At 58.1% G+C, this 136,405-nt stretch overlaps 6 protein-coding genes across 14 annotated transcripts in view; 2 read left to right on the top strand and 4 right to left on the bottom strand.

Annotated features, from left to right (window-relative positions):
* ZNF512B (zinc finger protein 512B) overlaps positions 1-35,741 on the bottom strand; it is a 36,454-nt gene extending 713 nt beyond the window's left edge. The window contains exons 1-17 of one of the 5 annotated variants that reach the window (XM_082325668.1): positions 35,684-35,741; positions 31,297-31,419; positions 27,307-27,386; positions 26,385-26,513; positions 25,870-26,042; positions 25,451-25,704; positions 24,588-24,659; positions 22,227-22,361; positions 20,719-20,843; positions 18,142-18,234; positions 17,167-17,265; positions 16,157-16,444; positions 15,333-15,524; positions 8,476-8,577; positions 7,405-7,467; positions 4,989-5,087; positions 1-4,632 (exon numbers count right to left, since the gene is read on the bottom strand). The exon at positions 1-4,632 is cut by the window's left edge and continues 713 nt beyond it. In XM_082325668.1, coding sequence (XP_082181794.1) covers positions 4,339-4,632; positions 4,989-5,087; positions 7,405-7,467; positions 8,476-8,577; positions 15,333-15,524; positions 16,157-16,444; positions 17,167-17,265; positions 18,142-18,234; positions 20,719-20,843; positions 22,227-22,361; positions 24,588-24,659; positions 25,451-25,704; positions 25,870-26,042; positions 26,385-26,513; positions 27,307-27,386; positions 31,297-31,417 — 2,319 coding nt within the window. In that variant the 5' untranslated portion in view covers positions 31,418-31,419; positions 35,684-35,741 and the 3' untranslated portion in view covers positions 1-4,338. Of the gene's footprint in view, positions 4,633-4,988; positions 5,088-7,404; positions 7,468-8,475; positions 8,578-15,332; positions 15,525-16,156; positions 16,445-17,166; positions 17,266-18,141; positions 18,235-20,718; positions 20,844-22,226; positions 22,362-24,587; positions 24,660-25,450; positions 25,725-25,869; positions 26,043-26,384; positions 26,514-27,306; positions 27,391-31,296; positions 31,420-35,683 lie in introns of those variants that run through there. The other 4 variants (XM_082325670.1, XM_082325669.1, XM_082325671.1 and 1 more) reach the window with 4 other exon arrangements.
* Positions 35,742-46,704: 10,963 nt separating this feature from the next.
* On the bottom strand, positions 46,705-58,108 carry SAMD10 (sterile alpha motif domain containing 10; the record flags this gene model as incomplete). Its single annotated transcript, XM_082325537.1, has 5 exons — positions 46,705-46,769; positions 47,212-47,352; positions 48,493-48,661; positions 52,152-52,336; positions 58,078-58,108. 5 exons carry the CDS (start codon positions 58,106-58,108, stop codon positions 46,705-46,707), a joined length of 591 nt encoding a protein of 196 aa, XP_082181663.1.
* An 11,716-nt stretch (positions 58,109-69,824) lies between these two features.
* On the top strand, positions 69,825-94,945 carry PRPF6 (pre-mRNA processing factor 6). 3 transcript variants are annotated; one of them, XR_014229679.1, is made up of 22 exons: positions 69,835-70,004; positions 70,673-70,841; positions 71,631-71,749; positions 72,200-72,278; positions 73,229-73,405; positions 74,256-74,411; positions 75,124-75,218; positions 75,955-76,111; positions 76,324-76,486; positions 79,398-79,516; positions 80,176-80,394; positions 82,037-82,159; positions 82,952-83,073; positions 84,229-84,367; positions 85,358-85,477; positions 86,658-86,834; positions 87,760-87,893; positions 88,380-88,471; positions 90,568-90,682; positions 90,867-91,024; positions 92,728-92,854; positions 93,642-93,778. XR_014229679.1 is itself a non-coding variant. In XM_082326088.1 (21 exons), the coding sequence occupies exons 1-21, from the start codon at positions 69,934-69,936 to the stop codon at positions 93,792-93,794; spliced, it is 2,826 nt and encodes a 941-aa protein (XP_082182214.1). In that variant the 5' UTR covers positions 69,825-69,933; the 3' UTR covers positions 93,795-94,945. The 3 variants fall into 3 exon arrangements, 2 of the variants coding, with proteins under 2 accessions (XP_082182214.1, XP_082182213.1); XM_082326088.1 differs by lacking the exon at positions 90,867-91,024 and having other exon boundaries at positions 69,825-70,004; positions 93,642-94,945; XM_082326087.1 differs by lacking the exons at positions 92,728-92,854; positions 93,642-93,778 and adding an exon at positions 91,347-91,745.
* Positions 94,946-95,116: 171 nt separating this feature from the next.
* On the top strand, positions 95,117-102,825 carry LOC309597094 (uncharacterized protein C20orf204). 3 transcript variants are annotated; one of them, XM_082326090.1, is made up of 5 exons: positions 95,117-95,189; positions 100,266-100,400; positions 100,645-100,707; positions 100,813-100,965; positions 101,903-102,825. In XM_082326090.1, exons 1-5 carry the CDS (start codon positions 95,154-95,156, stop codon positions 102,056-102,058), a joined length of 543 nt encoding a protein of 180 aa, XP_082182216.1. In that variant the 5' UTR covers positions 95,117-95,153; the 3' UTR covers positions 102,059-102,825. The 3 variants fall into 3 exon arrangements, with proteins under 3 accessions (XP_082182216.1, XP_082182215.1, XP_082182217.1); XM_082326089.1 differs by having other exon boundaries at positions 100,813-102,032; XM_082326091.1 differs by lacking the exon at positions 95,117-95,189 and adding an exon at positions 96,603-96,638 and having other exon boundaries at positions 100,813-102,032.
* Positions 102,826-108,353: 5,528 nt separating this feature from the next.
* Positions 108,354-109,748, bottom strand: LOC309596936 (ammonium transporter Rh type A-like; the record flags this gene model as incomplete). The annotated part of the gene is made up of 1 exon (XM_082325701.1): positions 108,354-109,748. The coding sequence occupies one exon, from the start codon at positions 109,746-109,748 to the stop codon at positions 108,354-108,356; it is 1,395 nt and encodes a 464-aa protein (XP_082181827.1).
* A 17,570-nt stretch (positions 109,749-127,318) lies between these two features.
* On the bottom strand, positions 127,319-132,246 carry SOX18 (SRY-box transcription factor 18). Its single transcript, XM_082325585.1, has 2 exons — positions 131,638-132,246; positions 127,319-129,365 (listed from the first exon to the last, which is right to left on the bottom strand). Exons 1-2 carry the CDS (start codon positions 132,038-132,040, stop codon positions 128,515-128,517), a joined length of 1,254 nt encoding a protein of 417 aa, XP_082181711.1. The 5' UTR covers positions 132,041-132,246; the 3' UTR covers positions 127,319-128,514.
* Positions 132,247-136,405: the final 4,159 nt, after the last annotated feature.

The raw sequence follows: 136,405 nt of genomic DNA, 5'->3' as shown, positions 1-136,405 counted from the left end.
TTTAATACATACAGTACATCGAGTTACCCCTCCGCGGTGCCGGGCGGCGCGGCTGTTAGGAGCTGCTGTTACAGTACTCTCCAACTGAGGATTTGTCAATGATTAACAAAAGAACAGATCGTCACAAATCGGGAGTTTATTATAAGATAGTTTACTGTTAAAACAATTTTATTTTTTGCAAATAAACACTTTTTAATATATATATTTATATATTTATATATATGGTTACAAGTGATAAATTGAAAATTCTTTTTTTTTTTTTTTCCATTTTCTTTTTTTCCCCAAAATACACTTATGCACTAATAACTGGCATCGACGAGAAACATTCGGATATGCCGTGGGATGGGTGTCACCAGGAGAGAAAGAAAAGAACAGAACGCTCCCAGCCTTTGCGGGAGCCGGGGCGGCCCCGGCCCTCGCGCCCTGCCCCGGAGGGTGACCTCGCCGGCGCGGCACAGCCGACCTCACCGGCGTGCCGCGGTCGCGCCGAGGGTTTCCCGCCCGCGGCAGCTCCCCGCCATCGAAGCTTTCGGGGGCGGCTCCGTGAGCTTTGCCCGGGGGGTGGCAGCCCGCCTGGCCCCGACCCCGCGGAGGTTTTTAGCCCTTTCCTGGGGGACGCGGGCGGTGGGAGCCGCGGCCACGGTCCCCAGGCGCTGCAGAGGCGGGAGCCACCCGGGGACGCCCGGGAGCCACCCGCAGCCCCCGCCACGCTCCAAGACCCCCAGGCTGCCACCGACCGTGAGCGGCCCCCCAAGCACCCGGGGCGGCGGGGGAGACACCGCTCCCCAGCACCCCTCTCCCCTTCGCGGGGCTTCACGTGGACCCTAGGTTATTCCCCACTGCCGCAGGGGACGGCCCTGGGCACAACCCAACGGGCACAACCCCAACAGGTACAACCCCAACGGGCACAACCCAACAGGTACAACCCCAACGGGCACAACCCAAAGGGCACAACCCAACGGGCACAACCCAAAGGGCACAACCCAAAGGGCACAACCCCAACGGGCACAACCCCAACGGGCACAACCCAACAGGCACAACCCCAACGGGCACAACCCCAACGGGCACAACCCAAAGGGCACAACCCAACGGGCACAACCCCAACGGGCACAACCCAAAGGGCACAACCCCGCCGGGCTCCCGCGATGCCACCGCGGCCCGTCCCTGCCAGCGCCCGTGCCGTGGGGCAGGCAGCTGCCGGTATTCCCGGTATCGCTCTGGAGCCTTGCCTGGACAAGCAGGAGACTAAAAGATGTCTCATGGAGAAGGCGGCAGTGGGAGAACGTATGTCCTCTTGAGTGATGGCTACTGGGGGGAAAATACCTCTTATGGGGGGGAAAAAAAACCCTGAAGATTTTGCTTTCTCATAAAAATTTCCATTTGACCGAGGCGCTGCTTTCACAGGGGCCGTAACGAGCGTCTCCCGCTCCGAGGGTGATGGGGGACAGCCCCAGCACCGGGACCGCTGTTCCCATCGCCCATCGCCGGACCCCAGGCCGTCCCCGGGGTCCCCTCCGGTCGGTGTCGCCCCCGCTCCTGCCCCTCGCTCCTCCCAGGAGCTCGTTTGGAGACGCTCTCGTTACTGACGCAGCGGGAGGGGTTTGGCGCCGGAGCCCAGGAGGAGCCCCCCAAGCCGGCCCTTCCCCAGGTCTCCCCCGCCCCCGCAGCTCCCAGCCAAGCTCCTGCACCGGGGCTCGCCCCCAGCCGGGAGCACAGTGCTGCCTCTTAATTTAATCAATGAGAAGCCAATTAATTGCGCGGTAATGAGAATCGAGCCTGTGCTGTCCCCAGGGGGAGCGGTGGGGATTATAACATCCAAACCGGCAGCCGGGGCCAGGCAGGTCCCCCCTCCCCGGGCCAGGAGCTTTGCCGGGGCCTCTCCCCCGCGGCGGGACGTGATTTGGGGATCCAGCAGCTCCCTCCGTCCCTTCGCAGAGATTTCAGTGCCAAACTCCGTGCCAGGTCCCCAGCTCTGCCCGCTCCCCCGGCCGCAGCCCCGGCGTGCCCCCCGAGCACCCTCCTCGGGCGCGGGGGTCCCTCCTCGCCGGCCCTTCCAGCGGTCATGGCTTCGGCGAGCGGGCGCGGAGCTCTGCGGGCAGCCGGCGCCGTCCCTCGGGCTCAGCACAGCAAAACGCCATCGCCCAGGCCAGCGGCCCCGTCGTGACAAAGACCGAGACGGCTCCGAGCGCGCGGGTCCTACGGTTCCCTAAGCTCCCCTCCCTTCCCCGGGGAGGTAGGACGTGTACCGGTGACACCACCAAAACACAGATCGGATGAAACGCAAGCAGGGAACGGGCTCAGCCGCAGAGACTAATTAAGCTTTCTCACTAATTGCTTCGAAGCCTGGCGCAAGCAGCGGCGGGTTCCCTCGCCCGCAGGCGCGTGCCCAGCTCGCGGCTGAACGCGCCGGGCGATGCAGACGGTGGCATCCAGCTGCCGGGAGCCGCCGCCAGAGCGGGAGCATCGGCTCCCCGAGAAGCCACCCTGGCTTCGGGCGCCGCCGTCCCCTCCCTCCCGCCGCGGCGGCGATAACCTGCCGGGGGAGAAGGACGTTAATTCTTACTGAGCGGCTCCTCGGAGCTGGGAAATGATACCGAGCCTCCGGCGGGCGGAGGACGGGCGGTGAAAAGCAGCGAAGGAAACCGAGGGTTGAGGTGTTAATTGATTAAAGTAAAAGCCGAAGCTCTCCTCCCCCCGACGCCACCTTCCCGGCTCCTGCACAGGGGAAAAAAATTGAATTAAGGTTTTCTGTTCTGTTACCGAGAGAAAACGTGCCCGTTTCCCAAGGACCGAGGTAGCCTGGTTTTTGTCTGGAGACAGACGCATCCTGGTCCAGGGATGGTTCCCTCCAGGCCGGAGCGAGGTGTTACGATGGCATTAGTACAGACGCGGAGAAAAGCCCGGGGAAAGGGAAGAAGCAAGGGACGGCGCGGCGTGCGGGGGCTCCCTGTCCCCGAGGAGGGTGGCCGGGGGCTTGGATGCACCTCGGGGGAGCCGAGACTAGCTCCACGGTGGGTGCCAGCCCGGAGGGACAAGGCTAGCGCAACGCGCCCGAAAGCAGGACCCATGATTGTCACTTGATGCTGTCCCCTCTCCCTGTCGCACGCCTCCCGCCGCTGCGGCTGGGTGACCGAAACCCCGCTCCTCCTTCCCGGGCAATCAGCACCTTTGGGACGGGGTGTGATGGGGACCCCGAATCGCCCTTTCCACCGGCTGGACCTGCCCGCGCCGGTCGGGCAGCTCGACGGCTGCCGGCCCACCCTGACCCCGGCGCTGCCATCGCGGCGTTGCCATCGCCGCTGCAGCGCTCCGCGTCCGGCTACGTTTGCAAAGACAACTCGAGTGCCGGGGCGCAGCTCCCCCATCGCTCCCCCGCCACTGTCCCACCGCAATGCTCCACGGCGCTCACGGCATTCCCACAACTTTTGGTTAAACCTTCCAACCTGCTCCGTCCTACAGCAACCCCCTCGCCCATCGACTTCCAGGGGTGCTGGCACCTCCTGCACCCCCTCTTGCCGCCGCAGCCAGCCCCGCCATCTCGGGACGATGCTCTGCCGGCTCCGTGCCACGCTCCCTGCTCGTTCCTCTGCCTGTACCTCGCGCCGCCGAGACAAACCCCTGCGCCGAGCTGGCCGCAAAGCCGACACGCCACGGCGCCGGTCCCTGCCGAAGCACGTCCCCTCTCGGCCCAAGGCTGTGGGGAAAGCGCGACCAGGACGCCCACCGCCAGACCCTGCCACCCCTCTGCCCTTGCCCGGCCGCTTGCACGGGTCAAACATCTTTGGAAGCATCGTCCTGGGAGCAGGGATGCAGGCGCTGCCTGCACCGGGAGGCTGGAGCCCGCCGGAGGCTGCCTGGACAGGCAGGCAGCACCGCCGCGGGCAGCCCCCCGCCCCGGCACGGAGCCGCAGAGAGACCCCGTCCAAGGGGACCCCGCTGCTATTGCACTTTTCTTTCGCTCAAGCGTCACCAGTTTGGCGCAGGGGGTAAGAAGGGAAGCGCCGGGCAGGGTGGGGGGAAGGCAGCAGGGCCCTGCCGGGCAGGGGTGCGGGCAGGGGTGCGGGCAGGGGGGTATGTACATGGGCAGGGGGCAGAGAACGGTCCAGCTTGCTTGATCCTGTTTGCTTTCCAGTGTGAAACAAGGTCCGTGACTTGTTTAAAGTGGTTAATTGGTATTTTCTGTCTCTTTTTTTTTTTCCTTTTTTTTTTTTTTTTAAAAAGGGGGTGAGTGGAGGGTGGGGGGGGAAGGTGGGATGGGGGGGACAGAAAACCGGGAGTGACCCCCACCCTGTTACCCTGGGCTGTAAACGAATCCTCGGAGACGAGTCTCTGAGCTGCTCATTTCTCGGGCATCTTACTGGCTCCCCCCTTCCGCTGGCTCGGGGGCTTGGGGACGCGCTCGTCCCCGTCGGGGCTGCCTCGGGAGCCTTCCCAGTGCTCGAGGGTTTTCTTGTGATTAGTCTTTGCTGCCACGCTCTCTCTGCCCTTCAGGGACGTTTCTGGAGGCCTCTCCTTGGGTTTTCTCCCCCTTTTCTTCCCACTTGTGCTTTTCTTTTTCTCTTCCTTGCTGGAAGAAAGCTGTTCCCTGTTTTTCTTTTTCCGGCTGGCCTCTGCGGAGGTTCGGAACCAGTTCTGCGTCCGCGGGGTGACACGGGGGTTAGTGACCATTCTGGGGCCGCCACCGGCACCAGCACCGGCACGCACAGCCCATGCCTCGCCTGCCCAAGCCTGGATCACCCCACGTCCCGCGGGCATCACCTCTCCAAGGACAAGCTGGCCGGTGCCGAGCAGCTGGAACCAGCCTGGGGGGGTGTCAGGGACCCAAAAGGGGGACAGGGAGGTCCCCCCCAGATGTCACAGCATTGCTGATGCTGCTGGGAGCTGCCGTGCTCCGCTCTTGGCAGACACGGATGGATGGAGCGGGACAGCCCGAGGACGGGCGCGTTGGAGCAGGGACCAGCCCGGACCAGCCCCAGCCGTTTCCTTACCTCCGAGTGAGCCTTGATGATGTGGTATTTGACCCCGCTTTCCGAGCTGAACTCCTTCTGGCACAGGAGGCAGCGGTACTTGCCCACCGAGTGGTCCCCCTGCAAGACAGAGCATCCTTCTGCAGCCCCAAGCAGAGCCGAAAACGCCCCGGAGGGCTGGCTTGAAGCAACAGAAAATAAATACTCATTTCTAAACCACCAGATCTCTGCCGGCCCTCGGTCCCAGGCCAGGAGCTCACAACCGCATCTTCTGCTCCGAATTTCAGCCCATGCCCGTTGTGCCGCTGCAGCGTTGGCGGTGCCGGCTGTCGTGGCACCGGTGCCAGGCATCAAAGTGCTGAGTCTTAGGAGCTCGGAGGGCAGCGAGCAGTAGGTTTTGCTGCCTGTGCATCCCCAACACCGGTTGTTACGTGACCACCGACACCGTGTGTGTCCCTGGGCGCCCGGGAGGCTGATGGGGCCGATGGCCCCATTTCCTCACTGTCAGCAGATCTGTGATCTCCTGGGACTGAACCGCCATCTAATTTATGTCCAACACTCACCTAATTTTCCTTTTACGCTGTCAAAGAGACGCAGCGACTGCTGGATTTCTGTCATTAGAGCCCTTGTGGGGATGACTGATCTCCCGGCTCTGCTGCAGTTCACGGCACAGGGGAGATAATGTGCTCTCTATTGACGAGGGGTTTATGGATGGGCCCCTCCAGGCGATATATTTGCTCCCTGGGAATTTCTCCATAGCTGGCTCCGTGCTGTAAATCTGGAGCCGGACAGGTCTTTCGTTTCAGGGAGAGGCAGGACACGGGCAGGCCTGGCCCCGCTACAGGCTGGCTTCGGAAATACTCATGCAAAAATCACCGCAGTGCATCAATCCCTACCGAGGCCAGGGCGCTGCCTGGGAGCATCCTCCGCTCTCAGTAAGGCTTGATGTATTTCAACCAATTCTGCAGGATTTTACAGCAGAAATCACAGGGCAGCTCAGGAGGGGCTGTGCTTTACACCAGATTTGGTGGCGCATGTATCGACTGCAAAACTAAACCCTCTGTAAGGGCGAGAGTCCCGCCGATGGCAGCGCGTGGGGGTCACGAAGCAGCCAACTCCCCCAGCGCTGACCCCCAACACTCGGCCCCGGCTACGCCGCACTCGCCGGACCCGGAGGGTGCAGCTCTGCGGTTACAGAGACCGCTCGTGCAAACGCCTGGCTGCTTTCTGTGCACAGGACCAGCCAGAAAACGGCTCCATTTTCTCTTGGAGACCGTTTGCTGGTGGGCTGCCCGGTGCTGCAGGCTAGCAAAGGAACTGTCCTGTTCTCCTGTGTTTGCACTTTTATCCTGCACAAATACAGCTTCTTCTGCCGGATCTCTGCAGCCCATTTTCTAAATGATCTCATTAGGGTTTGATGTTCCAGCTAGTGCTGGAGGAGTGCGGGAGTTTGTGTTTTTAATAACCACGGGGTATGTTTTGGAGCTGCCTCCTGGAAGCTCCATTCAATGGAAGCTGCAGCTGGAAATGTTTCAGGGTATAAAGCTGTACCAGCTCTTACTCAGTTCCAATTTGAGGGACCTACGCTGAGCTCTGGATCCCTCCCCCGTGGCGGCTGCAGGCCACCAGAGCTCACTGCAGCCGGCAGCGTTGCCGCTCTACCGATAGAGCGAGAGGGCACCGGTCTCTGCACCGACCGCCTCTTCCAGCCTCAGCTCCGTCCCCAGGAGGCACCGCACCAGCGTCTCTCCAGCTGGGGAAACTGCTGGGCTTCCAGAGGGGCTGCGGCGCTGCCCAAATCAATGGAGAAAGACCCCCGATTCCCACCTGCCTCAGAAAACGTTCGGATTCCAACACCCAGCTCCCTGGCTCTGAGCTGCTGCGGTCGATGCGCGGCTGCGTGCGAGGTGCTGGCCACGCTGGGTAGCCAAGGGCTCGCCAAGAGCTTGGGGGGTGCAGAAGCCATGCTGGGCAGGGGCTGCTGTGGGACGGGGACGCCGAAGCAGGAGGATGCGAGGCAGGCGGGCTTGCTCCCACTGCCCCATCTCCGAGGCACTTGGTGTGTCAGAGATCTGGGCTCTCGGGTGAGACGTTTGCGTTGCAAGACCTCTCCTCCAAGGCTGGGGCGGCAGCTAAATCCCCTCCGTCACATCTGCCCAGCTTGAGCCTCCCTGCCTTCGGCTGCCTGCGGCCGTGGGTTTGATCCTGCTCAGAGGACGGTGCCGAGGGCGAGCGGCCGGAGCAGGATGGTGCGACAACGGGCTGAGCGGTGACAACTCGATGGGCAGCGGCATGGCTGGGCCAGCCCTCCCAGCCGTCACGATCCTTTAACCCGTGCCATTGTCCCTTGATCTGTTGCTTCCCAACAACCCTGGGGGGAGAGAAAACCCAAACCTAACCCCATCTCCGAGCTGAAGCTGTGAAAGGAGGGGCCTACCTTGTTGCAGTTGGCCAGGTGAGCTTTCAACCCCGAGACGCTGGAGTAAATGGCTTCACAGCACTGCAAGAAGAAACAAAGCAGGGTTTGCCACGATCCCCCCTCGTCTCCGTGCCTTCCGCCGTGCCGGGGCCAGGAGCCCGCTGCGCCAGCATGGCCACCGGTCCAGGCTGAGCAGCGTGAGGTTAATGCTCTGCGAGACGCGGAGGGCTCTGGTCACACGTTTCCTATTAGCGCTAATGGAAGTCATGTGGCCACATCCCTCTGCAACGGGCTGAAAAATGTCTCCCCTAAACGTCTCTATGGAAAACGTACATTTGTGAGCAGTCAGGAGGTCCTGCTGGGCTACAGGAGTTCTTGGAGCCACAGCAGACGCTTAACGGAGAAATCACCCGGGCAGCAGCATGACCAGTTTCTGAGCAACATCTTTTCAAAGTGCCTGTGTATGACATTAATTAGCCAGCGTGTCTCCCCTGGCCTTGCGGTAACGGCCTCATTCAAAACTCCCATTAGCAAGGCTTTGTTTCAGATGATAAATCAACGGCGCAGCACGAGGGTGGAGTTCACCTCCCCGCCAGCTCAGGCCGAGGCTGCACGGACACGCACTGTGTCCTGCAGGCCTTCGCCTGTCACAGGGCTTTAAAAGGAACGGCTTCAAACCAGCCTCAGATTTACTCTGGGAAAAGCAGGTTCTCTGCATAAAAAGGCTCTCGAGCACAGAGCCTGCAGCCTTCGCCCCGTCTGGATCTCGGGAGCTCCCCAAAGGCAGCTCCAGAGCCTGAATCAGGCAACGCTGAACCATCAGCCCAAGGGCACCTGGGGAGAGGGTGGCCGGTCCCCAAGCCTGGCGGCTTGAGCGCACCAGGAGGGTCCCAAAGGTGGGACACGCTTCAACCAGGCATGGCAGCAACCCCAGGGAGAGGGGGTGAAACGAGGGTCTGAGTATCGCTGCTGCCTTCGTCCAGCGCCCAACGAGAACCTGGCTTTGGTGGGTTTCTTCCCCAAAAATTCCCCCCTTCCTCCTGCAGACTGAGACCAGCCGGCCCGGAGAAGAACAGAGAGGGTCCTTACGTTGTTGGGACAGTTGATGTGGCCCTTCTCCTTCACTTCATTCTTCCAGTTTTCCAGCAGCCTTGGATTGAGCTTTGGAAGCCCCGGTCGGGTGTAATTGAGCTGCAAACAATAGAAGATGATTAGCAGAGCGGCACACGCCAGTCCGGCCCTTGGCGGAGTCCTCGCTCTTCACATGGGTCTTGCCCCTCCCCTGGAGAAGCGAATCGGGGCTGAAAAGTAGTTGGGAGGCTTCCCCGGGAGATGTCATCGCCCCCCGGGGCACGGGGCAGCAGCGGGGTGGCTCTGCCCACTGCTGTGCCACCGGCGAAGCGGCAGCCGGGCTGGGGGACGGCTGCGGGCGAGGAGCAGGGCAGGAGCCCCCGGCGCCGCAGCCACCTCCGCGTGGTGCTGGCAAACGGGAGAGAGGAGGCTCCTGCTCCTGCTCCATCGCGGGGCCAGGCCCGGTCCCGGTGTTTTTGGCACAGCGTGTCGGTGTGGCCCTTCTGCCGCGTTTCATAACCAGGAGAATAAACAACCCTGCATGCTGGGCAGAGGGGACGGACGCCAAGAGCCTCCATGGCTGCCTTCCACCGATGAATGGGCACAACCCGTTAAACAATGAAAGGCTCTTGTGTCTCTGCCTCTCCTTCTGGCAGGGCTGCTCTTTCCAAGTGCTTTTAATTACCGCTTTATTAGCGACTTTGAGGTTTAGCATAGCAGACCGGCCTTCCCAACTCCATTTCTGCGTGTTCAGCACAAGCAAACGCGGCTGCGGCATCTCCGTGCCTCCCGACCGCCGCGCTTGGCCCTACCTGCAGGGCTGGTCTCTGCCTGCCCCCGTGCCACCGCGGCAAGGTCCACAGGGGACACGGGGCTGCTCTGCCTGCAATCTGAGCTGCCTGCTTGCTCCACAACTACAGCACAACTCCCAGGCCAACCTACCGAGCTCTGCTAGGTCTGATGGATCTTGCTTGGGTCCCAAGCCCCAAACTTGCCCCGAGTCGGAGCAGGGCTGGGTGAGCTCGCACATGGCACCCTACGGGCGCAGGTACCCGAACGCGTGCTGCTCTCCGTGGGCATCTCCAAGCGTGGGGCATGGCTGCATCGACGCATCCATCCTGGCTGGGAAGGACACACAGACAAACGGTGCTTGCAGAGAGGTGCAAACCCAGGCCCTGTTTTCGAAATGTGCCCCTAGGACGCGGAGCTCGCGGTTCCGACGCTGCGGGGAGGCAGCTGGCCGGATTTCTTTTCCAGCTGTGATTTTTCCTGAACGTGCTGATGAAGCTGCAAATTTGCCTTTGTCCGGCTCCCTCCAACAGGCTGCTCCCAAACCTCCCTGCAAAGGGAAGCTCCCACCGAGGGCTGGGATGTGGAGGGCTCAGACAGCAACCGCTCGTTTCCACCCAAATTCAAGCGATCCACAAGCCCCCGCGGCCCCCACCTCGGCACACGGCCGGAGCAGAAGGGAGCCGGCTCTCCCCGGGCTCCGCGCAAGGGGCAGGGGCAAAGGGCCTTGCGAAACAGCCCTACGACCGCTGGTAAGGATGGATGGGGAAAAATCCCCCGAGCCCCAGCGTGCTGCTATTCTGTCGTGCTTCGCGGCTGGGGGAGCTCTCTGAAGCGCTGGGATGGTGCATCTACCGACCGCGTGGTCCCCCGCCTGGGGAAAGCAATGCCACCTCCGGGGGAGAAGACAGGAGTCCCTTTCTGTCATTGATACTGAGAGCCAGGATGCCAAACGGCCTCCTTAATTAAAACCCAATCAATCCCATGAATGAGCAAACATTAACGGTAACTGCACGCAGCCCCAGCAACAACCTCTCCCTCCGCGCGTCCCCGGGGAAGAGACAAGGGGGGATGTTCAGAGATGTGGACTCTGCTGCTCCGGCTTCCCACTCCAGAGAAAAATCCCTCCCCGCTCTCCTCCAACAGCCCTGCACAATACCATGCAAATCCCATGTCTTCCCGGGGCGCTGCGGTTCTGGGAATGTCAAAGTCATCTTTATGTCTCTATTAAGAGGGAGCCCCAGGCATGGAATATTTTATTTTTTTTTCCATTTATTTTCCTCAAACAGCCTGTAAGTGAAAATCTTCATGGCCAAATCATTAAACGACTACAACTGGTTTTGGCCGCAGCCCATCTCTTCTGAACAGTTGAAGGATGCTGGGGTGGGAAGGCTTGTTTTCTTTGACTGATGGTTTTATTTAATTAACTTTCATATTTCAATCCTCTCTGCTCCCTAGACAGCTCTCCCCTTCCCCAAAATATATCACAGTAAATGAGAACCATGCAGGCTGCCTCAGCCCCGGCCAACAAACTCCCCTGGAAGCCTTACCGAGGTCCCCAGCGCGAGGCACGGCTCTCCCATCGCCCCGCGGAAACCGCGGCTGATGCCGCCCGGGAGGCAAAGCCAAAACACACCCAGGGGGGCTGGCCGGCAGCCGGGTCCCGTACGTGGCTCTGGGCAGCTGGGTCACACCACGCCGGCACCGCTGAGCAAGGGGAGGAAGGATGGACGCGGCCCCGCCGAGCTCCGGGTCCGCAGCTGGAGCTGGGATCCGGTTTGGCCCACCAGTGACATGAGTCCGCAGGGCTCAGCCTGGCTCTCGCCCGGATCGCAGGGCCATTGTTTTGGGGGATCAGCCCGAGCCAGGCTCTTCTGCTCTGGAATTTATCCTGGCTCTAGGACAGGGTTTTCTTAAAAACTCAAGCCTGGAGATGACATTTCCCCTTAGCTTTACGACTGGCCCACGGCAGCCCTTCGCTCTGGACCCCCGTCACCCCACCACGCAGCACCCAGGCTCCGGGGGGATGCGCAGCCTCCACGGCTGCCCCCAGCCCTGCAGCAACGCCCAGACCCCGAGCCGTGGGGAGGCGAACAGGGTGCTCTTGCAGCCCACGGAGGAGCTCTGCATCCCTCCCTGCGCGGGGCGGGGGCTGCCGGGGCTGCAGGAGCCCACCACCACCTCCAGCACAGAGCTCGCTGCACCCTGAAAGAAGCCACCCCACCTCGAGCTCCACAGAGAAAGCATCACACCATGGAACAGTGAGATTTCCATGCCGTTTTCTCCCCTCTCGCCTCTTAGATGCCTTTTCCCTCTGCTCGAGGAGGCTGCTTCTCTCAATCCGGCCTCCAAAACGTGTAAGGGCATCATCCCCCACCAGATCTCAGAGTCCATCACTGCCGGCCTGCGCCACCGAGCTGGGAAGCTGCTGGCCTCTCGCTCCTTCCGTGGCAGCCCCGAGACTGCTCGTGGGCAGGCGATGGCCCCAGCGAAGGCCAGAGGAGGGTCGGAGGATCGGCATCCTCTTCACAGAGCTTCTGGAAAGGGGATTTTTTCCCAGAAAAGCAGCAGGGGTGTGCCCTTCCCCATCTGACATCCCCAGCAAGCGGCTGTTGTGAAACACCCCATCTGTTTCAGCTTATCCAGAGGCAAATAAAGATCGGAGCGAGAAAATAAGACTCCAGTGTATATTTAGAAATGCTGGATTTGGTTAGTGCAGAATGAAGGCAGCACAGGGCCTGGGATCGAGCAGCAATCGTTTATTCTAATGCCATTGCTTTGGTGCGAAGGAATCCGTCCTCCCGGGGAAAGGCGAACGCATCCCACCACGGGCCACCAACGGGATCCAAACCCAACGTCCCTCTCCCCAGCCAGGACCGGCTGCCACGTGGGCCGTGCCTGCCGGGGGGCTGCAAACCCCTGTATCCCATCGGCTTGCTGAGGAGCTGCTTGCCTTTCCCTGGGGAAAAACTTTGCTGCCTGAAGAAGGGATGGAGAGGAGGGCTGGCTTTCTTCATCTTGAAATCCACATTGCCTGCTGGGACCGTGGCGAGTAGCTGGAGAGCTCGGGGACAGAGCGGGTCCGGCGCTGCAGCAAGTCCAGGTGCATCCAGCCATCAGTGGTTACAGACTGGAGCTGGGAAGCATCCATCCCTCTGGGACCCTGGAAATCCCCAGGTCTTGCTGAGACGGTGCAGGAGCAGCCACAACCTGCCGCCGATCCCTGACATCCCACCTCTCTCCAGGTCCAAGCCAGCGAAGGGGGCCTGCGAGCCTGGCAGCGTATTCCCAACGGCTGGATACGGCCCGTGGGAAGCAGCAGCGGTGGCGTGGCAGCTCTTCTGGGATCCATCAGTCCTACCAGCCTGGTCATGGTTCACTGGTGTTTGTCTTTCTGCAGCTCCAGTGGCTCCGTGTTGTCAGCTCCCTCGGAGGGACGGCCACCACGTGCGCTCAGCGGGGCGGTGGCACGGGGACGTGGGGACGCTGCCCGCTCCTCCGAGCCTCCCGCGCTGCCTGGGGCTGGACCCGCCACAGAGCTGTCCTGCCAGCACGGCTGAACCCAGTTCTGAGGAAAGGGCTATTTTTGGGGCTGTAACACAAACTGGGTGCTTGCTGGCGTGTTTGAGTCGCTCGCAGTTGGGAGGGTTTTTTTTCCGCACCCTGAACTGAAGCAACTTGTAAACGTAGACCAGTCCTGAGCGATGCAAAGACGCTGCTCAGCAGAGCAGCACCGAGCGTGCTGAAGTCAGCAAGCTCCCACCAGCCTCCCCGGGCAGAACCTGCCTCCCGCCTCCTCCCAGCACCGCTCGTCGAGAAAAACTGTCATAGACTGAACAGATTATACTTCAGAGTGTTGTCAAGGGAACGTGACAGTCACTGCAAGACGCACCCGCAGGCACGCTCACAGCTAACGTACGTATTCGCCCACCGCACTGACCTCCCCTGAAATCCATCTGTGCGACACACGGCCAGCACAGCCGGGGAGAGCAGCCCGTGCAGGGCGCGAGGTCCCGATCCTCCACACCAAGAGCCTTGTTTTGCCACCCGGGAGCTGGTCCAACTCCCCCCTTGTCCATCTTCAATGCAAACCTGCTTTTGCCAACCTCACGGCAATTCTCTTTGTTTTTCAGCGCTGAGATGGGGCTCAATTAAACTTAAACAATTAGACTCTGAACACAAGAAATGCCTCATAATAAAAACACCACCACAAACAGCATTTCACAGAGCAATTATGCCAGCGGCTGAGACCTTTACGATGCCTTTGTATGTCAGCTTGCACATGGGCCCCTTGTCCAGGCCTGGGACTCATGGCCGCTCCCTCAATTCAAACAGAAAATACCCAAAGTCAAGAGTAAGGGGAGTAATTCAAGGAGGAAAGAGAGGAATGCAAGCGCTGAGGCTGGAGGGGGGAGAAGAGAGCACGACACCTCTCCTCCCACAGTATTTGAAATGAAACAGCTACTTTGGGCTCGATTCTTTTACGTTACAAATGCATTGCAGCTGAAGTCACCTGGAAACCACCACCACCACCAAGCATTAGGGAAATAAAATGTTTGCAACCAGTTCTAGCCCTAAAACCCCCAGCTCTGCTCCAAGGCGGACAGCAGCACCGTGGCCAGATCCCCTTCTGCGCCAGCCGCCCCACTGGCATGCCAAGGCGGGTAAAGAAGATGCTGGTTTGTTTGTGTGCTGGTTTTTCACCTGCCTACTGCGTGCAAACTGGGAGCCGAGTCAGGCTGAGCTCCTCCAGGTCTCTGCAGGACGACGGCGGCACTTCTCCCGAGAACGCACCCGTGCCAGGACGGCGCGGCACAGCCTGCGGCAGCGGGAAGGCATTTTGGCTGAAGCTCTGCTGTTGTGCCACCCATTTTCCTGGGCCGAGCCGTGTTGCTTCTCCAGGCTGACTCTGGGACTTGGGCTGTTTTCCCGGCTTGAGGCAGGTCCTTGGGGCCGGGGCTGTCCTGTGCTCTGCACCCTCATGGCAGAGGCACCGCCGCACTCCCCTGCTGCGGCAAAGCTTTAACCTGCTTCCCTCTGTCCCTCATTCCCCTCTTTGCAACGTGCCCAATATCCTGCCCAGGGTGAGTTTCGGAGCACTGGACAAGAGACACACAACTGTTCAGAGCGAGGAAAAGACCTGGCAGCCAACTGCAGAGTTCCTTGCTCGGGAAACAGGCTGCAGCTTGTGCAGACTTGCACATTGGCTCTGCATTGAGTCCCAGCGCAGGCCAAAAAGTGTCAGCTACAGGATTAAAACACTCTGACTCTCTCTCTTTTTTCCCCTTTTACACTGAAGTGGTTTACGATTTGCTGCTGCTTCATTCCTTTTACGTTCCTGGAGGGAATTTCAGCTTTGGGACACTCCCAGGAATCACCTCCTCCCACGGCCAGGAGGGACGTTTGATTTAACACGTTACTCCAATGCCTCCACAAAGCTCAAGACTGCCAGGGCGCTGACTTGCACCACGCAGATCCTGCAGCGCCAGGCCACGCGTGGGGACTGCAGGGCTCAGCCCTGCCTCCACGCTCCAGATTCCTCCGCTTGCAGGAGCGCTGCTCCGGCGATGCTGCAGGCCCTTCACCGCCGGGGAAGCATCTCCCAGAAATTAAGGAAGCCACAGAAGGGAGGAAATTCCACCTGGGGCATCTTTGCTCTCTGACAGCGCAAGGGAGATCATTTCAGATCCGACCTCTGCTCTCTTCACATGCTCCTCCTCGCTGCCAGCCCCTGCCTCGGGGCTGAGCATGGACCAGAACTGACCTCCCTCCACAACACCCTCTGGGCTGGACTCTGATCCCTCCACTGCCCACAAAGCACCACCTTCTGCTCCATTTAGATTTGGGTCCTGGCAGCGGAAAGGGGAAAGCTGCCTGCTGCCAGGCTTGTACGGAGCCTCCCGACCACTGGGGCTCAGCCTGTGCTGGGTGGGCTCTTTAGCAGTAAATTTGCCACCACGGCTAATTGATTTAACGCACAGAAAATGAGACACGTGAGCCCTCAGCCAGCTGGGGCCACACTGGCGCCCCAGGATCTCTGCCTACAGCTAGCACACACAAAAAAAGGAGAAATAAAGGCTTCTCACCCGCTTCGTCTCAGGCACCAGGTCGTCCTTCATTCTCCGCTTGGTCCAATCCTTGGCGAGCTCGTCCTCCGCTATCTCCTGAAGGTGGAAGACGGCTACTTGGGCCGACGTCCGACGGATGCGGCCGCTCGGGGTCCTTTCAAAATCTTCTACGGGGCTGGGCTCCGGCTTCACCTCTGGCTCCTCCGGAGGCTGCAACAGAGACAGAGTTAGGAAGGGCATGATGACAGGTGAAGCAGCGAGCTCTCCGGCCCCGGGACGGGGATGCTGGGGTTTGGGCTGTGCGTTTGCAGACCCGCTTTGCACAGGCGAGGGCTGCAGAGACACCAGCGTGCCTCTGGACCCCAGCGCGGGAACAAGGGGAGCACCCTGTTGCCCAGCAGACAGCCGCACGCCGGACTGATCGCGTCCTTTGGCACTCCCACATGTATAAATGTCTCCATTTATTAGAGTTAGGGAGTTATTAGCGTCGGATGCACTGTCAGTAGGGATCAACAGAACAGAAAAGGATGCTCCCCAGGGACGGAGCCTGCCACCCCAACGCTGGCGAGCAGCCAGTGCCTGCTTGCTGCCAAGGGAGCGGCCTGAGATCTGTTTTTTTTTCCTCCCTGCAGAGCATGGATGCAGGGTGGGCTGGAGCACAGCCCCGCGGGCACCAGGGAGGGGGTACGCTGCCGACCGCTCCGCTCCCGTAAACGCAGCTCCCAGCTTTGTCGGAGGGGCAGAGGGGGCTGTAGCCCATTCGCCCCTGACACCGCCTGGTCCAACACACGCGCGTGGTGATGTGAGGGAGAAAATAACATCGGTCCGACGTCTGCACCTGCCTTGCCCGGCCCGGCCCTGCCCGGCTCTGTCCTGCCCACAGGCTCTGCAGCTCTGCAGTCACCCCCCGGGGGGGATGGCCCCGCTCCTCGGGCCGCGGAGGCGTCCGGGGGGCTCACCGAGGCCGTGTGTTCTGACCGCACATGGTAGTCGTGGCCGGCCTTGGATTTGTACTTCTTGCCGCAGTGTGGACAGCTGAAGACAGGCTTGTCGGCCTCGGTGAGCTGCTTCCCACACCGCTTCTGGTGGTACTGGTAGCCCATCAGGCTGGAGAAGTTGGCCATGCAGCCCTATGGAGATGGGGAGAAGAGGAGGGTTAAGGAGGGCTGGGCTTCACGTGCCCACGTTGAAACGGTCGGGGTGCCGTTGCTCCAGGGAGGAACATGGCCCGAGGAGCCCCCTCCGCAGAGCAGCTCCTCCAACCCGTCCCCTCCGAGCGACGGGGGATCGCCGGCCGGCCCCTCTCCCCCAAAGAGCCATGCGCAGGCATGACAGTGCCGCGGAGGGACAGGGGGAGCAGCCCCCGTCCCCGGCGCTACCAGCCCCAACGCACCGACAGGGCTCTCCGGACAGACGCACAGCGGGCAGCAGGAGGGGAAGGCGTCGGGGAGGCACGGCCTCCGCAGAGTAAAGCATCCACGGGGACAAACCTCTGCCACACGCCCCCGTTACCTGTTCGTGACTTGTCTGCAACTGGCTCGAGACCGTTTTTTGGCGCGGTTTGGTTTAGTTTTACGCTGTGCCCAGGACAGCGCCGGCTGTGCCCCTTCCTGAGTTCAGGAGGCAGAATCTGCCCTTCAGCGCTCCTCAACCTGCCCTATGCCACCCTCCTGCCGGGACGGCCCGTTGCCGGAGCGCACGGAGCCAGCGGGATGGGGACCGGGATGGCTGAGCTAAGGCGGAAAAGTGGAGCGCGTGCCAAGGGATGCCTGGAGAGCGCACATCCCCCTCTGCGTCGGGACTCGCTCCTTCCACCTTTTCACAGAACGAGAAACAGGAATCGTTCTCGTACCTCATTGGGGCATTTCAGTTTTCCCATCTGCTTTAGCACTTTCCTCAGCCTTTCCCGCTCTTCCTGTTCACCAAGTCCAGCGGTTTCCACAGGAACAGGCTGGAAACAAGGAAGTAACAGAAGCGACAGAGTCAACCATTTACTCATGTCCTCTGTGCCAGGAGTGGGTGGTAAACCTCTGCCTCGCAGGAGCTGCCCTTGGCCGGGGGCAACCTCTCGTTAGAAGAGCTGGATCTGCTTTACTGCATGCCAACGCCTTCATCCTTAGGTGCCAGAGCTGCCCCTGCCTTTGCTGTGTTTGCACCCAAAGGGCCAGCTGAGAAACCCAGGAGCAGTTCCTTTACGGCGGATTCACCGGCCAGACTGAAGAGCACATTATTAATTAATTAATTAATTAATGCACAGGTAAAAGACAAGTCACAACTGGTAAGCATGGGACATGTAGAAATGCAGTTATGCCTTGCCCTGGTATCTCGGAGACGTACACGACCAGATTTTTAAGAACAGCACCTAAATTGGTGCCTGCCAGATTTTATTAATGATAAATTTTGTGGCTACTTCTCACATGCATGGCGGAGAGCTGAAGACTGGATTTTGAGATTCGTGCAAGGCAGAACCCATCAGTCCCGGATTTGCGGGCACAGTTTTGGAGGCAGAGCTTTGCCACTCAAAATCCACCTCACCGTACTCACTGAATCTTCCCCTGTTCTGGGATTTGAAATCCTGTTTTATTTTCCCAGTCCTCTGCTCTACTCCCCGGGATCATCATGAGCCTAACTAGCTGCCTGGGAAGGAACGGCTTTGCTCGGCAGGGAAGGGGGAAGGCCACCGACTGGACTAAGCAGTACGGGAAATGCTGCGAAGATGATGTTGTGAATCCCTCCTTTACACAGGCAAAGGAAAGCGGGCTGCCGATCGCTTCGTCTTCTGCATCGAGAACCGAGGCGCGAGATGAAAGCAGCTCAGCTCTCTTACCTTGCTGACGTGTTCAGCCATGGTGTGGTAATTCAGCCCAGCTTTGGACTTGAACTGCTTTTTGCAGTGCTGACACTTCAAGGCGTCCTGCAGCTGAAGGAATTAAAGGCAAGTCACCGTGGAGGCCACAGTCCACCGTTCATTTTTCCAAGGGCTGCTGCTGCTCGTCAATAAGCCCCACGGGTAGCTGTGGCTGCAGCAGTACCCAGCGGTGCGACCCAGCAGGCCACGCAGCCTCCCTGTCCCCCATCCCAATCCCAGCCTGCAGCTCGGAGTTTTCTCTCTGTGGTCCTGGATACTGTTATCAAACCCACATGCCCCAGTTTTTGGAAAACATTCCATTTTGGATGTAGATTTAAAGCTGCACTGGCTGGAAACATCTGGACCTGGTGTCTTAGTCTTCCTGTTAAAGGGTTAGGAAAGAGAAGACGCTTTGATCTACCAATATGTTAGCGGGCTGCGCTCTGCAGCCCTATTAACTATGACAGATGCTGGCGTACAATATGCTTTCTGGGTGCCTGGGCTGTTTGAAATTAAGATGCTGCTGGACACGATCACAGCAGAATGCTTCCCGCCTCATACTGCTCTGCTGCTTGACCCGACTTGGCCTCCCGAGAGGCTGTGGAGATGGATTAAATGCACACACCAACGTCGAGGGGGAACTGGCAAAGTGAGTCAGCGGATCATGACTTTTGCTGGGGCAGGTACCAGAATTTATTGACTCAGGGGGTGAATGCTCTGGGCACCAAGAGACAGGACGTCTCGATAGGGAGCTGGTGCCTGGACGGCCGTGGCCGTTCCTGCTCCTCCTGCCTGGCTGATGCTTCACCTTCACCACTTCCCCTCCGATCAAGCCTGGACTAGAAGCCGGAGAGGGGACAAAGATGGAGCTGCAAACCCCTCCTCATCCTGGAGCTCTGGGGAAATGAAGAATAAACTCACTGCAGCCAGTTGGGAATGACTCACTTGTACCCGTGCTCCCATGGGTTAACCTTGTTCCAGACCAAGCGCTGCTCCTAACAAGGTGGATGCTAAAAGCTCCTTGACTCATCAGATGCCAATGCCAGCCAATTTGGGGTTTACTCCTCCAGTCAACACTGAAGAACATGCCATGTCCATATTCTAACAAGCCTTCCCACCTGGGACACCAGGATATACCTGCCCTCAAGTCCTTCAGTCCCAAGCATGTTGCAACCATCCCCATCCCTTATTTCCCTTCCAAAACCGAAGGGAACAGGGCAGACTGTTCAGTGACAAGCAAGGAATGGAGGAACCCATTTCCATTGAGTTTCAGGAGCCTGCATATCCTTTTCCTATTGTCCAGCTAAGACATACTTCAATCATGAAAGCAGAGAGCAAGTTGAGGGGGTGCCTGCACTCCAGGGTCACTTCTGATGGGGATACCACGTGCCCGTATCAGTGGGACCTCGCTAAGGACGTGCCCTAAGTTCATCTCGGAGATGAAATGCTGAGAGCTGGACCCGTGGTCAGACACACAGAGCTTGGGGACCGTCCTGCTCTGGCAGGGACACTGCAAAGCACCCCAGCTCCGGGAGCGGCACAGCCAGCCCCAGCAAGGACCGTGCCTCCCGGGGAAGGGTGACAAAACACCCGCTCCTTGGGCTGGAGCCCCGATTCCTCGGCTGAACACCCACTGGCCTATTTATAGCGGAGCAGACAGGCCTGACGGCTCTGGCAGAGTCACGCTCAGCAGGCCGGCTGGCCGCGCAGCCTGCGTGGAGCCTGCCTGCCTTGGGAGATGCTCCCGAGCGCAGGAGATGTGAGCAGTGATGGCCAAGATCCCCACTCCACTGAAGCCAGGAGGACGTCAGAGGAGGCAGGATTCTGCCTGGCATCGGTGTAGTACGGGGTTTGAAAGGGAGAGTAGCCTCCAACTGGTGTATAAATAGCGAGGCAAAGGCTGAGCAGGCATTTACAGAAAATGAATGTGGAATCAAAGCCGAGCCACATATTTTCAAAGCGGGAGGCATCGATCCCACGTTGGCTTTCTGTGGCGATGGCTCTGCACCGCGCCAGGTGACGGATGAAGACGTAATCCTGTGCTCTGATGGATGGCGGTGTGGCAGAGGTACAATTTTTCACTGCACCATTACTGGACTCCAGTATCTTGACAGCCTGCCTGAGCACATCCAAGCTCGGTGTCTCCTCGAGACGTGCTCTCATTCAGCCACAATTTATCTGGCCTGATGCAAGGCACGGCACACAGTGAAATCCCACATCCAGGACTCCGGAGGAGGCCAGATTAGGCACAACCCCAACAATCTCTCCAGCCTTAAAACTATTCGTTTAGCTACTAGAAATACCCGACTCTGCTGGAAACACTGGGGCAAGGGGCCCAGACCACAAAGGGATTCAGAATTGCTGAAAATTAGGTGTCCAAATCCCTCTGAATCGATGCGAGGCAGCCAGCTTTCTGAAGATGACTAGCAAGTGCTCTGTCAAACACAGCCCAGAACTGGTTTTAGGAGCACCAATATGCATTTATGAGCGGCACATGTACATGTCCATTCCACTCCAAAATCCGTATGTGTGTGATTGAATAAAGCAAGCCCTTACTTTCTGGCAGACATCCATGTGCTTTTTGAGCCCCACGATAGTTTTCCTGGTTATAACGCTGCAAGTTGGACAGGCGACTTCTCCCTTCTCGCTGATCTCCCGCTGCCACTGGTCCTCGGGGTTTGCTGGTGAGGGAGAGGAGAGAGGTGTTACACGCAGCCGCAGAGACCACAACCTGCCTGGGCTGCTCGGCAGAGGACAGCGCTGTCGTAAGCCTTGGTTTGCTATGCTGAAAAGCACTGAATTGGGAAAAGTTCCCCGATGTTAAAAAAAGAGAAATACTCGCCCAGGCATGGGCTAAGCCAGGCACAAACCATGCAGGCACTTGCAGCTCTGCCTGCCCCACACCTCCTGCAGCTGCCTGAGCAAACTGGGTCACTGGGCCACTTTCCCTGGAGTTACCTGACCTGCCGGCAGTTCGTGGGGAAAAGGAGGTTCACCTCTCCAGCCCCGCTGGGATCCTGCACGCTGGGAGTTAAAACATGATGATACCCCCGGCCACCTCATCTTGCCCTGCGTGGAATAAATTCCCCCTGCCAAATGAAACAATTAGCGGGAGCGAAACAAAGGTGAGCATCTTGGCTCCATCCAGACGTGTGCCTGGAAAGCTTCCCTGGCACTCCTCTTCCCGGCAGACACACCGGCAGCTAGGGGAGTGCTAGCTTCCAGGCATGCGTTTATTTGAATGGCTGCGACCAGCTTAAAAAACACCCAAAATAAGAGATACGTGGGGCCAAAACCTCCTCCTAGGTCCAGAGTTCACGCCACGTTCTCAGCAGAACAGCACTGGGCTTCCAGAAAGGGAAGCCCGGTCTGAATAAAATCCGCCAAGTCTGTTTATTTGGATGCTTTTGCACGGCTGTGAGATCAGAGAGTAATTTATTTGAATTTGAAAGCAGTGTAAGGCATTGCAGCTGTGTTTATCTTGCACATCCTGCGTTCCTCCTGCTGTCAGAGCTCCCAGGGAAAGTCAGCAACCTGTGCTAGGGTGTAGGCTGCACCTCGGAGAAGACATAATTATGCCCAGAGTTACGCACTGGTGTCATTCACGGAGATGATGTCAGAAAAATGCCATCATCCCAGACGCTGACCCGAATTGCGGTCACAGTGAAGCCAAGTGGAACTGGGATTTGGCTACCAACTCCCAGCACTTGCAGCGGTCTGTCCTGGCAGCAAAGCGAAGGTAGAGTAACCCTTTTGGGATGTCAATTGTGGCTGCACCAATATTTTAGGAGCAGCGGCTGTCCCCACATCTGTGCTACACCTCAAAACGGCAGGAGCTGTGTGCTCCTACTTCTGATTTTGTGCTGCTTCTGCTTGCAAGCCTGCTGCAAAATTCACCCAGCAGACAGCCCGCTGGGCCAGGAGGGGTGCAGGGACCACTAGCCGCGGGTGAAGGTGGGGACCGTGGCGTGAAGGTGGGACGGTGCAGGCTTGGAGCAGAGCACAGATCAGCAGCTAAGCTGCACACAGAGCTGCTGCCCATGCTTTGCCTCCACCAGCCTCACCTGCTGGTAGATGCACAGCCGTTTCCTTCTTCACACCAGCTCCTGGAGGTTTCTTTTTCAGCTCCTCCATGTTGGTGTTCCCCTCCAACTTCTTGGCTCGATGGGCTTTCGCCTTGTCCTCTGCTTTGACGAGACCTGGAGAGAGAGAGGATTTTTATTCAGTACTTGCTTTAATACCCTCAGACCAACTTGCATTTAGCACGTACAAAATCTCTACCTCCAACCCAGGGACACTGAGCTGGCTGGGGGTCTGCCAAGGCTGTATGTGTAGGATCAGGTCCGTAATTATGACAAGCAATATCATAACAGCTTGTGGTGTTTTATAAACAGAATCATTTCCCCCAACCCAGACAGTTTATGAACTATGAAAACACCACGGCAAAGCCGGGTAGGATGCTTCTAGCAAGGCAGACTGTGGGGAAGACAGGCTGGGGAGGAGGGAAAAGGGCAAGAAACTGAAAGGGGGAATTGGAACAGCAAATTCAGGATACAAAAGCGATGTTCCTGCTGATGTTCCTGCACTGGAGGAGCTGCTAGTCCAACTGCTTACGCCAAGGAACTGGGGTCCCTCTTAGAAAACTGGGCAAACTTTGGGATCCCAGACACGAGATCCCGTGGGACCTCTCGTCCCTGGATCTGTATGCAACTGCCACGATGAACACAGGTCTCTCCCGGTCCCGCCGGGTGCTGGGGAGGGTCAGGAAGGACCAGAAGGAGAGGAAACCTGGTGCAGCCACCCTGGGTTGCTGGTGACTGTCACCAAGCCTGCCTGCAAAGCGGAGGGGAACTTGAAGGCAGGGCTCTCGTGCAGGCAGAGTGCCAGGCTCTCAGCCAGCCTCTCCTGAATGCACCCACCCTCCCACCTCGTCCGTGCCTCATCCCCGCGCGACCGCACGGGCAAAGCGCGTGCTTCCCGTTCAGCCTGCTAAAGGCATCGCTGCCAACCACCGAAGCATCCTCCCTGCACCGGGCAGGGCCAAGCGGGCAGGCGGAGGGGCAGGACATGCCGAGAGCACGCCAGCAGCGGCAACGCTGCCCGATCCCCCTCTGTCACGCAGAATCCGTCAACAGTTCCTGGGCTGACGTAAGAAATGGAAAACGTGACTTGTAGACGATGCTTTGGAAAGGCTGGCGAAGAGGGGAGGGGGGCTCTCCCCTGGGTCCACCCCCCTCAAATCCATGTGCGGTTCAGCCCTGTGCCTGCGCTTCCGCAGAAGGTGCTGGAGGCAAGACGGCGAGCGCCAGGGTCGGATCCACACCTGCCCCACGAGGCTCCACGTCCCCCTGAACTTGTGGGTTGTGACTCTTGCAAACCCCGGGTCTGGATGGAGACAGCACCCCACGACCGGCTGGTGGCACATTTGTCTTTGGGGAGCGAATTGCCACGTTGAACCCGCGGGATGCAGGCAAACGCCTGCCCGATCTTCACTCTCCTTTTGAGGCAGCGGGTCACCGGGTGACAGCTTATTCTTGAGGAACCCACCGCAGACATTTCGGTCTATGGCAGTGCCTCTGTGGGGAAGTTAAGGGAAACAACCCCAGACTTCCTAGGAGCCAGGGGAAAGGAAATCGCAGAGACCACATCCAGCCTGCTCTTCGCTAAGTGTTTAATTCCTTCAAAGCCATTAGTGCCTCTCCCCTGAGTGCCTCTCATACTGGAAGGTGCTGCCTCCTGCAGTGCCTGGAAATCTGCTTTTTATTTCCCTAATTGAACGTATTTCATAGCCAGTCCGAATCCAGCTGCTCTCATGCCAGGGATGCTCCAGGTTTCCTCCCTGCTTTCCAGCCCAGTTGGGTCTATTTACGGAGCATGACCACAGTCCCACTCGCTCTGGCTTTGTCAGGCTGAAGCAGTCACCTCCTGAGCCTCCTCTCAGAAAACATCCCGGTAACACGTCTCTTCCCCCTCGAACTCGTTTTCTTGAATGTGGGCGATCAGCATTGGAGACAACGTCTGAGGGATGGATCCTTTCAACGCTACTGGAAATACTGTGTGACCCCAGGACGGTGGGATGACGGTGAGATGACGTTTCTCATGTCTTGCTTGTGTCAGCGGCTCGTTCCTCTTGCGTAACGGCTGGACATACCCAGATCATTTCTCCTCTCCCCTCATTTCCCAGCGACAGGCTCCCGAGCAGAGCAGGCAGGGTTGTTATCAGTGCCAGCTCTGCTGCTGCCCCTCATTCCCTTTCCAACACTCTTATGGTCAAAGGCACCAGCTCCTCCAGCGTGATATCCCCAGGCTCCAGGTGGCTGTCACCTATCTCCACCACCGGGAGGGCTCTGGGGGAAGGGGCTTCCCTGAAATGCCCCAGGGAGAAGCTACAACCCTACAGCTGACCGGAGCCGCCCCTGTATTACCTTTCAGTCCAAATGTCCCCGAGATGGACGGCTGCTCCCCCGTAAATTTCTTAGGAGTTTTCTGTTTCCTTCCTGACTCAAAAGAGAGAAACAGAGAGAGAGATTTGGTCAAATAACTGTACTGCTAGGGGGGCTTCAGCAGTCCCAGGGCACGGGGTGGGCACACACTCCCTGTCAGGAGTGGAATCACCTCGAGGAAGCCTTTACCGCTGTGAAATACAGGGGCATTGAGTGAAGCACCCATCCCCCAAACAGTAACAGGGTGCTGCTCCCCACCCCACAAAACCTGGGGAAACAACGGTACCCAGGGCTAATTCGAGTGGAAGCGGTGGCTCTGTCTAGTGTCAAAAGCCGCGTGGTTTCCACAGCCTCGGCAGCTAAGGTGGCTGGTGGTGGTTCACTTCGGTGCTGCAAGCAGTGTAAACCCATGCCACGATGGGGACAGCCATGGCCCTGCCTGCCAGCCCCGCAGCGGTAACGGACGGAGCGAGCCTCCTGACCCCAGCCCAATACTTAAGGAAAACATATTTGCCAGATCCACCCTGGTTTAAACTGCGACACTCAGTGAGGACAGATGGGCTGATACTGCAGCTCGCTATGCTGCGGGGAACTCAGTCCATTTCCAAACCTATAGGTCCTACAGGAATACCTCTACCACAGCTGCAACCTGGTTTTAATTCTCAGTGGAACTCACTGTTGCAAGAAACCAGGTGGGGGCAAATTAATCAGGATGTTGAAAAAAGGCTTGGATACATTCAGAGAGACGCTCACAGCAGCGCTGGCTGGAACAGAGCCCCGTCCCTTCCCATGGGACACCCCTCTCTGGGCTCCTGAACCAGCGTAGCCCCAGGCTCTAATCTTACTGTGCTTCATCCTCTCGGGGTCTTCCTCCTGCAGCGAGGCCTGGCTGCCCCCCTGCTGCACGGCATCCTTGCCGCTCGAGGACTTCGCCGTGGGGGTGGCGGCTGCCATTGCCTCGGCTGCTGCGATCTGAAACTCCTTGCTCTCCCGGCTCTCCGCCAGGCACTCGCCATTCTCGGCGTGGTCCTGGGCCACGGCTTTTTCCGTCTTTGCCTGTTTGGGATGGATGGTGGGGCAAGCTGAACTCTCAGCAGCTCTAGGGCAAAGCACAGAGGGCTTGTTTAAAGAGGGGTTGTTAGACAAATGTCCTGACACCTCTCCCCCCATTGCCAGCCCAGATCGTGGGAATGGAGGCAGGCACGTTCCCCTTCTCCCAGCCGTCCCTACGCCACCACCACGCAGCCCCGCCACAGCCTGGTACCTTTTCTTGCCACTGCTCTTCCCAATGGCCTTCGGCACTTTGTTTTCTGCTTTGCTGGTTGGCACTGGCCGGTCCAAGTGATTCCAGAGACGATGCTTTTCTAGCTGGGTTTTGGAGGTGAAGGCAGCTTCGCAGTACGAGCACGAATAGGTCAGCTTCTCTGAGATCGCACCCTGTGCACAGCAGGGAGAGACAGGCGGGCACGGATGTTAGACCACAAAAGGGACAGGCTTTTTCTGACACAGGCAGAAACACAAATCGTGTATAATACCCTTCTGCCCCTCCAAATGGTTACCAATGGTCCATGATGCCCCCAGGCCAGACCTCACACTGAGCTGGAGGGACCCCAGTCCCTCTCGTACACAACTCACAAACTGTCCCTGGCCCATCTGTGCCCTCCCCGTTTTAATCTCACGTTTTTCCTGGGGTTTAAGACGTGGGAGAGGCTTTACCCTGCCGATGGTAGTGTAAGAGCTGGCCACTGGAAAGGACTCGCAGCCCTCCGGTTGCCTTACCCCTTGGCAGCGCTGATAGTGGTACTTCAAGCCATAAATGCTGGGGAACTCCAGCCAGCAGCCTGAATTGGGACATTTCACTCTGGAGTGGGCTTTGAATTCATCCTTCCACTGGTTCATCAGGGGGAGCTGGGAACGGGAGAGACAAGACATAGCTGAGCAAAGATCACTGTGTGCCCGGGTGCAGGCCGGTGCATGCCAAGGGGGCCAGGGTGGGGCCCACGGGACCTCCGATCGTTCCTGTCCCTTCCCACCATGCAGCCGCAAAGCGGACCCCAGGGCTGTGTTTCAGCGCAGCGGTCCTCCCTCCTGCGAGAGGTGCTGGGATGGAGCTGCATGCTGCAGGCTCTACAGGCTAACGGTTCCTCCTGAGAATCCACCTCGCTGCGCCTCCCAGAGCGCACGCACGCTCCCGGCCAGGCTGGGCAATAAATCAGGCCAGAAGTCGCCTGGGTGATTTAACCACCTCACATTTCATCTAGTCAATAAATCACCCCATGCCCGTGCTCTCATGACAAACTGCTCTGTGTGTTGTCCACGCTACTGTGCTGGAATTAAACTGCACAATTCTGCAGGGAATAAATCACCCCCTTGCCGGTGCAGCTGGATCATTAGCCAAACCTGATGTGGCTGCGAGAGTATCCAGCTCATCTGGGAATGGTCCCGGGAAGGGGAGGCTGGAGGGCGGGTACTGTTCCCCACCAGGGTTTTGGAGGATGCTGGGTGCTGGCATGGAGGGGATTCAGGGGCCAAGATCTTGCCGAGTCCAAGACAAGGCTGCTCTGAAGATTAAACCACCGGGAAGGCAGGTTTAACCCTGGAGCGCGGCTGGCTGGAGCACACAGTGCAGCAAGACGCGGAGGGCAGGTCAGAGGGAGCAAGGCAGGGAGGGCATCGGGGATCAGAGCGTGCGGGGTCTTACAGGGATGTCTTTCAGTGCCTGGTTCTCGGCCTTGGGTCGTCCTTTCTTCCTGCCTTCGGTTTTGTCACTGGTTGCATTTCCTGCAATCAGATGCAGCGCACGTCACCCGCCGTCCGGCCAGCCGTGCCGGCAGAGCCGCCGTCCCGGCAATCCTGCTGCCCGGCCCCAGCCTCCCGCCGCCCGGCCGCCTCCCTCGCTCCGCACGGGGTCTGCCTCGGCTCTGGGCTGCCGTGTCCCTGCCCTGGCAAGGACGGAGATTCCCCTTTGGAAGGCAATGCCAGCTCCTCTGCAATTCAGCGCACAGCCTCTACACCTGCAGATACCTGCACGGGAGATGGCTGCTTCTCCCGGTGTTTGCTGACCCCTCTCCTTTCATTTACACAGAGCAGTTTCAGCACGGCTGATGCTTGCTTTGGAAAACCGTCCTTCCACCTGGGTTGAAAGAAATCCTTCAACAACTACACTACTTAGCCGAAGAAATCTGTGTCTAGGTCAGCACGCTGGGCCCTGGGCAGGCTGTCGAGCACAGAAATCCCCCGTCCCCTTTGCAGGGCCAGTGTGGCTGGGCAGCCCCAGGGCTCAGGACACTGGCCCAGGGGATGCGACGAGCACATGGGGAGCAGCAGGGATGGGGATGGCTGGGGGGACGAGGACAGGGCAAGGTGGTGCTTGGAGGACTCGGGTGGGAAGGAGAAGCCGTGGGGACACCTTCGCGAGGGGTCACGGCTCTGCCTGTGCTCAGAGCAGACTCTTGTGGCATCCCGAGCACGAGCTGAGTGCCGGCGGGGCAGAAACGTGCCCAGTTCAACCAGACACTGCAAGCAGGGGAGACTATGGAGTCTCCGACATCGCGTGATGGGGCACACCAAATACAAGCACGTTGAACTGCCAAGCCCCAGACCAGACACTTCGGCTCACAACGGCAGCAAACTCCCCGATTTCGCCTACTTCACACCCAAAATGGAGCAAGCAAAGCGGTACAAACACCACGACAACTTTCACCGGGGTTTGTATGCAGGGGCTGAGGGCAGTTCACCAAATCCGTCCACTTTCACATCCAGCCTCCTATCACTCCAAGCAGGAACGGAGCAGCCTGGTCACCCCGCGGGTCTGGGGAGCCTCGGCAAGACCCCGCTCCCTTCGCCCAGCGCTGTCCCCCCAAGGCTCTGCGCTCCCAGCAGGGCTTACACTGCATTTTGAGGGGTAGCACATAATTTTAAGTGATGCTGGGAGTCAGTGTAACCCAAAGACGAACCGGACAGATGCGAGCGGCCAACGGGAAATGCTGTGTAACAGAAAACCGAGACTGAGATCTGGGAGAGGCTTAATGAACGGGACTGGGAATAAAAGCCGTTTGCTACGAGAACAGAAACAAGCCAAAAAGCATCCTTGAGAAGGAAACCCCAGAACAGCTAGGAGAGGATAACTGAGATTAAAAAAAACTAAACTCAACCTGTAAAACACCCTTCTCTGGTAAAAATCAGGTAAGAAGAAAAGGCTGGAAGCCGAGCCAGCAAACCCTCCAGCTCCTGAGAAACCAGAGCTCAGCTCCAAGCCTGGCACTGGCTGTACTCAGAAGCCAATCCAGGGTTTTTTTGGAACAAGGGAGAGAGATCGAACAGAAAGCTAACCAGTTACCTACAAAGGCACTGCCAAAACCACACACTCTCTCCCTTTTCGTACCTTCTGCCCCAGCAGCCAGGGGTAAAATGGCAAACAAGACAGTTGGCTCATTTATTTCCAGTCCCGTGAAGTCACGCCGGCTGGTTTGCTCCACTTTGATACCCGTAAAAGCATCCCTTGGTGACGTAGCATCCTTTGGGAATCCCTCTGGCTCAGAAGGCCTCGTCCGCAGGAGGTGGTGACCTTTATGGGCTATAAGAAAACGTCCCTAAAAAGCCACTTACCTGCCCCCCCTGCAAGGCAGCCTCCAAGCTGTCCCAAAACACCCCGTTCAGTCTGGACTCCAACCTGCCTGGCTCCTGCCCCAAAGCGGCTCGTGGCCCTAAGGAGAGGGGAGGATTTTGCAAGCGTGGCCCCAAACCCTGTTAGTTCTGGAGCAACTGTGCAGGGTCCATTCAAAGCTCCTGTAGTGCCCAGGAAGGACGCCTGGGCACCGCAGCTGCCCTCTGCGTTCTGTATTTTCCCCACTGCTCTTAGACCACGTGCTCAGGCTTTTCCTCCACGCTTGCGTAAGCGAGGGCCTCACCCTGCACGTGAAACGGAGCTACGCTTCTTGAGCGTCATGGGACTCCACGAGCTGGGAGTTTATGAAAAGCCACCAAATTACACAGGATTTGCAACAGAAGCTCACAACACTGCCGTTACCTGCTTATCGCTCTCCCTGTTTTCTGTTTTCTCTCATAAACTCTTCAAAATAGTCCAAATTCAAAATACCCCACAGCAGCACATCCCCATCCCTCCAGGCAGCTCTCCCCGGGAGCCCAGCATGTCCGGGGCCGCGGCTCGCGCGAAAGCTCAGTGACAGCTCGCCTCTCCTTTTCCCAACTTGCACAGGTTTCCAAACTTTCGGGGATGTTTCGTGCCGAACAAGTGCACAAGAGCACGCAGCCCAGCCACCCCTCAATGCCCTCGTTGACCAGCTGCTGGCTGGGGACAGCGATGACAGGGACGGGAGGAGCAGAAATCACGTCTCGTCTTCCAGCATCCCACTCCGGGCTACCACCCCCCGGCTGTGCTAAACCCTGGACTTCATAGGCGCTCGTAGGAGACACGAACCTGACGGTGCTCAGTGTTATGGCCGGGCACCGTCCCTGCAGCAGGCTGTGTGCCGAGTCAGCCGGGTGGAACCAGCACGCTCTTTAGAAACAGGGACGGCTTGCCGATGGACTCAAGGCTCCTCTGGACCAAGACCTGGCTCGGAAAGGACGATCCCTGCACAAACCAAGCTGCTGCATCTGAGGGGGCCAGCAAAGCGACTGCAGGAGAGGCCCCGTCTCCCCAGTCCGCATCAAGCCTAATTCGCCTCAACAAAGTGAACCCTGGCAGATGTTTCCACCTCCAGGACTTTCCCAGGGAGAGCAACACGATATCTTTCTCCATCACAAAGTGTCCCTCACTCCAGCTCATCGCTTTCAGTCCATCTAAACCAGAAGGAAGGGCTGGAAAAAAGGGCTTTTCTGCTTTTAAAGGTGCTGATAAGATATGGCGCAGGGAAAAACGCTCTCCCGAAGACAGGTATGTTCATAGTGCAGACAGCTGGAGTTCATTCCCTTTAGCAATAAGCTACACCCCTCTGTTAGCAATTACAGCTTCAACTGCCTCCAGGGAAGAGCAGCATTTGGGAAACCTTCAGGGCACATGCGTTTCCCTGCAAGGCCGCTGATTCTGGGTGCCTGGTCTGAGGTGCATCGCTGGGGTCTGACCCTCGCCCTGGGTGCAGGCACCTCACGGCGTCCAGGGCTGCCATTAGCAAGGTAAAGGCAGCGAGAGGCTCTCCGTGCCCGCAGAGGGGATCTGCCCAGCATAAGCAGACAGGAGAAAAATCTCCTTGGGCCTGGAGGTTCCTGGATAGAGAAATCAGCTATCCATCAGAGTGACAGCCCTTAGCAAGTGGGTCCCCGGGGGCTCGTACGCTCGCCAGCCTTCATCCCGGGGGCCACGACACAGGAGACAGCAGATGGTCTGAACTCATTTAAGCCTTTCCACCCTTTGATGTAACACTTAGCTACCAACACGATAAATAGGCGGCGAGACACCCATCTCGTTAAGCCAGGTGCAGGCCCCTCAGAAGGGAGAGGCCGTCTCCATCCCTCCCCTCCTGTTCCCAGGGACCGGCGCTCCGCAGCTCCGAGGGCCTGGGGCTCTTTTGGCCCAGCACGGCCCTCGCCGGTGGGTCGAAGCGAGGAGCAGAGGCACGCTGAGACCCACGGCACTCGCACCCCCTCGTTTTGGCAGCCGCCCCCCAACTCCTTGGCTCGTCCCCTCCACCCCGTCCGCTTCCACAAAAAGAAAAACCCAGTTCCTTACCGAGCTTGGGCAGCTCTGCCGGCGGGTTTATCCTCGTCTCCGTCCTGCTTTCTTTGCTGGCAGCGGGTTTGTTAGAGCCTGCAGTTTTCCTTCCACCTTTACAGGGATAGGAATCCGCCATCTCTGAAAGAAGCAGGGGCGGCGTTAAAATTCACTCCTCGGAGCCGGGAGCAACACATGCCGAAAGCAAGGAGAGCTGCTGGGGAGGGAGGGAAATGAGAAAACTATCATGCAGCTGAAAGGTTCCCACAAAGAGAAGAAACGGGACGTGTGTCCGAGTATTTGTTCCACAGTCGAGCAAAACCATAGACATGGCTGAAAAGCTGCTTTCATTATAGGCTGGTTTCGCCTCCACGTATAACGGCAAAGACTTTATTAAAAATTATGGGCTGACTTTGCCCAGAGAAGTAGCGAATAAATGGCTTTTCCTCTTCGTTTATTTCTCTGCTTTCATTTAAGACACCAAAAGAAAAAAAAAAACAGTGAGGTTTAACGAACAGATGTAGTGATAAATTTCCAATTTTCCTTATTAATGGGAAACTGTTATAAACTGAGAATTGTTAATGTTATCTGAATTTTCCGTATTAATAATTCAATTTGGCTTCTCTATAAATAATGAACATCAGGAATTATTGCAGAAGGCCCAATCTCGCTCCGCACAGAGGCGGGCAGCAGGACACCCCTCCACCTCGGCGGTGCCAGGACGAAGCCCGCGGCGCGGCTGGCTCCCCCCCGCGTGGTTTCCAGTACCTTCCTCCCCTCCCGACAGCACAAGCAAAGACACCTCTGAGGACAGGGGCTGTGTCGGGGGACGCCGCGTATGGCCCCGGGGTAAAAAGAGTCCTCCAAGCCTCCAAAACGAGAGCATCGATCCCTTGGGAGGCGATTCCCCAGACCACCACGGCCTTGAGATCTTGGTCGGGACGCGATGCTGATGCTCAGCCCGGCACCGGCAGCGTGACTAAGGGAAGTGCCAACCCGTGCCTTCTTCACCTTTGCTGAACGCTTCGCTCCCACACACACGGGTTTTTTAAAACACAGATTTGACTCGTCACCCCCAGTTCCTCCCACGAGATCACGTTTGCATCGTTTAGCTCAATGGAGTTGATGCCCTGAGCATCCAGACTCATCCCGCCTGTCCTCGTGCACAGAGGGACGGCGGAGGTTGGGGGAGCACCTCCCGTGTGCCCGGATTGCCGGCCACGCCATCAGCACGAGGGCCCAACAGTCCCTTCCGAGGTGCCCCCGAGGACTTTCCGCATGGGAATGGGCACTGCGCATCGCGTCCAGCCCAGATGCTCCGAGAAGACCTGGCAAAAGCTTCCGGCACGCGTTCAGCTGGCGACACATATGTGGTTGTTTGCATGGACACAAAGGTTAATCGGATCAAGTGAGAAATTCCAGCCTTGGCAACAGGTTCTTTGGCATTTGGTGCTGAACACAGGGATCATTTATTCAGCTAATTTGGGCTCTTTCGGCGGGAGACCTGGGTAGGAGCCGCAGCCTGACTGCCAGCGGCTCTCGGCGACGGCTGGTCTCCGGAGCCCGCACAGAGCGGGGTCCTTGCGGCCCCTTCCCAAATCGCGGCTCCACTCTCACCCGCGTGGGCACCGCTACTGTCCCAGCCCCTCCGGGGACGAACACGCCAGGCCCCTTCCTTCCCGCGCTGCCTCCCGGCACCTCTGAGCGATCCTCAGTCAAGTTGTTTGAAGCAAAAAGAAAAAAAAAAAAGACTCACGAAAGACCAGCGAACTGGAAGCTGAAGACAAGATCTCCGCGCTTTACAACGGGGTGAAAACCAAGGGGAAACCCACACCGCTGACACGTTTATCCACCTTGGGCTAGTGCTGAAATGCAACCGTGCCGTGGCTTCGTCCCCTGGGCTGGGCACACGTTGCGGCGGGAGAGGGAAGGGAGGGCCAGCACCGGGGCGAAGGCTGAGCAGGACCCCCCGTGCCGAACGGTGGCCACCGGCACGCTCGCACCCCGGCGCAGGCAGGCAGGGCTGCCATCGGACGGGTGACAGAGCACAAAACCTCCGTGCCCACCTCGCTGGGCAGCTCGAGGACGACTCGCAAAGGGTGACACGCAGGGCAGACCCCGGCGATGGCCAAGGTGCCCACCTCCTGCGCCCTGAAGGCCCCGCGGCAGCACACACCAAACCGCGGGAGCCGGGGCGGTGCTGAGCGTCCATCCCCCGTGCTCCCGTCCCAAAACCACCGCCACCTTCGAGGTGCCTGCCTCAGCCCTGCTCCCGCAGCCGGACGCTTCTCATTCCCCTTAACACATCTGTCCCCACAAAGGGATCCTTTCTGGCCAGCTTAGGAGGTTTTGAATGTCTTTTGTTTTTCTACACCAAATACTTCTTTGAATTTTTTTCTCTTCTTATTTTTTGGCTAAATGAAAAATAAAAATCCCATAAACCACTTAGCGAGAGCCAAACTCCGCTCCCTGGCCACTGATACAACCCCAGGGATCCCAGAGGAATTGCCCCGGAGCCAGAGAGCAGAAATCAGCCCATTGTATTTTTTTTTGTAATGTCCAAACTTCTCACTCATTTTTTAGTAACACATGCTGAAACCGGGCAACAGCCCGCGCCCTTCCATGCTTTCATTATGGTTTTGGTGAAAACCCTTTTGCAACGGGACGAGAAGATATTGGCCTGCGAGCGGGGCCAGGATGCGGCATGGGAAGGTCGGGGCTGGCAGCGTCTTTGCCGATGAAGCCTCCAGCTCGTTTTAGGTAACTTTTTAGAAGTTTGAGGCAGCATCTTTGAAGCATCCCACTCCAGCTCCAGAATAAAAAGCCCATGTCAACACAGGGGCCAGCGCGGGATGAGCAGAGGCCGAGTTGGCAGGGCCGGGAATGGGGGCAAGGAGCAAGCCCGTGGAAGGTGGGAGCGAATGCTGGGAACCCGCCACGCGCTCCCGAGCCACCGGCAGCCCTGCCCAGCCGGCACGGCCACGCGCTCCTCTGCCGGGTTGGACGAGGGATGGCAACGTCCCAGCCACTCGCCGCCCCGACAGGGTCCTTCCCGCCATGACAGACCCCTCCTGCGGAGCTGTCGGGCTCTGCAGGCCGGGCACAGCCCTGAAATTGGGCACAGACTGGAAAAAGGGAAATAATTCCAACTACCGATGCCCGTTTGTGACCTTGGATCGGGCCCGCAGGAGCACGCAGCCAGCCAAGGATGGCTGCGACCCTCTTGGCACCCAGACATCCTTACGGCTACAAGGGGAAAGCCACCCGTGGGTCCTGACCACAAATTCTCCTGCCGGACTCCCGCCCCGGTCCCATTGCTACGGATGCACCGTGTCATGCGCCAACCGTCCCGGTCATCTGTCGATCCGCTCCACTTATCGTTAATAATTTACCAAGGGCTCCAGATGTAGGCAACGCCAAAAAGGCAAGCGAGCTGCCCGCCCCTGCCCGTGGCGCCCTGGCACAAGCGGTGTGCCGGGCAGGATGCAGGCAGGGACGCGACGAGGCCACCGCGGATGATGGACGCCAACGGGCACCGCCGTCTCCGTCGCTGCCGGAGGAGCCATGCTCCCTCCCATGAACTCGAGGCAGAACCGCAGCTGTGGCCAGAAAACTTCCCGGGAATAAAGATGAAGGAGCGGCGGGAGAGGCTTCCTCGGGAGGGAGCGGAATCGCCCTCGCCGGAGCTTCCCCAAGAGGGAACCACATGGCGGGTGAAGCCCTGCGAGCCGGCGAGCGGGCGGCTCGGGGCAGAGCCCCTCGCCATCGCCCAAGCCAGGCCAAGCCCAGCCCGGCGAGGCTCTCCTGGAGGGAGCCGCAGGGCTCTCTCGGGGCGCGGGGGAGGCTTTCTGATGGTGTAAACTTTCTGTTCGAAGCAGGTTCGCGAGTCCCTCCCCGATGGCCCGTCCCCAAGCACAAAAGCGAAGGGGAAAAGCAGACGGAGAGCGCCCGGCAGACAATGAGACCTGACGGGGAGCGGGGTGTCCCCCTGCCCGGGCATCCCCGGGGCCGGCGGACGCGGGGACCTTCGCCCTGCCTGCGCCCGCCGTCACCTCCCCCGTCCCCTCCTCTGCCCCGCCGCGCTGTCACCCCGCTCCCGGCCCCGGCCCCGCAGGCAGGGCCGCCCCGGGCCTGCACCTCCCGGAGCCGGGGCCGCCTCGCCGCCTGTCAGCCGCCCCGCGGCCTGTCGCCTCCCCGGGCCCGGCCGCCCCATCCCCGGGAGAGGGCCCGGCCCGGCCGCGCCGCCGGCGAGGGGGAAGAGCGAACGGCAAAATGGCGACGCGGCGGCGGGCGGAGCGGAGCGGAGCGGTGCGGGGTGCGGGGCGCGGGAGGGGTCCCCGCCGCCGCGGCGGGGCCGGGGGTGCCGGCGGGGCCGGGCCGGGCCGGGCCGCAGCTCGGTGCTTACCTCGGCGGCGGTGGCGGGCCGCGGTGCGGGGAGCGCAGGGCCGGGCGCCCCCCCCGGCCGGCGAGGCGGTGCCGCCCGCCGCCGCCCCCGGCTGCGGGCCGCCGTGCGGGGCTCCCCGGCGCGCCCACACCCGCGGCGGCGCCGCGCTCCGCTGCCGCGCTCCCGCCCGCCCCTCGCCGCCGCCGCCGCCGCGGCTCATGCGCGCTCCCCGGCCCGCCCCGCCCGGCCCGGCCCGGCCCGCCCCGCCGCCGCCACCGGCCCGCCGATCTCGCGTGGCTCCGGGAGCGGGGCCGGCAGCGGGAGCGGGCAGCGCTCCCCCGGCCCGGCTTGACCCGGCCCGGGCGGGCGCGGGCAGGGCGGGGCGGCCCCGGTGCGGGCAGGGCGGGCAGCCCGCGCTCCCTCCCTCCCGCACCCCGGCAGGGCGCAGCGGGGCTGCGCTGCCGGCCCGGGGTGCGGGCAGGGCGTCCCGCCCGTCCTAGGGTCACAGAATCGTTTGGGTTGGGAAAGCCCTTTAAGATCATCGAGTCCCACCGCTAAGCCAGCGCTGCCAAGGCCACCGCTAACCCCTGTCCCCAAGCACCACATCTCCTGGCTTTTAAATCCCCCAGGGATGGGGACTCAGCCCCTGCCCTGGGCAGCCTGGGCCAGGGCCTGACAGCCCTTTGGTGAAGAAGTTTTTCCCCATACCCAACCCAACCCTGCCCTGGCGCAGCTTGAGGCCGTTCCCTCTCGTCCCATCGCTTGTTCCTGGGGAGCAGAGACCGACCCCCCCGGCTCCAGCCTCCTTTCAGGCCGTTGCAGAGAGCGATGAGGGCTCCCCTCAGCCTCCTCTTCTCCAGGCTGAGCCCCCCCAGCTCCCCCAGCCGCTCCTCCCCAGCCTTGTGCTCCAGCCCCTGCCCCAGCCTCGCTGCCCTGCTCTGGCCACGCTCCAGCCCCTCCATGGCCGCCTTGGGGTGCGGGGCCCAGCGCTGAGCACAGGATTTGAGGTGCCCTGCCCTGCAGGGTGCTCTGCCCATCCTCCTGCCCTCCAGGGTGCAGGCAGGGTGCCCTGCCCATCCATCCCCCTGCTAACCCCGGGGTGCAGGCAGCTGGAAGGAGGCTCTGGGTCCCTTGTGAAGCTACCCCGGCTCCTGGGGACAAGGCTGGATGCGAGGCTGCTGCAGTGCCTGCGGGATGATCCAGTTTTCCCAGCTCCCAGGCTCAGGGTGTCACCCCCGCAGAGCCGGTGGCACCCAGGAAGGTGCTGCAGGGCAGAGCCAGCCTCCGTTACCAGCACCGGGAACGCACAGCCACACCGGGATCCAGCACCACCATCTGAGTGGCCGCAGAAATTAGGGAAAACCAAATTTTGCTATGTGAGAGCAAAACCCAGAGTGACCATCACTGTCGGGGTCGCCCTGCAGCACCATCGCCGGTGCACGGCACACGCGGTGCCACCGGGAATCGGGAGGCCCCGTGGCACAGCCACGCAAAATCGAACTGAAAAAAACCCCAACCCAATTTGGGAGTTTCCCCGCGGTTCCTCTCTCTGTCTCCATTGTGGGGAAAGAGCTTAATTAATGTCTGCGGAGAGCAGGGAAAGCTTTGTGTAATTGCTAGGTATTATTATCGGCAAAGCGGAGGGTGATCAGCGGGGTGGGAGGGACGGGCACAGCCCACCTTCTTTGTATAAAATGAGGCATATCCGAGGCAGCTTTGCTTCCCAGCCAACGAGCTGCCTGCCAGGAGAGCTGTTAACCTGCAGCAGGCAGGAAACCGGCTGCCTGTTAGGGCTGGCAGGCAGCTTCATGTGCCCGCTGGCACCGGGCAGCATCTTCCACACCTTCAAAGCCTCCTCCTCGCTATAAAGCTGCAAACGGTGCCCAGTCGCCTTTGCTCGTCCCCGCAGCATCCTGCCGGCCACCCCGGGCACATGTGCCGATGGGGAACATGCACGTGTATGTACACGCGTGTGCGCAGAAGTGCCACCGTGTTCACTTTCTGCAGCTGCAAAGGACAATTTTGCATCTGGAGGAGCGGGGTGAGGGTGAGAGGGAGACGCCGGGGAGCCCGGTCCCCCGGGGGGTTATACACAGGCTTGGAGAGCGGCCGGCCGCGGGCTGGTTGAGGTGCAGGAACTTTGAAATAATGCAATATAAAGGCAGCCCCAGTTGCTATTTTCAGGCCCTGCTGAGTGGAGGGGAGGGGACCAAGGAATGAACTCGAAAAGAACAGCAAATGTAGAGCAGATGCTGATCAGCGCTTTGTTTCACGCACAGAGTTGTGCCGGTGTGGAAGAGCCTTGCTGGGAAGGGCAGGAGGAGGAAGAAGAGGAGGAGGAACAGTGGCAGGGGCAGGGGCGCTGCCTTTCTCCGTGTGCTTGCATTGCGTCTCCTCTTGCATCGCGGCCTCATCGCAGAAGTGGGTCGTGGATGAGAGCTCGTCCTCGCAGACCCGCACGATGCCGTGGCAGGGACGGGGCCGCGTGTGCTGAGCGGCGATTCCCGGGCGCTCTGGCCCCTGGGTCAGCGTTCCCACCGTTCCCGCCGCGCGAGGCAGGAGGAGGCAGCGGAGGGGCAGCCCGGCACACGCTGCGGCCATAAATGCCTGAGAGGTGCTTGGCAGCGGGGGATGAAGCGGTCCAAGCTGTGAAGCATGTAAATTAAATTGATACGGACCCCAGGAAGAGGAGAGGGAGGAAAAAACAATTACGTAGCCAGGATCAGATAAATCCTGGTGTGGAGCCCGTCTTACTGGGCTTCCCACGGAGGACCCTGGCCTTCTTGAAGCACCCGCCACTGCCATCAGAGCTATCCCCAGCCAGGTGCCTGTGCAGCGAGGTGCTGCCATCCTACGTGCGCTCACGACATCGCTTCTCCGGCCTTTCGTGCCGGTGCGGAGCAGAAGGGCTCCCTGAAGCTGCCCTGGGTCTCCCCAGAGATGCTGGGATGCAGCCAGCGTGGTGACCCCCGCCCGTGACCCAGCATCGATCTCGATGACCCTGGCGAGGGTCAGTTCTGGTTTGTAAAGACAGCTGGGCAAGAGTTAAAAACACCAGAAATGAGCAAAAAAACCTCTTACAGGAAATAATCTGATTTTCTGCCTGTGGATCCTCCTGGGGGTGTTGGGACCTGAAGCCAGGACTGTGCCCCTGGCCCAGATCAGGGCTGGCTGATCAGGCACTTACACGGCGAGTAACTTTAAAACAGATTATCGCAACCCGCTGCAGCAGCGCCTTTCAAGCCACTAACACTATTAGTATAAAATGGATGCTGGGTTTGCAGAGGCTCTTCCACCCGCCGCCGGCGCTGGAGACATCTCAAAAACTCCTCCTAACTGCTGTGCACATGGGGCTGTGCGGGGCCAGCACCAGCATCTCTGCTGGGCGGGGGGGTGGTGGGATGCTGGGAGGGACTGGGAGGGACTGGGAGCCCAGACTTCAGCCCATGTCTGCTGAGGCTCCTGCACCAGGCGCAAAGACAGGCGTGGGAAAGGGCACGACTGAGATGCCCAGATCCAGGGTGGGGGACCCAGCGCTTCCACCTCTCCCAGGGCTTTATCCTGGGATCGCAGCTGGGTCCGGAGCCTGCGGACCCGCTCAGAGGCTGCTCCATCCCCTGTTACCCTCGGAGAGCAGGGGGACAAAGCCCCGCAGACCGGCTCTGTGCTCCCGCGTCCGCAGGACGGCCTGTGCGGTGGCTGGTGTGGCTGAAGCAGGGCGAGCCCAGAACAAAGAGAGAATCGCTGCTGGTTTGTGAAGCAGCATCCGGGCCAGCCCAGCCCTCCTCCCCGGCACGCTGGCTCCGCAGCCCGGGCCTCTGATTGGAAACCGGAGCCCGCGATGACTGTGCGAGCCATGAATTATGCTGATGGCTTTTTTTTATTATTTTTTTTTCCCCCTCCCTGTGCTTGAGTGCACTCAGCAAATATAAGCAAAAGGGGAAAAAAAAAAAAAAGAGTGAGAGAAAATCCTAACAGATTTAATTTTAGATATGGTGAGAAAGCAAAATGGCTGCGGTGCAAAGAGGGAAGGTTAACGGAGGAAACGCTCCTGCCGGCAGAGAGAAACGAAGCTGCCAGCAGCCCTGAGGCTGCTATTTGTTATTTACAGGGTTACATTTGTGTGGGGGGCATCTCCCGCAGGGACCCAGCCCCGAGCTGGGGGGATCGGGTCCCTGGGGCACCCACAGCCCCACGCAGGGCAGCGGGGAGATGCAGGGGCGTGGGACAGGACTTGGGGACTGCGGGCTTGGTGGCGAAGCTGCAAAACCCCCAAATCCCCCCGGTTTTAAAGAAACGCATCCTCTGATGGGAAGCAAAGTGGCTCATTTCGGTTTGGGGGTCTGAAGGTTTTTACTGGAGCCCCTCGCTAACGGCCCCTGCAAACACGCAGCCTGGAAATGTTGTGTCCAACCCAAGCCTGAAACTTTCCCTTCCAAAAAAGGCCCAAGTGAAATGCTGTGAATATTTCAACATGTTTCTGCAGAGCTTGTTTTCGCAGAAAAGCTACTCGTGCATCCAGGCTGGGGAACAGTGCTGGTCGACCCAAATGATCTTAATTTCAGGACAAATTATTTATTTCAGCCCCGCTGCCTGCCCTGGGCTGAGCTTCAAGCGGTCGCTGCTGCCCCGCGGGGCTGCCCTGCTCCTGCCGCTCGCTGCCCGCGCCGCCTGCCCTGCATTGGGTCATCGCTTGGCTCATCCCAGCCTGCAAATGCCATCTCCCCCTTCCTCCAGCCCTGCCAGACCCCCGGCCCCGCACCGGGCTCTCCCGTGTGCTGCTGAGCCCGGTGCGAATGGCCGGGGACCTGCTCCAACCCTGCCTGGGTCCTGCCAGCTCCCGGCGTTGCTGCGAGCGTGGCACTGCCCCGGGGAAAGCGGCAGCTCTGCAGCCGTGCCTGCACCCACCCCTCCCCGTCCTTCCCGGCTCCGCATCGCGCCCGCCGGACCTGGGAACGTTTCTGGCTCTGGCGAGGCAGGGCTCCCGGCGGGCATCCGGGAGCTGAGAATGAGGACCCAAAACCGAAGGAAGTAATAGAGGGGAGAAAAGTGAAATGAAGCAATTATCCCTGCTCTGATACTTTCTAATCAAGGGAACTGTCACCCTTATTAAGAGGCCATTAATTCTTTGTCATAAGCCACCACCAGAGCGCAAGTACCAAAAATGTGCCTGGGCCATCGGGAGCGGAGCAGCATCCCCTCCTCCCTGCACCGCAGACTCCAGCTCCGGGAGGCCACGGGGCTGCTCGCAGCTTTCTGCAAGCCGTGCCCTGCTCCCCGCGCCGCGGCCGGTGCTTTCGGAAGCCGTAAGCTCTGCCGCGGTGCTCAGCCTGTCCCGGGAAGGGATGAGCCCATCCATGTCCACCTGCATCCCTCTGCCTGCGTGCTCTGTCCTGCGCGGTCCAAATGCATTTGTGGTGCAAAGGATGCGGCGATTTCACAGCTGAGATCGGCTCTTGGCCGCTCTGGGGGAACCAGCCCCCCAAAGAGTTGCCAAAATATCCCCAGCCCTGTGGTTAAGGCCAGTATTTCCCCCAGCATCACCTCCCGCTAATAGCCAGCTCCATCTCCGGCAGCCTCTCATTATGCATTCTGCATGGAGGCCCCCACATCAGCTTAATTAACAAGGTAAGAAAGACGGGACCTTTGAGGAAATCTTAATTATATTATCCATCTCACCCTGAGTGGCACCTGATCCATCCCAACACTGTTCTCAAGTGCATTAGCAATGAATCAAGATTGATTAGCCCTGGACATGCAGCGAGGACATGCTGGGGCAGGCGGCTTCTGCCGACATCGCCGTGAGACCCTGTGTGTCCCCGAGCCCCGTCTTCTCCTCCGGCACCAGGCAGCCGGGATGGGGACCAGGGCTCCGGGATGCGGCAGCCGGAGGTTTGCCAGTGCCGGGATGCGGCTGCCGGAGCATCCCAGGAGCGGCCGTTTCGCTGTGCCCCCGCCACGCGCCGGCGTCTCCCCCAGCCTCCCCGAGATGCTCTGATTTATAGCAGCGCCCGTGCAGCCCTCCCAGGCGGCTGTGCCCCCACCACCCACACCCTGCTCTCCTTCCCCGGGCTTGTGTGGCCCCGACACATGGCATGTGCCACCAGCAGCTGGGATTCCTCCTTTTTTCTTCCCTGCCATCCTGCTGCGATGCTTTCAGATGCCCGCGGGTCTCCAGTGCAAGAAACTTCATAAGGAGCTGCCTGAGAGCGCCAAGAAGGTAATGATTCGAGGTGGTTTGTAATCCCCCTGGACACCCGATGGGAGGACAGACTCCTAATTAGATCAAGCGTGTAATCTGCTGGGGGCTGGTGTTCAGATTCAAACCGGCCTCGGTTCAGCAGAGCCTGTGGCAGGCGCTGCCGCCCCTCTCTGCTCAGCGAGTCGTGTCCACGCAGCGGGGAAATCGCAGGCTGCGCTCCGAGCCGAGCAGGAATTTCAATGCCGGGGGAACGGAGATCGTTTCCTGAATCAGAGATGCAATTAGCAGCGCTTCAGAGCTGGAGGTACCCGTATCATCAAGCCGGGCTCAGTAATTACTTGGACAAATTAGGCATGCATTTTCTATGTGCAACTGTGTTGGCTTTTTTTTCCTGCTTGAAAACCTCGCTAGAATCTGCAAACTGCCTCTACCACAGTGAAGGGATTGCTGGATTTTTCCTTTATAAGACAAGAAGATGTTGGCCGTTATTTCCGATGCCAGCAGTGCGTTGTCCTGCTTATCGCAAAAAATCACCACGAGTAGAAAAAGTTAATCAGAGGCAGCAAAGTTGCGTGCTCTCTGATCGCTGCCGGTGCCTGCCCCTTCGCCCCGGTGCCGCTGCCTGCATCCTCCTGCCCGCTGCATGGGATTGATTTATGCTTCCTGGTGTTTTCTGTTACTTTAATTGTTGTCTGGTTTTAATATTGCATGAATCCGCGCCGGATTCATCTGTGTTTCATTGGTGGTGTTTGTTTTAGGGCAATGCCTGAAATACCACAGGCAGGTAAGTGCTGGACAAATATAAAGTATTTTTCTTGCTCAGCAAAAGCTGAGGAGTGACGGAGCTGTCCCTCTGTCCGGAGAGGAGCCCGAGCACCCATCTCCCTCCGGCACCTGGGGGTCCCGGTGCAGCACCCACCGGCCCAGGTGGTTGCTCAGGGGTCCGTGGGGAGGAGGGTGCTTCCTCGGTGCCACCGTGCAGATGGATTTTGCTGCGTGCCCAGAGCCACCGAAGGCAAAGCCGTGCTCAGGGCTTCTCCAGTTGCATCCCTGCAGCCCTGGGCAGAGTCTGGCCCTGGGTGCCCCTCGGACGATGGCACCAGACACTGGTCCAGAGCCGGAGCAGTGGCCCAGAACCAGCCTGGAAGGATGCTCCGCTCTCACCATCACCATCCTCGCCGGGATGAAGGTGCAGCCAGCACAGACCCCGCTAGGGCAGGGGGCTGGGGGGCAGGACGGCATCCCCCCGCCTGCCCCATGAGTGCTGTTTCACCCGGCTCCTCCAGCCCTGTCCTGCCAGGTCTCGGCCAGCCCCGGGGGTCCCAGGGGGACACCCCAACAGGGCCATGCTTCAGGCTCCGGCCGAGCGCGCTGCTGGTGTTTCTGCTTTCTTCTATGCCTCCTTTCTTCTGTGCGGATGAGGAGCCGGAGAGCGCTGGAGCACAGCCTGGCACGGGTGGACACGGCACACGGCGGGGACCCTGCCTCTGCCGGGGCGTCAGGGGCAGCCCCAGCACCGCTCCGTGCACCCCAGCTGCATTTCAAGCAAAACCACCACCAACCTGCTGCGCAGCCCGGCGCGGGAGCCTGGAGAAGCCATTTCTCCCCCGTGCAGCTCCAAAGCTCTGGAGAAAAGCTCAGCATCTCCCTCTAACGATGTGCTTCACCCACAGCCAGGCACCCAGCAGCCGCCGTCTGCTCCCGGGGGTGCTGCCCGCTCCCCGGCCACCCCGCAGCCCCGTGTGCCCCCGCCGCCGCTCCTGCAGCCCCCCAGCACCCACCACCACCCCTTCACCGGCACCCACCCACCCGCGGAGGAGGGGAATCAACCCAGCTCCTGGCCACGGGTTGTCTCGCTTGGGTTTTGTTTAGTTCTGATCTGTCCAGGATTGAAAGTTTAATAGTTTCTGATGTGGCTGCATCAGGAGGGGACGGGGCCGCATCCTGCACGGGGCTCTGCTCTCCACATGAGGGGGTAACAAGGAGCAAACGCGGATCCTGCGCTGCCCGGGACGGCTGCGTGGCTCCATCGTGGCCGTCGGTGCGGAGCCCACGGCTGAGGGTGCTGCTGCGGCAGAGGAGATGGCTTTTTTCCCTGGTTGTTTTCTTTCCTTTTCTTAAAATTCAATAAATTCACCCAGCTTTGCTGCTTGTGAGGTCCTAGTGAGGTGAGAAGAGCCAATTTTGCTGCATTTTTTAAAAGGTCAGTATGGGCAGATGAGGAAATTGGGATTTCTGTGTCCTGGGGGGCCGGGGACCGCGCATAGCAAAGCCCCGAAGCCGGTTCCCTGCAGATGGGACCCGGGGGTCAGAGCCCCCCTCTGCCCCCGCCACAGCAAGGCTCCAATGGGAATCACCCGCTGGCGAGGTCCGGCCGAGCCGAGCAATGGGCAGAGCGGGGAGAGAGCGGCCGCCACGGGCTGGGTCGCTCCATGGCAGGCACAGACCAGGCGATGCCTTTCCCTGAGTCAGAGGAAATTAGGATTTGGGAAATTAGGAGGAAATTTGGAGGAAATTTGGATTTGGGAAATTTGGAGTCTTTGCCTTCAGCCCAGCACCAACCCCCTCCTCTGAGGGTGGCAGATGTGAGTTATAAAGTCCTTTGGCAATGCTGGTGTCGTGGAAATCACGCTGGTGCAGGACAGACAATTCACCTGCATGGATCCGAGTACCATTTGGTGAACGCGTTATCCAAACCAAAACAGTTTGAGAACGAGATTTTGTTTCTGAGACCTTTCCATCACTTGAGCCTTGTACAAATCCCGCTGGGGACCCAGCACAGCCACCACGGCCGGATCCCGAGGATGCTCCGTGCATCCCGCATCCCGCCTGGGCCCCGCCACGTCCTTCCCCGAGCCCCGAGCCAGGCGCTGGCTTGAACCCCCATCCAGCCTCAGTCAGCACTCGGGGGTCCAAGCCCTGGGGGGTTCCTGCCCTCCAAATCCTGGTTGCATCTCCTCCTGCCCCACCGACACCTCAAGACTGCCCGAGGGCTCTGGGGACAGCTTTCCTTGGGGACTTCAGGAGGAGACAAAAAGCTTCTGGGCGCAATCACAGCTTTTGCTAGCTGTGGGCAAACAACTCGTTTGCAGCTCCTCTTTGATGCCACCCCTGTGGAAATCTCCCAGCTCCTTCACTGAGGAGCAGTGTCACCGCGATGGGACAGGGATGGGACAGGGATGACACCGGGCTGCCGCTGCCCCGCACCAGCCCCAGGCCCCGCTGCCGGCTGCCTTAACCCTGCCCACAGCCCCGCGCTCTCCCATCCCGCTTGGCATGGCTCGTTAGCCGGGCTAACGGAGCCGCTACCTGCACTGGAGTGGGAACCGGGGACCCCAAATCCCCCATCCAGCCGCCCGCCAGCAAAGGTTAGCAGCTTCTCAATTCTCGTTTCCACAGCGGTTCTGTGGAGCTGGGAGGGGATTTAAATACTGGCAAACCCCCAGGCTGAGGCTTGTTCCCGCAGGGCCATCCGGCGGGACCCCCATCCCCCGTGGAGGTGCTGTCCTGGGGGGTTTCGGGCTGTAGGCATCTCCTGAGCATCCCTGGGAAGGGCTGGAGGGACTAACCCCGCGGCGCAGGTTCAGGCGTGGGAAGAGGCAGAAGAGCAGGAAGTTAAAATAACAGTCTCTTATTTTATTACCAGCAGAGGAGCAGGCGGGTGGTGGACGGGTGGGCCACCGTGGCCTCCGCATCCCTGCCAGCTCCGATGCCCCAGGGGTTTTGGGGTGCTGCCATTTCGGGTCCCCCACAGCCCTGCCCTCGTGACTGGAGGGGGAACGCGGGGAGGTGACAGCATCCACCCTGCCCCTGAATCCTCGTCTGTTCCTTACCTGCCCGCATGAGCGGTCTGCGGCTCCGGACAGGAGGGGTTTGGGGGCGGGGGGTAACAGTAAACATTGCTTCACCTTAATGACAAGCTGGGTCGTCAGGACGGTGCCTGGGCTCGGTGGCACCGTCACCAGCCCCTGGGCAGGAGGTCGGGACGAGCATTTGCAAATGCCCGGAGGAGCAGAGCTCTGCAAAGCGCTGGTGGGAGCGCAGAGGGCGCGGGAGGGAGCAGGGCTGGGCGCCGGGGGGGACGTGGCACCCAGGAATCCCCAGCCTCACCCTGAGCAGCACCCGGCACTGCCCGGCAGCATCGCCGGCGGCTCCCACCCAGCCCCTGCATCGCCTCCCCCGTCTGCCTGCAAACGAGGACGGATGAAGGACGAGCTCCTGGCACAGCTTCCTCCAGGCCACGGCACCCTCCCGGCGCATCCACCCTGCCTTTGCGCCCAGATTTTCCAGCTCCGATGACTCAGCTCCCTTTTTAACTCACCAAACGGAGCCGGGTGCTGGTGGCTTGGCCCCACTTTGAATTTTGTTTTGGCTGGCCAGGTCATCTTATTTGCTACTGATAACGTTACCTCCTAGGATGCTGGAAGACAGCCCAGTCTGAAGAGAAAACTAAAGCTCCCTAAATAAGCTCCGAGGTATGGGCACGAGCCGCCGGCTGCTGGGACGTCGCCCATCTGCATAATGCTTCACCGTCCTGTGCATGGCTCTGAGCCGTCCCGGGAATAACCGTGCTCGATTTGTCCACAACGCCGAGCCCTGCTTGTTGCCATTTCCTTTTTTCCATCTCTTTCCCTGTGAACCAGCAGGCTCAGGCGGGAAAAAGTTCGTCTGTCCTAGCGGCTGTTTTGCTAATTTTCCTCCAGCCAAGAGCCATGTCTGCTGGAGGAAACCTCCCATCTCTGCACAGCAATGTAGTCATAAAAAAGAAAGAGAAAGAAGAAAAAGGAGAGAAGCCCCGGAGTGGCTGGGAAGCCGTCTCTTCGTATTCCAAGCGTGCGGTTCAGGTCTCGTATCGGCGGTGCACAGCCCATCCCAGAGGTGCTCGGTTCACAGTGTTGGTGCAATCTGCCAAACAGACGGATCAGCTAGGAGACATTTCCAAAAGAGGCTGGAACAAGGCGGGAGAGGAAGGAATAAACGGCCTGCAGGGTGGCACGTTCCAGCTCACCCACTGCCAGCCCCGGAGAATCCCGTCCCTTCCATGCAAAATGCCACTGACGCATTTTGTGCTGTGCTCCGCAGCCCGGCCCCGTGCACCGCAACCTGTGCACCGCAGCCCATCCCCGCGCACCACAAACCCTCCCCGTGCACCCCAGCCCCTGCTCCACACCCCGTCCCAGCCACGGCGCGGGCTGCGTTTGCATCAGCGACGTGCAGGTGGGTGCCTCTGGCTTTGGCAGCCAGCCGGCCGCTGCTCCTCTCGCCCAGACGGCTGCAGGAGGGGCACAGCCTCCCCAGGCGTGGGCTTCGTGGCCTCTCTCCCCGCTCGGCCTCCCGCTGGCCCTACCTTGGCTGAGCAGCTGCAGGTTCCGGACCTCCTCGCGCACCTGGAGCTGCAGGACCTGCTGCAGGACCTCCTGCCGCTGCGCCTCATGAGCGATGCCCATGCGCTGCAGCTTCTCCCCGTTCAGCCGCAGCAGCGCCCGACCTGCAAACACGGCGTCGCTCAGCGGCGTGGTGGGGACGCCGTAAAAGTGCAACTCCATGGGAACCCGTGTTTGCGTGGGAACAAGGAGGGGGAAAGGGAAGAAACCCTAAAATGCTCTTTTTCCACCTGGCCCCGCAGGGACGGAGAAGCCTTGCAGGTGGCCCCGCTTTCGGAGAGCACCGGGTGGCAGCTCAAGGTCCCCAGCCTCGGGACAGGTACTGGCTTCAGCAATCACGTAACCCAGCCCCGCAGGCAGGAGCTTTCCATTTCTCCGCTCCACCTCCCGCATCAGGAGATGTTTTTCCGAGCACGCGGTCCCCGCACAGGCTGGCCGTCCCGGGGGAACGGGGTACCCATCAAAACGCATTAGCGTTGTCGCCACCGTCCTCGGTGAGCCACTCTCCTCCAGTCCGGGGGCTATTAGACGAGGGATTTACAACCAGCTTTTGTCCTTGTTTCCCAGCGTACATTTGCTAATGCTGCCTTTGTTTCCCATGCAAGGGCTGGCTGGGCTCTTGCATTAGGGCTCTGCATCCCTTGCGGGCAGCTCCAGCGCGCCCTTCCCCGCTGCTTTCTCCTGGCCCTGGCAGAGCTCTGCCCGGCCACGCACACGTCGCGGTCGGACCGGGGTGATGCTCCTACAGAGGAATCAAAGCCAGAGTCCCCGGGGGGCAAAGGGGAGGGAGCAGGTCCTAGAGGTAAGTGAGTGTCCTCCAAGGACTTGGCTGGGAGTTGGGTTCAGACCTGCAGGAAGACCTTTGCAACTTGGACTCCAGCTGAGCAGAGATCTTTCCTCTTCTGCAAAAATCTTCAGCATTTAAAAAACTACAAAAATATTCTTATTGTATTAATCTAGGCAGGAGAAGACTCGTCCCCATCTTATAAACCACAATCTCCCCTGGGCAATTTATGCCCGTTTTAAACAACCTCCAGCCCGTCCTGGAGCTCACCCCGGTGGCGGATGCCTCCTGCCCAGCCCGGGTGGGTGTCCCCGTGCCCGGTGCCGTGGGGTGGCTCTCACCCCGGCTGCATCTCCGAGGGGAGAGGGGACAGAAACGGGGGGTACGTCTGTCTTCCGAATCACAACCCCCCAAACAGCTATTTCTCAGGAGCATGTGTTAACGGCCATTAGTACCATACCTGTGATGGCATGGTGGGAGAATGCCTCGACGTAGATGAGATAGTTATGTGGGCAGTGCTTCTTCAGCCATTTGCACACATCCTGCTGGGTCCAGAGCACCACCGGCTTGGCCAGGCTGCCCAGCGTGGGGCTGGTGTGGTAGATGCCATAGTGGTCGCAGGCACGGCCCTGTGGGGAGTGGAGGGGGTTATCGGGATTCGGCCCCGTGAGGAGCAAAGTGCCTTGGCCGGGAGGTCAGCCCGCGGGGACGGAGGAGATGCTGGCCGGCGGCACGGGACTGCGGCGAGGCCGGCAGGCTTTGGCTTTGCACTGTCCGGAGCCCCTGGGCTCACCCCGAAATAGCAGCATCAGAGGAACCGGTGAGGGAGGCAGGGGGAGCGGGGACGGGAGGCCAAGGCGGGGGTCCTGCCCTACATGGACCCCATGACCGGGAGCTCCCCGGCCCTCCTGCTGCGGGCAGGAGCCCCAGTCCCCCTCCCAGCCCAGCAGAGCATCACATGGGCTCGGGAGACGTCCCGGGGGTCCCCTGGGACCCCTCTCGCCAGGCAAAGGTGCTTGCTGGCAGCTCTCAGTGGGGATGGAGCCAGCGAGGCCCTGGGGGGCAGTGGGTGCCGGTGCAAAGCCGTCCCCACCAAAGTCGGTACCGGTGCAAAGCCATCCCCAGGGAAGCAGCCCGCAGCCAGCTGGCACCCTGGAGCAGGAGGGACTCTCCCGTTCTCTCCTGCTCAGCCTCCTTCCACCCTGAGCTGACTGGCCACGACGAGGTCCTGCAGCCTCACGGGCATCTAAAGCCACCTCTGAACCCCACAGATCTTTCTTGGGGTGCTGCCATGACCAGATATGCGCCTGGGATAAACCGGGGTCGCAGTCCTCAGCACCCCAACGTGCCCTGGCCACCCTCCACCTCCTGGAGACCTCTGCCACGCACCCTCGCCCCTCGCCCGGACTGCCCTGGCCCCCAGCCCAGGCTGCTCCCTCGGCACCGGCCGCCTGCCCGGCCGCGGTGCCCGGCAGCACCTGCCTGGTGGCAGGATGGGACTGGGACCTGCAGAGCTGAGGGGATGGAAGGGGAGAAGCGGTGCCCACGGGGAGATGGGGCTCGTCTGCCGGCATCCTTCCCTCCCTCCAGTCTCGCCCCGAGCTGCCCGGTAGCTCCATTTCCTCGCCCACGTCACTGCGACTCCGACCTCATCAGGTCTTTGCAGCCTGGGTTATCTCGGTACGGAGCAAACCAAACGCCTTGAGCTGTAACAGCGCAGGGGGATGAGCCTGCTCCTCCCGCGGGGATCCTCAGGGCTGGTGGGAAATGGGGCTGGGGATGCAGAAATCCACTGTTCCCTGGTTTTAACACCCAGGGGAGACCGGTGAGCTCTCCGTTTCTGGCGATGCCAAGAATCCATCCTCCAGCAGCACCAGCAAACATCGCTCCTCCAAAGCAACTCCCTGCACCAGAGCTACCGGGACTGTCCTGCGCTGGTGGGGATGGGAAAGGGGTCCCCACTGCCTGCAACAGGAGGGGACCAGATTGCCAGGGTCCCTGCCGGCACAGTCCTCACCCGTGCCCAGGACATGGCAGAAGCAGCAGCCGATGTGGGAACATACTGGCATGGGAAAGGTCGACAGCGCTTGGACCGCGGGTATGCCAATGTCGACCTCCATGTGTGAATATTGGCTAATTAAGCATGCCTAATAGAGGAGCAGAGATAATTAGTGTGACAGGGACTCCAGACATCCCGTGATTACTGAAACTAATGACACGTCCCTGGGAGATGCCAGAGCGGAGGCGGCGGAGGGCAGCGGGGTCCGGGACATCTCCCCCGGCCCCGTGCCGGGCATTGCCCACCCCGCGGAGCCCGGCCGGCCTGGCAGGAGCTGCTGCCTGCGCCCGGAGGAGCATTTGGGCTTGGAAAGGGACCTCGCCTCAAGGAGGGCTCGCCTGTGGCAGCTGGGGACATTTAAGGGAGAGGGAAGAAGGCAAAGTTGGGAGGCTGTAAATTAATAACCAAGGAGTCCATCTCCAAAGCCGATGGAAAATGCGATAGGCAACGCACACAATTCGGTTTCCCAATCAAAGCAAACCCCAGCTTTGGGGGGACCCCCGGTAGCTGCCCGCCCCCCCAGCCACATCCCGGGAGCCGCCTGCCCGCAGGAGCAGCCCCAGCCTGCGCCGGCCGCTCGGCTCCTTCACACTCGGCTGAGCGCGCCGGAGAGCGTGCCGTGGGGAGGAGGCGGCGATTCGCTCTGGATTCACTAACGAGCAATGATGAGAAGCGGAGGGGCTGGGGGGAAATAATGGCCAGCTTCCCGCGAGCTTCCCGCGAGCTTCCCGCAGCTATTACCCAACTAACCCTCCCAGGCACGGGGGAAGAGGTGACAAACAACCTGCAATTTCCCTGGGTGCGTTCATGTCTGCAAGCGCTTCGCCCATCAGACGCAGCCCCGCACCAGGGACCCATCTCAGCATCCCTAAACCCTGCGCTGCCGGCTCGGGGCGCATCGTCCCCTGCGGAGGGCGAAGACCCCCCCAGCGGGTCCCCGAGCGAGCCCCTGCGCTCCCTGGGTGGGAAGGGGAGGTGTAATGAATCAGGGGCTCGTTTTCCAGCCGGTTGAGCCGCGCTGTCTCTCTGATAAACTCTCAGCCGTGAATATCGAGCGCCGGTGTTGAGGAGAGCAGGCGGGAGGGCTCGGAGGCTGCTCCCGCGGGGAGGCGGGAGGTGGCTGGGGGGAGCCAGGCGGTGGGAGCCATCCCCTGGGAGCTGCAAGGAGCAACTCACGTCCCCTCCCATCTCATGGGCATTTGTCCTTGCTTACGGCAAAATTAAAGCCTTTCTCCCTGCCAAATCCCTCTGGGAGGCACGTAGAGGCGACGAGGGAGAGCTGTGATGAGCACAAGAGGAAAGGAGCCGCCGGGGTGCCTGGAGGGGTGACGGGGACGAGAGGCACGGCGCTGCCAGGGCAGGGGGACCCGAGGGGCTGTGACCCTGCTCCCCTCCGACGCTGAACCAGCCAGGCCCTCAAGATGGGAAAGCATCTCCATGTTGGAGGCTGGAAGCTGGGCAGCTCTGTTTCCCCTGGTTTCTTTCCAGCAGTCACCGGCTGGATGTGCTGCCTGCAAACACCGCTCCCAGGGCGTTTCAGAGGGGTTAGGAAGCTCCCGGAGCCGCTCACTGGGAAGATGCTCCTTCCCACGGCCGTGCAGAGCCAGGGCAGCAGGCAAACGGCTGGAAACCTTCAGCTCACAGCCTCATTAATGCAATAAAGTTCAGAATTTTAGGAGGTCAATGGTCCAAACCTGGCTAAGAGACGTGCCCAGGCACTCAGGGATTTTAAGGCATTATAAGGAACTTGGTTCTGGCACATTTACTGCAAAATTGTATTAAATCCCAGCTCCAGGTGTGGAGGGGAGGTGATGCACAGAGCTCACCCCAGCACAGCCCCCAGCCTGATGATAATAATTAAATTATTATATTTACATATATTACTATAATTAAATGCCCAATAATCATGAGGGCTTGCAGCAAAACGGGATCTGAAGGCCTGATCCTGCAGAGAAAGAGGAGCTGCTCCTGCGGGGAATCGATGGGATGGGGGGACACGAGGAGCCGCGCGGCGCCGGGGAATCGATGGGCTGGGGGGTGCGGGGGAGCCCGGCGGGTACCTGCGAGCCCTCGGTGCCCGGCTGCCGCAGGAGCTTGACGGTCCGGCCGCCGTCGGCCCGCTGGCTCCGGCCGTCGTGCCAGGTGAGGCTGCTGCCCGGGTTCCTCTGCAGGCGGTAGCTGAGGTTTTCGGCTGAGACCGTGTGCTCCAGGAGGCTGCGGCAGAAGCTGAAGTGAGCGGCGGCGGCTGCGGAGGGAACGGGGGTGAGAGATGGCCACGGTGCCCCTCTGCCTCACGCTTGGGCACCCAAAAACGCCTTTTCTACCCCACGGGACCTGCCGAGCTCGGCTGTACCCCCCCACTGCCAAAATCTCCCCCCTCCCACCTTCCCTTCCCATTGCCAGGGAGAAAACCCACCAGCCCACGAACCCGCCGGCTGGCGTCGGGATCCGGCAGGCGCTGACAAGATGTTTGCCCACACAAACCCCTCGCGAGCGAGGCTTGTTTTGACACCCGCCTGCCGAGCAGACGTGGGGACCCGCAGCTGATCCTCGCTGCGTGGTTATAACCTCCTGCTCGTCACCGCCGCTCTGCCGGGCGAGACGCAGGGAGGGAGGAAAAGGGGAAGAGCCACTTTCCACGGACCAGGCTGACATCAAACCGCTGCCACCGAGGGCTGGGGAGGAGATAAATCCCACCCTGGGCAGCCCGATGGAGAAGGGGACGCGGGTTGGTCCCCCCCAGCACAGACCGTGGCTGCTCGGGGACGGCTGCTGCCACGCAGGCGCACAAACCTGCACACCCAAGTGATGGCCGAACACGCGCCAGCCCATCTACGATGGCCCACGAAGAGCCACTTACCCATGATGAGGGGATTTTGTCCCTCACCCCTTGTGTTTTAATAATCTGGGGGTATTTGGGTTGCAGTGAGGATGCACAGCTTTCCTTTGGGGGAGCTGAAGCGACCCGGCTGCGGTGGGAGGAGGATGCACGGGTATTAGGGGCTCACGCGCCCGTCTGCTCCGGATAAAAGCCAGCTGGCTTGACATAAGCAGTGCTGATCCACAGAAGCAAAGACCAGAGCATCCCCCAGCTCACCTGCTCCCACCGCAGCAAGCCGGGCAAGTCATGACACCACCGAAAGCAGAGCAGCACCCGAAGGAGATCCAGCTCCGGGGATATCCCACTCTGGGAGAGCCAAAGGGCTGGAGAAAACCTGCTGCAGCTCATTTCATAATTAGTGGGTTTTAAGAGGGAAGAGGTTTCAAAGAGACCTCTCGAGCACAACTTCATGCAAGAGGAGACCAACCGGCCAAAAGAAGTCAAAATGGAGCAGGAAAGGGTTGTCGATGTGTCCGTGTGTCCCAGGTTATCCAGACCACATCACACCGCCTTGCTCCTTAAACACGCCCAGCGACAAGCATTGCCACGGGGAAACTGAGGCAGAGGACCTGACCGGCGGCTGGGGAAGCGATTTTACGGAAAGCAAGCTGAAGGGAGATCCATGGAGAGGCTCGGTGTCGAGCAGAGGCTGAGCTGGCAGGGGTGCCCTCTGCGCCTGTCTCGGGCGATGGGGATGGCTCCGATGGCTTCCTACAGCCTCAGACACCCCGGACCCAGCGGGTGAGGACCGCAGCGGGTTGTGCTCCCTCCAGCCAAGGATGCCCGAGATGCCCCCAGCTGTCCTGCCCCCGGCACCCCGAGCACCCAGCCCTGCCGCGGCCGTGCCGGGCTACCCCTGAGCTGAAAACCGCCCATCCCGCGGGATGTTGGAGGCAGATATGGACCTGGCAGGTCCGGAGGGGCTGGTGCCAGAGCTACGTGCTTTGGCTGTGCCGGGGCTTCCCCAGGACTCGCTGCAGAAAGGCTCACTGAGGGAGCGGCGGGGAACGGGGCTCTGGCCATCAGCAGGACGTATATCCATAGGGGGCTACAGAGCATCTGCTGCCAGCAGCAGGACATGGGCATCTACGCTCCCCCAGCAAATGTGGCTGGAGGCGAGAGAGCCGGAGCGAGAGCAGATGGGAGAGAGGGGGGAAAGACGAAGGGAAAAACAAGCCGAGAAGAATGGCAGGGCCGGGAATGCTGGCGGCACCGCTCCCCATCGAGGGCAGGCAGCTGCCGCCCTGGAGCCCAGAGCCCCCGGCAGCGCCTCCGCAGCCTCCCGCTCCCCCAGCCCAGCCCTCGGGTCCCAACTTTCCCATTGCCTGGCGGCACTCGACGCGGGTGAGGGCATGGGGTGCTGAGCCAGGGCACACGGGAGCGTTTCGGAGCAAGGGAAGGATGGGGGCAGAGGAGCCCCTGGGCTGGCTCCATGCAGGGACACGGGGGTGGCCTCCAACGTGGGCTCCCCTCTCCTTCCCGCACCCTGCCCAGGAGCAGCCACAGCAACGCCACGAGCACCCAGCCGCCCTCCATCCCCTCTGCTCCTTTTCTGCTGAGCCAGAGGCTGTGCCCGCCGGCCAAGGATGCACATGAAGCATCTTCCCCCCACCCCACCGGCCCCGCAGACCCCAGCCCTGCCCCGCAGCCCCCCGGCCATGCCCTGCAGCCCCCCTCACCTGGCTCGGGTGGTCCCTGCGAGCTGCGGATGGTGGAGACGCAGCAGAGGGATGGCCGGCCCTGCTGCATCTCGGCAGGAGGAGGGATGTGCGTGAGCGCTCGGCAGCACCGGCTGTCACGAGCGCGGCTCCATCCCTGCCTCCCCTCATACCTCGTCCACACCTGACTGACTCCCCCGATCGCCTCCCTCCCGCTGCCAATAAATGGTGGCTGCACGCTCGCCCCGGCTCCGGCACCGGGCAGCCCCCAGCCAGCCTCGCACGGGGGGGGGGGAATTACACCCCCTCCCCGCCACCCCGTGGGCGTTTGATCCAGAGAGATGCTCAGCGCTTTCCCCGCGTGCTCCCGCCTAATCCCACGGCAGGGCCAGCTGGCACCGGGATGGATGGGAAGCCTGGGGGGCCGCTGCGGGTGATGCTGGACCCACCAGGCACCAAAGCACCCCGGGCTGAGTGGAGCAGTGGCAAGCTCATGTGTGGCAGCACTGGGGTCACCGGTGACTTGGGGCATTTGGGATGCAGGAGGCGCTGGGGAAAGAAAAGAGGGAGCGCAGCGATGAGCATCCTTCCTGGGCAGGGGCTGCGGGGCTCAGCGTGGTCTGCTCCTGCAGCTGGCCAAAGCCATCGTGGTTATGGCCACGTTTGGGGGCCGGGCAGAAGGGGGGTGCCTGCAGGCAGTAGCATGGGTCGGTGAGTGAACACTGTGCTGAGCGTGGGGAACGGCACCTTGAAATGGGGCTGCAGGAGCCTTTGGGCCGGCTGAGCCCGAGCTGGAGCAGAGAGGGGAGAGCTTGGCTCTGGTCCGCAAACGGCCACTGTGCCCCATCTTTCTGGGTCCCCATGAGCCGGTCCATGGTCCCTGCGGCTCGTCGGGCGGCCCCGTGCGATGGACAACGTGCCACCTGCTCGTGGGCTGGGGAATTGCCACCGGCTCATTTTCCCTCGGTGGCTCTTTGATCCATTTTGGGCATCTCTCCAGCCACACAGGGCAGGCGGAGGGGGAGGCCAGGGGCCGGGTCACCGCAGGGGGACCAGCGGCCACCTGCCCCGGGCGTGGGACAGGGTCTGCGGCAGCGGCAGGGCCCGACGCCGCTCCCTCCCCTCGCTCAGCACGCCGCTGCTCCCTGCCTTTCCCTCTCCAGACACTTTTATGGCTGGTGAAACGTGAGCACTGGAGAGGCTCAGAGCAGCAGCAGTCACTGCTGGGGAGAGGGACGGGAAAACTCCCGGGGACGGAGACCTCGGGGCAGGACATGGCAGCACACAACGAGCCGGATGGTGAAAGCATCCCCGGGTCGGCCCTGCGGTGGGCACGGGCTCATCGCTACCAGCAAACCGGCTTCGAGCCGACTTTCCGCGGGCGCTGCCTGCTCACAGGTGTCTGGGACCAAGCTGCAGGAGGAGCAGGCAGGGGCACGGAGCGGGGATCCCAGTGCCTGGACGGGCAACGCGCTGCCCGCACCCAGCTCCCTCCTCCGCCACCGCTTCCCAGCATGGCCTTGGGGACGTCCCCGTGCCTTTGACGCCGTCGCACACGCGGGCGTCCCGCAGACCTGCCCTCCCGCTGGGGATGTGTCTGCAGGCAGCTGCCGCGGGGGTCAGCCAGGCTTCCCGGGGTCAGCCAGGCTTCCGGGGATTAACGGCGCTCCCTGGGAGAAGCTTGGAACAAGCTTCGCGAGGAACGAAATCCCTTTGTCGATTTGCCCGGCTCCCGGTGTCTGGGAGGGAAAGAGACATTTAGCGCCAAACGGGGCGAGAGATTTGCCGACCGTCGGAGAGGGATCTGCGGGGAGCTGGCCGTCCCTCTTGTGTTCCTCCGGGCAGGTGAAGGGTGGATGAGCCCAGAGCTCTCCGGGGATTCCAAGGACAGGGAATCCACTCTGCTCACAGAGCAGCTTTGCGAGGGATTCATCTCGCTTTCAGCGGCACCTGCATGAGCCACGAGCCCGGCTGGCGTTGCCATTGCCCTGGTCCCCTCCATCCCTTCCACGCGGCTTCGCCCTGGCGCAGGGCAGAGCTGCTGCTTGGGCTGGCGGAGCCCCCGGGGAGGCGGTGATGCTCTCTGGGACCCCCTAATCCATGTAATCTTTGATGTCCTGACGGACCAGATCCTGCCCTGAGCCATCCCCCGAGACTTGCTGGCCCTGAGGAGGACAAGCCCATGCTCAGAGAGGACTGACACCCCTCGAGCCTCTCCAGGTTCCCCTGGGGCGTGCTTGGCCCAGGCCCTGGCTGCGATGAGCGTCGCCCCAGCGTCTCCCTCTGAATTCTCTGCTTGCGGAGGTGAGACGGGAACCCCACGCAGGGACGGAGCTCGGGCCGGCGGCTGCTCGCTGCTGGTGTCTCCCGAGGAAGGAGGAGGAAGGGAACAAAAGGCAGGTGCCCTTTCCGTCCTCCCCGTGCACGTCAGGGGACATGCACGGGCGCTGCCTGCCTGCCTGCACGGAGGGGCAGGCAGCCCTGCGACAGGGGTCCCTGGGGCACAGCCTTTGGGGGGGACTCCGTGTGTCTTTGGGGGTGTCTGTGCCCCTGAGCCCCCCGTGGGTACTGCCAGGAGGTCCCCGAGCACCCCAGGACAGGGGATCTCTGTAGGCTTGGGCACCCAAGAGAGCGTAAGGTGAGGGCAGCAGGCAGGACCTCAGGGCGGCCCTGGGCAGAGCAGGCTCTCCTGGCAGGAGGCAGGCGTGGGAGCTCACAGGCAGGGACACCCCTGCCTGCAGCGAGCCCCCTTCCACCTCAACACGCTCTTCCCGGGGGTCCTGCCCTGCCCCAGCACCCCCTGCCCGGCCCTCACCCCTGCACCCCCTCGCTCCAGTCAGATTTCCCAGTCCATTTCACCGGTACCCCATAATACTGGGGATAGGGAATGGGGACAGCCCCTCCTGGGGATGCTGAGGGCAGGAAAGGTGGACGTGGAGGGGCAGACCCCCGGGATGGAGGGGGCAGCACAGGGAGGGGATGGAGGGCAGACCCCCGGGATGGAGGACCTACTCCTGGGATGGAGGGGGCATTCCTGCAGAATGGAGGGAGCAGACCCCGGGATGGAGGATATACCCCTGGGGTGGAGGGGGTGGAACCAGGGGGGATGAAGGGCAGATCCCTGGGATGGAGGTTGGCAGCACGGGGAAGGGATAGCGGGTAGATCCCCGGGATGGGGGGGCAGCACCGGGCAGGGATGGAGGGCGGACCCCCGGGATGGGGGAGCAGCATGGGGAAGGGATGAAGGGCAGACCCCCAGGTTGGGGGGGCAGCATAGGGAAGGGATGGAGGGCAGACCCCCAGGTTGGGGGGGCAGCACCGGGCGGGGATGAAGGGCGGACCCCCGGGGTGGGGGAGCAGCCCCCCCGGGCCGTGCCCGCCGCGTTTGGGGCTGGGGGGGGCGCGTCCCGCCGCGCACCTGAGCCCACCCCCGCCGGCGCCCGGTACCTTCCATGTCCTTGGGCCGGCCGCAGCTCATCCTCCGCCCGGCGGGGCCGCGCTCCGGCGGGGACGGAGCCCCGCGCCCCCCCCAGCGCCGCCGCCGGCACCGGGCGCTCCCGGCCCGCCCCGCCCCGCCCCGGTGCCCGCGGCGGGGGCGGCGCCGGGTTCCGCCACCCCCGGGCGCTCCGCCCGCCGCGCCGCCCCCCGCGCTGCCGCCCGCCGCCCGCTCCCGTCCCCGAGGATGCCCCGGGCATCCCCCCGGATCCCCGCCCGGAGCCTGCGGGCATCAGCGCCCCCCCCCCCCCCCCCCGCAACCCCTGCCTGGAGGCCACCGGGCATCATTGCCCCCCAGATCCCCGCCCGGAGGCTGTGGGCACTATTGCCCTCCCCAGTCCCTGCCCGGAGGCCACCGGGCATCATTGCCCCCCCTGGATCCTTGCCCGGAGGCCACCGGGCATCATTGCCCCCCCTGGATCCTTGCCCGGAGGCCACCGGGCATCATTGCCCCCCCTGGATCCTTGCCCGGAGGCCACCGGGCATCATTGCCCCCCTGGATCCTTGCCCGGAGGCCACCGGGCATCATTGCCCCCCCTGGATCCTTGCCCGGAGGCCACCGGGCATCATTGCCCCCCCTGGATCCTTGCCCGGAGGCCACCGGGCATCATTGCCCCCCCTGGATCCTTGCCCGGAGGCCACCGGGCATCATTGCCCCCCCAGATCCCCGCCCGGAGGCTGCGGGCGTCATTGGCCCCCTGGATCCCTGCCCAGCCTGGGGGACAGGGCCTGCGGACACCAGGGTGCAGTGGGCACCATGCACAGGTTTTTGCTCATGTTTGCAGTGGGCGCAGAGCAGAAAATGCCTGGTTCTTCCCTCCTCCCCAGATTTCCCTTTTCCCCTCAACCTGCAGCTCCCCAGATGGGTACCAGCTGGGCAGGCGAAGGAGGGTGCTCGTCCCCCTGTGTGCACCATAGTGGGTGGCCACAGCGCGAGTGGGCACCCAGCAAACCTCGCTGGAGCACGGCACGCCGGCACGGAGCAGAGCGGCGTCGCCAGCACCCGTCACTCCCCCGGGGTGGGAACCCCGCGGTATTTTTGGAGGCGCCTGCCTTCAGTTATCGCACCTGACTCCCAGCCAGGGACCGTCACTGTCAGCCCGTGGAGCTGCAGCGGGGCCGGGGGCCTGGCTGTGCACCCTGCGGTCATCGTGTCCCTGGGGGGTCACCATGTCCCTGGGGTGGGACAGGGACGGGGACACCACCGGGTGCCCGGGACGAGGACAAATGGATGCCCATGCCATGATGCTTCACCTTTGCAAGGCCTTCCCCATCGCAAACCTACCGCAACACCGGGCAGCGCCCTCATCCTTGTTTTCAGATGAGGAAAACTCAGGCTTGCGGGATGCTGCTTCCAAACCCACGCTCCCTCCTTAGCAGATGGCTCTGGCAGGGTCAGGCACGTCGTGCGGTGATCAACCGCCGTGGGCCGGGGCTGTAACGGTGCAGCGGGTGGTACTGACCCTACGGGGCCTCGTGCCGGGGGTCGAGCAGCCGTTCATGGCATTGGTATAGCTACAGCATAAAATCCATTTGGATCCAGGCTACGCAGCTGTGCGTGTGCGTGCAGCGCTTGTAAAAATTATATTCAGCTCCCCAAATCAATATGAGCTTTCCAAAATTTTTGGACGCTCGCTCGGGAGCTGCTTCGGATGGGGCTCAAGCCCCCGGCCAGGCTCAGCTCCGTGCCGTGAGCCCGCTGGTGCTGCCGCGCTCGGCGAGCCAACCGCGCCGCCGTGCTGGGACGTCGGGCCACGAACCGCGCGCGGAGCCTGCAAACAGCCTACTACTAAAATAGTGCTCCCCAGCCCTGGCGTTAGCGTTCCTCGTCCCACCGCTGCAAGAGAGCGGTCAGGGCAATATTGCTGATTGCAGGCACCCGACTCCATAAAATAAAGAAAGAACCTATTTTCCATTACTTTAAAATTCCCATTTCTCCCTCAGTCTCTGTCTACACACGGAGCTTTCAAGCCGTGGCAGAAATCTTCCAAGAGAAATATGGATAAAGACGGGCCTTGGCAGGAAAAGGCTAATGTCGCTTGAAAAATGTGTGCAGATTATGCCAAGCTGTTATTAAAAATAAGTGCTGCGCTGTTCCCAGCTTTTGCTTTCCCTGATTTTTCTGGGAGTAATCGCACTTCTCCAGGAAAGGTTTCATGTGTCCGGGAGAAGGAATTTGTTTCCTCCTCACCATCTGCAAACAGGTCCAGCGCCAGCCTACCGTCCTGCCGATGCCCGCTGACGCCGCGGTGGGGCCTGGGCGCGCGGGGAAGCCCGGGCCTCTCACCCGCCTGTAATTCCAGCGGATTTTCAGGAAAACCCTGAGCCTCGGAGCTGCCCGGGGAGGGCTGGGGAGGCGGCGTGGTCCCCTTCGTCCCTGCGCCTGCCCCCTGCTCCAGCTATCCTTGGCTGTTACAGCATCCATCATCACTCTTGGGTTATCAACTCAATCCCTCCCATGGCAGAGCATCCCTTAACCAGCCCCAGTGACTCTGTCGTGGGTTTTGGTCTGTCTTTGGGTCTTTTAGTGTCTGATGGAGGGGTTTCTGCAGTTAAACAGGAGATAAATAACAGGGGGAAAAGCCTGTGCATTGAACCCAAACCCAGAATATAGCTCGGGAAGCTCAAAGCGCCGGTCAGCGGCTCCTTTCGCCCACGCATTGGGGGTGGGAAGGGGACAAGCCGGGGACACCGGCTCCAGCGAGCCCCAGACCTACAGGCTTCCCCTCCGCATGCATATGGATCTGGGTAGGGAGAGCGCCAATGTCACCGCGGCCCCGTCCCTCCCCTCCGCCAGCCTCGCAGAGGGTGCGAGGATGGGATGATTCAGCACGTTCGTTTTTCAGAGAATAAAGGAAGTAATTAAACATCAGCTTTCCTCTCGCTGCAGCCCTGCGAGGATGAGAGGGAGAAGATAAAAAGCCTTCAGACGGAAGTTATTTGTCTAAGGAGAAAAGTGGCTAATTTCTCTGTTGCTTTGCTTGTCTGCTCGTTAATGAAAACCGCTCATCAGCAGGAAAAGGGAGCACCCGGCGAGGGGGGAGGAACCGCACCATCCCTCGGTGGCCGGGCAGGCGGCCGTCGGTGGCCTCGGGACGTCCCATCGCCTTTGGAAGCCACCTTCGCCTTCGCAAAGCCCCCGGCAGCACCCGACCGCTGGGCCGGGGGCTGCGGACGCGGCCGGGTGTCGGGGAGCCCCCCCTCGCCGCAGTCCCAGGGGTTGGGGACCGGCGCTCGCCAGCCAAACGCCACGGAGGGGTTTTCCAAATCCCCCCCCAAATTTTGGTGCAAAGAGTTTAAAATGAGTTTGTTACGGCATTTGCAAGGAGACCAAACAGAAAACAGCTTCGTGCCTGGCGCGGGGTGATGGATGGCGCTTAGCTCGACTGGGCACGGCAATATTTAGTGTTATGAAAATCTCTCTCTGAAAATAATTTCTTTTCAAGCTGATAATAAAGCAGCAAACCTCATGGCTGCAGGGTGGGAGCTGCGTCGGGTGGCACTGAAACTCTGGCTTACGAAGCGGTGCCCGCGGTCTCCGTTCGCCCCGGCCGCGCAGGAGACCCTCTCGCCGCTCGCGGCGCGAGATCTGCCCCTTCCCGAGGACGGCGAGTTACTGGCAGAGGCCGTCCGAGGCATCGCTCCCTGTTTTCTGCTCCCTGGGACGCGATGGGGGGCCTTGAGACTGTGGAAGCTCTTTCATTCAGAGGTTTATATAGATATATTTCTAATTGGATTTTGGCACGTCACGGTTATTTTCAAGGCAGCCTGTAATTATTTGAAAGCGTAGCCCAGATCGCCTCCTTTGTCTCAGCACAGAGGGGTTTTTTTTAATATTGTTTCCCGAAACAAAATTGTGAATTTGCAACTTAATCCAATGAGACGACATGCGCGATGCCATCATCTGCAAGGGCACAGCGAGGCAGCGTGATTCACCTTTCCCAGCTTCGTAATCAATTCACAGCAAGAATAAAAAAGTAAAAGAAATATTTTAATTCTTTCCAGTAAGAAAAAAAGATATATATTCTAAGAAGCTGCTCTGCGCTCATGGATTTTATGAGCTGGGGAGGTTTTGCTGGTCCGGCTGCAGCTCAGCCCACGCTGCAGAGATGCTGAGCACCGCGGGGATGCCGCCGGACGCGGGGCAGCCGCTGCGTCCTCTTGGCACGGCCGAATCTCCCGGCAAACCCGGGGCCGTGGCAGAGGGGGGCGGTCGGACGCTGTTCGCAGGCTTTTACTCTCCCAACTGAAACTTGATGAAATTGCTATTAGGTTTTTTGGTTTTTTTAACCACGTATTGCAATTTTTTTTGGCCATCCAGCTCCGTCTGCTCCCCATTAGGTAACTGAAGCCTGAGCAGGTCGGATCCTGCCGCCCTCGCCAGGGATCCCCCCCAGGCCGGGCATCGCCACCACCCCACCGCTGCAGTTGTTATTTCAGCGCCCCGAACAGGCACAAATGAAAACCATCACCCGGGAAAGGTTTTCCAGCATCTAGCTGCTAACCAGCGTGAGCAAGTTAATGACCGTACCACAGCCCCGTTACATCTCAGCAGCCTGAAGTTCTTCATTTTCTTCAAGCCCAATTTCAGGGCTCGCTAGCTGTATTCAATTGCTTACAGAATCCGATTTATTATTTACGTTGCAAGGTACAGCCTGGCTTGAATTGATTTGCTCTGCTCTGTTTGCCGCTGCACGCTGGTGTGGGGTCTGGAAACTGGTTGCTCACACAGTCAGGCTGCAAAATCAGGGATTCAAGAGTTAGGGAATGCCAGGCTTAAAACTGCCCGTGCATCCCGGTGCTTCGCGTTCTGCTGCCGCCTTTGGTTGCATCTCTGGGGATGCAGGGAGAGCTGACGCTGCCAGGGGCAGCGGGGTGGATTGGCTGGGCCCCCCAAGGGCCGTCGCGCTGCTGCTGCGGGGGAGATCGGGCGGTGGCGATGTGCCACCCCTCGTTTGAGCAGCTCGGGTCCGGGGACTGGGAGTGGGCAAAGTGACACTGGTTTTTAGGAAGGAGCCATGGATGGGAGCGCAGAGCAGATGGGGAGAGCAGAAGTGATGGGAAATAACAGAACTGGGAAACCACTGGGAGCCCTGGTGTTCGGGGGATGCTTAGCAGGCCTTCACCTTCACCATCACCTTCACCACCACCATCACCTTCACCATCACCTTCACCTTCACCATCACCTTCACCACCACCATCACCTTCACCATCACCTTCACCTTCACCATCACCTTCACCACCACCATCACCTTCACCATCACCTTCACCACCACCATCACCTTCACCACCACCATCACCTTCACCATCACCTTCACCACCACCATCACCTTCACCTCCACCATCACCTTCACCTTTACCATCACCTTCACCACCACCATCACCTTCACCATCACCTTCACCACCACCTTCACCACCACCATCACCTTCACCTCCACCATCACCTTCACCTTTACCATCACCTTCACCACCACCATCACCTTCACCTTCACCATCACCTTCACCACCACCATCACCTTCACCTTCACCATCACCATCACCGTCATCTTCACCTTCACCATCACCTTCCCCTTCACTCCTCACCCTGCCCATGGTCAGGCCTTGCAACGCCTTGAGTGGCAGGAACGAACAAAAACCCCATAAACCCGAGCCCGTTGCCCCAGGGCACTGGAGACCAGAGGCAGCAGGGGCTCGGGTGGGTTTACCGACAGCTGAACCGTCAGAGACGGGCCAGGACCGGGCTCCAGCACGGTGAGCTGGTAAGCAGGACCACGGGCACACTGCCCTCGGCACCGGGACCCTCTGGATCCACCTCACCCACCTGCCCCAATCACCGGGCACTTTGGGAAGCGTTGGTCCATCTCCAAGAGCTCTCGACTTTAGACATCCCTGGATTAGAAGGCGATTTTAACGAACGCCATTCGGGTAGCATCATTAGCATGCTGCTGGCAAGCAACCCGCGCCCTTGAGCTTTCTCCCACGTGGGGATTATTCCCAGCAAGCCTCCGGCTGACGCCAGCTCTGCTCTCCTGATTGCCAAGGGTGCGAGTTCCGTGCTGAAGACCCTTTAGCAGCCTCCGCTAATTGTCTCTGAGATCTAAGAAGACGGCTTTGGGGGAGCCGTTCAAAGGCACCAGCTGCGGTGGGAGCCTGGCACCTGCCTGCCGCCGGCTCCGGCGAAGCTCCCCGCCGCACGTTGGTGCTCGGCTCGGTGCGTGGAGGAGAGCAGATGCTGCAGACGCGTCTTTGGGGCCCCTCCGCCGTTGTTGCATGGGACTAATTAAAATTTCAGGAAGTATATTTACCTAACGCAGAGTTGATTTCGCTAAGTAGGACATCCTGTCTTCAGAGGATTTCACGGCACGGGGTGATAATCAAGCGAGAACAGGCTCCAAAAGTGTTAATTTAGTAGCTGAGCCGACAGGGATTAAAAACAAGCCCCTGTTTTAGGCTTTTCTCACACTTCCACATCTGAAATCCAAGTAATCATCCCATTCGGGAGCGCAAAGCAGCGGCACCTCGGGCCAGCAAGCACCATGCCGGCTGCAGGTGCACACGTGCCCGGGGCTGCGGTGGCCGAATTCGGTCTCTTTTACTTCCCAGGGCTCAGCCGAGGAGCCTGCGCTGCTCCGGGTGCCGCCGGTACCCCCGGGATACCCCCGGTACCCCCGGGATACCCCATCCCCGTGCACGCTGCCGGCACTGGCACACGGGCAGGTGATGCTGGCGTGAGGCTGGGTTTCTGCTCCGGGCTTGCAGGCAGGAGTTGTGCAGGCAGGAGTTGTGCAGGCAGGCACCGGGGAATGGTGCTTGGGAATGAGCCCCACCATTGATCCTGCCCCGCGGCCACATTCTTCCTGCACTATGTGATATTTAAAAACATGAATTTCCAGCCTCGGGAGAGCCCTGGGGTTTGTTTTCCCATTGTCTCAGGAGAAGCCGCGGCCTCCGCTCTCCCCGGGGACACAGAGGCGGCTTTGTGCGAGCCAGGGGGCCGGCGGCGACCCCTCCGCAGCGGCCCCGGCCACCGGCTGGGCGGCTCCTCGCTGGGCTTCGGGCCGGATCCTGAGCAGCCCAGCCCCCAGCTGGATCCGCAGTAAATGAGCTCGGCCTCGCAATCCCACCTAAGTGATTATTTTTCGCTTTCAAGCCTTTGTGAGCGACTATGTGCCGACATGCACCGCATCCCCTGCCCACCTTTGCTTTTCTTAACAGGGCGTGCAGAACCTGAGCTTGAAAAGCCCTAAGCCAGAAGCGGGGTGACTCCGTGCATCCAGGAGAGAGGAGCGACCGACAGCGGTTGCTGTTGGTGGCTCCATTGCTCTGGGGTTTTATTCCCCATCCACAAAAACGCCATTGAGGGAGATAAGATGCACTGTGCCAACACACAGAGCTGCCAGCAGGTCCATGCGGGTGGTGCATCATATTTGAAGGTTTAGCAGGTGCCGTTACTCCTTTGCCCCTTCAGATTTTGTTCCACCGGGGAGAAAGCATCTCCTCCCCGCTTCTCGCCTGGTTTCAAGGTGGTTTGGCGGGGCAGAGCGATGCCGGCAGCACGCACATCGCAGACGCCCCGCTCCTTCCCACCACGGCACCGCGGGGACCGGCTACCTCTCGCTTGACACCCACGGCCACCTTGCTGGGACCCGAGGAGGAGCTCAGGGCTTTCTCCCCCACCCCGGCTTCCCACCCCACCACCCCCCGGCTGCATTAATCAGAATCACCACTGATTAATAACCCCGTGGGGCTTTCGGCCACATCCCTGCAGAAGCCCGGTGCCGGGGCTCGGGTAGCAAAGGGAAATCCCAGGAGAAACCCACGGAGGTGCCCAGAGAGCAAGAGCCAGGCTGGCGAGGATGCTCGAGGGCCGGATCCTGAACCACTCATCCCTGCCATGCTCCAACACCACTGGAAGATCAAACCAGAGCTCCCAGTGCCCCTGGGGAGCAGGGTCAGCAGGATGCACAGCCGGTGCCCAGCTGCCGGCTCTCCCCTGCGCTCACCAGTACATAACAAACCCCGGGTCCATGTGGAGAGATGATTAAAAATCACTTATGTTTGATTTTACTCAACCTATAAATTATTCTGAGTTTTCTCCTTGGTTGGGGCGTGCGTGTGCTGCGAATGCCAGCTAGCCGTGGCAGAGGGGAAACCTTCCTGCATACGGAAAGGCTGGATTTGTGCCGGTGTTGTGTAAAGAGAGAAGATGCACAGCGCTAGCACCAGCCCTGTGCTGGCGTCACCCTGCTGCCAGCCCTCACCTCAGCTCTGGTTTTCAGGAAATACCCCCAAAACTGAAATTCCTGCAGCTTCCACGGCCTCAGCAGAGACGGGGCATTTCCCTGCTCTCCCCATCCCTGCCACAGCTTCTCTCCCTGGGTCGGGAAGGTTGCCGGTGGCTGCTGCCAGGCGGGATGGGCTCCCCATCATCCCCATCCCCTGACAGGGACAGGGATTCATCCACCAAGCCAAGACCCGTTGGTTTCACCCGGCTCTCGGTGGTGTGGGATGTGCTGCAGCACGGATGCAGCATAAAATCACTCAGGATATTTCGAGGAGGCCAGACTTGCTGGGATAGCAATATCTTTTATTAGCCCCTCCATAAAAGCCACAAGAGCTGGTGAGAACTGACAGGCCCTTCTCCTGGGGCCGAATCCTGCCCCGGCAGGGACACGGTCCCCGGCTGCATGGTGGCACGGAGGGGCTTTGCAAAGCCAGCGATGCTGGGATTTACTGCAATGGGGAGCATTTGCAGAGCAGCCGCTCGGGACAGCCCCCGTGGGGCTGGGGCTCGGGGGGTCCCACACCCCTCCCTGGTGCTGGGGACGCTCCCCTGGGCTCTGCCCTCACCCTTGGGTGCCCGGCCAGGAGAGCTGGGATGCTGCAGCCTCCCTCCCCGCTCCGTCACCCCAACCATTTGGCAAAAGTGATTTTTTTTTTTTTTTTTTTTCCTCCAGCGAAACCCAAAAATAGATTGATGGGAAGCGGCTGGGGGCTGGGTTGCCATTAGCATGCAAAATGGGGCTATTTGTCTTCCCCGCAGCTGGTTTCTGCTCTAAGGTTTGGAGCATGGAAACGTGGCAGGGGCTGGCAGCGGGAGGCAGGACTGGGCACTGGGAGGGGGCTGCGGGACGGGAACAGCCCCCAAACCAGCCCCGGGCCCTCCGTGTCCCTCTTGTTCCCCCTTGCCCTTGTGATCTGTGCCCCCGAGCCTCTCCCGAGGGACAAGGGCCCTTTGGTTCTCCGTTACAGCTGGGCACGGATCTCAGAGTCGCCTGGAGACTTTGCTGAGCGGCAGCTAATTAATCCTGACACCCCCAGTGTGGGTGGGTGAGAGAAACCTGCCCCACGCTGACGGCTGGGGAAACTGAGGCAGGAGCCCCTGGGATGTCCTCGGGTCCCCCCGGAGGATGGATGGTGCAGGCAGAGGGGCTGCTGCTCTGCCCAGCCCCGAGGGGTCGGATCCCTGCACCCCGAGGGACTGGACCTGAGCCCCCCGTCCCCATGGGATGCCTCAGCCCCTCGGCACGGCCATCCCCGCTGCCGTCATGCAGCCAAGCCCGGGGCAAGAGACCCCCGGGCTGGCGAAGCGATGAGCACAGCCACCAGCTTGTGCTCGCAGAGATAATTTGTCTTGGAAATCGTTAGCGAGTGGGAAGCAGAGGGGCGCGGGGGGAAAGCAAGGCTGGTGTGTCGCAGCCCTGCAAGCGAGGGCTGGGGACGGATGAAGGCGAGCAGCGCTGGGGGCTTCATCCAGCCCCAGGCTCTGCTGGGACGTTCCCAGCCCCTTTTGCCCCTTTTTTCCCCCCAGTCCGGCTGGGGGTTGCTAAATACGGCTTCGCTCCCCAGCAGAGACGCTCACCTCCTGGGGATGTTCCAAGCGATCCTCAGTAGCTACTTGTTTCCTAATAATAATTGCCGTAAATTTTAAATGCCGTGATAGCGCAGCTTCGGCATCCCCATCATCCCCATCTTCCCCGTCATCCCCATCATCTTCATCCTCATCTGCAGCAGACCCCGCTGCAGGCAGAGCCCCATCAGACCGAGGCGCTGCTGGCTTTAACTGAGTGGCACACCATCTGCTCCGTTAATTGCAAATGCAAAAGGAGAGGGATCGTGTTTATAATTAATCAGCAAAAAAGATCCCGGTTGTTTAATGCCCGTGCAGGCTTTTTGCTGGGTGTGGCGTGGATTGGTGAGGGGTTTCTCAGTTATTAGAGGGAAATTAGGAGGGAAATGGGTGGTGCAGGGTGCCTGCACCCACGTCCGCCTGTGCGGCAGGAATGTCCGACCCACCACCGGAGTGTGTTTGTGTCTGTGATGGTGTGTGTGCAGCCACGTGTGCGTGATTGTACGGGTGAGGGTTGTGTAAACGCATGAAGGGAGGCGTGGGGTTACAGGGGTGCAAAGAGGGAGGTGGTTCCTTGCACACGTGTGGGGGGGAGCAGGAGCGGGTGTGAACAGGAGGTGCGGGGGGAAAGGTGTTTGTGTGTGGAGACTGTGTGTGCGCGTGCTGGTGTGCACTGAACCATCAAAAAGAATCACAGAATCGTTTGGGTTGGAAAAGCCCTTTAAGATCATCGAGTCCCACCGCTAACCCAGCGCTGCCAAGGCCACCGCTAACCCCTGTCCCCAAGCACCACATCTCCCGGCTTTTAAATCCCCCCAGGGATGGGGACTCAGCCCCTGCCCCGGGCAGCCTGGGCCAGGGCCTGACAGCCCTTTGGTGAAGAAGTTTTTCCCCAATACCCAACCCAACCCTGCCCTGGCGCAGCTTGAGGCCGTTCCCTCTCGTCCCATCGCTTGTTCCTGGGGAGCAGAGACCGACCCCCCCGGCTCCAGCCTCCTTTCAGGCCGTTGCAGAGAGCGATGAGGGCTCCCCTCAGCCTCCTCTTCTCCAGGCTGAGCCCCCCCAGCTCCCCCAGCCGCTCCTCCCCAGCCTTGTGCTCCAGCCCCTGCCCCAGCCTCGCTGCCCTGCTCTGGCCACGCTCCAGCCCCTCCATGGCCGCCTTGGGGTGCGGGGCCCAGCGCTGAGCACAGCATTCGAGGGGCGGCCTCACCAGTGCCCAGCACAGGGGGACGATCCCTGCCCTGCTCCTGCTGGCCACACCATTCCTGATACAAGCCAGGGTGCCACTGGCCCTTTTGGCCACACTGCTGGCTCACGTTCAGCCCGGCACTGACCAGCACCCCCAGGGCCTCCCCGCCGGGCAGCTCCCAGCCGCTCCGCCCCAGGCCTGCGGCGTTGCCTGGGCTCGGTGGGACCCCGGAGCAGGGCCCGGCCCTGAGCCTCGCCGACCCCGGGCCCATCGCTGCAGCCTGGCCAGAGCCCTGCCGGAGCCTTCCCGCCCTGCGGCAGCCCCACGCTCCCGCCAAGCTGGGCCCGGAGCCCCTCGCCCGCGGTCGCCATTAACGGCCCCCGCGCCCAGCCCTGGGGAACCCCGCTGGCGACCAGCCGGACTGAACTCCATCACAACCCTTTGGGCCGCAAGGCTCTGAAAAGACAGAACCTCCCCATTTGTGGGGTAAGTTGTTGTTTTTGTCAGCACAACGCTTATTCCGTGCCTCTTCCCACCGAGAAACCCGGAGCGCAGCCGTGTGCGGATCCGCTCGGCACCGCCACGGCGCCAGGGGGCGCTCTGCTCCCCCCGCCGCCGCGGGAGCGGAAGTGCCGCGCGTTCCGCCTGGGTAGCCCCGCCCACTGGCACCGCCTCTTCCCGCCGCCGCTTCCGCCGCCGCTCCCCCGGTCGGGTCCCGCCGCCCCGGCCCCGCTCCCGCTCCCGTCTCGCCGCCGCCCTCACCAGCGCCATGAACAAGAAGAAGAAGCCGTTCCTGGGCATGCCCGCGCCCCTGGGCTACGTGCCGGGGCTGGGCCGCGGGTGAGGCCCTTCCCCCGGCTCCCCCGCGGGCCCGGCCTAGGCCTTCCCCGCCCCGGCTCCCCCTCACGGCCCGCCCGCCCTCCTCGCCGGGCCCCAGGACGCCCCCGGGCCCCCTTTGGTGCCTGGCGTGGTGCCCATGCCCCGTCCGTCCCCTGCGGGCAGGCCGGCGGCCTGCTCGGCCTCTCAAGCGTTATTTCTACGAGATGGTTCGCGTTCAGATCGGCGGTTTTCTGGTTTAAATGCGGGCCTGGTGCCGGGGATAAGTTCCTGGGTGCTTTAGACGCCGCTGGCTGGTAGGGGATGGGGTTTCTCTGGGTTTTGGTCATGAGGCCCCGTTAGGAAGCATTAAATCTGGGTGTGTTTGTGCTGGGAGCGGTGGGGTTGGTGGCGGGGGGCACCGGGAGTTGCCCTGTGATGGGTGTGAGCTTTGTTTGTTTGGTAGAGCGGTGAGCTGGGTGATTGCAGTGTCTTTGTAGATAAAGTTTTCCCTATAAGAGGACAGTTCTTTTCCCCCAGGCTTTGTGAACAGTAGGGATGGGGACTGGCTGATGCCATTCTTGCAAAAAAATGATATTTTTATTGTCTAAGTAATAATTTTGACAGACTGCCTGCATAACAAACAGTAGGGTTGCAGCGTGCTAAATAGCTCTACTGGTTTATCAACACAGAGCTACAGGTTTCACCACCCGCTCTGATATTGGCCCCGCACGTGATGCCAATGACCCCGTGGACGACCGTCATGCTCCGCCGGGGAAGAGGACTGTTGGGGATCAAATGAAAAAGAATCAGACGGCCGATGATGATGACGAAGATTTGAATGACACCAATTATGATGAGGTGATGAGATTTTTCATTATCCTGGACATGTTTTTCCCCAAGTGGAAGAGGAGCCCTTTAGCTCCCTGCTCTCTTGCTATGAAACCCGGTATTAGCTGAGGTTTCAAAGCCAGAATTTCCTGTAGTTTGCTAGCAGCACTTCCTTTTTTTTCCTTTTTTCTCTTTTTTTCTTTAATTGAGACCTCATTATACACAATAGCACAGTGCTTGCAGATTTTTGTTGTGGCGTTGGTCCACATATTGTGGTTTAAATATCTGTACAGAGCCCTGAGAGTTTTGGGAAGAGATCCATAAATAAAATATTAGTTTAAGTGCTTTAGGGGATGTATTTTGTATTCTCCTGCACAAATGAAATGGAAATTCTTGTGCTTTGACATGTATTTGTCTTTATGTGGCCTGTGTAGTCTGTTGTGTTTAAATCCCACTTTGGTTAGTTAAATGTTCTGTTATTTTTGTTTGCTTTTAGTAGATAAAAAAAAAAGTGGTTAATGGAAGAAAATGGCCTTTCTATACTGGGATCTCATTTATTGCTTAAGAGAAGCAATTTTGCTTTTGAAATGGTGTGGGAGAATAAACACTAGGGGTGGTAGAAGAAAGCTGCTTTTATTTAGGGATGTGTTAGTCTGATGCAATGTTGTTAGAAATAGCCTGCTCGTGCATTTTCGTTGTTCTGGGTAACTGTTGGCTGTAGCAGGAACATAACGGGAGCTTTAAACTGAGATACTGCTTTTTTTTTTTTTTTTTCTTTTTCCCTTCTTTTTTTCCCTCTTTCTCTCTCTGAATTCATAGTTCAATGGGTATGCTGGGAGCCTGTTCTCAAGCGGTCCCTATGAAAAAGATGACGAGGAAGCAGATGCTATTTATGCAGCTTTGGATAAGAGGATGGATGAACGCAGAAAAGAAAGAAGGTAGGATAAATTACAACACTGGCGTGGAGTGTTTTCCAGGTAGTTTGTGTTTTGGCGTTTTCCCCTGCCTCCTCCACTTTCCCGTTCAGATTTTATCCTTGTCTACTGGGTATGTTTTCGGAAAACATTTTTTATTTGTTTTTTATTTGTTTTAATGCTGTACCTTTGGCCCTGTGGCTTTAACTTGTTAAACTCACTACCTGGTCTCCAGGTAAGAGGATGTTAAATATTGCAGTTTACTTGGTTGGAGATGTCTGTTTTTACACTATAATATTGTCTTATTTGATAAGACATCTCTGTCATTATGTTGATAATTTAAGTTTGGGAAAAATGTTTGTTTTTTTTTTTACCTTAGCTCTGATCAAATACATTTTTCTGTATTACCAACACTTTGTTTAAAGACTTGCCGAGTGTTACTTTGAGCATAACCTCAGTACTCCTTTTCCTAAGGGAACAACGAGAAAAAGAGGAAATAGAAAAATACCGTATGGAACGACCCAAAATTCAGCAGCAGTTCTCAGACTTGAAAGTAAGGAAGAAAAATGTTGCCTGAAATGTGACTTTTGTCTTTGACATGTGGGCAATGAATGTATGTTCTGCATTTCTTTATTGAGATTTTGTCTGTTGGCAAACAAACGCTTTGTTATTCTCCAGATTAAAATTACTTTCTGTTGGGAAAATAAGTAAACGAATACGAAGCTGGCAGCTAGTGGTGCGGAGGCTCTTCTTTGTGTGACGCTCTCTCAAGTGCTGCAGTATAATTTTCAGTCAGTCGCAGTTGCGCAGTGACAGACGGTATAATTGGTAGTGCCGATTTAAATCGAAGCGGTGGTGGTGGAATCTGCAGTGAGCGATAAAGCAATATTGTCCCTCCTGACGGCGGCGTTCGGAGCCGCACTCAGCTGATGGAAGTGGGTGTTTGAGGTACTTTGTAGGGATATGGGAGAGCGCGGTGATGCTGCCTGTTGAGCGTTTTTCTTGTGGATAGACAAGGTAGTGAGATTCATGCGAATTTTGGTACTAGGCTTTTGTTTTGTGCTTTATTGTGGCTTCACATCAGTTCTTGAGAAGGTGCTACACTGCTGCCTGAGGGACTGATAACTTTTTGGCATTGGAGTAGTAGTTAAGGAGGATTTCCTGACTCTACATTTTCTTTTTAAATAAAATGTATTGTTTAAGCTATTGTCTAATGATTAGTAATAAACCACTCAATGCTGCAGGCACTAAGATTAATCTGAATATTTGTAGCACTGAATTTAATTACAGAATTGATTTGGAATCTGTCTGGACTAAAACCAAGTTCTAATTAAATGCATCTAATTCTTTTGTACACTGGATTAGAAAAAAGCCTGACCTTTGACCTTTAAGTGTTTAATTGATCTTGAATTCTTTCAAGAAAAAAAATCTATTAAGGAATTAGAGCAGTTAAAAAGAACAAATTTCTACAGCAAATAACGATGACAACTCCTGTTTGAATAGCGGAAGCTAGCAGAGGTCACAGAAGAAGAGTGGCTGAGTATTCCAGAAGTTGGTGATGCCAGGAACAAGCGTCAGAGGAATCCTCGTTATGAGAAGCTGACTCCTGTCCCCGACAGCTTCTTTGCAAAGCATTTACAGTCAGGGGAGAACCACACTTCTGTGGACCCACGCCAAACGGTGAGTGCGAAAGCCAACCTGATGAAGATGCAATCCGTGCCTCGTAATTAGAGGCGAGGGTTAAACTGTGCGTGCGTTAGTGGGATTTGGAAAAAAAGGTACTTGACGAAAAACTCGGTGTGGTTTGGGAGTCTGTCAAAGGAATTGCTGGATGTTAAATTCCTGTGCTTGCCGGAGTCTTTCAGTACATACCCATTGCCAGACAAAACTCAAGGATAGACAGGGGAAGATTGGTTCTTTTGCTGAAAATGGAAGAAAATGTGTCTTTTCCTTTTCTCTGGCTGTAGAATGGTGATAATGAGTTTTGTGAGCATAACCGACATCCGTTCCTGTTATAACAACATTTTGCAAAAACGGAACAGAAAACAAAGTTCAGTTTCACCTAATGGTGTGCTCAGCCCTGGAGGAATTGTGTTAAAAAAATTATTTGCCTTACAGTCAACTGAAAATTTAGTAATTTAGCTTGTTGCTACATGGCTGCAGGCTACTGTGGTCATACGGTTACAGGAGAAGCTGACTGGCCCTGAACTGGCATCAGATGTCAGTGGGACTTCTTTGTAGATATTCTTGTTTAAACGTGCTAGGTTTAGATGCTTGCGCTCAAATTTTTCACTTTCTTGTTACTTATTTCACTGACTTGACTAAACTTGAGTAATTACCTTCAGATTTGCAAAACCTGTATGAGAAATGCTTTGCGATTCAGGGAAGCCACTGTTTCAGCAGTACCTGTGGGGTTTTGGCACCCCTGTCCTGTAGCCACTGGAGAAGAGCAGATCAGCCAACAGCCTGAATTATTTTTGAAATCTCAGAAGAGACTTTAGGACTGTATTTCTCTCACTCTTGTTTTTAGCAATTTGGTGGATTGAATACTCCGTATCCAGGGGGCTTGAATACTCCATATCCAGGAGGAATGACACCAGGCTTAATGACACCTGGGACGGGCGAATTGGATATGAGGAAGATTGGCCAAGCCAGGAACACCTTGATGGATATGAGGCTAAGCCAGGTAAGGATGTTGGAAGGCAGGATCTGTCACAGGTGTACCCGGGGTTGGGGTTGTGCTGCTATTTAAGGCCTGGGTTTAGGAAAGTCTTTAATTCTCTTGGGTGTTAGAAGCAACAGCTCAGCTGTGAAATAATCTTGTACTCCTCCTCCCCAAATCTCATTCCCTCTGCACTGATAGAATTTCCTGAGAAATAACAGGTTGTCGCTGGAAGTCTTGGTCAGTGTGGGAGAACAGACTGCCCTCTTATAGCAGACGTGGACTTCAGGCAAACGGCTCTAGTAATTTTACCAGGGGAAGCGTATCTCCTACACTGCGTAGGGACGCAGGACAAAATGCTGAAAAATACTGCTCTTAAATTGTTGTTGACTTCTGTTCCTTTTTGTTGATTTTCCCATCTAAATCTGGTTTAAACTAAAAAGATGGGCTTTAGCTGGCAGGGCTGCAAGACCTTTTGCTGACTGAAAGCCAAGCTGCTTGGCTTGGCTTCTGGATTTTCACTGGTACTAAATTTTTAACGTTGAAGTCGTGCATTTTAGGAGTGGAAAAAAGCTAATAAGCAAGGCTTTGTGTTTTCCTCCTTCCTTGGCTTTGGTAACAGATGAATGCCTGGGTTTCTTGTATAGCTGCAGTGTCTTTTCCAGTCTTTAATGTGTGCAGGCAGACTGGGGGGCTGTGAGTGGTCATTTCAGTAGCGCTGACTTGACTTTCCCAGGTATCGGACTCTGTGAGCGGCCAGACTGTAGTGGACCCGAAAGGATATTTGACAGACTTGAATTCGATGATTCCCACACATGGAGGAGATATCAAGTAAGTTTAAGAAGGATTAACTGATTTATCCTCTTATAACGGCTGCGATCCTGCATATAAATGGAAATCTGTCTGAGCGGGTGGCTTTCTGCTAGCATTTAATTTGTAAAAGATGCTAGGTGAGTTTTTCAGGATGAATTCTTTTAACATGAGATCTGGTATAGTCTTCCAACTGACGTATTTAGCATCTGACCTGGATGCATCAGTTGCGGGGATTGTTTCTATTCTGTTCTATCCCTGGACTAACATGCCAGAGTGATGGCAGTGCGTGGCTGCCTGCCAGTCAGGAAATAACCTGGTTAATTGTACCTGTGTACTGCTAATTTAGGCTTGATTGACAACCTCTGAAAACCTCTTTAACCTGAAGTTTGACACCTGTTTCATAAAGAATTGCCATTTAAGTCAAAGTAATATGTGCAAATGTTGATGCTAATACTTGACTTAAATCAACGCTTGTGCTTATCACCTTCCAACTGCGAGTGCCCAGCTGTAATTCCTAAAAGTCTTGCGTAAATATTTAACTGGTTTTCACTGTGATCTTGCTGTGTTAGTGCGTATTTGTAAGCTTGCTTGGGTGGTATGTAATTTGTGTCATCAGTATGGGAACATTTGAGGTCACAGTTACTGTGCATCTGAGCATGGCTGTGAAGAACTGACTGTAAAGCACTTACTGATTCAGGAGAATTATTTGCTAGTGTGCTGAAAATTTTCCTGCCTGTCTTTCCTTCTCCTTTAGTGATATCAAGAAAGCCCGTTTGCTCCTGAAATCTGTACGAGAGACCAATCCTCATCATCCGCCAGCCTGGATAGCGTCAGCCCGACTGGAGGAGGTCACTGGCAAACTCCAAGTGGCTCGAAACCTCATCATGAAAGGAACGGAGATGTGCCCCAAGGTCAGAGTTGCTTTGCTTCCCTGCTGATCCTTGTAGGACAGTAGGAAAAGGTTGTGGTTATGAGCAGCAGCATCTCTCTGTTAAGCTTGTATCAGGCTATATCTGATACAGCTTCACTATCTGCAGTATTAAAAGAGCACATGTATAGCTAGAAGCTCTAATTTTAAATTCTTGTTTTGATATAAAGGAAGATTGTTTCTTTTTCCTGACAGAGTGAAGATGTTTGGTTAGAAGCTGCTCGGCTTCAGCCTGGGGATACAGCCAAGGCTGTTGTGGCCCAAGCTGTCCGCCACCTTCCGCAGTCTGTCCGAATCTATATAAGAGCAGCAGAGCTGGAGACAGATATCCGTGCAAAGAAACGCGTCCTTAGGAAAGGTGAGAGCTTCTGCAGGGCCAGGGAACAAAGTCTGAGTCTCCCTCTGTTTGTTTTGCATTGTCAGTTGTTCAAGATGTCTCCATAAGTTTACGTGCTTTTTTTTTTTCATCCTTGGTGAAAATACGGTTGTTAATAATGCGTGCCTTAATGGTGGAACTTGCTGCTATTGAGTCAAAGAGTAGAGTTGTTGAAGTATTTGTAAAACATCCTTCAGCGGGAAGCTGCTGTTCCTGAGCAATTGCAAAATGACATTTCACTTACCAAAACCAATTCCGTCTTGATCAAAGTTAGATACGTAGATGAAAGCAATTAAAAAATGATGCTCTAAGGAGAAAAGGGTGTTTTAACCGTCACCTTGTGATACATTTTGGAAAAGATACTGGACTTGGTGTTTGAGTTCCAACTTGTCTGTAACCTGTTGGAGACCAGAGTGATTCCTGGTGGAGGAGCTTTAGAGGCCTCGGGGTTCTCGTGTCATGGAGCCTGGTGGGCCTTGGGGTTTGCTTTACTGTAGCAAGTTCTCCGTTCTTGACGAACAGCTTTCCTCTGTGGTGCTTACCTAAAACCTTGAATCTTCTGTTGTATTGCACTTGGCCGTTTTCCTCTTTTGTGGAATTACTGTCTTTTCCAAATAATCATCTCTTTAACAGTAGTTTGTTGTGTTGTCCTGAACCCCGGCCTTCCTCGCAGGTTCATAGTATTAATTCTTTGATTACTTTAAGTTAAAGTGCCTGCATCGGTAGAGGTTAGATCCTTCATGACTATTGAATTGTATCAGTTCTATTGCCTGACTGCAATCCAGACAGGGAAAAGGTCTGGATTTAATACATTTACTAAATCATTGTGAAGCAGTCTACAGTATTGAATGGCTTGGCTTCAAAGGAAGTGAATTGCCTCCTACCTCTTACTATTGCCTGTAAAATTGCACATCTCTGGTGAAATCACCTCTTACTGCATACAGATGAAAGGCACTTAAAGGTTCCTACGTTTGAAGTTGTAAGAGTTTAGATATTAACTGTTCAGTAGCTTTTTTTATTTTCGTTGGCTAAGCAGTGCAGTGTGCTGTGAAGTGTTGCTCCTGTGACACTGTGTGTCCTTTTCAGGAGCAATAATAGATGCTGAACAGAAAAACACTTTTACATGAGCAGAAATAGATTTCTGAGGCCAGTTCAGGTAGGACAGCATCTTGTGTGAAAGCAGTGACTTACGCATTAAGTACTTAGTTTTGCTTTAAACATTGTGTTTGCAAAGAGAAAAATATCTTGCTTCAGTTTTTGGAATCACCTACTTAATCTCTGATACAAAGCTGTTAGGGGAATGGAACATGGTTTATCCTTCTCTTTCCAGTTTCTGCCTGTTAACAGCTTCACAGTGTTCCTCTGCTACCTAGGGAACATCAGTAACACGATGCTTGGAGCTGTTTGTATATACAGCCCTAAGATAAGTGGCAGTTTGACCCATTATTTCTCCTAAAATAAAAAAAGACTGACTGCCAGGTAATGTCACTGGAGTGTGATCTTTCATAATGTTTCTCTCGTCTGCTGGCTGTGTGCTTTCCTACCATCCAGCAGAATCTCTGGAGTTTTTAAAGCCTCTCTCTGACTGGAGAGCCAGCAAGCTGAGTGTTTAAAATGCATCTTGAGGTGTAAAAATCGAACGCTGTATCTATGAAAACATGTTCTGTCCTGCTGAGTGATGCTTTCGGCTCTTGCAGGCTGATATTATTCACTTCAATTCTTCAGGAAAATCTCCTGCTCCTGCAGACTCGAGGAGAAGCAGTTAATGCCCGAATCCTCAGTGCACGCTGCTTGTAAATGCTCTGTGTTTCTGTAGAGCTGGGATGTGTCTGAAGTTGAGGCTCAGCAGTGTGGCTCTGCCTTAGCCGGAATGCTTAAAGGAACGGCCTTGCCTGGAAGTCTAGCTAGTTTCCCAGGAGGTTCAGATGCCTCTTCCCACCCGTTTCTGTGGTCCTGCTTGCTTTATTGAAGAAGGATGTGCTCGGTCCTCTGTTACTATAGCACGTTTGTGTACAGTCACCATGGAAGCAAGGAAACTACTACTGCAATGCAGCTAACGAAGCTAAAAAAACCCAAACCCTTTAGTTTCTCAATGGATCATGAAGATACAAGGTTATAAAGAGACAGACTGAGAAAAAGCTGTTGTTTAGACTTCAATGTTTCAGACAGCGCATGTAGGACGGTCTGCAGAGAATGCGGTTTCTACCAGCAGTAGCTAACTCTTGGACAAGATTAAGGAAGCCTCAAAGACTCTTAATTAGATGCAGCCCATATTGCATTGCTGAAAGAACACTTTGGATTCAGTGGCTTAGGGTATTCGTGTCAGCATTACCTTTAAGCTTTTATGCATCCTCCTGTTTTATTTTTGCAGAGCGGGCCCACAACTTTCTGGGAAGTTAAACTGGGATTCCTGAAGCTGTCAGGAGATGCCTACGGGAAAACTAAATTGTGATGGGACAGTTTCAACATCTAAGGAACGGGGTTGTGTTATTAGTTAGTGTTGAAGATGCTTCTTTTTTATAAAGGGAAAGCCAGCGTGATTAGGCTACCCAATTTTGAGGATCCTACAGATGCTCATTTGCTGAGACTGGAGGCTTCGTTCAGCTAGGTGTTTTACTGAAGGGGGTGCAATTACAGCTTGTACAGGGAAAAAGCTCTTGGCTCTCCAAAACCTGTTTCCAATTAAAATTATTCAGTAAGTTTTTTTTTATTTTCTGATTTTAAGTTCTCATTGTTGAAGCAAGAGCTAATATAAGTACAGTTCCCTCCCTTCTCTCTTTCAGGAAATTTCATCTGTAATAGGACAAAGCCTTTAATATATCATCTTTAAAAAATACAGTTCTCTTTGGTAAACTACTTTGTCATGATTAACATAATTGCTTTGCCTCTCTAGCCCTTGAGCATGTTCCAAATTCAGTGCGCTTGTGGAAAGCAGCCGTGGAGTTAGAAGAACCTGAGGATGCCAGGATCATGCTGAGTCGGGCTGTGGAGTGCTGTCCCACTAGTGTTGAAGTAAGTTTTAAAAAAGCAGAATAAAGCAACCCCCTACACACCACTTTAGGTTGGCGGTAGAGTTGTGAAAACAAAAGGCAGAGTAAGTGCAGTACGAGTTTTCTATTACACACTTTATGCCACAGTGAGAAGGATGTGATGAGTAGTGGACTGTGCTTTTTTTCGCCAGAGTTAATTGTCTGGTGGTCATTATATGCCTCATTTTCCTGTGTAATTGTTACGTTAGTTATGCCAGTGTACTGCTGTGCCTGCTGTAGCCAATTAGCCATGTTCGTGTTCATGTTTAGTGCCTCGACAGCTGTGAAAACAAGCATATGTATAGCCTGGAGCATCTAAAATAAAGTTGGTCGTTTCTGGAACGCTGAACCAGAGTGTAATATTCAGTGTTCAAAAGATGATGTGGACAGAAAATGAGTGCAGCAGCCCAGCAAACGGAGATGATATCTTGAGGTGATTAGGATTGAGCTTTACAGACAGTAGTAGACTCTGTTTCTACATTTCTCCGTTGGTATTCTGCAGCCTGCTTATGCTGCTTGAGGACAATTGCCAACTAGTAGCAAGCAGCATAAAGCTGCTTATCTTTCGGGGCCGAACCTGCCCTACGGCAGCGTTGTCATCTCCTTGTTCTAATCTAAAATACATCTTTTGTTGCTCCGCAGCTGTGGCTTGCTCTGGCAAGGCTGGAGACATATGAGAATGCTCGTAAAGTCCTTAACAAAGCCCGTGAGAATATTCCAACGGATCGTCACATCTGGATTACTGCTGCCAAACTGGAGGAAGCCAATGGAAACACCCAGATGGTGGAGAAAATCATTGACAGAGCCATCACATCTCTTAGGGCTAACGGTGTGGAAATCAACAGAGAGCAATGGATACAGGTATTTGCTTGGTCTTGGTTAGAGACGCAGATGAACTCCTCAAGTTCTGTTTTGAAGGCTATTGATGCGAGATATTGTAGGATAGAGTAATTTTGCACTAGGCTTATTGGTGGAGATCCCCAGGAAAATACAAGAGGCGAGACTGAAAAGCTGAGGAGAGCCAAGGCCGTAGTTAGGTGATACTCTGGGGTAACGTTGTGTGTGCTGAGCTGGGGAATGTCTCGTTTACTTCTGTCTTGGAAGATACCCAGCTTCAAGTTGAAGCAGCTGCTGCCTTAAGTAGGACAGAGGCTTTAAGCCTTCAGTGAAGGATTTATGTATTTTTTGCATATGTCTCTTTTGGCTTAGAAGGTATCTGTTTGCCAAAGCAGTCTGTCAGATAGTGTTGTAAGAAGTCAATATAAATATTGCCTATGCCGCAGGCAGGAAATACTCTGTTAGTCCTTTATTGGCTGGTAGTCCTGAGGCTGTGCGGAGTAGTCGCAGCTGGCACGTGGAACTGTGTTGTACAGTGACGTTTATAAAATGCAACCTCTGTGTAGGTTCATCCCAGGTCGTCGTATTTTTGATGTTCTGTACTAGAAAAGCAGCAAAAGGTTGTAGGGGTTTCCAGTGTTTTGGTCACGTTCAGAAGCTGTGGAGCTTGAGTTTCTTGAGTTAGTAAGACACTTCAGAGACTATTGCCATCTAAATGGCTTGATGTACAGGTTAAAAGAACCTCTTTCCTCCTGAATATGTACTGTGCTTTCTTTAAGCATAAGTCTGTAAACTAGTTTACTACTAAAATTACTTACAGTGGGTCAAGGCAGCAAAATGTTCTTTGCACACTGCTTAAAAGAGTATCGATAATGAACAAAGTATTTAATATTAAATGGATACCCTTGTTAACGTCTAAAAGAATTACAACTTTCTTTACAGTGGTAAAGCAATTAACGGTTAATTTCAAGTTCTGTTTAAAACAACACCACAGCCTCTGCATCGTTGTCTTCTCGCGTCCCTTTTCAGTACTAGAACTGTTCCGTTTCTGTTATCTGATCAGAGGCCTTTTTAACAAGTCTAAGCAAGACACGCTTGGCTTTCCGAAAGCTTTGTATGTCAGAAAACTCCACTTTTCTGTATATGCTCTGGTGAGAGAGCCTTTGCACCTTCAACTTAACACCGGTTGAGGGTGTATTCACTTAAATTCAGTTATTGCTTAGCCCTTGCTGAGGCTTAAGAATCAACCCAAAGCTGAAAGAAGATCAGTAGTTTTGATGTTACAATTTTTTCTTCTCAAATTCTTGCATTTTTTTATTGGCCGGGTCCCTGCTGGGCCCAGCCCAGGGCCGGGCAGTGGAGCTCCAAGGGGAGACTTTTCAGGCTGGAAAGGTCACGCGTTGTCACACTTGGTCCTTTTCGGTGGATGCCGTTGACGTGCTTTGTTTCTTAACCAACTTCTGGTTGATTCTGTGTACAGCTCCAGCACCTTCCTTGTGGGTGCAGGTTCGTTAGTTAGTGTCAAGATATGTTTGAGTAATAAGATATTTTGAATGTGGCAGTGACCCACAATGTCTCTGTGTTTGCGCGTGAGGAGTTGCTGTTGCGGAATCTATCTTCTTGTGCTGATTTCTCAAAATGAGCAGGGCTTTACTCTTGTTTCTAGGATGCCGAGGAATGTGATAAAGCTGGAAGCGTGGCCACGTGCCAGGCGATCATGCGAGCTGTGATTGGGATTGGGATTGAGGAAGAAGATCGGAAACATACCTGGATGGAAGACGCAGACAGTGTATGTCCCGCTGTGATGCTGGTTTCTGGTTTGTTTATTTTTTTAATTGGAGGAAATTGAACTGGAGCCTGGAAAATGACGTTTTTTTATCAGTGGAAGTGGATGTCGTTCCCACAACATCTGTCTGTGTTTGGCCAATCTGCCTCTCAGCAGGTTATTGTATCGTAGGGCTTTTTTCAGATTCAAATTTTTACCAAGCAAAAAGTTGGCATTGTGATAGATTGGTTGCTGGGGTTTTTTGTTTGTTTGTTTTTTTTAATGTGTGTGATATCAACAGAGATTGAGGTCTGGTTAAAGGAACTGGGAGTTCGGTTTCAAGGCTGGGAGTGGGTAAAAGTTTTACCAGGCTTTCTTTGCTTTAGGGGAGTAGTTTGAACATGCACTAAAAGCTAAATTATATTTCAGCATGAGAAATGTCCACTTCGCTGGCCTTGAACTGGGCTTACAGCAGTAGGGGGGGTGTGCTGTGGCCCTTACAGTTTTGCCTGTGAAAAACAAATGAAGTGCAAACAGGGGAGCGTTTCCAATGCCTTGCTAATTGTTCAAGCTGGCCTGTGTCAGTCCCAGTGAAAGGCCAGTGATGCTTGTGCTCTGATAGAGGGATGCTTGAAAATTTCCTCCCTGCTTCCTTTTAAAAAGCTGATAGTAACTGTTCTGTTCTGTGTAATGCCCCAATTCGTGTATTACTCTGAGTTATTGAGTTCTGCATTGAATTATGCGTGTGTAATTCTTTCTTGCACTTGATTTCGGTGCAACGCTAAACCGACTTAGTTCTGATCTGGTTTTCCTTAGTGTGTGGCTCATAATGCTCTGGAGTGTGCCCGAGCAATTTACGCCTACGCCTTGCAAGTGTTCCCGAGCAAGAAGAGCGTGTGGCTGCGAGCAGCGTACTTTGAGAAGAACCACGGAACGAGGTATGTGTGCTGCGTAATCCTTGGGTGGAGGGGTTCGTCCTTGTCACGGGGCGATAGACTGGGGAGGAGGAAAAGCTACGAGACGATCCCTGAAGTGGCGTGTTGCACGTGCAGAGTTCAGCTGGTGGAAACTCGCCGGCATTGTTTGCAGGTCTGACCTGCTTTGTTGTGGTCAGAACATCTTTGGTTTTTTATGAAGTCATAAGAAGTTTTTTGGCAATAGGGATTACTTGGTTAAAATAGCTACGAATAGGCAAGGTAAGGACAGTCACCTTTGAGAAGGCGTTTCTAGAAAAAATTGGGAATACAAATCACCCAGAAAGACAGCATGTATTTAATTTAATTTTCATAGATAAACTACTTCATCGCTGAAGTTGTCCGAGCATCTCTGGCATTTTCCGATTAGCCATGCTGTGAATGCGTATCATGCTCTGTATGAAGATTGGTGACATACTGTCACAGCTCAGGCCTCTTACTTTGAAGTTTATCCATAAAGCTCTACGCATCTGAAAGTTTCAGTCCAAATTTTAGAATAGAGCAAACAACCTATGCAGCAGACCACTTACGCACGTGGAATCAGCCTTATTAAAGCCAACCAGGCTGTTGTGTGGAAGCGACTGCAGATGCTGAGTTCTGCCTTATTCAGGCCTTTTTATTTATTTATTTATTTATTTATTTTTTGGAACAAGTATGGCTTTGCTTTTGATGTTGTTCTCCCATGTTTCCCAGTGGTGGCTGTCTTTTAAGCGCCTTGTTCAACCTGAAAAGTATATTTTCCAGAGGAGGAGAAAAAAATTCAGTAAGATCAAGCCAGCTTCATCTAATAATTCTGAAAAACTTCCTCTCTCAGTTCCTCCTAAGGTTTGTTAAGAAGAGTGGCTCTTTCCAAGACAAATGAGCTGTTTGTGTGCTGGGTCTTTCCGCAGAGGCTATCAAACAAAGGTGTCTGAACAATGAGCCGTTTGTGGAGTGCTGATTTCAGAACCCTTGTGAAAAAAGACCCCACCCTTTCCTTGTTATGAAACAACTTATCAAGGTTTACAACGTTGGACTTTGCAACAATATTTAGAACATTGAGTGATAGTGGGAATGGTGTGTGAGAGCTCGCCTTTGGCAGTATTTCGGCTGATTGTAACTTGCTCTTTCTTGTCTCAGAGAATCCTTGGAGGCTCTTTTGCAGAGGGCTGTTGCTCACTGTCCCAAAGCAGAGGTGCTCTGGCTCATGGGAGCCAAGTCGAAGTGGCTGGCAGGAGACGTGCCAGCAGCCAGAAGCATTTTGGCCCTGGCTTTTCAGGTGAGTATGTTAGATTTGTGTGACGGTGTTAAGTACTGCTGGTAAAGGGTACAGAGTAGGCTTTTTCTGTCAACACCTGGTTCCTGCTGCCTTTCAAAATGATGGGGGCTTGTGCTGTTCTTTGATTGTTTTATGTGGCAAAATGTTCTCCTGTAAAATAGCCGCAAGCTGGAAGCAAGAGAGTATTACTACTCTTTTAATAGTGCCACACCAGGTTCTGAGTTCGCTAATTTTACTGCCATGGCTCCCACCAACCCCAGTCATGGATCAGAATCCCCTTGTGTTGGGTCATCTGTCCCCTCAGTAAGAAGGGTAGCGGCCTGCCCTAATTAATGAGGTTACTGCGTTACTTACGGCTTGGACCAAACCCACTAATCCACGGCAAAATGAAGGGAATTGTCTGCTGGGTGCTGAAAGAAAGATAGGCAGAGCGATACAGTTCTAACACTGGGAATGAGGCTTAAAAGCTAAGTGATAGCAAAACTGAATGACGGGTCCTGAGATGGAAGGTAAAAAATATTTACTTCCTAAATTTGTTCTTGGTGCTTTTTGTTACTGTCCTGAAGACTTTTTGACATGGTTGCCACTGAAATGACTTTTATTGGAGGAGTGTTCACAGACCTCAGTTGGGAATTCAAGTTTCGTTTTATTTTTTTTGCTCAGGGACAATAAAATGAGGGTCTCGTTGTGGCAGACCCTGTGATCTTTTCAGTATTTAAACTGGAAGTTCAGAAGATCAAGCATTAATGCTTTTCAACAATTGAGAAGCATCCAACTTCTAAACTGGCATATATCTTTGTGTGGCGCATCTGTTTTGGAGAATTTCTATAAACTTCAAAGGTCAAAGAAGATTGGGAGGAGCTTGAACTGAAAAAAATGCTAGTGTGGATTGACAAAGCTCTGATTTCAATTTTAATCTGGATCAAACGAAGGATTAAATCTGCTGTTGATTCACTGTATGCATTTGTCTGTCATTTTATGTTCTTACAGGCCAACCCCAACAGCGAGGAGATCTGGCTGGCTGCCGTGAAGCTCGAGTCAGAAAACAATGAATATGAAAGAGCAAGGAGGCTGCTGGCAAAAGCTCGCAGCAGTGCCCCCACTGCAAGGGTAAGGATGTGTGAAGGGTCTCGGCCACGGGGGAGTTGAGGCGGAAGGAGGAGTTCCTTCGGTTCTGCGGCCTTAGTGATTGACCAGATGGCTCCCTGCCATTGCCTTTTGCAGGCATGTGGCCGCTTTGCTGCAGCGCTTCTCCAGCGAATTGCGACACAAAATCACGGCACGATGGGAAAAAAAGGCTAGGATCAAGTGAAGGGTTTCAGTTTTTTTTTTTTACACAAATGGCAAAAGTCAGGAAATTCCCAGTTTACAGCTGTTTGTATAATGTTCATGTTGCATAAAAGCATATCTTGGAAAAAAAGAGAGAGAAAATACTTTCACAGAAGACTCACTTATGCTTGCCATGCTAAAGACAGCTCTGGTCGAGTTTGTTGTTTAAAGTTACACTCTTGTGTTTAGAGTTACTTCTGGTACGATAAACTTCGTTGATTTTCAGCTCTTCATACAGAACCATTTTAACTTGTCCAAGTAAAAGAAAAATGAGTTTGGTTTCCCCCCTGCCTCCCTCCCCACCAAATTTGTGCTTCATCCTAGAGCTTTTAGGCTGTCCTCTTCCTCTTTTGTCAGTCAGGGAGCTCCTCTCCAGCCGGCAGCTGGGGCTGAAGCCTGCAAAGTCATAGTGAGGGGAGTTGGGGAGCGTGGAGGGCAGGGATCAAGGAGTAGTGAAACAGCCTTCGGTCTATGATGTATTTCTCACAGCTGTAACTTCCATGTGTAGCTAAAAGAAAGGCATTTGGAGGCAGAAAAGTCAATGTACCAGTTTGTAATTAGCAGGATAACAGTGACAACTTGAAGCCATAAGGAGGAATAGGTGATCTTGGTAGCTTGGATCTGAGGAGATCAGATTGTGCTGATGAAGCGGGCCCAAATTTGTTAATTGGTTGTGCCCTTGAAGCTATGCTCTTTGTACAAGTATTGCACAAATGTCAACTCTCTGCTAATAAGCGAGATACAGATTGATCGTGCTGTTCCAACTCCTTTAATATTTGCCTTTGCCTTTCTCATTGTTATCTGTTCCCACTATTATTTAACCCTGTGGTTTTTTTTTTACTTTAGACTGTAGCCAATCAATAACATTCTAATGCATGTGTGAAAGTGGGAACCCGCTGCATTGACAGAGTAATGGTTTTTCAATGGCTGCTAGTGATAAACAGCTCCGGTTCATTCTCAGGTCTTCATGAAGTCTGTGAAGTTAGAATGGGTGCTTGGGAACATTGCTGCAGCCCAGGAGCTTTGTGAGGAAGCCCTGAAGCACTACGAGGACTTCCCCAAACTGTGGATGATGAAGGGACAAATTGAGGAACAAAAGGAGCTGGTAGAGAAAGCACGGGAGGCTTATAATCAAGGGGTAAGCTGTATGTTATTGCAAGTTTGCTTTGTGCTTTTGGCGGGGAGAGATGCCCGTCTTGGAATCAAAATGAAGAGGGCTCTGTCTCAGACTAACCAAAGAGATGATTTCAGTTCTCTCTGTCATTGGTTAAAACAATAACAAACCAAAAAAAGTTAGGACCTTGAAATAAGCAGCAAGAATTTATCTTACCCAGGATCCATGTGGAAAATTCACTTTCTTGCTCGAAAGAGTTTGCTCTATGCTTGACTCCTCACTGGTAGGGGAAAAAGTCATTGCACAATAATTCTCTCAGACCTGTAAAGACTAAAAGTGGAACTCTTAAAAGAAAAGCCTCCTGAGGAGCTCTTAGATGCACACAGTAAAAGGAGGTGGCCTACAGAGCGCTCGTGTCTCTTTTAAATGGGAATCGGTGTCCTTGGGTGTAAATGCTTCTGAAACTCATCAGCCATGAAAGTAATATGGAGGCAGGTTTCTGGCAGTCCCGATATCCTAAAGACTTCCCGATATCCTAAAGACTTCCTGATATCCTAAAGACTTCCCGGGCTTTGAAGGCAGTCTGTTTCCTGCACACTCTGTTGCTGTGGTTTGGTTGTGTGTAAGAGCCCTCTGTTTCCAGACGGAGCACAAATTGTAGATGTATTATTCATGGAGGTGCATTCTTTCTCTTGCTGTGGGATAGCTCAGTCACAGTTGATGTACCTGACTGTGTTGGATATAGGCGAAGCTTGACTTCTGTACTATTCTGTAGGTAAGACTAACTAGGAGAAATGTGAGCAACGTAATCAACTTTGTCTCTCTTCTTCTAAACTCTCCAGGAGGGTGTAGGGAGGGAAGTTCTTTTCTATAGGGGTTAAAAGATATATATATATTTTTTTTTTCAAATCTACATGTTACCATACTTTTTTTTTTTTTCCCCAAACAGTTGAAGAAGTGCCCCCATTCCATACCCCTGTGGCTTTTGCTGTCCAGGCTGGAGGAGAAGGTTGGGCAGTTGACTAGAGCAAGAGCCATCTTGGAAAAGTCTCGCCTAAAGAATCCAAAGAATCCAGATCTCTGGTGAGTTGTGTGGAGATTAACTGAATTTGGGCTACAAAGCTAATGCATTCTTCAGGCCAGCTATTTTACAACTTCTCAGCCATTTGAGCCTGGAACTTAGGACCGTGCCCATCCTAGAGCTTCTTCTGGACTAACAACTTTTTCTGAATAGCAGAAATGCTTTGGTGATCCTGGCTAGTATGCAGCTACACTAAGGAGCTGGGGACTAGTTATTCCTTTACTGATGGTTGTAGTGCACAGAGCATGAAAACCCAGGGATCTTTCGTTTCTGTAATAGTCCCTTTTTCAGATTGTTTTTGACCTAGGCCGTTATAGAATAAAGGTCATGTTTATTTTTAGACAGAGAGGAGTGGGAGGGTGTCAGTTATCTATTCAGAATATGGGCAGATGTTTGCAATTTCCAGTGACCTTCATGGGACTTGCTGTTGGTTTCTGCACAGTGAATATGTTGTCATAAATATCATCACTGAGTCTCTTCCTTACCAGGTTAGAGTCTGTGCGTCTAGAGTACAGAGCTGGGTTAAAGAATATTGCAAATACTCTGATGGCCAAGGCATTGCAAGAATGCCCCAATTCAGGTGAGCTGGATCTCATTTCCATCTTAAACACGGTTGTTTTGCCCAGTTGATAAAGGCACATCTCTTTCCAAGATGTCCTTTCTTGGCCAGGTCTCAAAATACTGTGTTTTGAGAGGTGTCAGTCATCCTTCTGCAAATGAAATGGTGGGGGTCTTTGTGAATAATCCCAGTTGCTTTGTGCTGTCTCGCACCAGAGAGGTCACGGGTTGGTGTTCGTTCCGTTTCGCTGCAGTATCCAGTACATTATTGGGTCCGTGGTCCCCAGTTTGTTGCCAGGTTTCCTGGGAAAGCATCTCGGATATGGGTGGCTTTTCTCTGAAGCTAGTAGAAGTCTGCCAAGATTTAAAGTTGAAGAAAGACTCTTGAGTGTTTGTAGTTAGGAAGTTCAGTGGAAAAGGAATGGGTTTTTCCTTGTCTCATCGGAGGACGGCTGGCCATAGGAGACTTCCCGCTGTTGGTTTGCCTGCACTGGTTGCACTACTGACCGTCTGCCCAATAACTTGTGCTGGCAGCAAATTTCGGTCTTCGTCATGGTTAGGGGATCATGTACCATAAATGTTTAGTCCTGGTTTTTGATTATTTTAACTCATTTAAGAAAAGGCTAATAGGTCATATAATGTAAGTCAGTTGGTTCTAACCAGCAGTGGAAACATTTGCCTCTTGGGATGGGAGGAGAAAGTGCATAATGCTTCCCTGCTTTTTGGCAGAACTGCGGGAAGACTTAATTATTTAAACATGTTGACATCTTTGGAGAGAAGATGTCACATAACTACAAAATGTCGTGGTCTGCTGCAGGGCAAGCCTTTTTAGCTTGCCTTCAGGCTAGGTTTTGAAAGGTGTTTAATTGGCGGCTGCCTGAGTCCCAGTGAAATAATTGGGAATTAAGTGACTTTTATGACATGATAAACTCATTGCAAGCCACTCACCATGCGAGTGGGTCAACAAAGCAGTACCACCCAAGTCCCACTTTGTTTTGTGAATGACCTAATGCTTAATGAGCATTTGCCACCACAGGCTTTTTTGCAGAATCTGCCTGTTGCTATGGAAATGGGCAGCAAGATCTCAGTTTTTGTTTAAATAAAATCGCTTACAACTCTATCTTAAAACTCTACAAACCAGAATAAAAGCCTGCAGGAATTAGCTCGTTGGACACCTACGGTCATCTAAGCTAGAGGCTTACATCCATAGATTGCTGAATTGATTCTTGGTTGCTTATGGCTGACGTAGGCAGGCTGCACAAAGAGTAAAATTGAAATATAATGGTGTTTGTGTCCTCAGCAGGCCTGAAAAGAGAGGCCTGAAAAATGTGGTTTGACCCTATATTTCAAGAGCAAGAAGAGATCTGCTCCAGTCTGTCACTGCAGTCGTCAAAGCTTGTGTATGTTCCCATGGTGCAGTTTATGGGAAGCGAGAGCACTTTGATAGAGTCCTGGCAGACACGAGCTTTCAGGCTTTGCTTTGAAGTGAGCAGCAGGTATGGTTGGCTGACATGAGAAACTGAAGATTTCATGCTCCTCTGAGCATATTTCCTTTCTTGCTTTTGGCAGTGAAAGGAACTAGGGATTAAGCCCGGCTTTCCTGGACCTACTCTGTCCTTCATCGTATGTGTGGAGAGCCAGCATCAATAAGACTGTGGTGCTCTCTGGCAGCCTTGAAACTGCTTCCAAACGGTGTACTTTGCACCTTCTGGGGCTTCTTCTGCCGCTGCAGTTTCCCATTCAGACAAATGGATATCTTTCACTTTTGAACTGCTGAGTTGCCCACCCCTGTTCCGCTGCTTGCAGTGTCTCATCTGAAAGGCACGAGCTCCGGGCTAGCGCACACAGCGTAGGGAGCGCTGAAGCTGCAGCAGGGTTACGGTACAGAGATGTGCAGAACGGAAGGTCTGGTGTGGTGCATGCCATAGCTAAAAATTCAGAGTACTGAAGGAAGTATCCATGCAGCAAAAGTGATCTGGGATGAGGATGGGCCATGGATAACCACCGGGGTGGGGGCACTACTGCTGCTGGCGTTAGAGAGCCCTGGCCTGATGGCAGGGTGGGGAGGGTTAATCTCAGAAATAACGCTAAACAATCTTCCTTCTTGACTTGATTAAGGAATCCTGTGGTCAGAGGCAATTTTCCTTGAAGCGCGACCGCAACGAAAGACCAAGAGTGTGGATGCTCTCAAGAAGTGTGAACATGACCCACACGTCCTGTTGGCTGTGGCCAAGTAAGTTCCTGCACTTGATGTAGTAAAAATACCCGTTTCTGTGTGTGGCTGCATCCATGATGAAACATGGCACTCAAGCACGACCGTGTGATTCTGGCTGCAGCGGCTTTAATAAGCCTCAAAGCAAGGAACAGCTCTCAAGCTGTCTCCTAGTAACTGTGCAAATCTCTGCCTTGATTCAAAGCAGGGGATGTCAGCCTCCCCTGGAGCTGTTCTGCTGGGCCTGGGACTGCGGCACAGACAACAATACATTCACACGGAGTCCTTTGCCAGTGCTGGGTATTGGCACTCTGAAAATTGCTATCTTTGTGTCCCTTGAAAGGGATTTCGGTGTGCTTTCAGGTGAAATAAGCTTAATTAAGTTTTTTTTTTTAGGATATGTTTTACGTATTTGTGAAAATAGGGACAATTTTTGCTGGTTATTTTTCAATTTTCATGTGGCTGACTGTATTCTTCATCTTTTCTCTCTATCCTAGATTCTGTCAGAATTTTTTTTTAATCCTGAGCTAAATTCTGTGCTGTTGTAGTCTTTTTCCCTCCTGAATTTCTGCTATGTCAGTTTTCTTCAGTTGCGGTACTTCCCGGAATGCAGACTACCAGTCATACTGTAGTTTGCTTCTCTGAAATGGGAAGATCATCTACGAGCCATTTTCTCCTTGTCTAGATCGAGTTGTGAGGCTTCCAGTGGTGAGAAACTGCTCTTAGAATTGACTCACGCCATAGCCTTTCTGCTCTGATGTGCGAACGGCTCTACAGCAGTCGCGATTGGAACAAACCTCCTTGTCTTCCTTTGTGAATACCAGAAGAGGTTAATGCAGGAAGCATTTCGCCCAAACAGTTGCCCAATTCTTTCACAACTCTTTTTTATAAGCCAAAGAAAACTGTAGGATACACTCCAGTGACTGCAACGCTGGGTTCTGCCAGATAATGACAGCTGACTTGTTCAGCTTTAGCAGCAAGTGAGAAAAATGCTAACTTTTGCTTTATGGAAACTGCTTCCAGGCCCCTTCTGGTGCAACCTCAGACAGTTTAGCAGCTAATCCCGACACAAACAGCTTCCACCTCCCATCACGGCTTGCATGTAGGTACGCTAATACCGGAGCGTCACACATCTGTGAAAACCTTTTGTTAAATGTGTTGCTGAAAATGGCCACTGCCTGCAGGTGTTGAGCTTCTGCTATCACTGTTCATGCTCTTTTAAATCACAGTTTATTTAACACGGAACAATCAAGAGTATTATAGGGCTTAAAAACAATCACATAAGCTGTATAATTTTATGACTGGCTAAGCTCTTTATGAGGGATGGCTGTCTGATTTGATAAAGACCTTAGTAGCTCAAATGAACTCTTTAATGCAAAGGAGTGAAACCAAGAGAGTATTGACTCAGCTGGTTAATTACTGGGGAGAAATTGCAGAATTCACGAGTACTTTTTTGAAATGGCAGCGGTCGGGCTGGGCGCCAGGCTGGGATTTGAGCGTGGAAGCTTACGCGCTGGCCTCTCCGCGTAAAGTGGAGCGGACAAAGTAGGTCTGCTCCGCTAGAGCACGCTTCGTGGATGGGAATGCGTGACCGCACACAGCCATGGCTCCGGGAACGTGCGCGCAGTTTTCAGCTTTTAGAAGTTATTTAATTGTTAGATGCTAAAATCGACTTGAAATATTAAGAAATTGGAGGAGGGGAAATAGATGTAGGCATATGATCCTCACCAAATCGGGAACAGCAAAATGAAGCAATTGAGTTAGCAAAGATGGAGCTCAGAATAACGCTTCCCTTCTCAGGAGTGTCTGTCTCGTCCTGGGGCTGAGTTAACCGGCTCCGCTGCGGGGAGAGCGGAGAGGAGGTGGTGGGTGTTCTTTTTGCTCCTCTCCTATCTCTTCCCTTCCCAGGGGAAGGACAGTCACCAGATGCCTACAAAATCTGCTGTGTCCCTCTTGGGAGAGCAAAAGAATTGAAATATCTGTAGAGCCTTCAAGTCAGAGTGCGTGCAGACCGGCGCGTTCCTCTGAAGGGCTGGTTGTCAACTCATTTTGGCTTTTCTCAACAGGCTGTTCTGGAGCGAGCGTAAAATAACCAAGGCCAGAGAGTGGTTCCACCGAACAGTGAAGATCGACTCTGACCTGGGGGATGCCTGGGCTTTCTTTTACAAATTTGAGCTCCAGCATGGCACAGAGGTGAGGGTGTGCCTGGGAGCAGGGAGCTGGGGAAGGCAGCAGGAATGTTGGTTCCCCGGTTGCAGGGATTGCTGCAGCGCTGGGCTGAGCACGCTGCCGCTGCCTGTGTGGCTCACAGATGAGGCTGTGGCTGTCACGCCTGGTCATGAATGAGCATGAACAGGCCTGCGTGGTGGTTTTTAAAAGGCTCTGTCGTTAGCTGAGCCGTCTTTCAGGCTGCTTTGCTGTCCACAGTCATGCTAGTTCATGCAAAAATCTATGAAACCAATCTTCCTTCTGTAAAATGCGAGCTTTCTCGTAGGACGTTTGCCTGTGATTGCGATGCTGGGTTTGTGTAACTAGTCCCGTTCCTTCACAAGTGTCAAGTACAGGTTGCACGTGAACGCAGCCAGAGGAACAGTCTGTTCTAATCTCTTACGGCAGTTTTTACTGCCTGATATTCCTGAAATGATGGGAGTGCTTATCTTCTGGCTTCAGAGAGACCTCCCTCACTTGCCAGATCTCATGCAGGTGGTAATGCAAAGGAAGTTTCTGCTGCCGTTTCTCTGGTGTAGCCAAAACTTGCTTGACTGTAATTGGGCTGCTTTGTTCAGCAAGGCAGGAGGGTTGCTGCCTCTGAATTTTGACTCGGGCTTCGATACTGCCTTTAAAAAAATAAACCAAAAACCCCACCATAAGCTTTGGAAGAGTGTTTGAGTCGGGGAGGGGATTGTTAAATTTTTGGCTCTGTGCTGGAACAAACCAGGGCATTAAGAGACTTGCAAACTGTCGTTTTTCTTCCTCATAGGAACAACAAGAAGAGGTGAGGAAGCGCTGTGAGAATGCTGAACCTCGCCACGGAGAGCTCTGGTGCGATGTCTCCAAGGACATAGAGAATTGGCAGAAAAAGATCGGAGAGATTCTCGTGCTTGTGGCAGCCAAGCTTAAAAATACCTTCTAGAGCGTGCTGGCTTCAGCTGCGTTAGTCATCTCTGTAGGACTCGTCTGCTTACCTGCTTTCGGTGCATTCGCCCTTACGGTGGCACAGATTTCGGAGGATGCGAGAGCGATGGCGATATGAAAGATCTTTCTTCCAAAAAGCAAAGCTGCTGCCTTCTCTTCCCAGCGATAGCGCTCTTGGCTCACAGGACGCGGTCATCAGCTTCTGCTGCGCATCTGAACGTTGGCGCCGGTGTCGCGTAGGATTGACGAGCAGCCTTGTGAGGCTCCCTTGGCATTTTCGTTTTGCTGCCTGAATTCCCCCTGTAAATACAAGCTTTAATTAGCGCTTGTATGGATTCTGACATTTCGCAGTTCCTCTGGGTTCTTCCCTAGCATGCAGCCCCGTCCTCTCCTGTCCCCCTTTGTGCAGTTTCTTTAGCGTTTGGCCCCCCTGGTGCTGGGTCCCTGTCCGCAGATCTGCTTTGTTGCTGTTGGAATATGCTGAATGTCCTCGGAGGAGAGGAGGGGAGCCTGCGGGGGGAGGACCAGCAGCTGAGGGGACAGGCTGGGCTGGCCTCTCTTTTCTTAGTTTTTTGCCACAAGCCTGGTTTAGCTTGGTCTCCTCTGCTGGCAAGCAGCAGCACAACTCAGAAGTATTCCTCAAACCTGAGCAGACGGAGCATTTTGTGAAATTCAAGAGCGTGTTTTTAGAGACCTTTTCCTCGTGTTTTTTTTAAATGTATATAGTATAACCTTACTCTTGTAGGTGTCTGATTTCATTAAGCACATTAAGCACAGTGGTATTTTAAAGTAACAAGGCAAAATCCAGCAATTCCCGAAGGCCCTTTTGAAGGAACAACCTTTATCTAGAGCTGTTGAGAGACTGTGCACTTTTACTGCGTGCAGTTGGGATGTTTGAGCCGACTCTCTTCAAGTACAGACGGAAAAAAACCAATTCATGAGAGGAAAAGCTTTGTGTTTGGGACCCTTTGTAAGCTGTCTTCAATTTTCTACACTTGTGATCTGTGTTATTTTGACCCTCAAAAACCTGACTTTCTTGTGATCATTGAACGAGAAGCTGTGATGTCTTACATGTTAGGATATAGCAGAAGTATCCAGGTCTGTGTGTGCGCGTTGTATGAAGTATTTAGTTGGAGGAGAAAACGCCTTATCACTTGTTTGGACAACATGTATAAAATATAGCTGTTTTTTTTGTTTCCTTATGTTCTCTTTGAATGTCATCTTGCCCTTTGACTCCGACTGGGAAGAGCAGGTCTGATAGCAGAAACCTTTGAACTTATCAGGCTCCCACCACCCTGGGAGCGTATCTGCCCGCGGTGGCTACACCGAGTCGCGCTGCAGCCTTTTGCCAAAAAGGATGAGAAGCCCGTCGTTTAACGCTGAAGTAGAAACGGTTGGTCTTGAAGCAAACGCCTGTTTTTCTTTGGGTTTGTAACGGCAACGCTTGTGCTTCCCCTCGAGTAGCTGGTGAAAGCGTGTGAAGCTGCGTTTTCCTTAAGGAGGGGGTAGATCACCGATGTCCCGCGGCATTGTAGTTTCCCAAAGGTGAGTGAGAGGCGTTGGGAGTCGAGAGGCTCTCGCTCAGGAATTTCGTGCCATCGCTGGCATCCTTCCTCCCCGGGGGCTTGGGCAAAGGGGAAGGGAGGGGAGTTCGGGGAGGAGAACGCAGCCATCGCTCTGTTGTGAAAAGGAGAGGGTAGACGTGTGGGACGGGAACGTGGCTGGACAAAGATTTCGAGATTGAGCCAGAAACTGCAGGGGGAAAAAAAAAGTTAAATAGTTTTCGATGCGTGCTGTCCTTCAGCCCCTTGTGCCTCTCGCACGGCTTTTACTTGTCCTCCGTAACGTGATCTGTGCGAGCGCCCGGACGTGGGGACGGTATCCCGCTTCGCTGGGAAGGCAGTACGGCATTCCGGTGGCTGCGGCTCTGCCGAGCGCAGCCGTGCGCTTGGGAAAGCCGGGTGCCGGTGGCGCGTACGTTCCTCCGCCCTGCGGTGCTCTCGTTTGGCGGCTGCGGTGCTGAGATGGGGAAGGACGGTCGGAACCGCGGCGGCCTGGCTTTTCTCGCTTCTAACTTGCGATCGGAGCATCTCCCTCGCGCCCGGTGCTGTGTGCGCCCCCGATCAGGATCCGCGTGCTTCCCCTGCCCCTTGCTCGGCTGCCAGCACCGCATCCCTTAAGGATTTGTTGGGAAAGGCTACCCCAGAGCCGGGGACTGAGAAAACACGGGAAGGCCTTGCTCGGGAGCTGTTCCTTGCTGGGGTGATGGGGGGGGGGGGGTCGTTTCCCAGGGCTGGGGTCCCGTGCTGGAGGCTGCACCGCGTCCTCGCAGCACCCACCTCCTTTTGCTCTTTGCGTCTGCACCTTCCCCTGGCCCAGGGGGGCTGCGTTCCGTATTTTTGGGTTTGGGGTTGTTTTTTTAGATAAAGGGATCATCAGTCTTGGAGCCTTTTAATGTTTGTAGATGTCTGTGTTTTTTGAATGGATTATAGCACCTACAAATTTTAACTATATATAGAACTCAATAAACAAGTTATATGGGTCCTGTCTGCCGCGGTATGTTGTGTATGCTGGGGCTCCCACTTTGCCTGGAGGAACGTTCTTGCCAAGCAGAGGAGAGCTGGATTGTTCGACCCTTTTATCTCGTACTAAAACACACGTGCCCCACTCTTCAGTGGAGCCTTCTTGCTGTCGGTTCTTTTTTTTTTTCTTTTTTTTTCTTTTTTTTTTTTTTTGCCATTGCATCTTGTAGAAAAGCACTCGAAACCGAGTCGGGGCAGCTTTCTGTTGATGGGCCTGTTCGAAACTGGGCTCCGGCTGAGAGCACGGGACCAGGATGCACGTAGGTGTTTTGGGGGTCTCGCGCTGGACTGGGTCTCGCTTCTGTTGCACGTGGCAGGCGGGTGCGAGCGCCCAGCGTGAATCCAGAATAAGGATGGATGCAAACGCGAACAGGAATTGAAACTCGGGGTGCTCTGCCTTCCCGGCAGCACGAAACGCAGCCCCGGCGCGGGGCCGCGCGTCGCTTCGCATCCTCGGCTGGGCGAGAGCGCGGGGTGCTGGGCCCTTCGGGGCGCAGGGAGCCGCTCCTGCCCGCACCCTTGGGCCGCCGCTGCCCCCGGGGGCCGGGACCCCTCCCCGGGGGCCGGGACCCCCGAGCCGCCTCTCCCTCCCTCCCCTCCTGCGGGCCCGGTGCCCGGGGGCGCCGGGAGGCGATGCCGGCGGCGTGGGGCAGGACTCCCCCGCGGGGGCCGGGGCCGGGGCCGGGGCTGGGCCGGCGGCGGTGTGGCCGCCGTGTCCCGTCCCCTCCCACCGTGGAGCCAAGTTCAAACCGCGAACCCCGGCGGAGCGGGACGCGGTGCTGCAGGGCCCGGGCCGGGCCGGGCTCCCCGGGAGCCGCCGCAGGGTCCGCGCCGGCGGCCCCCCAGCGCCCGCGGGGCTCCATGGTGAGTGCGCGGGGGCCGCTGCCCTTCCCTCCCCTTCCCGTCCCTTCTTCCCCTCCCGGGGGTGGCGGAGCCGCGGGCGGGGAGGGCACCGGGGCGGCTCCCCGGAGCCCCCCGCACCGCCGGGATGGGGCTGGCAGCAGGCGGGATGGGGCTTGGGACCCCTCGGGATATAGGCTGCTTCTCCTGGGATGGGGTTTGGACCGGCCGGGAGAGGGACCGGTCCGGTCGGGAAGAGGCTGGTTCAGCCGGGAAAGGGACTCGGACTGGTCGGGATGAGGAGGGTCCGGCCGGGAAAGGGCTTGGACCAGTCGGAACGGGGCTGGGCTGGGTCAGGATGGGGCTGGGAGGGTCGCGGTGGGATGGAGCTGGGAGCTGGTGGGGAAGGGGCTGCGGTCCGGCTGGGAGGGCTGGTCCAGAGGGACCGGGCTGCTGTGGCCGGGCTGGGGCTTGGACCTGGCCGCTCCCAAGGGGGAGAGTGGGGGTGCGGGGGCTCTGGGTGGTGGCAGGGTCCCCTTGGGTAGGAGGGTGTCGGGGACGGGGTCCCTCTGGCTGGAAGGACCTGGGGACCCCAGTGGGGCTCCCGGGCAGGCAGCGGGCATTGCCCCTCGCTGCCCGGGTGGCTGGGGTAGCACGAGTGCCGCCGGGAGCTGCTCTATCAATAATGGTGATTTCCCTTATCTCCTCGTATTTGCTGGAGGATTAGAGCCGAGGAAGAGATTAGCTTCCCCTGCCAGGCGGAGCAGGCGGTGACCGTCCTGCACCCGCGCTCCCCTGGCTGCTCCTTCCCTGCCTTGGCAAGGGATGTGCCTAATCCCAGAGGGGATGGGAGCACGGGGCGAAGGGATAACCCCAAATCAGCCACTGAACTTATCTTCCTCCATCCCGAAGGCTGGGAAGCAACGGCCAGGACTGGGGTTTGCTGGCTTCGTCTCTCCCCCGCATCCCTCTCTCGTCACCGCTGCTTCCCTGCTCTCTGTGGGGGTGGTGGGGAGCACCCACGGCACCCTCCCAGCTCCCGTCCCGGCTGCTCGCGCAGCTTTGCTGACCGCAGGCTGTGCTTCCTCTCGTGCTAAGGACTGAGAGGCCGGTGCCAGGCTCGGCTGCCTGGAAATGCTGTAAATGGTGTGCTTTCTCCTGGAATTTGGTCCCAGTTGTTTAATAAGCCACTTCAGGGAAGTCGTTCCCAGTTTAATGGTAAAATCGCATGGCCTTGTCTTCCTGGCGGCGGAGGCTTCCTGAGAGCAACCCTTAGACTTTGGACAGGGTGTCCTCATGGAAGCAGCGCTCTCCTTCGGTGTCCCGGAGCGTTATACCCTCGGCTCTCTGCTGAATCGCCTCTGGGGTGAGATCCCGGGGGGTCTGCAGAGAGCAAAGCCGGCAGCACGGGGAGGCTCTTCCTTGCGTGGAAGGCGCGTGGCGATTAAGGAAGCCGAGGAGCCCAGTGGGATTTGTACCGGTTGCACGTGGATTTGCTCATCTCTCCCGCGTGCTTGTTCCAAGGCGACGCCTGTGTCCGTGGCTCCCCAGCCCTGCGGCGTGCTGGGCTTCGCCTCGGGTTAAGCTGCCATCGCTCCCGCTGAGCGGTGGGAGCGGGAGGGTGGGGAAGGTTTTCCTCGCCCTTTTGGAGCCGGGACCAGGCCTTTATGGAGTGGGGAGCACGGAGCGGGTGCACAAAACCCTCCAGGTTCCCACCAAAGGGCAGGAGGGATGGCGTCTGCCTGGCCTTGGGCTTCACTGAAAGAGCTTTTTCCTTCTGGCTTCTCTGAGCAAAAAGCCAAGCCCGAGAGGCAGATGCGGCTGGGACGGCAGTGAACCTGCTGAGATGCGAGCTGGGGCTCGGGGCAGGCAGATGCGGGCAGAGCTGCCTGCCCCTTCCTCCTCGCGCACTGTGGCCGCTGCGCAGGGGTTGCATATTTGGAAGGAGCTGAGCTGCCTTCTGCCTGCCCAGACCTGACACCCGGAGAGGGGGGGACAGGGGGGATTTTCTGGGGTCTTTTCCTGCGAACGGGGGATGATAGAAGTGCCCCGATGCCAGGATGGGGCTGCGGCGCTGTGCCGTCTCTCAGCGATGCAGGGACGTGGAGAGCTGTCGGGCTCCTTTCCTGGCAGATGCTGTGCACGTATCAGGCTTCCCATCCTCGCCCCGCTGCTGTGGGACTGCTCAAATATCCCCAGTCCCGGTCACCTGAGGTTGTGCTGGCTTTTCTTCAAAGCCCTGGGACTCATCCCTCGGAGGGTCCGGCCACCCCCTCCCCGTGCTCCCCCGCCAGCTCGGATGTCAGCGCTTGGGTTTCCCCTCTTTGCCGGGAAGGCTTGGAGCTGGGAGGCTCGGAGGAAGCCGGGACGCGCTGGCGAGAGCAGGCGCTTGTGCTGCTTCTGTCTGGCTCTGCGTGAAGGCACCCGAGCCTGGGACGAGCGGGGGCTGCGTGGGAGCTGGAAGAATGCCGAATAACGGCGTCCGTGCTGCGGGGTTTGCGGAGGTGCGGAGAGCATCCTTAAAGGGTGCCCGAAACCATTCACCTCGAGGCGTGGAGGTTTGCTGGCGGGGAACCAGGTGGCTCCCTCCCTCCTCCTCCTCTCCAAAAAGCAGGGCATGTCCCTTTCTGCTCCCCTTGCTTTTTGGTGGTTGAGGGCCTGGGCTTGAAATGCCACAAGCTGGGGAGGTGTTGGGGACCCTGTTGGGACAGAGAGCTTGGGGACAGATCCTATAGACCTACGAAGGTCCCTGCCACCCCTCTGTGCCCAGTACCCGGCTGCTGGCCCCGGAGGGAGCTCAGTGGGTGCTGTGGGCAGCGCTGCCTGGGCTGGGATGGAGCTGGAGCAGTTCCTCGAGGGCTTTGCTCCAAGAGGAGACAGTCGGGCCAGGGGATGGCCGCTGGGAGAGGCGGCGGGTGCTTTCCCTCCTGCACACGCTGCGTCTGCGGCGGGGGAACAGGTCTGATGGAGGCTCGTGGTGCGGGGCTGAAGGCAGAACCCGGAGCATCCCTTCATCCCTGGCTGACACCCAGCCCTTCCCTGCGCAGATTCTCCCCCGGGCCCTATCCTGCGCTGTTCTGCTCCTCCTGCTTGTTGCCGTTCTGAGCAGAGGGAAGAGGTGCAGCATCGCCAAAATCCTCCGGCAGTACCGCGCCGTCATCTTCCACGAGATCCAGAACCTGGTGAGCGGGGGGGGGGGTCTGCCCGGGGTCCCGGCTCCCCGCTCCGGGCGATGCTGCCGAGCTGGATGCGGCCCCACTGCGGGATGTGGGTGGGGAGGGATGAGCCTGGAAAGCTTAGTGTGGGGTCGGCCGCTTTGCCGGCGTTTCTGGGGAGAGCGCTGTGTTTAAATGGGGGATCCCTGCCCCGCGTGGGAGACACGGATGCTTCAGGGTGCCTGATCTTCTCCTTGCTTTATTTCTCCAGAAAAACCTGAGCGGGTCGGAGGACAGGAGCAGAAGGGCCGGGCCGGCTTGTCGTTCGGACAAGGTGAGCACCAAGGGACGCGGGGCCGGGGCGTCGCGGGGGCTGAGCGCCCGGGGAGCCGTCGAGCCCCCCTCTCCGCCCGGGGCCGCGTGCTTCTCTCCTCTCCAGGACCAGAAGATCCTGCTCTCCATCTACAACATCAGCATGTCCCTGCGGGAGGTGGCGGCCGGCACCCTGCGCGGCCCCGAGGAGCTGGCGGTGTGGAAGGTGGCCAGAAATACAGACTTCGTGCTCAGGGAGAACTGCAGGAAAATCACCAAGGTGGGAGCCCTGCCCCTTCCCAGTCACTCCAGTGGCTCCCAGTTCCCCAGCACGCGGGCTGCGGGCAGAGCCTGCCCTGTTGTGCGCTCTCCTGGCTGCGCACGAGGAGTCTCTGCCCGCAGCATCCCGGGGGTGAAGGTCCGTGCTGGGTGTGTGGCTGGGGGATGCTGACGGCACGTCCCGGTGAGCTTTAAACTGGCTGGGGAGGGAAATCCGGCTGCGGCAGCGTGGGACGGACTGGTGGGATTTTACCACCAGCTCCCAAGCGGGTTTGTCCACCCGTGCCGCAATGCCATGGCTGATGGGAACACAGAGCCTCGTCCCGGTGGGATGCTCGGCCGGTGGGTGGCCATACCCAGTCCAGCTCTTGTGCCTGGGTGCTCGTAGGCAGGAACTGGGATTTCTCCCCCAAAGGACTGGTCTGGGCTCCCCCAGCATCCCCGGGGCTCTGCTGGGGAAACCCCGGCCGGGAGGATGCCCTATGGCAGCCGCCAGCAACTCATTAACTAGCAGGGAAACCCTGGGGCAGCGAAGCGCCGGCTCCCCGGCTCTGCCACGGTGCTGGGGTCGTCCTCCCCGCCATCGCAGGGAAATCAGCTGGGGCTAACCCTGCCTGGGGTCGGCTGGTGTGGGATGGAGGTGCCGCTGGTCTGGAAAGCCGCTTGCAGACCCAACCTGCCCGTGGATGTGCCATGGGGTGCGTGCTGCCGGCTCGGGGGGGGATGGCCAGCTCTGGGGACCCCTGGGGACCTGAGAGCACGTGGCCACGGGCGGTTTGGCCGCCCCAACCTGCAGCTTTGCCCACGCAAACCCCATGCGCGTGGGGTTTGGTGTCCCAGGAGCATCCTCGGTGCTGGGGCGGTGGCTTTTGTCCCCCTGACTAACGCCTGCGTGGTGGTGGTGGGGTGTTTCTGCTCCCTCCGCACGCCGACTGCAGAGCCCGCCGCGCATCCCGGCACAGCCCCGGCGCGGGGGACCCGGCCGCAGGAGGAAGCAGCTGCGGGAGATCGGGAGGAAGGCGGAGAGGCTGGCGACCTGCTGGGAGAAGCTCTATGCCCTGCACGCACCCCGCCATGCCCCGCGGGACTCGTAGGGATGCCCTCGCCACGTGCCCGATGGATGCACTGCTCTGGCACCGTGGCTGCCGGTGTCTTGTTTGGAAACCTGGGGCAAATTCAACCCTGAAGGCAACGGAGTTGCTACCGGTGGGTGCCCGAGTTGAATTCATCCTCCTGTTTCAAGCGGTACCCGGGAACCGGCCCCTCGCACGTAGCCGGGGCTGGCAGGCTGGTTTGCAGTGGGTTGGCTGCGGCAGGAAGCTGCAACACCAGAAACGTGGGGGAGAAGATGGGGAAGAGCTGAAAAAAGGAGGCGAGGTGTTGGAGTTCTGCGATGCTCCTGGCCCTGCATCAACTGCTGCTTTCTTGGGGACAACGGTTGCTTTTTGGGGCAGAAAGAGGACATGCAGGGCCACGGCTCAGAGGGCTCCGCTGGATGCGGGACCCCTGCGCATCCGCAAGGCTCTGAGGGTGGCTGGGCTGTGGAGAGGGACCTAGTGCTCTGCTGGGCCAGGCGGAGCAGCCGGGCACCCGCGGTGGACAGGGAAACCTGGGTGCATCACTGGGCGCTGGGGGAATCCTGGGGAGCGCTGGTGCCAGCCGATAAAGAGCAAAACCCAAGGCTTGGCCTCTGGGGTGGGCAGCACCACGGAGGGACCTGGGTGCCCTGGCACCCTCGGCAAGCCGAGCCCGGAGGGACGTGGGGTTCGGTGAGATGAGGAGCATCCTTCATCATCACCGCGCTCTGCCGGCGCCCTGGCCAGGGTCCCTGCTCCCCCGTTGGGTGGCAAACAGTCTCTGGGAAGCCAGAAATAAAATCTCTCTTTCCCTGGAAGCCCTTTGGGTGCTTTATCTGGTGACCCAGGGGCTGTTGTGCTGTGGATGGGGCTGGCACGGTGCAGGGTCCGGGCACGGTGCAGGGGCTGTGCAGGCCTGGGAAAGAGCGGGCGGCGGCCGCAGGCACCGTGGCATCCTGCCTCTGCCCGCATCCCTGGCCCACAGGGCCCCATCCTGCATGCTTATGCTGGTGCATGGGTGGTGGAGGACGGGGCTCTGCTGCAGGGGCTGCTTTGCTGGGGGGCCATCCCCTCTCCCGGAGCTGTGGGCAGGGCCGGAGCAGCGGCCGAGCAGGCAGGGCTGGCGTTGTGCCCCTGCCTCAGTTTCCCCAGCCCCTCTCCACCCGGGAGGACGCGGTGACGACCGTGAGTGGGGCCAGCCCGGGCTGTGTGGCTGTGGGGACGTCTGCCGAGGACACGAGATGGCAGCAGTGGGCTGCGTGCGCTGAGCGGAGCCGGACGGCTGCCCACGGCCGTGTGGCCCAGTGGCCAAGGCCACGCGGCCGCCTGGACCACAGCCAGGGCTCCCACCGGCACCGTGGCCACGCCAGCATCCCCTGGCCCTGTTCCCACCAGGGCCTGGGGGGAGGCAGTGGGTGCTGCCGATGAGTGGGACCCCCACCCGTGTGCCTTGGAGGGGATGGGGGGCACCTTGCCCCGGGGATTCAAGCAGCCAGCTGGGGCGGGGGGATGCAGGGCGGGAGGGCAGGGGATGCTCGGGGGTGCATAGGAGAGGTCTCCCCGGGCACAACGGGGTCCCCAGGGTTTAGCAGGGTGCAGGATGGGCCCCTTGGTTTGATGGGGCAGGACAGGGACCCCGGTTTGGGGGTGGGAGCAGGCTGGGGATGCTGCTTTTGTGGGGTCCCGTCAGGGCTCATGGGTGGGCAGCAGGATCAGGCCCGTGGGCCCTGGGAGACGCCGTCTGCACGGCACGGGGCAGGCTGGCGCCGGCGGCGGAGCCCATCCTGGGAGCCGTGGTTCGGCACATCCCGATGCCGGAGGCCTCCCGGAGCTGCATTGTGCTGCCGCTGGTGCCACGCTCCTCCCCAGCCGCCCCCACCGTGCCTGGGCTCCTTCCTCCCAGCTCCATCCTCCTCCTCGGGGTGCCCGGGGAGGGAGGACCGGGCTCAAACTCTGCTGCCTTTTCCTCCTGCCCTTTCTGCTGCCTCCATGGGGGGGTTTTGCACTGGTTTGGTTTCGAGTTTTCTTTCTTATCCCCCCCTCATCCCAACCACCACCCCTAAATATAACAACACCCCGCCAGCGTCCCAAAATAGCCCTATTGATGCTTGCTTCCCTGTGGATGGGGCTGGGGGTCCTACCGGGGCGTTGCGGTTGTCCCGGCCGTGCCGTGCCGCGGGAACCGCGGCACGGCACGGCCGGGACAACCGCAACGCCCTGGCAGGACCCGGTGGCTCGTGCACCGGCGCGAGCGGGACGGTGGCTTGGGAGGAGGTGACTCACTGCCTTTTTCTGCGTCAAGGCTGGAGCAAAGTCCCCCCCTGCTTCTCCACCAACCCGTCAGCACCTTCCCAGATAAAACAGAGCAATAACCGGCCCCGTTCGTTACCCTTCCCTCGCAGGCAGCAGCTGCCGAGCCGGGAAATCACCGTGTGCCGCCTGCGCAGCCCCCCGGCATCTTGTCCCGGCTGCCTCTGCAGGCAGGGAATAGGGGAGGTTGTGCCCAGTGCTGCCAGTTCAGCATCTGGGTGGTGGTGGGAGGTGAGCGCCGGGTGTTCACAGGGATTTACAGGCATTGGCACGCTCACCGCGAGCTCACCGCGAGCTTGCCGTGAGCACCGGCTGCCGGGTGGGGGTAGAGGGAGCCCGGTGCGGCGGCAGGAATGAGGGCATGGAAAGGAAGGAAAGAGTGAAGGAAAAGGCTAAGGGGAGGGAGGGGAAAAGCGAGGTCGAAGCGACGGTGGAATCACAGCAAAAACAGCCGGAAAAAGGAAACAGGCCCTGAAAAGTCAAATAAAAATAGCAGCGAGGCGAACCCAAGTGTGCAGCACATGGGAGTGAGCGCATTTCCTTCGAGGGCAGCACCGCACGCTCCCGGCTGCTCCGGGGGGGCCGCTCTGATGTGGCTCCAGCAGCCGCTGCCGCCGTGGCCCCCCCGTGCCGTGCCAGCCCGCGGTCTGGGAGGGCGAGGCCGGCGCCGGGATGCCAAGCGCGCGCTTGGGCGCGCTGCGGGGCAGGACGTGGCGCACGTGCAAAGGTTGCGCGCGCGTGTGTTGGAGCACGAGGGGGTGCGCGGGGTGGGGGACTCGCTCGCCGTGCCCTCGCCCCCGCGCCGTGCCATGTGCCGCCGGCTGATCGCCTTGCCAGATGCGTCCGAGCGCTGTGCAAACAGCGCAATCACGGCTTCCTCCCCTCGCTGCTTGTTTTGCAATCACGGCAGCGGCCCGCCGGGAGGTGGGGGTCGGTGGCTGGGGCTGCGGGGATGGGGACGGGGACTGGTGCTCTTTAGCAGGACCAGCACGCTGCATCCCAGCCCGGCTGCCGGCTGAGCCCGGAGGCAGCAGCAGACCGCAGCGTGCTGGGGCACGGGGCGGGGGGACCATGGCCAGGGGCCGTGCCCGGTGACCATGCTGACGGCTGCCATATTTCTGCAAAGCCGATGCTGGAGGCACGTTTCACCCCTTTGCACCATCACCATCCCACCGAAATGCAGCTGCCCCTGGACTGGAGCAGAGCCGTCACCATCCTGGGGTGCCAGCAGCCCCCCTGGCCAGCGTCCCGGGGGTCCTCACCCACACGAGCCCCCTGTGTCGGTCCTCATCCCCCTCTCAAGGGGGGCTGGGGGCCTGTCCCCTGGCAGCCCCAGCGCTGGGGGCACTGGCACACGCAGGCTGTGTCTGACGAAGCAGAGCAGCGTTTTGTTCTCTCCCATCTCCCTGCAGCATCGTAAAGCTGTTGAAAGCCCAGATTTACGGTGTGATAAATGCTAGGGGCTCTGCTGAATATTTTACTGCTTCATCCTTTGGAGAGCGGCTGGTTTGGAGGAGCGGGGAGAGCCGGGCGCGGGGCGGCACACCCAGCGGCATCGCTGCCCGGCTCCAGCTGGAGGACGGCGGGTCCCAGGGGTTGGGGGTGGCTGGGAGCGGGGCTGCGTGGAGCCGTGCCACGGCCCAGGTGGGTCCTGGCACCCCCAGCTGTGGGATGCTGGGTGCCCAAGCCCCTCCAGGCAGCGAGAAAGTGCTGACCCCCCCTGTTTCCTGGGCCCTTTGCTGGTTTCGGAGGCATCTGCCGACCAGATTGTGCCATGGCGTGCCGGGATGCCGGTGCCAGGACATGCCAGCCGAGAGGCGGGGTGCACCCAGGCCCGGCTCCGGGTGCTCTCCCTCCCTGCGCCCCCATCGCCGGCTCCCCCGCTGGGTGCCGCAGGCTGCTCGGTGGGAGGCTGCATCCTCGCTGGGAAGGGCTGGGTGACGCTGGAAAGCGGCTCTGCCCTGCTCCACCGCCTCCTCCGCCAGCAAGAGGTTTGCAGCCTCGGGGCTGCGCGTGCATGTGCGTGCGTGTGAGTGTGCATGTGTGTGTGCATGCTTGTATGTGTGTGTGCATGCATGTGTGTGTGTGTGCATGCGTGTATGTGCGTGCGCATGGGTGTGTGCATGTGATTCCCTTCCCCGGCTGCTTCCCGCGGGGTGGCTGCAGCCCCCGGTGCCGCCGGCCCCAGGCACCCTCCTCCCCGCCGCCGGAGCTGGAGCCGGAGCTGGCCGTTGGAGCCGGCAGGCCTCGGCATGTGGGGAAGCCAGCGGGACCGGGATGCCGGGCTCAGCGGGAGCGCCAGCTCGTGCCGAGGCTGGATGCTGCCGATATGGGCCCCGATGGTATCGCGGCTCCCCGGGTGGGTGCTGGCTCCGGCGGCTCTCGACGCCCAGCGGGAGCCAGGCAGCGGCGAGGGGCCTGGCCAGACCCCGCTCCCCCTCCGTGCCGGCCAGCGGCTGTGCGATGGCTCCGACACCAGCACGAGGCACGTCCATGCCAAGCCGCCGAGAAGCCGGGGGGCTGCCGGGGCTCGGCTGTGGGCCGGGGGGGACCGGGCTGCCTCCTGCCGCCGTGGCCCCCGGCCCCGCTGCTCGGCCCGCGGCATCCAGTGCCGGGGCCCATTGTTCGGCCGCGCCGGGCTGCGGGGCAGGATTCCTTTGTCAGAGCTCGGCAATATTTTATTCTAACAATTAACCAAACACGCCCGGGCTCCCGAGCCTGTTTGTGATTATTGGAGGGCAAATTCCCCAACCTCGCTCCCTCTTGGTGTCGGCTCTGCCTGGGGCTGCGCTGGGCAGTGGGGATCCAACCCCGCTCCCGCCAGCTCGGGATTGGGGACCCCCAACTGTGCCGAGAGCCCCCTGCTCCTGCCGCCGGCGCTGGGGGGGTTTGGTTGCCTCGACCCCCTCGGGAGCCCGTGAGCATCACCGACATTGTCTCCGCAGCAGCGGGATCTGCGGCGGCGCAGGGGCAGCGGTGACTCATGGATGGGGGGGATGTGAATCACAGCCCTTGCTCTCTGGGCAGGATGCGGCCCCGCACTCGCAGCTTGCCGCATGCCAGCGATGGACCACAGGCTTTGTCCTCCGCGGGGTGGAAGCGGCTCGCTGCCCGGGGAGGGATGAGACGGGGCCGCTGCTCTTCCTTGGGGGCCCCCAGCATCTCGGGATGCCGGCGCAGCTTTCCCAGCCCCAGCTTCAGGGTGGGATGAGGGTGCTGTGGGGTGCGGGTGCCTCCTGCATCCTGGCTCTCCCCGAGGCTCCTCACCATGCTTGGGCTGTGTCCTCATCGCCGCTTTTTGCACCGGTGGTAAAAAAAGCTGGTACCTCCCTTTGCAAACTCTCCTGGAGAGCAGATTGCCCAGTGCAGGTTATCAAATCCCTGTAAAGTCTCTTGCTTGGGGCCAGCTCAGCTCATCTCACCTCACCCTGCTGCTGCGTTTCCACCCTCCAGGCAGTGGATGCTGAGTCCCCGGCCTGGTGCTGTGGCCAGAGCTGTGGCTGGAGCCGGCAGCGAGCCGGCAGCGAGCTGGCAGCCCTTGCCTGGTGCTGCCCATCGTGGGCAGGGAGCCCCAAGCGGGAGCTGGAGCCAAGGGTCGGGGCGGGCACCGCGGGGGATGCTGTCCACCGAAGCAGCCGGTGCTGGTGCTGGTGCCGGTGCCCTGCGGCGGGGCCGTCCAGGTTAGCCGGGGGTTATTAGCCATCCCAGGGGAGACACGCTGAGCAGGTTGTTTCTCCAGTTGCTGCCCGGGATGGAGGGATCCTGGGAGCGGCCAGGGCAGAGGAGGGGGTTTGCAGCCACAAGGTGGGAGGACAGAGGAGGGAGCGGTGCCGCGGTGCTGCCCCGGCCCTGCCAGCATCCTTGGCGGCGAGAGCCAGGCATGGGGCAGTGAGCAGACACAGGCAGCGTCTCCTGCCCGCTGCTGCCTGCGGGTGATGGGGCCAGAAAGGTACGACCCCTGAGCCGGTCCCCTGGCCCTTGCCGTGGCTGCACACGCCAGTGCCTAAACGTGCTCCTTCAGAGCCAGGGCTTCTTCCTTGGCGGTGCTGCCCGGCCCCGGGCTCTCAGTCTGATCCTGGATCTTAAAATACAGTGAGTCGTCAAAGCAGAGCTGCTCGGGTGGCTGGGCCAGGCAGGGCAGCCGGAGCGCGGCGCCGGTGAGCAGCCCGGCAAGCAGTGAGCTGCCGATGGCCACTGCCAGCCCCGCCGTCTGGCACAGTGCCTGCCTGCCCGCCCCGCGGTCCCCCCACTGTCCCTCCGCCGCCTCGCTGGCGTTGCACCTGACAGGGGACACCGAGGAGAAGTGGGACCCGGAGGTGTCCTTGGATGCCAGCAGGATGACCACGGTGCTAGCCACAGCGCCGAGGATGCCGGGCAAGCCGTGGAGGTTGTGGATGCCGCACTGGTCCTGGAGCGCAAGCTTCCTCGCCAGGAGCGGGGTGAGGAACCTGAAGCCAAGGACGCATGCCACGGCTGAGAGGCTGCCCAGGGCAAGAGCGGCCACTGGCGGCATGGCCATGTCAGCCACCACGCCAATGGCCACCCCACCGGCCAGGCTGCCATTCTGCAAGTGGCCAGGGCTGAGCTTGCCGTCCCTCTCCAGCAGGCTGGAGGCCACCATGGTGGTCACGGCACCGGCACTCATGGCCAGGAGGGTGTTCAGGATGGCACGATGCTGGGCATCTCCCGGTTGGCAGAGGACGGCCACGAAGCTGGGCCAGAAAACCCAGAGGATGAGCGTCCCCACGAGGGACAGGAGGTCAGAGCGGTGTGTTGGGGTCTCCTTGGGGTGCACCGGCCGCTGTGCTGCACCGAACAGAGCCTTGGACACGCCGAGGCCGAAATAGCAGGAGAAGACGTGGATTGTGATGGTGCCCCCCACGTCCAGGACGCCCAGATGGGTGACGATGGCCAACTCAGTGGCGAGGTAGACGGGGACTTCACAGGTGGCCACAACAAGGAGCTGGCAGGGGCTGGTCCTCCCCAGGATGGCCCCCACGGAGATGAGCACCGTCACGGCAGCGAACTCGGCGGTGAGGAGGTTGTGGAGGTCCAGGTGGACCTGACCGTGGTGGAAGTGATGGAGCAAGCCCTGCAGCACCAGCGCCCATTGCGTGGAGAAGTTGAACAGGAGGAAGTTGTGGGTGATGGCGCTGAGCCCGTAGCGGGGCAGGAACGTCAGCAGGAGCCCCAGCCCCACCACCAGCATCACCTGGATGTCCTGGAAGAGGGGGAAGATGCCGTAGAGCTGGTTGGCCACCAAGTTGGCATCTTCCGCCCGCGCCGAGGGCTTGTCGTAGGTGACGAAGAGGGCAAAGAAGAGGAGCAGGGCGCCCTGGAAGAGCCCCAGGGAGAGGGGCAGGAGGCGGCGAGGGCGAGTGGGCGGCAGCGTGGCCATCCCGGGGTGGACAGGAGGGGACGGTGGCCGGTGGGGCGGCTGGGCGCGGGGTGGCAGCCCGGCAGCACTGGCAGGGTGAGCTCCGCTCACTCCTACATCAGAGTTTTATGGCCATGGTTAATTTTTAACCAAAGATGTAAGTTTATGTGCCAGAAGAGGAGGTATTTTCCCCCCTCCCTTCTTTAAACACAACGCCCATAAATTACCCACGTGCTCTTGTTTGGCCGCCATAAAAAGTAGACAAGAAAAACCTGCCATGGGGCGGAGGGGGGAGAAGGTCGATCGACGAGGAGCTGGCCAGGGACGAGGGTACCATGGCACGCACCCCCATTTAACCCATCCCCATCCCAGGAGCAGGGACTGTGCCTCAGGCTCCCCCAGCTCCCGGTCTGGCTCTGCCACATCCCACCCGGGGACGGCTCCAGCACCGCCACCACTGCCACGCTGCAGGATGATGCACGTTTTGCTCGGCAACTGCCCGGATTTTGCAAAGCGCCATAAAGCTCCGAAATCAGGGCCGAAAAGACCATTTTCTCACAGGTTTGCATTGGCTTGAATGGCTGGAAATTCATTAACAATTAGTGCGCGAGAAAAACAAAGCCCAAAGCAGCCAAGCAGCTACCCCGAAGTTTCTGGGTTGCTGCTTAGTGTGACATTTTGCCAGTGAATGTCTGGAAAAAAAAAAAAAAAAAGAGAACCACAAGAACAAAAGGCAGAAGGGTTGGTAAATATTTGTTCCAGAGAGAAGATATTTTTGTGCTGTCCCTGATCTCAACACCCCTGCCGTGGGCGCTGGCTCCGCGCCGCTCTTCGTCATTGTTACTGGAGGATGAGGCAGGCGAGGGCGCAAAATGGGAAACAATTGTTGAATAATCTGCGCGAGGCTGCTCTGCCAAACCCTCCCCGGCTATTTTTCAACCCAAAGATGCTGGAAATGGGGGCAATGTATAGGAGGAGGAGGTGCTTTGAAGGCAGCGCCTTTGGGGGTTGAGGAGGGGTTGCGTTGTGCCCAAGCCATGGCCAACGGCAGTGGAGGGCTGGTGAGAGCCGTGGGGGTTTGCGGGATGGGACCCGGGATGCTTTGTCTGCCCGTAACGTGTCCCTGCCCCACGGCCAGTGCTGCTAACAGCGGCAGATGCTCCCACGGGCATCCCTCGCCCAAGGAAATGTGGGGCTGGGGTCCCCGCGGTGCCGTACGGCTCTCTCCGGTGTGCCCAGGGAGGCTGGGGATGGGATGGGATGGGATGGGATGGGATGGGATGGGATGGGATGGGATGGGTGAGATGCTCCCATTGCTCCTGCCCGTGCCCTCACTGAGGCACAGCCCGACCCACTGCCCGCAGCTGCTGCCGGCTCCCAGCTCCACCAGCAGCAGGGACGAGGGGATGCAGGCGAAGCCTCCCCCACCCCTTGCTGGTATAAAAAAGGCAAAGAAAGGCGATTTCAGCCCCCCGACCCCTCACCCGTAACCCTTTGCATGCCACGCCAGCCCGCCAAAGGGATTTTCAAGGGGACAGCCTGGCGCAGTACAACCTCTTGTGTTGATGGGATAAAACCCCAGGGCGATGCTCAGAGCGAGCAGCGCTCCTGAAATGGAGGAGCCATGCTGCTCTCAAAGACCTGGGGGAAGCGTTTAGGCCCTGGCTGAGCAAGGGAGCTGCACGCAAGCAAGGGTAGGGCTCACCCTGGCGTGCCGGACACCGGGGTGCTCGCCGCTGCACGCTCGCTGCTGCACGTTTGCTGCTGCACGCTCGCTCGTCTCCTGCTGCCCCGCAGTGGCTCAGCCCTCCCCTTCTCCCCTTCCCACTTCAGTTCAAGGGTTTTTTAAGGTGAGGCTAAATAAAATCCTTAAAGAAAAAGCTTTTGAACAGGTCTTTCAAACAGCAGAGTGCTTTGAAGATTGCAAAGTTATGGCAAAGTGCCTCCTGTGAGGAGGAGGAGGAGGATGCTGGAGGAGATGCATTCTGGAGCATCCCAGTGCTGCCAGATCTGCTGGAGAGGACAAGCACCATGTTGGGAGGTTTGGGATGTAAAGGCCCTCCTGGATCCGGCCATCACCTCTGGTAAGGGGCGGAGGTGTGGGGATGCTGGGGTGTTGGGGTGCCCTCAATGGCTTGCCGGGTCAATAGACGCTGTGTGGGCGCACACGGCGAAGCGGCAGCGTGGGGTTGGGCTGCTGGGCTCGGTGCTCGGGGACGGGGGTGTTTCGGGAGGTGACATGGCTCCTTATCTCCATCGGCGAGTGATAAGGAGTTGCAGGTTCAGCATGGACACATGCTCTTTTTCCACCTGGAAATCTTGCTCTGGCAGCACTTGGGGATTTGGGATGCTTGTCCGGGCTCCTGGAGGGGCAGAAGCCAACGGAGGGGCTCCCCTGCGACCCGCAGCCCCTCGCATCCCTCCCACCGCCATCCCCGGAGCTGCTGCATCCAATGCGGGCCTGAGCCGTGCCGGTACATGGGCACGTGCGGAGACTGGGGCCAACCACCACCACGCTCCTTTGCCGAGCTGTTGGGTACCACCATCCCCTTCCCTTGCGAAAAAGGCCATCCCATTTAGCCTCCCCGCTTCCCAAACCAGACGAGGTGCAAAGAGCAGTGATGCCCAAGCGCTCCCCGGGCCAAAGACCCCGCTGCAGAAAGGGTAGAAACCCCGCTGGGGTGCAGATTAAAAAATAACCTTTATGGCACCCATAAAAGAAGGTCGAAGTTTCAAGAGGTCGCTGGGAAGGTGAAAGTCCCCCCTGGCCCCGGAGCACCCCCGAGGACAGTGAACGATTAACCCTGCGGTGCAGGGTGCGCCGGCGGGATGCCACGGTCCTCACGGGGAGGACCCGGCACAGGGGAAAAGGTCCGGTCCCTCCAGTAACATTTTCCAGGCACGGAGAGTTTTCTTTCGGCACTGAAGGAGCGGGGATGGAGGAAGCATCTGGTGAGGGCTGGGGCGGCGGGGAGGGGACCATTGAATTCCACCCCCCACGTCCCCCTTTCACTGTGTGGGCAGTTGTTTTATGGCAGGAGGACCGGGGAACCATTTTAGCATGATCCACGCTGAGACTGCTAGAGGAGTTCCCCGCTGAGGGCTGGATACAAAGAAAAGCTGAATTAACCGAGGGTCATATAAGGCAACAGGATCTGACAGATCCGAGCCAATATATGCTGGCAACAGCCAGTCCATGGCACTGTGAGAAAACACTCCTGCAAATTTAACAAATCCCTATGGTCTAGAAAGTCATGTACAAGAAATAACTAATGAAGGGATCTAGTCATATCTGGATTTCCAGACGTTGGTCATGCTCCCACCGCGTTTTGCAGGCCATATAAGTACATGGATCTGAATCCCGGGCGCTGGAGACCGGGAGGATTGTTCCGATCGTCTTGTCTGACCTCCTGCGTCAGACGAGGGCTCCCGGCGAGGAGGGGATGCTCAGCCCAGCCGGGCGGCGGCGGCCGGGTCCTGCGGCCGCGCCGGGCTGGGGATGGCCGGAGAAGGTTTGGGAACGCCGTGGTGGCACTGGGGTGGCTGGGTGCCCCTGTCCCGTGGCGATGGGCTGGCGCCTGGGGATGGGTGCTGGGGACCCGCTGCCGGGCAGGAGGGAGCGGGAGCTCCAGCTTCATCCCCGCGGGGCTGCGAGCGGACGCCCGGCCGAGGCACCGCGCGGTGGGGAGGGACTGCCATCACCCCCGGCCTCGGCATCGCTCTTCTCCCCGCCACCCCCTCCAGCCGCTCTTGTGAGCCTGGAGCACCCCAAAAATCCCCGTTCCCTCAAGATCCTGCCGGCAAGCTGGGCTGCCCGCGGAGCTACGCCTGCCTCCCGCTCCGGCCCTTCTGTAGGTCCTACATAAACACCCACCTGGTGTCTAAGCAAGCCGGTTGTGAGCACCACGAGCGTTATAAAGCCCCGGTCCGGCTCTGACCCCAGGAGCCTCGGTGCCGGCTGTCAGGCAGCAGGCGGGGGGCCAGCCCCCCCCTCCCCAGCCCCTCGCAGCCGGGTCCTACCGGGGGGGACAAAGCCGAACAGACGTCACAGCGGCATCACGCGGTCCGAGTGGCCTTCTCCATCTTGTTAGCACATTGTGTAACGCAACATGTGGAGGCGCTGGGACCGCACACGCATGCACTCCCCGACAGCCCAACCGGGGGGAAAAGAAGGAATAAAAAAAAAAAAAAAAAAAAAGAAAAAGAAAAAGAAAAAAAAGGAAGCAATTTAAGCTTTGAATCTTTCTCTTTAAAATGTTCTCATGGCTTCATTAGAATTTGCAGCCACAGAGGCTTTGAAGAGCATGGTATAAGGAGTGAAACATCTGGAAAAATTAGGATTAATGAAAACATAATTCCCAAGACTAAAGGAAAGATTAATCCTGCGTTACCACTTGTGTGTTCCACAGCTTTTCCCCAGCTCGTAACGCTGAACTTATTAAATCGCCCTGAGCTGAGTTTTCCTTTTTCTCTCTCCCTCCCCTATTGAGCCCAATGGAAGCGACCGATGCCAAATGTAACGATAACCAACTGTGCCGAGCCGCGCGGGCGCGAGGCCGCCCGCCCCCCCTGCGCCCAGGTGGGCACCCACGGCCGCCGGACCCGCGGGCCGGGGTCCTTGGGTGGGGGTCCCGTGGGGTGGGGGGTCCCGCGGGTGCTGGGGGGGCTCTGCGCTGGGGCGATGGGTGCTGTACCCCAGCGGGGCTGCACCTGCTCCCACGTGCGCTCCTGAGCAGGATGGGGCCCGATCGGCTCGTGGGATGGGGGGATGCTGGTGAATGAAAGAATAAATAAGGAACAAACCGCCCTGCTCTGCTTTCAAAGGCTCGGCTGGGTTGAGACTGAAGCGGCCCTGAGGTGCTGGTGTCTCTGGGTGGCATTTCTGCAAGCGCAAGGCTTGCCCTGGTGCTGTGCCGTGCCGTGCACACCGTGCTGTGCCGTGCCATGTCATGCTGTGCCGTGCTGTGCAATACCATGCTGTGCCACGCCGTGCTGAGCCATGCTGTGCATGCCGTGCTGTGCTGTGCCGTGACGTGCCGTGCCCGCGTTGGCACCACCCTCTGCTCCAGAAGCAGCCGTGTTTCATCGCTGCAGGGCTGGGCTTTGAGCAGGGCGCTGGGCATGCCAGCCCCGTGCCAGCTTGCTCTGCTGGCCTCTGGGGCTGCAGCGGGGCCATGGCATGCCGTGGCCCCGGGGAGTACCGAGGGCTCGCACTGGCTGTGCCAACCCCTGCTCAAGCCCCCTGGGCAGGGCTGGCCTGGGGTCTCGGGCTGCTCCGGAGCGGAGCTGGGCCATGCGGAGGGACCAGCTGGGGAAGATGCTCTTGGGTGACAGACCCTTTGTCCCTGTAAAATACAGCAGCAAATTCCTCTGTATTTGGGGCAGTGATGCCACCAGCAAGTAGCACGCGAGTGCCAGTGCTGGGTTTAGGGGGTCACATCAAATGTTTGTCCCCGCAGCTTCGACACCGTGGATGCTAACTTGCAAAAACGGATGGAATCGGGGTTGGAGCGTTGTCTCTCCCCGGATCAAGCAGCGGCGCAGCGCTCTACAGCGTGGTGCTCCTTGAGAAGAATGAAAGAAAGCAGATTTCACTTCATTACGTCTTCATCCGTCCCACGCTGGGCGCAGGGAGGCTGGGCAGTGCCAGCCCTGCACGGAGGCCAGCTCTGCCGAGCAGCCCCGCGCAGCTCTCCCGGCAGCTGGAGCCGGCAAACAGCTGCTCCGGCCGGCTGCCGGCACCGGCCACAGGCCTCCGTGGGGACCGGGATAATCCGGAGGGCTGGAGGAGCTGCATGGGATGGGGATGGGGAGCAGCACCCTCTCTGCAAGTCCCTGCTGGGGTCTGGGTGGGCTCTTGCCTGCTGGGTGCTCCCCAGGACATCGGGGGGGAACCAGATGTGGTCTGCACCCCCTCCTTGCCTGCTGCCCCCGCTGCGGCCAGGGCTGCAGCCGGCCGAGGCCGAAGGTGTGTTTGCCCCATGCACAGGGGAAAAGGGCTCGTTTGCCCCACGCAGAGGGCGAAGGAGGGGGCAGCGCGCCCTGGCCACCCCCCAAAGAAGGGGAGGCTCCCAGGGGACTCAACGGGACCCCGCTCCCTTCTTCCCACGCTGCCGCCCTGCTCGGCACTCCCGCTTGTTTTCCAGAGAGGAAACCAACAACCTTGCTATTTTTTTTTGCTATTTTTTTTTCCTTTTTTTTTTTTCCCCTGTGCATGTGTGGAGCAGCGGGGCCCAGCTGGGGGGCTGCGGCAGCGGTGCCGGGTGCCGGCGGGCGCCAGGTGCCGGCGGGGCGGCGCGGGAGGTGCCCGTCGGCCGCGGGGGGACAATGCCGGCGACGGCCCGCGGTGCTCGTGGCTGTATTGTGTGAGCGAGGAGGAGATGGATGAAGGTCACATCCTGCCACTCTTCCGATGCCCGGCACCAGGAAAAAGCTGTGCTTTGTAAATATAAAAATAAACAACAAACTCTTCCCCCCATTTACCACCTTCCCCCCACCCCGAAGAAAACAACAACAGCCCCGGCGGTATCGCGGCCACCTGCTCGGGGAAGTGATTTTTCATGTAGGCAGGAAACGGGGGGTCTAATTAAATCTGGGGTCAAGAACATAAAGGGAGAATGGAGTTTATTTAGGAGGCCTCAAGCAGGGCCGGAGGGGCGGGAGGGGGATGCTCGGCGGGGCCGCGGGTGCGTGTGACTCCATGGGATGGCGTTTCGGTGGGGCTGGGGGGGACCAGGGGGTATTTTGGCCCCGGGGTGGGCTGCAGGGCATCGCTTTCCTCCCACAATCGGGTCACCCCTGGTCCCCTCCTGGTGCTGCTGGGGATGGCGGTGGCAGCTCGGTCCTCGCCGGAGCAGGGATGCGCTGGGGGAGTCCCTGCCGTCCCCGTTCCCCGCGGGTGGAGAAAGGAGCCCGGGGAGCGTCACGCTCAGACCTACAAGAGTGTCCCCAGCCTTCAGCGAGATCATATGAGGTTCCTGTTTCACAAGACGGAGGTTGGCATTTCCATTGTGCTCGCCGGGGATGTGTTGCAACGGGGCAGCTGCTTCCATCCTTTGTCCTCCTCCCCGCAGAGGAGGAGTCTCAGCCTCTGCCAGGGTGACCCGTCACACCCTGCCCCCCCCAGCCACCAAATTTGGCTCCGCTGGCCGCGGCCGCCTTCCCCTGCGCGTCCCGGCCGCGGGCATCACCCGCACCGCCAGCGCTCACTGGCGCCAAAGGTGCCTCCTTGCTGCCATCACGCTGGGTGCCCTCGGCCGGGGGGTCCCCGCCGGGTGCGGGGACACTCCGCGGAGGCGATGCCCCATCGCGAGCCCCTCTCGGTGCTGACCCCGGGGTGCCCCGGCCGCCTCTGCTGCCCGCTGCAGGGCTCCTGCCTAATTTTCACAACCAATTAACAAACGAGGGGCTGACCCCACCAAAGTGCAACTGCGGATCCTTGGGCACTGGCGGCGGTCCTGGCTCCCCTGGGATGATTCCGCTGTCCCGGCCCCGCTCCCCTGCCTGCAGCGGGCAGCTGCCAGCTTTTAGGAAGTGCTGCAGAAACCTTCGCCTTTGGGTCGGGCGCTCCCAGCCCAGACCCGCTTTCTATTCCCCAGTTGGACCCAACGGACTGAATATAAAGTAACACAGCATTGTTACGAAAAATAATTAAAACCCAACAAAAAGGCAAGCAGCAGCTGGAAGGGCTGAATCGGAGCAAGCCGGGCTGGCCGTAACCCTTCGCGGGCAGGCAGTGCGGCGTGCAGGGCCGCGGGGCAGGCAGAGGAGGCAGGGCGGGCAGGGGACCGGCATCCTGCATCCCAGCTCTGCCAGCGGTGCCTGCAGGAGCGGAAGGGGAGGTGACGGGCTCGAGGCATCCCAGTGCAGACCAGGGGCAGGACGGGGAACAGTTCCCCGTGGGCAAGGGGGGATTCGTGCCTCGGGGGCTTATAAACCAATGGGATTTTTGCCCAGGCTTTAGGGATGCTGAGGGGCTGCCCTGGTCCCCAAGTCCTTGATGAAGGATGGGAAGTGCAACCTGGGGACCGCTCAGCCCGGGGGCTGCCCACCCCCATCCCCACCCCGCAGCAAGGTGTCAGGTCCCTTCCACGACCACCAAAGGGATGCAGGAGCCACCCACCGCACCGGCTTGGTGTCCCCTCCCTGCCACCAGCATCCCACCACCGAGCGGGGTACCAGGGCCGGCGGCACGGGGACGAGGACGCGTCCCTGGCCGTGGGCCTCGCTCCAGCTGGGCGCTGTTTTGTAAGGACTCCTGGGCCTCTGTGGCGCAGAGATAAGCCCAAGAATTCGCCGTCGGTTCCAAATATCCCGTCCGCTTCCTCCCGCCGTCCTCGCCGCCGCTCCAGCCCGCTTGTCTCATTTCCGCAGCAGCGCGCTGGGGAGAGCTTCCTGTTTTCCCCCCGGCCCCGGGGCGGTGGTGGGGGGCTGCGGGGCGCGGGGAGGAAGGGCAGGACAATGGGCACAGGCAGGGACGGGCAGCTGCCCACCTCCCGGCCCGGGGGTCTGTGCTGGGGTGGGGGGGTTTCCTCGGTGGCCTGGGATGGGGCTGGGAGGGAGGGGGCAGGAGGGTGGCAGCGGTGGGGACGTGGGTCCCGGGCTAAGCTGAGATTGCGGATGGGGTTTCTTTCCCTTCCTTTTATTATTTCTTTTTTTTTTTCCTTTAAGGGTTTTGCTGTAAATCAACCCAAGCTCCCTCCGGAGCATCCTTTCTGTGCCGTGGTGGGTAACACCGGCTGGAGGAGCCCCCCCTCCACCTGGGCATCACCCCAGCGTGAGAATGGGGATGGAGCCGGGTACCACCGCTCAGCCCAGATGTGGTGGAGCAAAGCCCTGGGTGGGGGGACCCTGCCCTCCCTGGAGAGATTAACCCCCCAACCAGAGGCACTTTTTAGGGTCCCTCCAGTAAAACCCCCCCCGCCGCAATCCCCCCCCAGCCGCAGCGTGGGAGAGCAGCATCCCCACGGGACTGCCGCCTCCCGGGGCTGTGCCGCGGGGCGGGGGGCCGGGATGCTGCTCCCCCAGCCCAAACCGCAGCCGCGGGAAAAGAGGGATCCGCTTTTGGGCTTTGCTCGCCCTGAGCCCAGCACCCTCCTGCCGCAGGCGGGACCGGCCGGTGGGCAGCCCTGCGTCCCCCGGTGTCGGGGAGGGGAGAAGGCTCTTGCCCCCCAGCTCCCGGACCGAGTGTGAGTGTTTACTCGCCGCCTTTCTCACCGCTCGCAGCATGGCAGGAGTTATTCAAAGGCGGGCGGAAGCGAGCGCAGCAACTGAAACAACAATGAAAAGGAAACAGAGCTTGAAAAATTCTCCGTTCATAAATCAACTGAACTGCAGGTGATCCCCAGGCAGGAGCGAGCCGAGGAAGAGACACGGCTCGGCACGGCCAGCAGCCGGGCGGACCCCGGCCCCGCCGGCAGGGACGGGGGGGACGGCTGGGATGCTCTGGGGTGTTCTGGGTGATGCTGGGGTTGGTGTTTTTGTTCCCAGGGCTGCATGTCGGGGCCTTTGGGGCAGGTGGAGGTATCGCTGGCGTGTTTTTTACTATATATAAGCAATATAAGCAATATAAGAGGGGTGAAGCTGTGCCGGGTAGAGCTGCTTTCCGCAGTGGGGCTGGTGTTGCATGCACACACGTACATGCACACGCGCACGCATGCACACGCCTGCCTCCCAGGCCAGGGAAACGCACAGGAACGCAGCCAGCCTGGGCACGGATGGGGCACAGACTCCGTGCTGCAGCTGTGCTGCAGCCACGCTGTGGCTCCTCAGGGCTGGCAGAATGGGGAGACGGGGTTATTGGGGTGCTCGAGGGGGTGCAGAGCAGCCCCCAGCTCTCTCATCACCTCCTCTGCAGTTTCCCGCCTGCCTTTTGGGGTGAAACACGTCACTTTTGAAGCAGTCGAGCCAATGGAGCACGGGCGCGCGTGGCTCCAAGCCGTGGCCATGCCACAGGAGATGCTGGGGTTAACGGGAGACGATCCAGGGCTCTCGGGGCATTGGGCCACAGCTCCTCGCTGGGATCTCATAAAGGCTTTTTCCTCCTTAGGAAAAGGAGCTGCCGTCTTGGGATGAGCTCCTTGGCGCTGGCAGCATCCCAGCGTGGGCAGGGGTGGGCACAGGCAGCAAACATTTCCCCCCTTGCCAGGCCCTGCAGCATCTTGCTGCGGGCGAGATGGGGACCAGCCTGGGCAACCCCAGGTGTCCCTTCCTCACTGTCCCCTCTCTGCCAGCCCCCATGAGCTGACACCTGACCTTGGGGACACTGAAAAGGGGCTCGTGCCTTTGGGACCGCTGGATGGCCCCAAGGACCAAGCTGGTGGCAGCGGGCTGAGCCTTACAGCAGAGGAAAGGATCCGGTCATGGTCCCCGCGCTGGGAAAGCCAGGCGGGATCGCACGTACCCCTCTGTTGCTATCCGTCCCCCCCTTCTGCGATTTCCCTGTCATCTTGTCTTTCGGCAAAGCTGGAAAACCGGGAGACCACCGTAAATAAATCCTGTGTCTTTAAGCCGTTTTGTACAGTACAAGAAAACGCACTCGTTGAATTACAGCTTTTTAATCAAATACATGTAACCATGTCACTTAAAGTGCTCGCGAAAAGCAGGGGGAAAAAAAAAAAACAACACAATTGGAAGAGCACGATATTAAAACCAGCTGCTTGCTTACCCCCATCACAGTTAATAGTTTTTGAATGTTCTGAATGAGAGAGAAACCAGAGCCAAGCTCCACTTTCATGTCCATCTTTCTGATCAAGCCCTGTCAGACGGGGGGAGCCGGGCAGCCTGGCACAGCGGCGGGGGACGCGGGGGACGCGGGAGGGCTGTGCTCGCCTCGCCTGCCGCTTCTCCCATCCTCCCGAGCTTTCTCCCCGCGGTGATGGGGATGTGGGAGCCCGTGGTCTTCCTGCAGGCAAAGCGGCGCAGCCCGGCTGGGATCCAGCCTGGAGATGCGAGCACAGGTTGCCCAAGCCCTGCGGCAGCGACGGATGCTGCCTTGGGACATTGCCGTCGTGCCGCATCCCCCACCACCGACTTCAACACAACTCCACCTCCTGATGCTTCTTCCTGCAAGTTGGCATCGCTGCTGCCATGGCTCGTCCCCCACGGGTGCCGAGGCGCCGCGGTGCCCGCAGCATCCCTTCCTCCGAGCGTGCCGCCGCGGTCCCCCGTGCCACGTCCCCGTGCCCCATCCCCTCGGAGCACACATGCTGGGACCACCTTGATGTCTACCTCCAGCCTCGCTGGCCACCGCCCCCCCTCCAGCACGGCCTGCCAACCACCCCGAGCTGTGCGGTTCCCCCGTAATGTGGACCAACGCTCATTAAGCGTGAGGCAGAGACCACCAAATATGTCAAAACACACTTAAAATTTATTGTTTCATACCATACGTTTGAGTCTCTTGAACGCCGGCCAGTGTTTCTCCCTCTTCGCGATGGGGCCTATCTGCTGTCACCGACGCTTCGCGTATATGTATAGCCCGCTTGCTTTCTGTCTTTTTTTTCTTCCCCCCTTCTTTCTTTAAATGAAAAATACAAACAATTGATGGAAAATGTACATTTGTTCCATATGGGATGGTCGGAGTGTGGAGAGGAGCCAGGAGAGTCATTTTTAGGCAGACTCCTCTCTCCAGCGGATGGCTGGACGGCTTCCCAGAACGGCCCCGCGCGGCCTGGCCTGACTCTCCTGACGAGCCTCAGACAGTCTGTGACGCTCCCACGCCAGCAGGGGGGGGGCGTGATTCAGCTCCCTGCCGGGCTCACCCCCCCGGGGGCTGCTGAGCACGGGAGGAGGGAGAGGTTTCCACCGAGACCCCTGCAACGTCCCAGCAGGGCTGAGCTCGGCTGCGCGGGAGGTGATGGGGAGGCTTGCTTTGTATGGGAGGTTGAGTTAGGCTGGTTGGGTTGGGCTAGGTTGAGTTGGTTGGGTTGTGTTGGGTTAAGTTGGGATAGGTTGGTTGGGTTGTGTTGGGTAAGGTTGGTTAGGATGGGTTAGGTTGGTTGTGTTGGGTTGGTTATTCTACGTTGGGTTGCCTTCAGTTGCATTCAGTTGCCTTCAGCTGGGTTAGGTTATATTGGGTTGGGTTGAGTTAGATTGCATTGTGTTGGTTGTGTTGGCTGTGTTGGGTTAGGTTTTGTTGGTTGTGTTGCGTTGAGTTGGGTTGTACTGGTCTGGGTTCGGTGATCTCTGGAGGGCACTTCCAACCCTTCCATGGCCCTTTGGCCTCTGGGTGCGTCAGAGCATTGCTGGCTCAGCTCAGAAGAGGAGCAAAGGTGGCTCTGATGGATGTCTGTGGGGCTCAGCTCAGCTGAGAGCCAGTGGGGAGAACAAGCCCTCAAACTCCCCCATGACTCATGCAATGAGGACCAAACCTGCCGCCCTTACGGTCCGAAGGGGACCCCAGCATGGTGCTGGGTGAGCGGATGGATGGTGGGGAGCTGGGGGGCCAGGGGCTGGTGGTGGCCCCAAGGCAGGGGATGGAACACGAGGGCTGGCGCGGGCAGTGCCAGGGGCTGGGGGACCAGAGCCAGAGCTCCACCGGTGGTGGAGAGGCTGAACTTTCAGCACGGGAAATGCTAAAAAAAAGTGTTTCAGGCTGCACAGACTTTCCAGGGCGCGTTAAGGACTCCTTGCTGGCTTATTTTCTTTTTCTTTCGCAAAATCTGTAACGTTTACGATACCATGGCCCCAACTCCCTGCAGGCAGCTGCCCTCCTCTGCCTGCGGCAGCCGGTGGAGCGGTGCTCGGCATTGCTGCCAGCCCCGCTGCTGGGAAACTGCTCGGGAGCAGAGCTGGGGAGAGCATCCATCATCACCCCGCGCTTCTCTGCCGCCCGGCCGGCCGCTCCGGGCACGGCCGCGGAGGAAATGGTGCCTTTCCTGTCCTACAAGGAGTGTTGAGATTTTCACATGTTTCCTTTCCCAAACTGGGCTGCAAAACAGAAAGTTGGGGAAGGTTTGGGAACTTGTCTTCAGCTCGGTCAGGAAAGGTTGCGCTGGGAACACTTGAAACCTTTCTTCGCATTTCAACCTTTTCCCTTTGGTTAACCTCTACAACATATAACGCCGTTATATCTCTACGTGGTTTGCCTCCCATCGAAAAAAAAACCTGGAAAGTTTTTTTTTTCCAATGCTCTTTTTCTCGAGTCAGGAAATGTTTTGGAGCCGTTTGCCACAAACAGGTTTGGTTTTGATAAATCTTCATTATTTTTTTTTCAGTGGAAGAGGGGGAAAAAAAAAATCCCATCACCAGCTCTGGAGCAGCTGCCTGATGCCGCGGGTGGGGGACCAGCACCGGCAGCATCTTCCCGTTCCCACCGATGTCCCTGCCGCAGGGATGTGTGGTGGTGAGCACCCAAAACACGCGGACCGGGAGGCTCTAATTCCCCCTTCGCATCCCAGCTGGGATGACTTCATCCAGGCTGCGCCTCCGCGGGCGCGTGTCGGCGTTCCCTCCCCTCCGGCGTGCTCCGGGCCAGGACGGCTCGGGCTGCCCCGGAGCTGCCGCTGGCCGCCCCAGCGGGTCCCACTCGCCCCCAGCTCCGCCGTGGCTTCGGCCTGAGGAGCGGCAAGCCCGGAGCTGCGTATCGCCGGGCCGGGCCGGCTAGCACATGCTGTTTTAATATTTGGGTGATGTCATCGAGCACTCTATAATGCCGTAAAAAAACCAGAACGTCTATAAACCTGACCAGCGAACCTCCAGCAGAACACACACGCGCATGGGTGTGCGCACAGATACACACACGGATACACACACACACGTGCGTGCACAAGGACGTGCACACACCCACATGCATGCAGACAGATGCACACACATGTGGATGCACATGGACACACACACACACGTGCATGCAGACAGATGCACACACATGTGCATGCACATGGACATATACACACACACGTGCGTGCAGACAGATGCACACACATGTGCATGCACATGGACATATACACACACACGTGCATGCAGACGGATGCACACACATGTGCATGCACATGGACATACGCACACACGTGCATGCAGATGGATGCACACATGCATGCATGGAGACGCATGCACACACACAGACATGGATGCACATGCACACGTGGATACACACACGTGCATGTACAAACAGATGCACACATGGATACAGACAGATGCACTTGTGGATGCACGTGCAGACTCATGCACATGCAGATACACAAAAAGGGACACGCACACATACGTAGACATGCAGAGATGCACACACATGGCTCACACATGCACACATGCACTCAGATGCATGCAAACAGATACCCGGGGGTGCACACACACACACAAATGCATACACACAGTGATGCGTATACACATAGATGCGCACAAGCTTGCAAATGCACACGTGTTGATACAAATACACACATACACATCTGCACACAGATGCATTGGGATGCACACACAGGGATGCGCACACACACAGGGATGCGCGCACACACACACACACTCCATGCCACCCCGAGCCTCTCCCCGCCGTGCAGCACTGGGATAGCCGTGGCAGGCGGCATGCGAAGGACAGAGTGGGTGTGCATGGCGCACACGCTGCCCCGGGGCCGGTGGCACTCGTGTCACGGCATGGGGACCTCTGCAGAAGCAGCCCCGGGGCGTGGGGCAGCGGGGGGGATCCACAGCCCCACATCCCCAGGGGACGCAGAGCAGATGCCACCCACCCATAAATCCCACGCAGGACCTGGCAGCGCCTTCCCCTCTCCCTGCCCCGGCAGCCATCCTGGGAAAGCCGGCAGGATGGGCCTGTCAGGTTTTACATATACCTGTCAAATACCTTCTCCATATTTCTGCCATAACGACCTGCTAAGAGCCCCTCGCTCCTCCTCCCGAGTCCAAAACCATCAGGCCCTGAGCTTTGGAGAGATTAAGTCATAAAAATCGGAAGGGGCTGTGTAGTAACAGCCCCGGCCTGAGCCATAACGGCAGTGAAATCATCCCCAAACTATTTCAGCCCCATCCATTTCCAGTCCCATGTCACACCTGAGCCACCGGCACGCAGCGAAATAAAAGGCTGGTGGATGGTTTCCTGGCCCCGGCGCGGCCGTACGGGGATGGGGGTAGGGAAAGGAGGTTATGGTAAAAATAAGAAGGCTCTCCCGGTGCGCAAGGCTGGCCGGCTCTGCCCGGTCCCGGTGCCCGGGCGGTGCAGGATGTGTCCCGGCTGGGCAGAGGGACCGCCGAGCTCCCGCGGGCATGGCTGGAGCAGCCCGTCCCAGCCCCAGCTGGGGTTTCTGACCTCTGCTTTGCATTAACTAACCCCGAGCTGAGCAAAATAGCCAAAGCCAAGCCAAACTGGGAGACAGCGGGTTTAGCGCCAAATCAAACCCAGCTAATTAGCGGCGTGGCTGAAGCTCATCAAGGAACCAGCACCCCTTGCAGTGCCTGCCTAGCTCTCTGCCCTCCTGACGGAGATGGGCCAGCCCCGGTGCCGACCAGCCCAGCCAAAGCCTGGGTCTGGGGAGGGCCAAATCCTGTCCTGGCCACGGCTAAAACGTGATGCTGCAGCTCCGAAGCTGCGGGAAGGTGCCTGCCGGCTCGGTACCAGCCACACGCTGCCCGCTCGGAGGCAAGACTGGAGGAACCACCCCGGTTTGGGACACTTCTTCATTAATTTAACGTCAAAATGGCAAGTTTAGGTGAAAAAGGCTGTGCAAAACACCGAGCGATGGGAAGAGGCGGCATCCCCCGGGGTCTGGCACGGGTCCTTCTGCCTGTTGTTTTCTGACCCAAACCCGCACTCCTGTGTTCTTCCTCTCGCCTTTTCCTTCTTTCTCATTTCCCCATGACCTGGGATAGGGCTGGTCGGCGAGACGGGGCGGCCGCGCATTGTTCACGGCCTCGATTGCAATTAGCCTTTATTATTAATAAAAACACCCAGGGCTGAGTTAGGCAGGAGGGCTGGCAGGACCCTGCCTGCTTTTGTGCAGAAGCAAGGCAGGGCTTTGCTGGCAAACGCCGTGCGGTGTTAGAGCAATGCAGACCCGGGGAGCTGAAATCTGGCTCTGGGGCTCGGTGACCCGTGGGGCTCGGTGACCCGGTCCCGGGGACGGGTGGGCACGGCAGGTCCCCGCAGATCGCCCCGGCACCGCTCGGTGCTTTCGCAGCGGTGCAGCAGCTGTGGTTGCAACATGGTGCATCTGCGGTGCGTTTAGGGATGGGAGTGACCATCCATCACCCCGCGGTTTCAGGCTGGGTACCCGCCCCAGCCCTGCAGCCCCCTTGGGCATGAAAGGAGGAGGCCCCCGCTCCCCTCGCAGAAAAGTTACATTTTCAGCAGTTTTGCAGTGCAGGTACTTTGGGAAAGCTCCTGTTCGTTCCCAGCCCTGCCACCAACCGAAACCAGGGCACGCCTGGACCCAAATTGCTCCAGAGCAAGGAACAGCAGCCAAAAAAACACCCCAAGGATTTCTAGCCATCCTCTGAGATCAGAGGCGAGCTGGCACGGCCCAGGCCGTGGGGAAAGAAGGGAATTTCTGCTGCAGAAAAATGACTTAACGTTTCCTCCGCGATGTGATCCGCTGCCGGCTTCCCTCCGGCCCCGCGGGGCAGCTGGGCGAGGGCCGGCGTGCGCTTCGCTTCTTTGAACCGCAGGAAGTGATCGCATCCTCGCCTGGAAGGTACCTGGAAGCTGGGGGCTGGAAAATAAGTCAGGGTTTTCTTTCCCCCCCCCCTTCTCCATCTCCTTCCTCCCAGGCTGCTTGGGGGAGCGGAGCGGGACGGAGCCTATAGACGGCTGCTTCCTTTCATAGTCATCGGCAGCGGCACAGGATGCTTCTCATTTGGTGTTGTGTTTGTTTGCTGCGGCGCGGGTTCTGGCACCCGCCGGGCGCCCGCCAGCCCTCCCGTGTAGGTAGTGAGGTCATTTTTCCATGTATTCCCCCTTTTTACATACTGTATATGGAAAGACAATGAAGCGCCTTTCTGGCGTTTATTGGGAACACGTCGCCAGCCCCCAAAGTGGTCCCGGTTATTAGCGCTTCGCGTTAAACAACAACAACAAAAAAAAGTAAGTCAGGATTTAGTCCTGTTAACACTAATGTGAATTTAATTTAGGAGAAGCTTGAAAATTAATGTCATTTGTTAAATATCCATTTCCCCTAAAAGGCAATTCTTTGCCAACAACAACAACGAAAAAACTCTTCTTCTATTCAATTTTTTTTTTTTTAAATAGCCTTTTTTGGCGATATCGCCCTGGTTTAAATCACTCGGCGTTCAAGGAATGGATGCCACCGGGGTTTTATGCAACAGATTGTCATTTCTGCTTTTCAAATTGAACAAAAAACTACTGTAAATCATAAAGTGGTTCACGGGAGGGGGATGAAGCTCCGGCAAAGCACCAGCGGCTCCGAGCAGGCTCTGGCCGGGCAGGACGACGGCTGCCGGAGCTGGGGAAGAGCCCGTGAGGGCCGGGAGGTGGAAGGGCTCCGGCACACGGGGTTTTCTTCCAGCTCCGAGGCATCGGAGCAGCCGGGCTCTATTTTTGGGAGGTTTCCCGGGAAAATGGGGTGAGCCGTGAGGACCACGCACCGATGCGCTGGCAAAATAATAACCACACCAAAGCTCGTTTTGGCGAAGGATATCACATGTTTTATTATATTTTAATCTGAGAACAGCTGCTTTTCCTGCAGAGCACATCTCCGGGCAGCACGGCGCGGTGCCGCGGGGCGGCCGCCAGCATCCCATCCCGCCGCCGGCGCTGCCGGAGCCGCCGTCCCGCGCCGAGCCGAGCCGCGCTCGCGGAGCCCGAGGCGGCTGACGGGGCGGGCGGGCGGCAGCCTGGAAATTAATACATTTGCCAGGTTGTCAAAACATTAATCAACGGATACAAAAATCTGGAAATGGTTGGGACAACATGTATTTGCGGAAAATATGTGTTCACACAACAAGCACACAAGATGGGAACAATTATATGAAGATGTTTTAATAATTAACCAGTATAAAACAGTTTGCTCTCCATACAGTTCTAGACAATAAAAGTGTTTGCAGTCATATTTTTCTTTTGTACAAAATTCCAGTCAATTGTTCCACAATATTTACATTGTCATTCCCTTTTCACAAAATATCTCCTTTCCCCCCCCCCGCTTTTTTTTTTAAATCCAGCTTTGCTACATAAATGCTTTAGATCTCATGGATATCCCTTGATTTATTTTTAAAAAGTCTAATAAAAAAAAAACCCAAAAGACATTAAATACCATTTTATATATAAAAATGCTTAGTAAAAATATAGTTTTGTTGCCCAATTAAAATATATTGCTGAGAATACAGTAAAAACTGTCCTAAAGCCCACCCCTAATGGGCGCCGACTCTTTAATGGCCCTGGCAAAATCTTCCTAAAAGTTTTCCCCCGCCCGCAAGTTCGCCTGCCCTTGGGTTAAATACTGGGGGCAGGTCGCTTCGGCTCGGCCTGGTGCTGGTTGTTTCAGGCAGGATTTACTGGAATTGGCTTAAAAATGCCCCTTGGAGCTGGTGGGAGCTACAGCTACGCCCTGCCGAGGGCTGGAGCGGGGAGCGCGGCAGGCAGGCTAGTGCTGGGAAAGGCGGCTAGCTGTGTTATATAGTTATACGGTATATCAGTGAGTTCAGCATGTTTTTCCTCTAAAAAAAGAACCAAAATAAAAAAAACAAAACAAAACAAAACAAACAAAAGAAAGCGATGCATTTAATGAGATACTCTAAATATCATGGAGCTCGTGGTTAAAGGAGGATGGCTTTTTGTTTTTAACGGAGAGCCGGGGCTCTCCCGGTGGGAGCATCGGACGGTGGGGCCAACCTAACCGGTGATGCAGGGGCTATAGTAAACAGCGCTGCTGGCATCGGACAAGGCGGATATCAAGCTGCTCTCCTCGCAGGAGATGCTTCTAGGAGTCACTTTGGACAGGGAGACATGGTAAGGGAGTCCCGAGGCTTCGGGACGAGTCCTGCTCATGTTCAAATACTGGTCAAACTCATTGCGGTCAACGTCTGTCCACAGCTCGGTTTGGTTCAAGTGATCCACGCTCTCCATGTGGTGGGCTTCGGGTGGGGGCGAGAGCTGGCCCAGGTGGGCGGAAAGCCCGTTCTGAGTTCCCGAGCACATCTGGTTGTAGTATATGCTGGAGGGATGGGGAGTCCTCATGGCGTCGGCCAAGTGCGATGGGGTCTGCGCGTAGGGCACCGCCACGTCCCGCCCCATGCACTTCTCCTGCGGAAACTCCATCTGGTGATGGTGGTGGTAGCCGCGAAAGGGCATCATGTTGCAGTCATCCTGCATGTGCGGAGGGAAAAACGCCGGCTCGGTCTGTTCCAAGACATCCAAGGGAGACATCTCAGGAGTTGGCAAGCCATAGTTTTCAATATCCGACCCCATGGAGTGGAGTTCTCTGAAGTGGTTAAGTGGGGGAGGCTGGGGGTGGCCCGGCTGGCTGCCGCCATGGTGACTCATGCTGAAGTTGTCACTGCAAGGCTGGGAAAGGTTATGCAGGAGGATATTGGGTTCCATCCTCTTGATTTTCTTGGCTTGCTTCTTTCTCCTTGGGCGGTACTTGTAGTTGGGGTGATCCTGGAGATGCTGGATTCGCAGCCGTTCTGCCTCTTCCACGAAGGGACGCTTGTCGCTGGCGCTCAGCGCTTTCCACGACTGGCCTGGAAGGGGAAAGCGAAGCTCTGTGACACCGGTTCGGCCACCCGGCACTGGCCAGGGCACGGGGGCACCCGGGGGGAGGGCCCCCTTGGGCTGGGAAGGGCTCCCTCGGCCGGTTCAGCACCTGAGCGGGGTCCTGGTGCCGGCACGAGGAGGGGCTGGGGAATGGGAGCCCAAGCAGGGCTGTCCCAGGGGGAGAATGGGGGTGCAAAGCCCCGGGGGGGCTGCCAGGGCAGGGGATTCTGCCTCCTGCTGCCCCTCGGCACGGCCTGGTCCCCGGGGTGCCTGCTTCCCTGCATCCCGCATCCACAGCCCTGCTCCGCTGCGGCCTCAATTGCCCAGCCCCAAACCCCGCACCCCGCAGCCCCGTATCCTGAATCCCACCTCCCCGCACCCCGCAGCCCCATATCCTGAATCCCACCTCCCCGCACCCCGCAGCCCCATATCCTGAATCCCACCTCCCCGCACCCCGCAGCCCCATATCCTGAATCCCACCTCCCCGCACCCCGCAGCCCCGTATCCTGAATCCCACCTCCCCGCACCCCGCAGCCCCGTATCCTGAATCCCACCTCCCCGCACCCCGCAGCCCCGTATCCTGAATCCCACCTCCCCGCACCCCACAGCCCCGTGTCTCCGCATCCTGCTGCCCCGGCTGGCCATATCCTGCTTCCCGTAGTCCCGCATCCTGCAACTCTGTCTACCCATATCCTGCTTCCCGTGTTCCCACATCCCGCATCCTACAGTCGTGTATCCCGCATCCTGCAGCCCTGTATTCCCATATCCTGCATCCCCGCAGCCGCGTACCCCACAGCCCTGGATCTCTGCATCCCGCAGCCTTGTTTCCCTGCATCTTGCATACATGTAGCTCTGTATCCTCACATCCCACAGCCCCGTATTCCCGCATCCTCTAATTCCATACCCCACAGCCCTGTAGCGCTGCACCCCACAGCCCTGCATCCTTGCAGCCTGCAGCTGGCATCCCTTGGTCCCATATCCTTGCAGCTTGCATCCCGCAGCCCTCTAACCTTGCATCCCACAGCCCTCTAACCTTGCAGCCCGCAGCCCTGCATCCCGCAGCACCCCATCCTTGTAACCCAGCTCCTGCACCCCTGTATCCTCGCACTCTGCATCCTGCAGCCCCATCTCCTCGCAGCCTGCATCCCGCAGTCCTGTGCCCTTGCAGCCTGACTAGCACAGCCCTGTATCCTTGCATCCCGTGTCCCGCTGCCTCATATCCTTGCAGCCTGCATCCCACAGCCCTGTTGCAGCGCACATCCCAATGCCCCGTACCTCTTGATCCCGCACTCCCAGCCCTGTATCCCTGCATCCCAATACCCCGTCCCCCTGCAACTCACATCACCAGCCCCATATCCCTGCATTTTGCCGCCCTGTACCCCTGCAACTCACATCCCCAGCCCCATATCCCTGCATCCCAACACCCCGTGCCCCTGCAGCGTATATCCCCAGCCCTGTAAATCTGCATCCCACTGCCCTATCCCCCTGCAGCCCACATCTCCAGCCCTGCATCACTGCATCCTGCTGCCCTGGACTCCCGCAGCCCGCACCCCCAGCTCCATATCCCTGCATCCCGCTGCCCTATACTCTCACAGCCCACATCCCCAGCCCCATAGCTGCCTATCCCTACATCCCCAGCCCCATACCGCTGCATCCCTGCATCCCCAGCTCCGTACCCCCGCATTCCACAGCCCTACACTCTTGCAGCCTGCATCCCCAGCCCTGCAGCCCTGCACCCCTGCATCCCCAGCGCCGTACCCTGGCATCCCACAGCCCCATACTCTTGCAGCCCGCATCCCCAGCTCCGTACCTGGCATCCCCAGCCCCGTACCCCTACATCCCCAGCCCTGCTTCCCTGCATCCCACAGCCCTACACTCTTGCAGCCTGCACTCCCAGTGCTGTACCCCCACATCTCTGCATCCCCAGCTCCATACCCCCGCATCCCCCAGCCCCGCACTCTTGCAGCCCGCACCCCCAGCCCCATACCCCCGCATCCCCAGCCCCATACCCCCACATCCCCGCATCCTCAGCTCCATACTCCCGCATCCCAGAGCCCTGCACTCTTGCAGCCCGCATTCCCAGCCCCGTACCCCTGCATCCCCGCATCCCCATCCCCCTGCATCCCCAACCCCATCCCCCTGCCTCCCCAGCTCCATATTCCCGCACCCCCAGCCCTGCACTCCTACAGCCCGCACCCCCAGCCCCGCACCCCGCACCCCCAGCCCCGCAGCCCTCCTCCCGCAGCCCGTCCCGCTCACCCAGCATCTTGCTGAGCACGGCGTTGTGCAGGTCGGGGTTCTGCTGCGCCAGCCGCTTGCGCTCATCCTTCGCCCAGACCATGAAGGCGTTCATGGGCCGGCGGATGCGGGAGTCCTCCCCGGCCTTGCCCTCGGCGCGGCCGGCCGGGGGGCTGTATCCATAGCCCGGCTCGGGGCTGGGCGAGCGGCTGGGGGCCGCGCCGGGGGCCGCGCCGCCGGGGCCGGGGCCGAAGGCGAAGCCGGGCTCGGGGCTGGGCGTGCGGCTGGCGGGGGAGGCGGCTCCCGGGGGGCGCGGGAAGGCGAGCCCGGGCTCAGCGGCCGGCACGGCGGCGGTGACCCATGAACAGTCGCCCCGGGGTTGCGATATCTCCTCTCGGCAGTAGTTAGACTCAGATATATTCATTCCAGCTGGACAGCACTTTGTGTCCGACCCGACCGGGTGCCGGAGAGAGAAAACCGGGTCCCGCCGCGTCCCACCGGGTCCAGCAGCCGCCGAGCAGCAGCCCCGCCGCTCGCCTCCCTCGCCTGCGCTTCGTGGGGATTTGGGGTCGGCTTGTTTTGGTTTCCTTTCTGTTCTTTTTTTTCCTCCTTTATTTTTTTTTTCCCCCCTTTTCCCCCCAAAAAAAACTTTTGGGATGATGCTGGGCTGGAAGGGGCAAAATATAGCCGGGCTGGACCAATCAGCGGGGCGGAGGGGAGGAGGAGGAGGAGGAGGACGAGAGGGAGAGGAGGAGGAGGAGGAGGAGGAGGAGGAGGAGATGAGGGGGAGGAGGAGGAGGAGGAGGAGGAAGGGGGGCGTCCCCAGGCACCAGCGGGAAGAGCCACCCGGGGAGGGCCGGGCTGGGACCGGCGTGGACGCTGCTGCCCAGTTCCCTTCCTTCCAAGGAGGAGGGTTATTAATTTTTTTCTCTGTCTTTTCTTTCTTTCTTTCCTTCTTTCTTTCCTCCTTTCCTTCCTTCCTTCCCTCTTTCTTTCCAAGCCCCTTTTCTGGCTACTTGCGATCCGCCTGTAGATCAAGCCGAGGCAGGGAAGTGTTTAGATTTGCCTGCCAGGCTGCCCGTTTGCAGGCAGACAGGGATGCTTGGGGCTTTGCATTTATTTTTTTTATGACTTATTTCGTGTGTGTGTTTTGGCCAGCGTTCCCCGTCCGGGGTCGGGAGCAGCCCTGGGGTGAAGGCAGGGGTGAGCCCTCTTCTCCCGGCAATTTTCTTGTGGGAATTTCAGTGCCGGCGGGAGAAACTACTCCTTGCTTTTAAGCACTGTTCACATGAAAAGAAATGCATTTCCAGCCTGTCAGCCTGGGGACTGTTGAGGAATGGTGGGTTCACCGGCAGCCGGGTGATTGCAGCTAAAACCTGCCTCCCGAGCCGCGCTGCTGGGGCTGGCACGGCCGTGGCATTGCCGCACGCGCCGTGGGCACGGCCGCGCTCCCACGGCACGCTGCCACCGGCAGCCGTGGAGGAGCGGCGCGTCCCCGGCCGCCAGGTCACCGCTCCGCTCGCTCGGCTGCCGTCCAGCAGGGATTTGCAGTGCCGAGAGCCAGGCTAGGTGGTCCGAAGGTCCTCCCTGCCCTTGGCACGGAGGAATTATGAACGCTGTGGGACCCAACCGCAAGCAAGGAGCTCTGCTTGCACCCTGTCCCGGCTCCCTGCCACCCCCCAGGCACTCAGGGTGACGTGGGAAAGATGCCCCAGCTCCGGGCATCTGCCTCCAAGGCCCCTCCGGCTGCGGACGTGCCCGAGACCCCAGCCTGAAACGTGAACCTCGGCGTTAGGAAGACTTGGGGCGCCGGGTTGCGCAAGAGCCCAGCTCCCAGCCTCCTCGCAGCGGTGGGGTATTGCATGCCATGGTTTCTGTGTGTCTGGAAGTGATTTGAAAAAGCCGATCTGCTGTTAACCCTAAACAAAACAAAGGCCTTAAAAAAAAAAAAAAAAAAAATCTTGTCTCACTTATTCTTCAATCACTAGCCAGGAGCAACAGAGGTTTCGGGCTAGATTTTCTTCATGTTCCTGGAGCCTCTTATTAATATTTTGCAAGAGCAAATCAGCACCAGTCCGTGGGAGAGCCCGTACGGCTGCAAGGAGCCTCCTCTCCACTCGCCCCCGTCCTGCCCTGGCCATACAGCCGAGGAGGGTGCCGGAGCATCGCCGTGCCGGAGGAGCAGCCGCGTGCCGCTGCCCAGAGCCGAGTCCCTGAGCTGCGGGAGGCTTTGGCTCTTTGCCCCTGCCCCGGGAGCAGCAAGGTGGGTGCTGGGGGGAGCTGGGGACCCTCAGCCCAGGGCCCGTGGCTGCTTGTGGGGTGAAGCGAGCCGCCTTCAGGGCAGTTGGACTGGGTGGCTGCTCAGGACACCCCAGGCACATCCCCCCGCTGCCGATCCTGGCCCTTCTCCCAGGCTTTGGCCAAGCGCGTGGCGCTTTCCCTGGCCGCATCCAGCCCGTGGCCTCCCACGTGGCCCCAGCAGCATCCTTGGCCTCTGGGCAGGCTCAGAGCTGCCCTGGAGCCAGGGTTGGACCTGGTGCCACCAGCTGGCATTTGGGACGTGGCGGGGATGAGCTGCAGCGGGGTGGGAGAGGGGACAGCTCAGATTTTTTCACCCCTGGAAATAATGCTAAGAGCTGGGGCAAACCCTCCCGGGGGAAGGCAGATGCAGAGCTTCGCGCCCTCCACGCTTGCTCTGTGCAGCCGCTCCAAGCGTGGGCCTCCTCCGCACGGGACGGCAGCGGGCTGGCGATGCTTTCCTTACGCAGCGGGGCGCGGGGCGGGGGCCAGAGCCGTGCTGCTGTCCCTGCCGCGCTGGGGTAGTTTGGGACCTCCTCTGCCCACGGAGCGAAGGCGGGCGCTTTGATCCCAGAGCATGCACGCGGTGCAAAGCCTGCCTTGCACTGCATCTGCAAACCCTGCCTTGCGCTGCATTGCTGTCGGTGCTGCATCCCTGTGCAGGGATGGAGGGGAAGAGCCAGGGAGGATGGCGGAGGGGGAAAGGAAGGGTATGGCTGCTGGAGGAGGAGGGATGAGAGCTGGGAAGCAGGGAGAGAGGGGAAGGAGAGCTGCGAGGGGGGATGGAGCAGCATGCAAAGCACCCAGAAATGCCTGGGTGTAAAAATGCCTGGGTGCAAAACGCCCAAAAATGCCTGGATCGGCCCAGGGGACCGGGGACTTTTGGACCACTGCCCCAGGGACACGGGGATGCGGCATGGGGTGCTGGCGACCCCCGGCCCTGGCTCCTCACCGGCCACATCTGCGGCGACGCGCGGGGAGGAAGCGCTGGACATCCCTGGGCAGAGATAAGATCGGGTGCGCGCCAGCTGGGTGACCTCTCCCCGCGCCCTCCTCGCCGGGCCTGGCATCGGGCGAGCTGGACCCCGGCCCGCCACACAGCCTCAGGAGTTGTATATTTTTTTTTTTTCCTTTTTTTTTTCCCCCCAGTTTTATTGGGCTGGCAGCTCGCCGCCCCCACCCCGGCCCCCGGTTTCCCTTCCTAGCATCCCACGCAGCCCAGCACCACACCTAAGAGAGGAAGCGTGGCGGGGACGGCAGCCTCCGCTCCCCAGCACAAAGGCATTTTCCCTCCCCACCCCCAGCCTGCGCCTCTCGCTGCCGGTTATTCCTTCCAGCCAGGTCCGACACCGAGCTCCCACCCGCCTAAAAATAGAGGCAGCACCACCTGGACCGTCCCAAGGGGTCTTGGGGATTTGGGGGCTCAAAGCGGGGGTGCTGGGGATGGCAAGAAGGGAAGAGCGAGTGTGGCTGCCTGAGCCCGATGGCTATTTCTGCCGCTGATGGCTGCGGGTGGGTGCAGGAGTCCCAGGCTGGGCTAGGGCCTGTGCAACCAAATCCAAGGGATTTACCCCCAAAACTTGCATCCAGGCTACAGAGGCAGCAGGTGGATGCTGGCAGAGCCGCTGCGGCACGGCAGCAGCAAAGCCCTGAACCGCGATGGGAAAATTGCTTTTTATTCTCATTTTGCAGAGGGTGCAAGGCACAAGGGGAGCAGTCGACGGGGCAGGAGCAGGATCTGTCCCCGGGCCTGGGTGCGGGCACTGTACCCTCCCGCGGTGACCAGTGCCACCTTCACTCACTCCCACGGACCAGCCTTGCTTCTGGATGTGTTCACACTGCTAATGAACTAATCACCACGCAATTACCGGTGTGGGGCTGGTGCCGTGGTGTGTCCGATTGGATGAATGAGATATTTCACAGGAAGAGATTTCTTATGAATTACAGCTAATAATTATCTTTAGGCCACATGGCACAGGTACCCGCAGCGGTGCGGCCAGGTGGGATGGACGTGACCTACGCCCGCACCCGCTTCTTCATCCCGAAGGAGATGCCCTTTACCAGGGATGCCCGCGGGGAGCGGGGTGACCCGCGCAGGGCTGCTCGGCCCCACCGTGGGACGCCCGGGCCGGCGGCTCCACCGGCGCCCCGCGAGGTGCCCCCGCGCCGGCGGGTCCCGCTGGGTCCCCCGGGGCCGGGGCCGCCGCAGCCTTGCTGGAACAAAGGCTTCCCGAAGAAAGGCGCTTCCTGGAGAGCAAAGGACTCAGGGCCGGGGCTGTGTGTGAGCCCTGCCGGGAGGCTGAAGTCATCTGCTGGGAAATGCTCCGCGTTTCGCCGGAGCCTCCCTTTTTCCAGGGCCCAGCTCAGCGCCTGGTTTCCTTGTGGACAAATAGTTCAGTGGGTCAGGCAGAGCTGGCAAGCACCGAGCAAGTCGGCCGGAGGCTGCTGGGCGCCGGCAGACGCGGTACGGCATCTGCCTTAGGAGCATCCC

The sequence above is a fragment of the Platalea leucorodia genome (assembly GCF_965183815.1).
Source record: "Platalea leucorodia genome assembly, chromosome: 13".
Classification (NCBI taxonomy): Eukaryota; Metazoa; Chordata; class Aves; order Pelecaniformes; family Threskiornithidae; genus Platalea; species Platalea leucorodia.
Note: the sequence above shows the minus strand (reverse complement) of the source record. Positions and strands in the feature narration are given on the sequence as shown.

What these genes read in the sequence shown, in the direction of transcription:
- LOC309597094 (XM_082326089.1), top strand. Translation starts at nt 95,154, where the DNA reads ATGAGAAGCCCGTCGTTTAACGCTGAAGTAGAAACG. An exon ending in TCCACGAGATCCAGAACCTG is followed by an intron (nt 100,401 to 100,644) that starts GTGAGCGGGGGG and finishes TTATTTCTCCAG; the next exon opens with AAAAACCTGAGCGGGTCGGA. An exon ending in CGGCTTGTCGTTCGGACAAG is followed by an intron (nt 100,708 to 100,812) that starts GTGAGCACCAAG and finishes TCTCCTCTCCAG; the next exon opens with GACCAGAAGATCCTGCTCTC.
- PRPF6 (XM_082326088.1), top strand. Translation starts at nt 69,934, where the DNA reads ATGAACAAGAAGAAGAAGCCGTTCCTGGGCATGCCCGCGCCCCTGGGC. An exon ending in TTTTGGCCCTGGCTTTTCAG is followed by an intron (nt 84,368 to 85,357) that starts GTGAGTATGTTA and finishes ATGTTCTTACAG; the next exon opens with GCCAACCCCAACAGCGAGGA. An exon ending in AGCTCCAGCATGGCACAGAG is followed by an intron (nt 92,855 to 93,641) that starts GTGAGGGTGTGC and finishes TCTTCCTCATAG; the next exon opens with GAACAACAAGAAGAGGTGAG.
- SOX18 (XM_082325585.1), bottom strand. Translation starts at nt 132,040, where the DNA reads ATGAATATATCTGAGTCTAACTACTGCCGAGAGGAGATATCGCAACCC. An exon ending in CGTGCTCAGCAAGATGCTGG is followed by an intron (nt 129,366 to 131,637) that starts GTGAGCGGGACG and finishes TTCCCCTTCCAG; the next exon opens with GCCAGTCGTGGAAAGCGCTG.